Genomic DNA, 135,858 nt, shown 5'->3' with positions numbered 1-135,858 from the left:
AGCAGTCATCAAAGCAAAAGGTGGCTACTTTGAAGAACCTAGAATATAAGACATATTTTCAGTTGTTTCACACTTTTTTGTTAAGTATATAATTCCACATGTGTTAATTCATAGTTTTGATGCCTTCAGTGTGAACGTACAATTTACATAGTCATGAAAATACAGAAAAAATCTTTAAATGAGAAGGTGTGTCCAAACTTTTGGTCTGTACTGTATATACATTTTGATTGATAAAACACGATTAGAATGTCTGCCATTTTCAGAGTCACTCATTTCTACGTCCAGTATCTATGTTGTTTGTGTTGATTTTTAATTGGATTTATGTTAGTAAAGTGCTTGATATGTTCATTATACCAGTCTTGTTCTGCACATTTTTCAAAATAAAGAGAGGGATCCTGCTCCATGGATCATGATCATGATTAAGGGTGAATAATACCAGAAACACATAGATCACCTGGTCGATCATCTGACCATCTAGACATGGACTGTGCACCTACTTTTTAGCTACACTATGCCATGCTTTTTATATGCCATTTTAACCCTCACCATTCTAATTCAATTCATTCATTAATATAACACAGACGATCACATCGCAATCCTTGGACTGGACGGTGGCTCTCCCGACCCGAGCGTGACAGCATGTATTTCTATGCAGCTGTCATGCTCGGGTCAAAAGAGCTGCCAGCCAGTCCGTGCACTGCGATGTGATCGTCGTCCGTGTTATACTGCCGCTTGACTGCACCCTAATAAAGAACATTTAATTCCTTTGAGCTGAATCCCTCTCTATATGCTGTTTATGTACTGAGTTGAAGAAAAACGCATCTCCGCACTCCTGAACAACATGAGCATTGATGACGGTGAGCTGGTTCTTCCTTTACATTTTTCAAAAGCTCATGTCCTTACACACTGTGTTAACAGACTACCACAATACCCCACTACAGTATTCCAGTACAGCTAATAGTGAATCCTCCCTAACTGTATACATGATATACAGTATATGAATGAATGACCATCAAAGAAAAAATACCTAACACTGTGTTAGCAATAGATATTGTTCTCACCAGAATCATAATATCTGAAATGAAAAGTCTTCATCTATCCACATGGAACCTACAGTGCCTACAAGTAGTATTCAACCCCCTGCAGATTTAGCTGGTTTGATAAGATGCAAATAAGTTAGAGCCTTCAAACTGCAAACGAGAGTAGGATTTATGAACAGAAGCATAAATCTTACAAACCAAAAAGTTATGTTGCTCAGTTGAATTTTAATAAATTTTAAACATAAAAGTGTGGGTCAATTATTATACAACCCCTATGTTTAATATTTTGTGGAATAACCCTTGTTTGCAATTACAGCTAATAATCGTCTTTTATAAGACCTGATCAGGCCGGCACAGGTCTGTGGAGTTATCTTGGCCCACTCCTCCATGCAGATCTTCTCCAAGTTATCTAGGTTCTTTGGGTGTCTCATGTGGACTTTATTCTTGAGCTCCTTCCACAAGTTTTCAATTGGGTTAAGGTCAGGAGACTGACTAGGCCACTCCAACACCTTGACTTTTTCCCTCTTGAACCAGGCCTTGGTTTTCTTGGCTGTGTGCTTTGGGTCGTTGTCATGTTGGGAGATGAAATTACGACCCATCTTAAGATCCTTGATGGAGGAGCGGAGGTTCTTGGTCAAAATCTCCAGGTAGGCCGTGCTATCCATTTTCCCATGGATGCGGACCAGATGGCCAGGTCCCTTGGCTGAGAAACAGCCCCACAGCATGATGCTGCCACCACCATGCTTGACTGTAGGGATGGTATTCTTGGGGTCGTATGCAGTGCCATCCAGTCTCCAAACGTCACGTGTGTGGTTGGCACCAAAGATCTCGATCTTGGTCTCATCAGACCATAGAACCTTGAACCAGTCTGTCTCAGAGTCCTCCAAGTGATCATGAGCCTTGACATGACGCTTTGAAAGTAAAGGTACCTTACGGGCTCGTCTGGAACGGAGACCATTGCGGTGGAGTACGTTACTTATGGTATTGACTGAAACCAATGTCCCCACTGCCATGAGATCTTCCCGGAGCTCCTTCCTTGTTGTCCTTGGGTTAGCCTTGACTCTTCGGACAAGCCTGGCCTCGGCACGGGAGGACACTTTCAAAGGCTGTCCAGGCCGCGGAAGGCTAACAGTAGTTCCATAAGCCTTCCACTTACGGATGATGCTCCCAACAGTGGAGACAGGTAGGCCCAACTCCTTGGAAAGGGTTTTGTACCCCTTGCCAGCCTTGTGACCCTCCACGATCTTGTCTCTGATGGCCTTGGAATGCTCCTTTGTCTTTCCCATGTTGACCATGTCTGAGTGCTGTTCACAAGTTTGGGGAGGGTCTTAAATAGTCAGAAAAGGCTGGCAAAAGAGATCTTTAATCCACACATGTGAAGCTCATTATTCTTGGTGCCTGAACTACTTCTTAATACTTTAGGGGGACCAAACACAATTCTTGTGGTTTGAGGGGTTGAATAATAAATGACACTCTGAATTAACTTTTAACGTTTTAAAAAAAAAACAAAAACAAAAAAAAAAACAATATTTGCTGCAGTGCATTTCCCACTTCCAGGCTGATCTACAGTACAAATGTCACAATGCCAAGTTAATTCCGCATGTGTCAACCAGCTAAATCTGCAGGGGGTTGAATACTACTTGTAGGCACTGTACATGGCCATTAATAACTGTGCACCCTAACCACAGACTCATAACTAATCTTTTATATAATAGTTAAATACTTGTGTGGACTATTAGATCCATTATTAGAATGACCATACATAATAAAAAACTGAATCATGAGTATACCTTTATTAAGATTCGTTTGCACAAAAAAAATATTTTGGGCTGGTAAAAAAACATTTAGAACTTAATACAATTTTTATTTTTTTTTTGCAAACATTTTTGTGTTTTGGTATGTTTGTAGGTTTGTAAATTGGTTAACCTGGCATACGATACTGATAACCTTCTCTTAGGATAGTTTATTAGATTGGTGAGGGTTCGCATCCGTCACCACCACTGATCAGCTGTTACCAGGCACAGTGGTGGACGGTTGTACATGGCTGTGGAGTCGGTGTCCATTATGGTGGAGTCGGAATCGGAATAAGTATAAAATGGACTGACTCCAACTCCTAAAATATATAATAAATTGGGTACAGTATTCAATGCAGTCTGTGGGGAATATTTTTTCATAAGAATTTGGGAAAGTTATGAAGTGTCCTATAAATGTCTGTCCTATTCCTGATCTAAGGGTCTAGACTTTTAGCTGAGATGAATCTGTGCTACAGTAAATTTGTCACTTAAACATGAGCCATGTATGAGGGAGTCGTGGAGTCGGAGGTTTGGCTTACGGACTCCACAGCCCTGCATATGTAAACAGTACAAAGAGCCTCTGAGGATAAAAAGAGGAAAAACGCTACAAAAAAAAAAGTATGTGTGAATCCACCCTTCTTAAAGGCCTAGAGAACTGGCTGCTTGTTAGCTGTAGCTCAGATGATACAAAGTGCATATAACATTCTGGATAATGTACAATGAAAACGAGGCACTCAGAGAAGACGATGAATGCTGAACATATATGTATTATGTGCTGGACATTAGTGTGGAGTACACTTATCTGCAGACAGGGCCAATCTGATCTAACAGTGCAATGATTGTATATAGCAGGACCTTGCAAAAAACAATTACAGGACGCCAACACCTTACTGCATGTGACTTGCACATAATGTCCTGTATGCATGTTACACCATGCCAGATATATGCAAACGATTGACTGCAGTGGCCAGCCAAACACTAGTGTCCCACTGGAAATCTGCCAGGTAGGGCAGAGCCTGAATCCAGTCTTGACCATATGTACATAGAAATCATATATCCACATACACTAATCTACACACAGAGAAATATACATGCCATATACTCAGGGGCGGACACAGACTGTAGTGGGCCCCTGTGCAAGAATTTTTTTGGGCCCCCCCCCCCTGCGCTTCATAAGGCAACAAAGTTATCTAAACATAACCCCCCCCATGTGCATCTCTCGCCCCCCCATGTGCAGCTCTCATCCCCCCATGTGCAGCTCTCATCCCCCCCGTGCATCTCCCATCCCCCCCGTGCATCTCTCATCCCCCCCCGTGCATCTCCCATCCCCCCATGTGCATCTCTCATCCCCCCCATGTGCATCTCTCATCCCCCCCATGTGCATCTCTCATCCCCCCCCATGTGCATCTCTCATCCCCCCCATGTGCATCTCTCATCCCCCCCACTCCTAGTTAACTACTTGTATTTAAAACAAATAAAACTTGTTATACTTACCCCGATCCCTGCAGAATCCTGGCGCTCGTCCACGTCGCTGCCACCAGACGGTGCCACATGCATAGCCATCAGCTTTTGTTTTGGCCAAAAGATTTTTAAAGCCACCACCACGATAAGGTAGACTCTTCTGGCAGGGCCCTACTCTAACCTATTAAAATTTTCTTAAAATATCCAATACTCTTTTTAGATATATTTTTATTTAGTTTTCTTTAAGGGAATGTGTCATATACATTTTTTTTTAAAATGACCAATAATACCACATACAGGGAATACCGCCACACCATGACCAGACCACATATTACCACAACATAGTGACCGAATAATACCACACAGAAGGGGGAAAAACTGCCACACCATGACCAGACCACATATTACCACCACATTACTAATATTACCACCACATTACTAATATTACCATAAGTGTCATTATGCACGGGAGCTCTATACATGGTATGTATAATGTAAGTGTCCAGGTAATCTAGTGATCACCAGTGACATTATACACAGGAGCTCTGTATATAGTGTCAGTGTACAGGTAATACAGTGATCACCAGTGACATTATACACAGGAGCCCGGTACATAGTATATAGTGTAAGTGTACATGTAATACACTGACTCACTGGTGACGTCTCTAGGTGAAGTCCTTCAGCTACGCTTTTCTCCTTCATCCAGCACAGACCGCCATTACGTCTTCCAGCCAGGACTCGTCTCTGCATAAAATAACACAGTTATCTAGAGCACATTCCCCAACTTCTACATTACACAGCTGAATACAGACGTGCATCCACCATCAATATATGGTTAGTTATTATACAACCTACCATTCCAAATATAAATTGTAATCCACCACGGTGCCCCCATTAACTGTAAATAGGCACTTAATATATAATTTAATTAGAACCTCTACTCTTTCCGCCAATTTGTTACCAGTTACACTCCTGCATCCGCAACGCCCCCTACTCTATACTTCCTGCTCCCCGCATTCATTATTTACATGCACCCCCTGCCCCAATTCATTATATCATGTCCTGCTCTCCCCACCCCATCCACCCCATCATCATTTATCATTTACTGTCCCCCACCCCACATTCATTATTTGCAGCTCATTATCCCCCTACTCCCAATTCCCCCATGTGCAGCTCATTTTCTCCCAATTCCCCCATGTGCAGCTCTCACCCCTCCATGTGCAGCACTCACCCCTCCATGTGCACATCTCTCATCCCCCTCCCCCACATGTGCCCCTCTCTCATCCCCCCATGTGCACATCTCTCATCCCCCTCCCCCACATGTGCACATCTCTCATCCCCCTCCCCCACATGTGCACCTCTCTCATCCCCCTCCCCCACATGTTCACCTCTCTCATCCCCCTCCCCCACATGTGCACCTCTCTCATCCCCCTCCCCCACATGTGCACCTCTCTCATTCCCCTCCCCCACATGTGCACCTCTCTCATCCCCCTCCCCCACATGTGCACCTCTCTCATCCCCCTCCCCCACATGTGCACCTCTCTCATCCCCCTCCCCCACATGTGCACCTCTCTCATCCCCCTCCCCCACATGTGCACCTCTCTCATTCCCCTCCCCCACATGTGCACCTCTCTCATCCCCCTCCCCCACATGTGCACCTCTCTCATCCCCCTCCACCACATGTGCATCTCCCATTCCCCCCACTCCTAGTAAATTGTATTTAAAAAAAAAAAAAAACTTGTTATACTTACCCCCATGCGATCCCTGCAGAATCCTGGCGCTCGTCCAAATCGCTGACACCAGGTTCTCCTGACTTCCGGTCATGTGACGGTGCCGTCACATGACCGGAAGTCAGGGGAATCATGAAAGCGCTGCCGCAGCAGCGCAGCGCTGAGATGTCCCGGCGCTTAGCATGGGGCCGGGGGCCCCATGAGGAGAGAGACGCACAAGAGGGGGGCCCCCAAGGGGGCCCCTACCGGCTGGGCCCCATACTGGAGTCAGGGCAGTCATGCCCTGATGGCGGCCCTGCTGGAGGCTGAAGGGGCCCCCTCTCCCTCGGGGCCCCCGTTCAATGAACCGGCTGCACGGGCGGTAGTTCCGCCCCTGCATATACTGTATATACATTGTCCATACACACCACAATATATACCTCATGCATACTATTAGATTCACTATATATCACATGCAAGCTTATGTACAGGGGCATAAAGATCGCGACTGGGCCCGTGTGGGAGAGGGGCCGGCTGACACCAGCGCAAACTTCAACTGGATGTCTAGCTTCAGATGCACATTCAGCTGAAGTGTATTGCGGCGCAGCACTGCAATACACTCTGCCAGCTAATCAGAGGCCAGCAGCTGATATCAGCGTGCACATGACCAGGGATGCATGGCAGTGACGTCATGTGCTTCCTTTGCTTGCTCACTGAAGTCAACTGCCGGCTTCAGAAGAGGACGCTGGGCATTTGGGGAGCGGAGGGAAGGTGAGTAGAATCTTTTTTTTTTTTTTCCTATGCATTAAAGAACAGCAGCGGCAGAATGGGGTTTATACACTGCTCAAAAAAATAAAGGGAACACTTAAACAACAGAATATAACTCCAAGTAAATCAAACTTCTGTGAAATCAAACTGTCCACTTAGGAAGCAACACTGATTGACAATCAATTTCACATGCTGTTGTGCAAATGGAATAGACAATAGATGGAAATTATTGGCAATTATCAAGACACCCTCAATAAAGGAGTGGTTCTGCAGGTGGGGACCACAGACCACATCTCAGTACCAATGCTTTCTGGCTGATGTTTTGGTCCCTTTTGAATGTTGGTTGTGCTTTCACACTTGTGGTACCATGAGACGGACTCTACAACCCACAGAAGTTGCTCAGTTAGTGCAACTCATCCAGGATGGCACATCAATGCGAGCTGTGGCAAGAAGGTTTGCTGTGTCTGTCAGCGTAGTGTCCAGAGGCTGGAGGCGCTACCAGGAGACAGGCCAGTACACCAGGAGACGTGGAGGGGGCCGTAGGAGGGCAACAACCCAGCAGCAGGACTGCTACCTCCGCCTTTGTGCAACGAGGAACAGGAGAAGCACTGCCAGAGCCCTGCAAAATGACCTCCAGCAGGCCACAAATGTGCATGTGTCTGCACAAACGGTTAGAAATAGACTCCATAAGGGTGGTATGAGGGCCCGACGTCCACAGTTGGGGGTTGTGCTCACAACCCAACACCGTGCAGGATGCTTGGAATTTGCCACAGAACACCAGGATTGGCAAAGTTGCCACTGGCGCCCTGTGCTCTTCACAGATGAAAGCAGGTTCACACTGAGCACATGTGACAGACGTGACAGAGTCTGCAGACGCCGTGGAGAGCGATCTGCTGCCTGCAACATCCTTCAGCATGACCGGTCTGGCAGTGGGTCAGTAATGGTGTAGGGTGGCATTTCTTTGGAGGGCCGCACAGCTCTCCATGTGCTCTCCAGAGGTAGCCTGACTGCCATTAGGTACCAAGATGAGATCCTCAGACCCCTTGTGAGACCATATGCTGGTGCGGTTGGCCCTGGGTTCCTCCTAATGCAGGACAATGCCAGACCTCATGTGGCTGGAGTGTGCCAGCGGTTCCTGCAAGATGAAGGCATTGAAGCTATGGACTGGCCCGCCCGTTCCCCAGACCTGAGTCCGATTGAGCACATCTGGGACATCATGTCTCGCTCCATCCACCACAGACTGTCCAGGAGTTGGCGGATACGTTAGTCCAGGTCTGGGAGGAGATCCCACAGGAGACCATCCGCAACCTCATCAGGAGCATGCCCAGGCGTTGTAGGGAGGTCAAACAGGCACTTGGAGGCCACACACAATACAGAGCCTCATTTTGACTTGTTTTAAGGACATTACATCAAAGTTGGATCAGCCTGTAGTGTGTTTTTCCACTTTAATTTTGGGAGTGACTCCAAATCCAGGCCTCCATTGGTTAATAAATTTGATTTCAATTGATGATTTTTGTGTGATTTTGTTGTCAGCACATTCAATTTTGTGCAGAACAAAGTATTCAATGAGAATATTTCATTCATTCAGATCTAGGATGTGTTATTTGAGTGTTCACTTTATTTTTTTGAGCAGTGTATATACCAGTACAGGGGGTATATATACAGTGGTGTGAAAAAGTGTTTGCCCCCTTCCTGATTTCTTATTCTTTTGCATGTTTGTCACACTTAAATGTTTCATATCACACAACAAATGTAAATATTACACAAAGATAACACAAGTAATCACAAAATGCAGTTTTTAAATTAAGGTATGAAGGCATTTATTATTAAGGGGAAAAAAGAACAAAACAGATTTTTCTGAATACATTAGTTATTAACATAAACTATGTTTAGTCTTGTAAATTTTATTAACTGATGGTGTATAAAAAAGGATGCGATATTAAGTGCATACGGATGTCATTACAGATGAAAATCGTCCTTTTTTGGCATGAAAGTCAGATGATTATTGATACGCTCATGTGAAGCTACCCAAAGGTGTGATACAGTGCATTGTGAAAGTATTTGGCCCCCTTGAACTTTTCTACCTTTTGCCATATTTCTGGCTTCAAACATAAAGATATAAAATTCTAAATTTTTTGGGAAGAATCAACAACAAGTGGGACACAATCGTGAAGTGGAATGAAATTTATTGGATATTTTAAACTTTTTTAACAAATTAAAAACTGAAAAGTGGGGCGTGCAATATTATTCGGCCCCTTTACTCACTCCAGAAGTTCAGTGAGGATCTCTGAATGATCCACTGTTGTCCTAAATGACTGGTAATGATAAATAGAATCCACCTGTGTGTAATCAAGTCTCCGTATAAATGCACCTGCTCTGTGATAGTCTCAGGGTTCTGTTTCAAGTGCAGAGAGCATCATGAAGACCAAGGAACACACCAGGCATGTCCGAGATACCTTTGTGGCGAAGTTTAAAGCCGGATTTCCCAAGTTTTAAACATCTCAAGGAGCACTGTGCAAGCGATCATATTGAAATGGAAGGAGTATCAGACCACTGCAAATCTACCAAGACCCAGCCGCCCCTCTAAACTTTCATCTCGAACAAGGAGAAGACTGATCAGAGATGCAGCCAAAAGGCCCATGATCACTCTGGATGAACTGCCTAGATCTACAGCTGAGGTGGGAGAGTCTGTCCATAGGACAACAATCAGTTGTACACTGCACAAATCTGGCCTTTATGGAAGAGTGGCAAGAAGAAAAACATTTCTCAAAGATATCCATAAAAAGTCTTGTTTGAAGTTTGCCAGAAGCCACCTGGGAGACACACCAAACATGTGGAATAAGGTTCTCTGGTCAGATGAAACCAAAACCGAACTTTTTGGCCACAATGCGAAATGATATGTTTGGCGTAAAAGCAACACAGCTCATCACCCTCAAAACACCATCCCCACTGTCAAACATGGTGGTGGAAGCATCATGGTTTGGACCTGCGTTTCTTCAGCAGGGACAGGGAAGATGGTTAAAATTGATGGGAAGATGGACGGAGCCAAATACAGGACCATTCTGGAAGAAAACCTGTTGGAGTCTGCAAAAGACCTGAGACTGGGACAGAGATTTATCTTCCAACAAGACAATGATCCCAAACATAAAGCAAAATCTACAATGGAGTGGTTCAAAAATAAACGTATCCAGGTGTTAGAATGGCCAAGTCTAAGTCCAGACCTGAATCCAATCAAGAATCTGTGGAAAGAGCTGAAAACTGCTGTTCACAAACGCCCTCCATCCAACCTCACTGAGCTCGAGCTGTTTTGCAAAGAAGAATAGGCAAGAATTTCAGCCTCTCGATGTGCAAAACTGATAGAGACATACCCCAAGCGCCTTGCAGCTGTAATCGCAGCAAAAGGTGGCGCTACAAAGTATTAACTCAAGGGGGCCGAATAATATTGCACGCCCCACTTTTCAGTTTTTATTTTTTTTTAAAAGTTTAAAAGATCCAATAAATTTCGTTCCACTTCACGATTGTGTCCCACTTGTTGTTGATTCTTCCCCCAAAAAATTAAAATTTTATATCTTTATGTTTGAAGCCAGAAATGTGGCAAAAGGTAGAAAAGTTCAAGGGGGGCAAATACTTTCACAATGCACTGTATATAATACATACACACGATTATATACACACTTAAATGCAATATATATTACATACACACTATTAAATGCACTTAACAGTAATCATGGCAAAAAGTTTTGAAACCGACTCCAATGTTTGCTACTTCAGCTTTTATAGTAGCAATTTGCATTAACTCTAGATTGTTATGAAGAATGATCAGATGAATTGCGAAAAAATTTCATTTCCTACCATGAAAATTAACTTAATCACAAAACACCCAATTTGCACAGATTTTTGGTCCTGGCACAAAATTACCTATTTACCTCATTTTAGTGATTTTCTCATTAGCTCAGGACAAACTGTTAAGGAGGACAAGGCAATCTGATGTGACTTTGTCATACTAACTGAATCATAAAGAGCATACTGGTTGCTTTAAAAGGGGGCTTGTGCTTGAAATCATTGACTTCTTGTGTTAATTATTGTTGCCTCCAAGGAAACACACTCAATCATCATTGCTTTGCATTTAAACGGCTTTACAGGCAATGCAATGCTACTTGTAAGATTGCCATTAAATCAACCATTTAGTGAACCATCAAGAACTTCAAAAAGTGAGAGGTTCAATTGCTGTGAAGAAGGCTTCAGTGCAAGCAATAAAGTCTAATAAGTGTTAGAACCGTCTCCTAAAGAGGATTCTGTTACAGAATTGGTTCAACACAAGTGTAGAACTTGCTCAGGAATAACAGGCAAGTGTCAGTGCATCTGCTGACAGTGAGACAAAGTCTTTTGGAGGCTGGTCTGCTGTTAAAAAGGGCAACAAAGAAGCCACTTCCCTCCAAAAAAAACATCAGGGACAGACTGACATTCTGCAGGTAGTACAGGGATAGGACTCCAGGACTGGGGTAAAGTTATTTTCCAGGATATTCCTCCTGACAGCACCATCAGGAGGTCGTCCTTCATATCCTTGATAGGGACAGGAACACACAAGAGGTTACAAGGCTCCTTTCTCCACACAAACCCCCGTGTTTTTCCTGTCCCTATCAGGGACAGACGCAGAAGAGGTGAACTTACAATTTCCAGTCGAGCGGGAGCTTCTGATGCCGGGCAGGAGAATCAGGATGGGGTCATCACATATCTCTCTTTCCTCCTGCCGTGGGTCCAGAGGCCAACACCCCGCTGATCAAGGGGTCCTTCAGCCTGTCCAGGTGAGCTATGGCTTCTGGGGTGAGCCGCTTCCCCCTTAGGGGGGCTCTCGGCCCGCACTGCTCCATCCCTGTGTGCGGCTCCTGTGCGCGCTGAGGACCGAATACAGGAGCACTTCCGGTTACAGAGGTGATGACGCGCAGACCTCTAGTACTAGGCGTGTGTTTCGGCGTGTGTTCCAGCGTGGAACGCACTTCCAGGATTTGAAAAAAAGGCACCAAATCCTAATTAAAGGGGAAACACCTTTTGATGATTCAGATGGAAAACAGGTGAGATAATACTATATACAGTTAGGTCCATATATATTTGGACAGAGACAACATTTTTCTAATTTTGGTTCTAGACATTACCACAATGAATTTTAAACAAAACAATTCAGATGCAGTTGAAGTTCAGACTTTCAGCTTTCATTTGAGGGTATCCACATTGAAATTGGATGAAGGGTTTAGGAGTTTCAGCTCCTTAACATGTGCCACCCTGTTTTTAAAGGGACCAAAAGTAATTGGACGGATTAAATAATTGTAAATAAAATGTTCATTTCTAGTACTTGGTTGAAAACCCTTTGTTGGCAATGACTGCCTGTAGTCTTGAACTCATGGACATCACCAGACGCTGTGTTTCCTCCTTTTTGATGCTCTGCCAGGCCTTCACTGCGGTGGTTTTCAGTTGCTGTTTGTTTGTGGGCCTTTCTGTCTGAAGTTTAGTCTTTAACAAGTGAAATGCATGCTCAATTGGGTTGAGATCAGGTGACTGACTTGGCCATTCAAGAATATTCCACTTCTTTGCTTTAATAAACTCCTGCGTTGCTTTGGCTTTATGTTTTGGGTCATTGTCCATCTGTAGTATGAAACGACGACCAATCAGTTTGGCTGCATTTGGCTGGATCTGAGCACACAGTGTAGCGCCGGCGTCCCTGCCCTCTGCTAGGCAGGGACGCTGTTCCCCTCACCCCTCTGCTCCGAGCCCGGCATCCTCCTCCCGCTCTGCTGGCAGCGCGCGCTCCTTCCCGGCCACTGTGCTTAGGGCGCGCGCGCTCCCTCCCTCTTAAAGGGGCCGCGCGCGCCGTCCTAAGGAGTCCCCGGCCAATGGCCGGAGGACTTCACCATATATAAGGCACCTCCTCCAAAATGGAGGTGCCCGAGCAATGTTGTTGCACTGTTCACTACTCTGCTTCAGACCTCAGGTCCCGTTGCCAGTTACCTGCCAGTATCCTGCTAGTTTGCTGTCTGTTTCCTGCCTGACATTCCACCTACCTGCTTGCTAGCCTGAGGTCCGACGGTCTGCCTTCCAACTCCTGTCAGTCTGTCTATGGACCAGCTTGCCCGCTCACCTGGGAGCGCACATCTGCTACCTGCCTGCTAAGCCTACCTGGAGGCTCCGCCGTCACGTGCTGTGACCACCTGCCTTTCCAGAGACTCCTGTCCGCTCACCTGGGAGCGCTCATCTGCTGCCTGTCTGTTGGCCTACCTGGAGGCTCCGCCGTCACGTGCTGTGACCACCTGCTATTCCAGAGACTCTTGCCCGCTCACCTGGGAGCGCTCATCTGCTGCCTGTCTGTTGGCCTACCTGGAGGCTCCGCCGTCACATGCTGTGACCACCTGCTATTCCAAAGACTCTTGCCCGCTCACCTGGGAGCGCTCATCTGCTACCTGCCTGTTAGCCTACCTGGAGGATCCGCCGTCACATGCTGTGACCACCCGTTTATCCAGAGACTCTCGCTTGCTCACCTGGGAGCACACATCTACCATCTGCCTGCTAGCCTACCTGGAGATTCAGCCATCACAGGTCGTACCTACCCTTTACCCAGAGACTGCCCCGGTCACTTGCCGTGACCTCCTGCCCGTTCATCCAGAGACTGCCCCGGTCACTTGCCGTGACCTCCTGCCCGTTCATCCAGAGACTGCCCCGGTCACTTGCCGTGACCTCCTGCCCGTTCATCCAGAGACTGCCCCGGTCACTTGCCGTGACCTCCTGCCCGTTCACCCAGAGACTGTCCCGGTCACCTGCTGTGACTGCCTGCCCGTCTTCCCTGGTCGCCACCCGCTCCCTTACAAGGACCGCCCCCTTGTATAGTAGCTCAGAGGTTCCGCCTCCCAGACTCGTTACAGTTTGCTCGGGCCATGGAACCCGGTGGCACCCAAGCTCCCTCACTCTCGGACCTGTGTCATGAACTGTCCCGTCAGAGGTCCCAACAGGAGTCCATCCTGGGTCACCTGCGGAATGTCAATTCTCGCCTGGACACTCTGACTGCTCCACCAGCAACCACCGCCAGTGCCATGACTCGCAATCCGGCAGCTCCGCTGCCCACCAATACTATGGTATCCTACCCCGGATCCCGGCTTTCTGCACCTCCTCGCTTCGGAGGCGACTCCGCTCAGGCTCGGGGCTTTATAAATCAGTGCACCCTGCACTTTGAACTCCTGTCCCACCAGTTTAACTCCGACCGGGCCAAAATTGCCTTCATCATGTCCCATCTCACCGGGGAGGCCCTGGCCTGGCTAAATCCTCTATGGGAGAGAGGAGACCCCCTGGTGTCCGACTTGCCTGCCTTTCTCACGGCTTTCTGGAAAGTCTTCGACGAACCCGGACGGAAGACCTCATCCGCATCATCTCTGCTACGCCTCCGTCAGGGAAGTCTCACCGTGGGCCAATATGCCATACGGTTCCGTACCCTTGCCTCGGAGCTGGCCTGGGATAACGACGCTCTGGTATCTGTCTTCTGGGAGGGTCTGTCCGGCCGTATTAAAGATGAACTCGCCGGTCGAGACATTCCTACCACTCTCGATGACCTAATAACTCTTGCCACCCGGATTGACCTACGGTTCCAGGAGCGTGCCAAAGAAGTCACCCGTGAGAGGAGGTTTCCACGTCTAGCTCCTACTTTTCAGAAACCCGTCACTCCCTCCGTTTCTCCCCAGGTACACTCTCCTGAGCCTATGCAGGTCGACCAGACCAAGATGGTCAAAACCCGTCAGGACTTACGCCGTGCCGAGGGGAGCTGCTTCTACTGTGGCAGTAAGGAGCACCGGATCCGTACCTGCCCAGAGAGGTCGGGAAACGCCTGTGTCTAGGTTCGCTCAGAGAGGTCGACCTAGACAAGAATAAATCCTCTCCATCTCTGCTGCTGTCAGTCTCAATTATCTGCGGGGAGAATCGTTATTTCGAACTAGCCCAACTTGACTCTGGAGCGGCCGGGAATCTTATTTCACAGGTCCTGGTAGAAAAATACCGCATTCCCACCAAACCTCTGGCTATACCATTATCTGTCGCTGCTGTGGATGGGGGCCTCTTACCACGTCCCATCCAACTCATCACCGAATCCATAACTCTGCAGGTGGGAATGCTGCATTCTGAGAGCATCTCTTTTCATGTTCTGCCTGGACTCTCTCACGCCCTCTTACTAGGTCTACCTTGGCTCCAGAGACATGCACCCGTGCTTGACTGGCAGACCGGAGAAGTCCTTCGCTGGGGACAGGACTGTCATAAGACTTGTTTGGATCCTGTTCATCCCGCCCGTCCTTCTCCTACCCCAACTAATCTACCTGGACTTCCGATTCCCTATTGGTCATTTGCTGATGTCTTTAATAAAAAGGAGGCAGAGACATTACCCCCTCATAGACCATACGACTGTCCTATCGACCTGTTACCCGGTACTACGCCTCCCCGTGGGCGTATTTACCCATTGTCCGCTGCTGAGACCCGGTCGATGTCCGAATATATTGAGGAGAATTTGGCCAGGGGATTCATCCGGAAATCTACCTCCCCGGCGGGAGCAGGCTTCTTTTTCGTGAAAAAGAAGGACGGCTCTCTCCATCCCTGTATAGACTATAGAGGCCTTAACCAGATCACGGTGAAGAATAAGTACCCCCTTCCGCTCATTCCAGAATTATTTGATCGTCTGAGGGGGGCTAGAATCTTCACCAAACTGGACCTCCGTGGGGCGTACAACCTGGTCCGTATCCGTCAAGGGGATGAATGGAAGACTGCATTCAACACCCGGGACGGCCACTATGAATATCTGGTAATGCCCTTTGGTCTCTGTAACGCTCCTGCCGTCTTTCAAGAGTTGGTCAATGACATCTTCCGGGACCTTCTCTACTCCTGCGTAGTGGTGTACCTGGACGACATCTTGGTCTTCTCTCCGGATCTCCAGACTAACCGGAGGGACGTTCGTCAGGTCCTGCTCAGGCAGAATCATCTCTTCGCTAAATATGAGAAGTGCCTCTTTGAGCAGACCTCGCTTCCGTTTTTGGGCTACATTATTTCTCAGACCGGCCTACGAATGGATCCAGAGAAACTGTCTGCCATCGAGAAATGGCCCCGACCGGAGGGGTTGAAGGCCATTCAGCGGTTCCTGGGCTTCGCCAACTACTACCGCCTCTTCATACCGCACTTCTCTTCCCGGACTGCCCCAATTTCCGCGCTCACCCGTAAGGGCACTAATCCCAGAGAGTGGCCGCCTGAAGCAGAGGAGGCCTTTCTTTCCTTAAAACAGGCCTTCTCTTCCGCCCCGGTGCTGCATCGCCCAGATGGCAACAAGCAGTTCTTCCTGGAGGTTGACGCCTCCTCCTCTGGAGCCGGAGCGGTACTTACCCAAAAATCATCTTCCGGGAGAATGGTAACTTGTGGCTTCTTCTCCAAACTCTTCTCCTCTTCTGAGCGCAACTATTCCATAGGAGATCGAGAGTTATTGGCCATCAAGCTGGCATTGGAGGAGTGGCGTTACCTGCTCGAAGGGGCTCTTCACCCGGTAATAATTTACACTGACCACAAGAACTTGGCTTACCTCCAGCATGCCCAGAGACTTAACCCGCGCCAAGCTCGGTGGTCCTTGTTTTTTGATCGCTTTGATTTTATTCTTCATTTTCGCCCGGCTGACAAAAACATCAAGGCGGACGCCTTGTCCCGATCCTTTCTGGTGTCTGATCTCGAGGAAGAACCGAAACACATCATCGATCCCGCCAGAGTAATGCAGGTGGCTCCCGTGAGTCTAAATCGTCTCCCTCCCGGTAAGACGTTCGTATCAGTACCTGATCGGGAGAAGATCCTACACTGGGGTCACTCGTCTAAACTAGCTGGCCACGCCGGTCAGAAAAAGACCCTCCAGCTTATTACCCGGCACTACTGGTGGCCTACCCTGCACAAGGACGTAATAGACTTTGTTTCTGCCTGTGTGTCCTGCGCCCGCAACAAGGTTCCGAGACATCTGCCAGCCGGTCGCCTCCTTCCGCTTCCAGTACCTGCTGCCCCCTGGCAGCATATAGCAATGGACTTTATAACTGATCTCCCCGTCTCTGCCGGTTGTACGGTCATTTGGATGGTCGCTGACCGCTTTTCCAAGATGGCTCATTTCGTTCCCCTGCCAGGCCTCCCGTCTGCACCCGAGCTGGCTAAAGACTTTATCCGCCACATCTTCCGTCTTCATGGCCTGCCCCTCCACATAGTGTCGGATCGTGGGGTACAGTTCACCTCACACTTCTGGAGAGCCACTTGTAAACTGCTAGACGTCACCCTGGACTTCTCCTCCGCTTACCACCCACAGTCTAATGGTCAAGTGGAGCGGATCAATCAGAACCTGACCAGTTACCTCCGGCACTTCGTTAATGCCCACCATTCAGACTGGGTGGATCTCCTGCCATGGGCCGAATTTTCTTACAACAATCACGAGAGCGAATCTTCCTCCAAATCCCCGTTTTTTGTAGTCTTCGGTCAGCATCCTCGGATCCCATTTCCCGTCTCCACTTCGGTGGACAATCCGGCTGCGGAATCTCTTGTTAACAAATTTTCCTCCATATGGGAGAGTACCCGGTCCGCACTCCTTCTGTCATCCGAGCGTATGAAAAGACATGCTGACAAAAAACGTCTGGATCCTCCTCAATTCCGTCCAGGGGATAAGGTCTGGCTCTCGTCCAAGTATGTCCGGCTCAAGATTCCTTCCTATAAGTTAGGGCCTCGGTTCATCGGTCCTCTGGAGGTCATCAGTCAGATCAACCCGGTGGCCTATAAATTGAAACTCCCGGCCAACTTGCGGATCCCTAACTCCTTCCATGTATCTCTCCTCAAACCTGTGGTACTTAACTCTTTTTCCAAGTCTACAGGTACGCCTCCTGCTCCGGTTTCCGCTGAAAACGAATTTGAGGTAGAGAACATTCTGGCCACCAAAAGGGTAAGAGGGAAGACCTTTTTTCTAGTAGATTGGAAGGGGTTTGGTCCTGAAGAGAGAACGTGGGAGCCCCGGGAGAACATCCATGCCCCTCTCATCCTAGCTAAATTTCTCTCTGGCCTAAAAAAAGGGGGGGCCTAAAGGGGGGGGTACTGTAGCGCCGGCGTCCCTGCCCTCTGCTAGGCAGGGACGCTGTTCCCCTCACCCCTCTGCTCCGAGCCCGGCGTCCTCCTCCCGCTCTGCTGGCAGCGCGCGCTCCTTCCCGGTCACTGTGCTTAGGGCGCGCGCGCTCCCTCCCTCTTAAAGGGGCCGCGCGCGCCGTCCTAAGGAGTCCCTGGCCAATGGCCGGAGGACTTCACCATATATAAGGCACCTCCTCCAAAATGGAGGTGCCCGAGCAATGTTGTTGCACTGTTCACTACTCTGCTTCAGCCCTCAGGTCCCGTTGCCAGTTACCTGCCTGTTACCTGCCAGTATCCTGCTAGTTTGCTGTCTGTTTCCTGCCTGACATTCCACCTACCTGCTTGCTAGCCTGAGGTCCGACGGTCTACCTTCCAACTCCTGTCAGTCTGTCTATGGACCAGCTTGCCCGCTCACCTGGGAGCGCACATCTGCTACCTGCCTGCTAAGCCTACCTGGAGGCTCCGCCGTCACGTGCTGTGACCACCTGCCTTTCCAGAGACTCCTGTCCGCTCACCTGGGAGCGCTCATCTGCTGCCTGTCTGTTGGCCTACCTGGAGGCTCCGCCGTCACGTGCTGTGACCACCTGCTATTCCAGAGACTCTTGCCCGCTCACCTGGGAGCGCTCATCTGCTGCCTGTCTGTTGGCCTACCTGGAGGCTCCGCCGTCACGTGCTGTGACCACCTGCTATTCCAAAGACTCTTGCCCGCTCACCTGGGAGCGCTCATCTGCTACCTGCCTGTTAGCCTACCTGGAGGATCCGCCGTCACATGCTGTGACCACCCGTTTATCCAGAGACTCTCGCTTGCTCACCTGGGAGCACACATCTAACATCTGCCTGCTAGCCTACCTGGAGGCTCAGCCATCACAGGTCGTACCTACCCTTTACCCAGAGACTGCCCCGGTCACTTGCCGTGACCTCCTGCCCGTTCATCCAGAGACTGCCCCGGTCACTTGCCGTGACCTCCTGCCCGTTCATCCAGAGACTGCCCCGGTCACTTGCCGTGACCTCCTGCCCGTTCACCCAGAGACTGTCCCGGTCACCTGCTGTGACTGCCTGCCCGTCTTCCCTGGTCGCCACCCGCTCCCTTACAAGGACCGCCCCCTTGTATAGTAGCTCAGAGGTTCCGCCTCCCAGACCCGTTACACACAGTATGGCTCTGAATACATCAGAATTCATTTGGCTGCTTCTGTCCTGTGTCACATCATCAATAAACACTAGTGACCCAGTGCCACTGGCAGCCATGCATGCCCAAGCCATCACACTGCCTCCGCCGTGTTTTACAGATGATGTACCACGCCTTCGCCATACTTTTCTCTTTCCATCATTCTGGTAGAGGTTGATCTTGGTTTCATCTGTCCAAAGAATGTTCTTCCAGAACTGTGCTGGCTTTTTTAGATGTTTTTTAGCAAAGTCCAGTCTAGCCTTTTTATTCTTGATGCTTATGAGTGGCTTGCACCGTGCAGTGAACCCTCTGTATTTACTTTCCTGCCGTCTTCTCTTTATGGTAGATTTGGATTTTGATACGCCTACCTCCTGGAGAGTGTTGTTCACTTGGTTGGCTGTTGTGAAGGGGTTTCTCTTCACCATGGAGATTATTCTGCAATCATCCACCACTGTTGTCTTCCGTTGGCGCCCAGGTCTTTTTGCATTGATGAGTTCACCAGTGCTTTCTTTCTTTCTCAGGATGTACCAAACTGTATATTTTGCCACTCCTAATATTGTAGCAATTTCTCGGATGTTTTTTTTCTGTTTTTGCCGCTTAAGGATGGCTTGTTTCACCTGCATGGAGAGCTCCTTTGACCGCATGTTTACTTCACAGCAAAACCTTCCAAATGGAAGCACCACACCTCAAATCAACTCCAGGCCTTTTATCTGCTTAATTGAGAATGACATAACAAAGGGATTGCCCACACCTGTCCATGAAATAGCCTTGGAGTCAATTGTCCAATTACTTTTGGTCCCTTTAAAAACAGGGTGGCACATGTTAAGGAGCTGAAACTCCTAAACCCTTCATCCAATTTTAATGTGGATACCCTCAAATGAAAGCTGAAAGTCTGAACTTCAACTGCATCTGAATTGTTTTGTTTAAAATTCATTGTGGTAATGTCTAGAACCAAAAGTAGAAAAATGTTGTCTCTGTACAAATATATATGGACCTAACTGTAAACTAGTTTCAGAGGGGAGCTGAGGTTACCTGTGCATCCAGACTGCCAGTTATGAAAGGACAAGCCACTGGTCATTCTGATACCTTTACTGAAACCCCGGTAAAAAGGGAGTTATCTGGGTGTTCCTTTTTTGCTCACACACTGATTCCATCCATCATCTGTAGTATATTACATTATACGATTCTTTGTTCCTTATAGGACAAGGAGATTCCTAAAAGATCTATGACACCTTCTGCACCTAAGGGAAAAGATGTGCCATATGTAACACAAAACTGCCTGACACATGGGGAAACAATTAGGCCCGGAGTGTATTGCCAAGGTGGTTGAAGAGGAACATTCCTCCTTTATGACTGACATGAGGGCCATAATAAGAGAAGAGGTCAAGAATTCAGACACGGCGTTAGTTTCCTTGCAATCCTCCCAGATAGCTCTCAGGCAAAAAAGACCGCTGTGGGACATGGAATCCAGTTCAGAGAAGAAAGAATTGTCGGGTTACTCTGACCATGAACAGGAGGAAAAGGAAGGATTTATCTCAGTCCCCCTAGAGGAGAAAAATAAATATATTTTCTCTTGGGAAAACACGGACACACTTATCAGCCGTAATAAATACAATGCAGGTTGAGGATACTCACCAGCCCTCCTCAATACAGGATGAAATGTTTGGAGGATTAAGAAGCTGTATGAACAGTGTTTCCTGTTAATAGACGCTTAAAAACTATGTTCGTAGAGTAGTGGGAAGATGTGGAAAAGAGACTAATTATCCCAAGAAGTTTCAAATCACAACTAAAATTTGAGCCAGAGGAGATAAAATTATGGGAAGAGATCCCTAAAATCGATATCCCTATAGCCAGGGTATCAACACATTTATCCCATTTGAGAACTATCATGTTTGAAGGACCCTATGTACAGTGTTCATTTTAGGACATGATCAGATATCAAAATCAAACATCAGAATGATGTCAGTTTGAGGCTAAATACCCTGTCTGAGAACTGATTTTGATTAGTGATCCTGACAAGTGATTTTGATAAGTGATCGTGACAAGTGACTTTGATAAGTGACTTTTACAACAACTGTAATAATAAAAAAAATGTCACTGTTCGCTGATGGGACTTGAACCCAAAATTCTGTGTCCAGAAGCCAGTGCACTAATCTCTGAGCTATAAACTCAGGTGAAGAAGCCTATGAGTTCTATTTGGTTATAAGATTTTCAGTGCAAATCTGTCTGAAACTGATTGGGACTTTCAGAAATACCTCCTCCAAGCCAAATTAAAATGATGTTTGAATTTGAAGAGTGAGTCTGATGTGTGACTTTCTTCAAACATCAGAATCAGAATCACAATGACTTTTAATCACCCTGAGTATTTTCATGGTTGATTTCATAAGACAAGAAAAGCTCCCAAACACTATCTCTTGACTGGATAGCTCAATGGTAAGGCATCAGCCTCTGAAACTACAATGTCTGTGTTCAGATCCCATTGGGAATGTTATTTTTCATTTTTTGTAATTATGCCTATTTAGCACACAAACTACAGGGGTGTTTTAATTTTAATATCTGACATTCTGATTGTCATCCTGATGTGTCAAGAGTTTTAGACACGCTGTCTATTTGCATGGTAAATTACATAGCGAAAGTAAATTGGGAGGCACTAATTTACTACATATCTATTTCCAAGTGACTGTACATTTGCATAATTTCTTAAAGGGGTCTAATGATAAAATTTCTTTATTGTAAATTTTTCTTTCCATCCACCCAGGAACTGGCGGCAAACTCCCAATTTACTTTGGCTATGTAATTTACCATGCAAATAGACAGCGTGTCTGAAACTCTTAACACATTAGGATGACAATCAGAATGTTAGATATAGATAGTAAAAGTAAAACACCCCTGTAGTTTGAGTGCTAAATAGGCATAATTACAACAAAAAAAATTACATTCCCAATGGGATTTAAACCCAGACATTGTAGTTTCAGAGGCTGATGCCTTACCATTGCACTATTCAGTCAAGTGATACTGACTAGGAGCTTTTCTTGTCTGATGAGATCAACCATGAAAATACTCAGGTGACTAAAGGTCATTGTGATTCTGATTCTGTTGTTCGAAGAAAGTCATACATCAGACTCACACATCAAAATCAAACATCATTTGAATTTGGCTTGGGGGAGGTATTTCTGAAAGTCCCAATTAGTTTCAGTCAAGGTTTGCACTGAAAATCATATAACCAAATGGAATGCACAGTTTTCCTTAATTGAGTTTATAGCTCAATGGTTAGTGCACTGGCTTCTGGATGTCGAGTTTTGGGTTCAAGTCCCATCAGTGAACTGTGAATATTTTTTTATTATTACAGTTGTAAAAGTCACTTGTCAGGATCACTTGTCAGAATCAGTTCTCAGACAGGATATTTAGCCTCAAACTGACATTATAATGTTTGATTTTGATATCTGATCATGTCCTAAAATGGACACTGTACCTATGGACAGAAAAGCAGACAGTCTTCTCAAGAAAACGTAGGAAACCTCTGCCACAATAATTAAGGCTAACATAGCGGCAACCTCTATAGCAAGATCCATGAATATATGGATAGGGGAGTTAGAGGGTCATCTAAGGCAGGGTTCCCCAACTCCAGTCCTCAAGGCCCACCAACAGGTCATGTTTTCAGGATTTCCTTAGTATTGCACAGGTGATGGAATTATTGCCTGTGCAGGTGATGCAATTATCACCTGTGTAATACTAAGGAAATCCTGAAAACATGACCTGTTGGTGGGCCTTGAGGACTGGAGTTGGGGAACCCTGATCTAAGGAATAAGACATCTATAGATGAGATCCTTGAATCTATTCCATTACTCAAAATGGCAACAGGATTCATGGCTCACACCTCAGCTGAGTCGATCAGATTTGCCACAAGAAATGGGGTACTCTCCACCACAGCTAGGCGAGCAATATGGCTTAAAACCTGGTGGGGGATAGCCACTCAAAAAATAAGTTGTGCTCCATTTCTTTTTCCAGACTTCAAGTATTTGGTCCAGTACTGGATTACATTCTAGAAAGAGCCTCAGACGAGAAAAAGGGATTTCCAGAAGAAAAAACTAAAAAAGTATCGTCCTTTCGGAGGCCTCGTTCCCATAAAAAAACAGAACACATACAGTTATATGAAAAAGTTTGGGCACCCCTATTAATCTTAAGCTTAATGTTTTATAAAAGTTGGTGTTTTTGCAACAGCTATTTCAGTTTGATATATGTAATAACTATTGGACACAGTAATGTTTCTGCCTTGAAATGAGGTTTATTGTACTAACAGAAAATGTGCAATCTGCATTCAAACAAAATTTGACAGGTGCATAAGTATGGGCACCCTTATCATTTTCTTGTTTTAAATACTCCTACCTACTTTTTACTGACGTACTAAAACACTTTCTTTGGTTTTGTAACCTCATTGAGCTTTGAACTTCATAGCCAGGTGTATGCAATCATGAGAAAAGCTACTTAAAGTGGCCACTTGCAAGTTGTTCTCCTGTTTGAATCTCCTCTGAAGAGTGGCCACATTCAAGAACTTTATTAACCCTTCAGGTGCTTCACAGGAATTTTTGGAATGTGGAAGAAAAAAATGAACATTTAACTTTTTTCACAAAAATGTTACTTTAGACCCAATTTTTTTTATTTTCGCAGGGGTAACAGGAAAAAATGGACCCCAAAATTTGTTGTGCAATTTCCCCTGGGCACGCAGATACCCCATATGTGGGGAAAAAACACTGTTTGGGCGCACGGCAGGGCTCGGAAGGGAAGTAGCGACATTTTACTTTTTGATTGTAAAATTTGCTTGAATAATTAGCGGACGCCATGTTGCGTTTGGAGAGCCCCTGATGTGCCTAAACAGTGGAGCTCCCCCACAAGTGACCCCATTTTGGAAACTAGACCCCCCAAGGCACCTATCTAGATGCATAGTGAGAACTTGGAACCCCTAGGTGCTTCACAAATTGATTCGTAAAAATGAAAAAGTATTTTTTTTTCCACTTTTTCATTTTTACGAATCAATTTGTGAAGTACCTGAGGGTTCCAAGTGCTCATCAGGGGCTCTCCAAACGCAACATGGTGTCCGCTAACAAATTGAATGGAAAATCGGCTCAAATTGTTAGCGGACACCATGTTGCGTTTGGAGAGCCCCTGATGTGCCTAAACAGTGGAGCTCCCCCACAAGTGACCCCATCTTGGAAACTAGACCCCCCAAGGCACCTATCTAGATGCATAGTGAGCACTTGGAACCCTCAGGTGCTTCACAAATTGATTCGTAAAAATGAAAAAGTGGAAAAAAAAATACTTTTTCATTACTACAAATGGGTAGTATACGAAAAATGGATTCAATAAGATCAACCACTAATCAGGGAAAACATGGTAATGTGTACGCCAGATCTCAAAGAAACCTATTATCATGTGCCTATTCACCCTTAGGCTATGTGCCCACGTAGCAGATTTGATGCAGAGCGTTTTTGCCTCACTCTGGCAGAAAAAAACGCACGCAGATTTACATGTGTTTTTTCTGCCAGACAGAAGCGTTTTTTCAGCGTTTTTACATGCGTCTTATCATGCGTTTTTTCAAGCAGTTTTCCAAGCGATTTTGAGCATCACTTGGAAAAGTGCTTGACAAGTTGGTCACACAATATAAATCCATGCAACCGGCATGGATTTATATTGCGTGAGCAACTTAGATGCTTTAAATGCTGCATCTATAGTAAAAAAAAAAAAAAAGAATTAAAAAGTTAAAAATAAAAAAAAAACTGTATATTCACCTCTCCGGCGACCCCCGGTCTGCTCCCGGCGGCATCCTCTCTCTTCGGCGTCCTGCGGTGTACTGCCAGGACCTGCAGTGACATCATTTAGTCAGCTGATGGGTACGCGACCATCACCTGACCGCTGACGTCAGCGGTCGCGTGACCATCAGTTGACTAAATGACATCACCGCAGGTCCTGTAAGTACACCATGGGACACCAAGGAGAGAGGACGCCGCCGGCAGCAGACTGGGGGCCACCGGAGAGGTGAATATACAGTTTTTTTTTTATTTTTAACTTTTTTATTTATTTTTTTCATCGCGTGGTAGCCGGGATGAAGAGGAGTTGTAGTCTCCTCTTCATCCCGGGTACCACACGCACCACGATTACGCTGCAAATTCGCAGCGTAATCGCTGTAGAAATGGTCATGCTGCGTTTTGCAACGCAATGCGTTTTCGGCGCGCTAATTAGCGCATCATGTGCACAGCACATCCGAATTCACATTGCTTTGCATGGCAGATGGTTTTACAAGCGTTTTCGCGGCATCTTCACGGACGTAAAAACGCTACGTGGGCACATGGCCTTACAGTCAGAGATATCTAAGATTTGCACTGAAAGAGGGAGAAAACATTCAGCATTATCAATTCAGTTGCCTTTCGTTTGGTCTTTCCTCAGCCCCACACATTTTCACCAAACTGGTGGCAGAAGTTATGGCTTTCCTGAGTGAACAAGGAATACTATTTGTCCAGTATCTTGACGACTTTCTGTTAATCGCAGAGTCACTCCAGCAACTAAAAGCCAGTTTAACATCAACCGTCTTAGTTTTAAAGAACCTGGGATGGATCATAAACTGGAAAACGATTGAGAGACACGATCTGCTGGTCCAGGGGCCGATATACCATCCCAATGTGAAGTTCCTGCAACTCTCAGGCTGGATCCTGAAAGGCAGATCTTGATATCTAAAGGGCTTTCCGACTCTGTCATATCAACTATGCAAAATAGTAGAAAGCCATTAAACATCGGCAATATACACAAAAATCTGGAGGAAATTTTGTGCACAGTATCAAGAAGCGATGGTAGAAATCTCTAGTACTAATATTCCAAAAATATTGGAGTTTCTACAGACGAGATTTGATAATGGCCTGACACCTAGCACCTTAAAAGTGCAAATTTCAGCTTTGAGTGTTTTCATGGACTATCCACTAGCTGGTCATCCATGGATTAAGAGATTCATTAAGTCCACAAGTAGGATGAGACACACAGTCTATGTCCCACCATGGGATTTAAATATAGTCCTAAACCACCATATGAACCTCTCGAAAATTCATGCATAAACCTCTCTCCCTAATCTGCCTTCCTGGTCTTCATAATGACAGCAAGACGGATAGGGAAGATACAAGCATTTTCCATCAAAGATCCATATCTAAGGATCCTAGACGACTGCATTATCCTCAGGCTAGATCCAGCTTTCCTACCAAAAGTACTAACAACTTTCTAAATGGGCCAGGAGATAGTCTTGCCCTCGTTCTGCCAGAACCATAAAAGTAGTCAAGAACTTTTCACTCCCTAGATGTCAGAAGAATACTCTTCCAATCCCTGGAAACAACAAAGGACTGGCGAATAGATCCCAATCTGTTGATACAGTTTGCAGGCAAAAACGGGGGAAAAGACGTCAAAAGCAGCGCTGGCAAGGTGGGTTAAGTCAGTGATCAGCCTGCCCTATTCATCAGAAGGAAGATCTCCTCCTGATAACATCAGATCCCATTCTATTAGAGCGGTGTCCACTGCATGTGCAGAATGAGCAGGAGCCTCGGTAGACCAAGTCTGCAAAGATGCAACATGGACAAATCTTAACACCTTTTGCAGACACTATAAACTGGACATTTTATCAGGCCAAAAAATGGCCATCAGAGGAAAGGTCCTCCAAGCAGTAGTCACACCCTGAATGTATCCTCTGGTATTCTCCTGATGGTGCTATCAGGAGGGACGTCCTGGAAAGTAGGCATTAGTCCTACCGGTAATAGGTTTTCCATGAGTCCATCATGACAGCACCCATTACATTCTCTCCCTTAAATTTCCTGTCTGCTATGTGAAGGTATCGTTTGTAGAAGGAAACTAAATAAAATAGAGTTGCATCCATCCTGGTGTGGTACTTGGAAAATCACTGGAGTTTGGGTGGAGAAAGGGGCCTTTTAACCTCTTGTCCCTATCAAGAATATGAAGAATGACCTCCTGATGGTGCTGTCATGATGGAGTCCTGGAAAACCTATTACCGGTAGGACTAATGCCTACTTTGATGAAGCGCCCATTTGACTGTTTGGGACATCTGGAAGCATGCCTTAAAAATACTTTATTAGATATATATATTAAAAACTACAATTTAGTGAGATGGATACCAAAAAAGATAAATATAACAAAGAAGGAAAAAAGGGTATTGAAACACAAGCAAGAGGGACGCAAAACGAATAGAGATATCAAAAGGTATCAGACTATATTAGTCTAAATTATATATTATTTTTGAGCCACTCTCCATATACCAAGGTAAACAGTCAATAAAGATGCAGATGTCCAGATGCAAATGTTGCATTAATCTCATACCACCGCTCTCAATAGCTAACATGGTACAGAGCAAGACAGCAATAGAAGCTAGAATGGAGGGTCTTTCCTCTTCAGCGATGATTTCTGCTTTTGTCTTGGACACAATGATAGCTGAAGAGAGGTCTGGAGACCACGTGTTCAATGCCATGGACAGTCCTTCTCAAGGGAAAGTTACACTTTTCCTACTCTCAGGATTATGCTGTGGGGTTGTATAATGTATGGTAACCGGACCCTCTAGGCTTCATTCCAGGAACACTAACAGCATAGCGCTTTGTTAAATATATATATATTATGTATATATTTTTCAGAGATATTTTTAACGTTACTTGTGATAACTTATATTCCCCATCTGGTATATCAGGAGAGCTTCATGAAAAACCGCTATATATTTTATAATAATTATGAAATTTTCTTCATAAAATAAATTATTGTAGGAAAAACATATATGAAGCAGATACAGGAAAAGTCTGTTAGTTCATTATCAGTCCAGTCAATTCAAGGGTGAATACCACTTTTCTGCCAAAGGCCATCCTGCTTTATTTGGTCAAACAATTAACTCCCTTCTGATGTGATGGCTGGAGCTGCTTCTCTTTGGTGCGGCTGTGATGTTAGGTGGTATGGATGATGTTGCTACTCGTAACTGCTTTCCAGATTTGTGTCGGTCTGGAGCTCAGGTGACTCTTTGTGATGATAAGTTTTGTAAAGAACTCACAGCAGTAAGTCATACCGAACACAGATGTATATTACACCGCAGGTCTCACTGGGGGAAATTCATCACTTCTCATGTAACATTTATAGAACTCAAGCAGTGGGACATCTGCATATAGGGTACACTAACACTGATGCATACATCACATAGTATACACTGAAAATGCTGTTTACATCACATAGGAGACATTGAGACTTCTGTATACACATCACATAGGAGAAACTGGGGCTGGTACATAAACATCAATCACAGAGAACACTGGGGCTGGTGTATATACATCACATAGGAAACACAGGAACTGGTGTATACATCATATAGAATTACTGGCCAGTGACAGCATCAAGGCGTAATCCTTCATTGCATGCACCACAGCGTTCAGTAGCGAACAATGTGTGCATGTGTTCAGAGTGTAAGGTGGAATTAACCCCTTAGTGACAGCGCCAATTTTAATCTTAATGGCCAGACCAATTTTTTTAAATCTGACCAATGTCACTTCATATGATAATTCTGGGATGCTTCAACGTATCCCAGTGATTCGGAGACTGTTTTTTTTTCATGACACATTGTACTTTATGTTAATTGTAAATTTAGGTCGATATGTTTGGCGTTTATTTGTGAAAATATCTTAATTTTTGCTAAAATTTTTCAAACTTTAAATTTTTATATCTTTAAACCAGTTAGTCATGGTGTACAAAATAATTACTAACATTTCCAATATGTCTACTTTACATCTGCATCAGTTTTCAAACCGTATTTTATTTTGTTACGATGTTAGAGGGGTTAAAAGTTTAGCAGCAATTTCTCATTTTTTCAAGAAATTTACGAAACCTGTTCCTTGAGGTACCTGTTCAGATTTAAATGGACTTTGAGGGGGCTATATATTGAAAACTCACCAAAAGCGATACCATTTTAAGAACCGCGCCCTTCAAAACTGCGGTCAGGAAATTTTTTATCCCTTCAGGTGCTATACAGGAAATAATGCAAAGTGGAATGAAAAAAAATAAATTATAAATTTTCTTCTAAAATGTTGCTTTAGCCCCAATTTTTTCACTTTTACAAGGAATATCATGAGAAAATGGACCCCACAATTTGTTACCCATTTTTTTCTGGGCGCGTTCATACCCCACATATGGTCAGAAACCTCTATTTGGACAAATGGCAGGGCTTGGAAGGGAGGGAGCACCATTTGAATTTTGGAGCACAAATTTGGCTGAAATAGATTGCAGTCACATTTGCAGGGCCCCTAAGGTGCTTAAACAGCAGAAACCCCCGCCTCCCCCACAAGTGACTCCATTTTGGAAATCAAGGATTTTATCCAGGGTTATAGCGAGCATTTTGACCTCACAGGTGTTACACAGAATTTGATAATATTAGTTCATCATATTGAATATTTTCATTTTTTTTCACGAAAATGTTACTTTAGCCTCCAATTTTTCACTTTTGCAAGCGGTAACACAAAAACGTGAACCATACAGTTTGTTGCCCACTTTCTTCTGAGAGCAGCAATATACCACATGTGGTCAAAATGTTCTGTTTGAACAGACGGCAGGGATCGGAAGGGAAGAAGCAACATTTGGTATTTGTAATGTAAATTTGGAATAGATTGCAGATACAATGTCTTATTTGCAGGGCCCTTAGGAATAGGAATTCATCTATTGGTGTACTACGCATTTTTAACCTATAGGCGATTCACTAAATTTTATAACATTTAGATGTGAAAACAAAGAATTATATTTTTTCCATGAAAATGTTGATTTAGCACCAAATTTATAATATTTTACACAAGGGGTAATAAGAGAAAAAAATGGACGCCATAATTTGTTATGCAATGTTTACCGAACGATGCAGTATCCTATATGTGGTTTTACACTACTGTTTGAGCACACTGCAGGGATGAGATGAGAAGTGCTACTTGGCTTTCAGAGCTTGTAAATCCAGGAGTTGTGTGTCTATATCTGCGCTGCTCATGGAGATCTCAAGACATCAGGAGATTTCTTAAAATACTTAGCTTTATTAGTATAGGTTTTAAAGACAACGCGTTTCGAAGTCACTCAGGACCTCTTCCTCAGGACAAAACCCAATGGGTGACATGTCACACTACAGCAGTTTGTATAGGCAGTCTTTTAAAAAAAAAACGCCAAATGAGGCACATGATATCTCAAAGATCATGTGTGCAGCAGTTCGATACAGATCATTTGCAGTTGTAATCATATTTCACTTGTACTTCTAACTGCAAATGATCTGTATCGAACTGCTGCACACATGATCTTTGAGATATCATGTGCCTCATTTGGCATTTTTTTTTTTCCAAAAAAGACTGCCTATAAAAACTGCTGTAGTGTGACATGCCACCCATTGTATTTTGTCCTGAGGAAGAGGTCCTGGGCGCCTTCGAAACGCGTTGACTTTAAAACCTGTACTATCATTTGATATACATGATTGATGGCTGTACTGCATTTTGTGGATGTATCTATAGTGGGGGCTTATGTTTGATTTTGATTTTGTGCTCTTATTTTGTGTTCTTATGATGTTATTTTGTTATTTTGCTATTTTGTACCATTGACAAACTCTAATAAAAATGATTTTGGAAAAAAAAAAAACTGTACTAATAAAGCTTAGTATTTTAAGTAATCTCCTGATGTCTTGAGATCTCCATCAGCAGTGCAGATATAGACACACCACTCCTGGATTTACAAGCTCTTCGGTCCTTTTGACCCGTGTCCTGCAGCTGCTGTTTCATGCGTTAATAATGTTGCAAATTAGCAACTCCATCAGGTGAGCATAATACTTCCCTTCTCTTCTCAAATTCTGTTACCAGTAAAGATCCTATCTTGCGCTCTTTTGCTCCCCAGCTTTTTTCTGCCACTTGGCTCTCAGAATGTAGATTCTGTTTGAATAGATTGTGGGCTCCATTAGCTGAGCCCCTGAGGTGCCAGAACAGCAGAAACCCCCCCAAGTGACCCCATATTGGAAACTTCACCGCTTAAAGATTTCATCTAGGGGTGTAGTGAATATTTTGAACCCACAGGTGTCTCACAGAATTTTATAACATTGAGATGTGGAAATATAACATTTTAGTGGTAAAATGTAATTTTTTTTATTTGCTGCAAATTTGTCAGTTACACAAGGGTTAATAGGTGAAACTGGACCCCACAATGTATTGTGCAGTTTCTCCCAAACGCGGTGATGCCCTATATGTCGTCAGAAACTACTTTTAGGCCACACGTCAGGGCTGAGAAGCCAAGAACTCTATGTGGTTTTTGGAGAACAGATTTTGCTAGAATAGTTTACAGGCAACATTTGCGGAGCCCCTAAAGGTATCAGAACAGCATAAAAACTCCAAAAGTGACCCCATTGTAGAAATTGCACCTCTCATTGAATTCATCTACAGCTGCAGTGACTATTTTGTAACATCCATGCCATGCTTTTTTTTCTGAAGAATTGCAAATCTGCCAGTTTAGTTCCCATACATTGTGCCCCCCTACAGTGTAGAACCCCGAAATATTTTAACGCCCCCATATATTGTGCCCAGCTTGTCCTTCTGGAGACACGCACCACGTAAATTGTTAAGTGCGCTCTCCCGGCTACAATAATGCCAAACATGTGGCCGCTTACTGCGGTTTAGGCACAGTGGGGCTCAGAAGGAGGGGGCATTTTGATTTGGGAGCGCAGATTTCACTGGCTTTTTGAGGGGGTGGGAACCGTGTCGCTTTTCCAGTCTTTGTTCTATATACAGTATATGACGGAACTCAGTGTGGGTTGGTTTTGTGCGGGATAAGTTAGGGTTTTTATTGGTAATATTTTGGGGTACATAACATTTTTTGATGGCTTTCAGTATAATGCTGGAATCACATTTTTGTGTTCTACGCCAGGCACTTACATCGGGGTTTCCATGTAAATTTTACAAAAAGACACTTTGGACTCCATTTGGCGTAACTTCTGGTGGTATCCATATTTTTAGGCATGCACAGCACTGTGGTCGACCACACTTGTGTGCTAAAAAGATGCCCAGAATGATGGGACACTACAGGAACAGAGACCAGACGGAGTCCAAAGTGTCTCCATCTGCCTCACAAGTGAGCAATTCTGTCGGGGGTTTCATCTGAATCGCATTTTTGGGGATTTACACGGAAATCCTGATGTAAGCGCTCAACGAAGAGCGCAGGATAAATGTGACTCGAGCCTTATTCCGATTTTTGGGAGGCAGAATGAACTATTATTATTATTGTTTATTTTTAGAGCACCATTGATTCCTTGGTGCTGTGCATGAGAAGGGGTAACGTACAGAACACAAATAGAAATTACAATGAACAAACTAATAGTGACAGAGGGGGAGGACCTTGCCCTTGCGTGCTTACATTCTACTGGATAATGGGGAAGGAGACAATAGGTTCGGGGTTTTTTAGCAGCTCTGGTGTTGAGGCGCCAGCTCTGGAAGTGGTGAGGTGGTAGCAGGGTCATTGCAGGCTGTAAGCTGTTCTGAAGAGTAGGGTTTTCAAGTTGCACTTGAAAGTTGTGATGTAGGGGATAATCGGACGTGTTGGGCACAGAATTCCAGAGGATGGGGGATACTCAGGAGAAGTCTTGCAGGCGATTAGGTGAGGAACGTACAAGTGTGGAGGAAAGAAGGAGGTCTTAGGAGAACCGTAGATTACGTGGGAGATATCGGAAGATTTATTCAGAGATATATGGGGGAGACAGATTATAGACGGCTTTGTGGGTCAGTGTTAGAAGCTTGAAGTGGATACGTTGGGGAATTAGGAGCCAATTATGGATTTGCAGAGGGGAGAAGTGGTTATTCGGGCAGCAGAGTTAAGGACAGACTGGAGAGGTGTGAGAGTGTTAGCAGGAATGCCATAGATGAGGATATTACAGTAGTCGAGGTGGAAGTTGATGAGACCATGCACTATTATTTTATTAGATTAATGGTTGAGGAAAGAACGGATGCTGGAAATGATTTTTGAGTTGGAGGCGGCAGGAGGTTGCGAGAGCTGGCATGTGTGGTTTGAAGGACAAGGGAGAGTTGAGCGTTACTCCGAGGCAGCGGACTTCAGGAACAGGAGAAAGTGTGATGTCATTTATTGCGATAGATGAGATGGAAGAAATATCATGAGTTCAGTTTTGTCTATGTTGAGCTTTAGAAAGCGAGAGGAGGAGAATATGGCTGATACTGATGGGACACTCTCGGATTCTGGGCTAGAGAGGTAGATCTGAGTGTCATGAGTGTATAGATATTTGAAGCCATGGGACTTTATGAGCTGTCCCAGGCCAAAGGTATAAATGGAGAAGAGTAGGGGTCCCAAGAGAGAGCCTTGAGGGACTCTGTCAGAGAGGATGGAATGAAGAGATAGTGTGGGAGTGGGAGATGCAAATGTGCAGTTAGAGAGGTATGAGGAGATCCCGGAGACGCAAGGTCTGTAATACCGAGGGAAGAAAGGATCTGTAGTAGGAGGGAGTGGTTGACTGCGTCGGAGGCAGATCTAGAACGTGGAGTATAGAGAATTGTCTGTTAGCTTTGGCAGTAAGTCGCTGGTAATTTTGGTTAGGACAGTTTCGGTGGAATGGTGGAGGCGGAAGCCAGATTGGAGGTTATCAAAGAGTAGGTTACATGAGAGGTGGGAGGAAAGTACCGTGTGGACCTAGGCGAATGGGAGCAGTGATATGGGCCGATAGCTGGATGTAGAGGTCGGGTCAAGGGATGACTTCTTCAGGATAGGTGGAATTGAGGCATGTTTGAAAGCAGAAGGGAAGGTATCAGAAGTCAATGAAAAGCTGAAGACAACAATACAAGAATAGTTCTTATTTTTGTGTGGTTCACAGTGCAGTACAACTGATAAGGCGGCTGTATTCTTCGGGTTGGTGTGATTACAGCGATATCAGATTTATATAGTTTTTTTTTATGCTTTGCTGCTTTTACAGACAAAAACAATATTTAACAAAAAGTAATGTTTTTGCATCGTCATATTCTGAGAGCAGTACCTTTTTTACTTTTTTTGCTGACCGAGCCATATTTTTAAGGGGTTAAACACACGGCGCGCGCACACACACACCGAGAGCACGCACACGGGCACGTACACGCGCACGCAGAAGCCTGCACAGAGCAGCAGCCAGCATCTCACTGCTGAGCTCCGCCCCTAATGTCACATGACCTCGCCACAGCTCCTGCCCTCATTTATTTGTTGTTGTTGTTACTGATCACGTGATGGTGACATCACCACAGGTCCTGCAGGCACAAGTATTGATCAGGTACATCTCAGGCGCTGTTCCGGGTATGTATGACTTGTAGTCCCCGGTGTTATGTGTATTGTACAGGACGCTATATAAATATATGATCCCAGAAATCTTCACAAATACTTGTGGTTACCATGGAGCTAGGAAACAACAATAAAATCTCTCACCCAAAACCACAGCAAAGTTAATGAGAGCTTTAGCCTTCTCCCAGAGCAGTGTTGGTAGCTATAGATCCAGCACTGTCCCTTATATTTGAAGGGTTTGTCCAGTTTGGCCCACAGGTTCTAATATGAGCCTTACCCTATGGATGACATGAAAACATTTGTGACTGTAACATCCGCAGGTCAGAATGTGACACCATAAGAAATCATTAGATGTGTTGCTTCACACACATGGATCCGACCCCTGGTGAAGCCACCGAGGGTCAAGTGCGTCCACTGGGTCCTGTCGTTAACCCTTCAATAACTGCAGATAGAACTAAAATGTCCGCTAAATACTTTGCACAATTTTTTCTGCTCTTTATGTCACATAGTAAGTCACATATGAATGCAAAATCAAGAAATGGAAGACACAATAATAATCTGCACCCCAAGTGGTAAAAGTCCGATAGTTCATAGTGTTATTACATCAGGTTCACATGGAGGCGCTACTGGCAGCCAGATCGGTGTGAGTCCACCCCAGCGTTTTTAGGGTCATGCTCCTTCCTAAGCCATGTGGATTTGGTCATATATTACTGTGATATAGCAGACTTTTATCCCTTGGGGTGAAGATTATTATTAGTTTTTCCATTTCTTGATTTTTGCATCCATATGTGATTTTCTATGTGGCATAAAGAGAAGATAAAATTGTGCAGAGCATTTATATGGTGCGGACATTGTTTTCTGTTAGATGTGATTGTGTAATGTGACTCCGTGATCTCAATGTCACGGTGTAGCCCTCACCTAAAACTCCCTGCAGTATGTGTGTAATGCACAAATCAGCTGGGGCTCCAGAAGAGCCGCTCTGTGCTGTCTGTGACTAAACAGCCTTCAGCCAACTCTGCTCTATTAGATCCAAATCGCCCCCATACTACTGTACAGCTAGGAGTCTCTACATATTAGATTCACCTGTTAGAGGTAGAAGCTCTGTCATATAATGCAGTGCGGTATACTCTTTAGGCCATGGCCCCACTATCAGTATTTGATCAGTATTTGGTCGGTATTTTTTCTCAGGAGTGGGAGCCAAAACCAGGAGTGGCTGATAAATGCAGAATTGTGACTTGTTTCTATTATACCTTTTCTCTGATTGTTCCTCTACTGAGAAATAATACTGACCAAATACTGATAGTGGGGCCGTGGCCTTATTCTGAGATTTTAGAGACATCTTTACTTAGCTATAAGCAGATGGTCAACTTCTCTGTAGCGCCACCACAAATGAATGATGTGTAGTTCAGGAACGGATAAGTAGTTCTCCATGTACTCCTTAACTACTTGTGTCGTATATTGCTGCCGCAGACTGCTTGTGGGGTGTATCACACTGAACAAGCTCCATATCAAGCAGATGCCCGTTGTGTTGCACAGCCTTCATCTGCCTGTAACAACAGAACCAGAGCCTTTTTCTATTGTTTAACCAATTATTGTCAGTAAGATTTTATTAAAGCATATCAGTCAAAATACAAACTAGAAAGCCCAAGTAATACCAGTAGGGAATGTCTCCAGCTCAATAATATTCAGGTATAAAACATTAATATAGGTCTGGCATAAATATTAACATACACCTGCATTAAAGGGAACCTGTCACAAGATTTTGAGTATTTAAACAAATGCCAACACTTTTATCTATTCTTTTAGTACAATTCACAAGCGTGTATATCATCTACTGAGCCCCCTGGATATCCCCAAAAACACCATTAGAATTTCTTGTGCACTGTATGTAAATTACTATGGTCCGGTCCAATCGGCGTCATCACTTCAGTGTCTGTGTCTCCTCTCTTTTCTTAAACCCCATCCTTCGACTTTGATTGATGAGGATGACCTGTCCTGCATCATCCACATAGTGCAATGAAATCTCTCCCCTGCTTATTTTTCATATTCTATAGCATTAAAAAATATATATATTTTTTTCGTTATAAAAACATTAACACTTAACATTTTTTTAATTGTTGAAGGAAGAAAAAAAAAATTGATGACACATTCCCTTTAGTAGCACTTTTTTAATCTGTAAATATGAATTAAAAAAAGCAATTTCTGGTGATATCTGCATGTGATGTTTGAGTTTCACAATCGTTTAAAAAGAGGGAATATGTCATTCCAGAGAGATTGGATCCCTGGACTACTCCACCAAATGTACAACATTGTACCAGGAGTCGAGGAGCACGACCAACAAACATCTGTAACAGAAGGAGCCATTCTATAGAGTTAGAAGAGATGACATTTTTGGTGGCACTCAGGTGGTGGAGTAAAAGGTGACTGGGTGATGAACCAACTTCACCCAAGGGGTAGGGGAGAACCCGTTTAGGGAATGAGCGGGTTAACAAAAGATAGATTAAGCAGTGGAGTGTCGGTTCGCTGTTTGGTATAGAAGTACAATATCCAGCAAATTGTTACCCTTATTAGAAGTACACAATTCACAGATCACAAACTGGTTTTCGGCTCAAGACAGGAGCCTTTGTCATCTATTTTTCTAAGATTGCTAATCCCTGTTGATAAAAGGAGGTATTCTTATATGCACTTTGCAATTTTACCATGCCTGTTTGTTAGGCATTCCTAACATGTATTAAAGCTGTCAAACAGTCGCAAATCATGCACACACAGTGACTCTAACATAACATTCGAGCATGCTGCAAATACTCGGCAAGCACCCGAGCATGCTTGCCGAAAGGGTTAACAGAACACGCTCGCTCATCACTAGATCTAAGACAGAAACAAAATGAACATATACCCTGCTGTAAGTAAATAAGTAAAGCAGTAGTGCATATAAATAACATTGGGTACTTAGTAAACACAATTTTTGATTTAAAAAAAGGTGTAGAAGCCATCCCACCAGCTTCAAAGTGGTACCCAAATTTGGGATGGTGTTAACCTATAGTATTAAAACCTTACTATGCATCATAGTGCCGTCCTGTGTGAATAAGCGCTGAGCATGACCGGGTCCAAAATATGGTCACACAGCAAATGGGTAGCTATATAAACGTAATGTCAAGCTCAAAGGAAGTGAGGCCACACCCTTACCTGCACTAAACCTAAAACCTATGTCTGCCCTTTTCGCTATAGGAAACGGGACCATAAAGGGGTACCTGTTGTCCGCATATCTGTACATCTTAGCCCTGGAGTCGTTGGCCAATGCTCTCGGACAAAATTCATATATCGAGGGTCTTTGTATTGACCAAATTGAACATCAACTGTCAATCTTTGCTGATGATTTTTTGATATGTTTCCTCTCCCAAAATCAGCTACCATCTGTCTAAAGAAGTTTTGTAGATTGAGCAATAAGTAACATTACAATCCTGCATACCCAAAGTTCAGGGCCTTATTTAAAAGGAGGTGCAGGTCAACACAATTCTCTGTGTACCTTTTGGCTTATATCTACAATTCCACAAAAATATGGGTGGAGATGGAACACAAATTATCCTGCCTCCAGGCTCAATGACTGTTCTGGTTATACTTGGATTCAAACTTGGGGTCAATAAACATATCCCCTACTTTTTTTTTAACATACTTAAACCGTGGAGAAGGTTCTCAAAGCACCTTCACTTGTTCACATGTTAAGTCCTCTCACCCCTTTGGTGGGTAATCTTTATTTCCCTACTGCCTATACATAAGTCTACTCTTATTTCTCTACCCAAGGATCCTATTCCTCAGATACGTGATGTACTTGATTCCTCTAAAAAACTTCTTGACGCACTCATGGGGTCCAGGAGAGTAAACCATGTACTTGGGTGAGATATCTCTAAATTCAGAATTATTTTAGAGGGTTGTCCACTACTTGACTATAACCTATTCTTAAATACTGTATTCCCCAATGCAAGATAAAAAAAATAGATACAGGAACTCCGTTTCAGGGATTTCGACTCTGGTCTCCTGGAACTAGTGTGACATTGGCTACAGCGCTTACGGTGGATAACAATCAGCTCGGACATCCGTGCGAAGTGTGGGAACTGCAGCCCGTTAACAGCCGCTGATTGGCTTTAGCTCTCATGTGGCACAACAATGTCATGCGAGGGCTGGGAGACCCAGTGCTGACATCGGTGGAAGTGTGCCATTGTGATAGGTAGGTACCTGTTTATTTTATACTGGAGAGTAGAGCATTTAAGAAGGTGTTGTCCAGGTAGTGGACAACACCTTTAATTCCCTGGTGCTTACTTCCAATTTCCAATCTGCACCCACGTCTTTTCAGAGGTTTTGCTTCTCTTCAGAGGCCCCTATTCCATTTCTTTGATATATAACATTAAGAAGTGAAATCATGACGTGGATTTTACATGTAAAGGTTTTTTTTGCCGGCGCTGTAATGTCAGGACAAAACCCCTAACTTTATGAGGCGTTTTCAGAAGGCACTGGGTCATGATATACCAGATAAGCTATGGGCCAAATCATTTATATTGACACATAAATTGTCATGTAAACCCCAAGAACTAAGTTATATGATAATGACACAATGGGATAGAACACCTGTTTAACTTCATAGAAGGTATCCCTCTGCTCCAGATGCATGTTTGTGGTGCTCCTTCACTCCCTGTATGATTCTTAACATCTGGCAGAGATGCCAAGGAGTCAAATCTCTTTGGAATGATGTTTTCACCCTCTACAACAGTTTATATAATTTATCGAACCAGATGTAACGAGAAATAGCTGGGCTGGACACAGATCTCCCTGAGAATCTGCTTCAAGAGCTTATTTTAAATGAAAAAGGGCGATACCAGTTTGATACATGTGACAATTGACAGTCTGCTCTCCTGATGTAATGTCTTACTCTGGTAACTACCCATTTCATTTAAAATAAGCTCTGGATGCAGATTCTCAAGGAGATCAGTGTCCCGCCCATAGATCTTTACAGATAATTTACATATGAGAACACATGGATTTCTCTGGAATAAGACATCAGATCGCAGATATCAACGTATAATTTCATTCAACTTACTGTGACCTACACAAACATAGACAGCTTAGGAGAGTTGATCCTACTGACCCATTCTCTTCAAATCTGCTACCTGATTAATCCACCTCTGCCCTCATTACTTCTCCACCTCTGCTCTGTAAATCACATCATTGGCTTCCAATTTTCCAACTGATAATGTTTATACTACTAACACTGACCTACAAGGCTGTCTATAAACGGTCTCCTCCATACATCTTCAAACTAGTCTCCCAATAACTTCCCACATGTAATCTCCAGTGCTTAGAAGACCTCCTTCTCTCCTCCACTCTTGTACATTCCTCACTCAGTCGCCCCCAAGACTTCTCCCGTGCATCCCCCCTCCTCTGGAATTTTGTGCCCCAACACGATTGATCGTCTCCAACATTTGAAACCTTCAGACAGAATTTGAAAGCCCATCTCTTCAAGAAAGCTTGACTCTGCTGTCACCTCAACACCACCACAAGACCTTCTGCAACCCCCCACCCTATTGTCTTCTTCCCCATTACCTTGTAGACTGTTAAGCCCACAAGGACAGAGCCTTCTTCCCTCTGTACAAGTCTATCACTGTTAATTTCTTTATTGTAATTTATATGTGTATTTTGTATGTAAACTTTTTTCACATGCACAGCACCATGGGGTCAGTGGTGCTCTAAAAATAAATAACACTAATAAATACTTCTATGGATGCTATTATACATGCTATTTTGGCATTAGTGTTGTTTTAATCTACTTTGCCTGATATGCTTCAATTAAAACTTAGTGATCAATAAAGGGGTTACTAAGAAAACGTGTTTGGAAAGCCAGTGCTTTAAAATGGTTGCCCCAAGATGTAAATTGTCACCTTTCTACAGGATAAGGGAAAACTTTCTAATTGCTGGGGTGTTGTAGTACTTGGTCAAGTATTCCCACTAGCGCCTATGAAACTTCTGGAGATAGCATGGTGGATAGATAATGGAAAGGCGGTGTTGAGGGTCCCAGAAATCCTTTTAGAGATGCTTGGCATTATGTTTTGTGGGTTCAAAATTCAATGCTGAATATTTTTTTATTTATATATAAGTGCATCTTTAAGTGCCCTACATAAGCAGTCACCACTAGGGGGCTCGTATTCATTAATGCTTTATTGCTTTCAATGTATGCAGGTAGCTCTTAAACTCCCTTTATTGTGCATGTTATGGCTTTAATCTATGATGGATATTTTGGAGCTTTGCATCAGAAAATTGGAGCCTCAACAGCTTAAACTACTTACTAATATAGGACATAATAATTCTTCCTATGTCGGATTCCCATGTATGGAATGGTATTTAAACAAGGTCACCAGCCCCAATGATTAAATCGATGGGTTACACTTACCATGGCAGCTGGGGGTCTGCTGAAGGCCATTTGTATCTGCCAGCTTGGTCCTCCTGTGAAGCTCCGCCACATGCTAAGCTCCATAGGAGAACCGTGATAGTACTATATACTGCAACACTGTTAAAGTATTATACAGTATAGTATCGAGTGTGAGTGATCGAGTTCAAGTTCAAGTCCCTTAAAAAAAAATAAGATACAGTAAAAAGTTTTTAAAAATTAAAAAAAAAAAGTAAATTCATGTCACCCCCATTTTCCTCCATTAACCCCTTAACGCTCCATGATGTACTATTATGAACGTATCTAAGTTTTTGGAGAGGGCTCAGAAGTTGAGCATGCTCTACAGAGGGCAGGTGCTAACTATATTACATATCTGGCATCTGCCTTTAACAGCAGCGATCAACACTACAGTTGTTAGCCTCCGAAATACAGCTGTGATTGATTGACAGCTGTATTTGAATGCAGTGATTCATCCCCGGTGTTTGTTTGGGTGCCCATCAGTTCCTACCCTGCAACAAGATTGCGGGGCGCCGCAAAATGACAAAAAAAAGTGAAATGTAAAAAAAAAACTTTTAAAAAATCTTAACGGTAAAAATAAAGTTCTAATTACGCTACTTTTGTCCAGTTAAAAAAACAAACATATATTTGGTATTTCAGTGTCTGTTAAAGTCTAGTCTGTGTGAGTTTAAAATTGTTTAATCCATATGGTAAATTTTGTATAAAAAAAAAGAAAGCAAAACTCCATAATTGACTTTTATGGCACTATACCTTCCATGTAAAAATTATATAAAAACAGCAGCTCACCATGTAAAGAACAAGCCTCACATGGCTCTATTGATTGACAAATTAAAAAGTTGTAAGTGTAGGAAAATGTTGTTGTTTTTTTTTTTAGAATTTTTTTAAGCAGTAAAAATAGTTTGGTTTTGCCGGAATTATAATGGAATCCTATGGTAAGGTCATTTTTGTTGCACAATTAACGTAGAAAAACTCGGTGGCTCTGCTGGTGGATAAAAAGATGTTGCGTGCACATACCCTGAGTGGGTGCTATATTTTACAAATGTATTCCTCCATATGATTTTAGAGCCTTTCCACTTTTCATGAAGATGCTTGTAGTACAACAAATCTCCAGCTTTCTCAGATTCTCATCTCAAATTCTCCTCTTTTAACTGATCCAGTAGGAATAATGAAGGATGATAATACGATTAGGAAAAGAATATTAGACCTCGCACTGGAGATCATCTACATATTGACCGGAGAGGTGAGGAATTTCTCTAATCTTTATTGAATTTTTAGGAGTTTAAACCAAGGGAAAGGAAAGTAAAATTTGTGACATCCAAAGTACAAGAAAATAAGAATTGTACAGTATAAAAGAGGAAAATGTACCATTGCACTTTTAGTATATGTAGACCAATAGCAAAGATGCAGACCAACTAGATAGAGGTAAGGAGCCAACCAAGGCTCGGAGAAAAAACAACAAAAAAGGAATATAACCTGAAAGTGTTTCAGATTGTTAAAGGCGTATTTTAGCCATTTATCATTTTATCATCAGAACTATTGTTTCCAACAGTGCCATGGACTTTGACTTTAGATTAAGTTAATTAAGAGCACTATACTTATTTTTAAATAAAAAGCTTTCCAAGTGTTACCATGAATGTTTTCCATTCCTTCCTGACTTAGGATGTGATGGTATGTCTTATGTTGGATGTAGGTGTATGGAGTAAGCTCAGGAGCTGAGCCTGTAGCTTATACAGCAGATGTTTTCTATGTTATCATAGCCAGCTCCGATTACTGCTGTTGAACCACCTAAATGTCACTGTCAATCGCCCCGTGATTGCCATTTTGACAATGAGTTGCCATTAGAAATGAGCGAATCTTTAAAAATTAAAATCTGACAGCTTTGTTTATTTTTTTCCCTAAATTTGAATAGCAGCTAATTATTTCATCTTGTATCTAAAAGCTACAAAGCCCCGAAATTGCCCGAAAAAGACATGTGTAACACTCTGAGGTCTCCTAGGTCTGTATCCAACCTCTTTCAATAAATTCTCAAGATTTACAAGTTATCAAGATCCACTGTTGGCAGCTTCCATTGCAATTGTCGACTAATGATATTCCGTATGTGCTTGATGGGAGACAAGTCCAGAGACGCTGCAGGCCATGGTAGCACATTTCAGCCACACTGGCTGCTCACAGCAGCATGAGCAACATGGGGCCTTGCAGTATTGTGTTGAAAAACGGCTGCTGAGACCATTTTAAATTCCCTGGCTTCTTCATAGCATTGCCAATGTGGTCTTCGGACGAAACCCTGATATCATTACATCTAAGACAAAAGTGAGCCTCTTTGCTAAAGAGGCTAGACCTCAAGTCCAGCCACCATTGCCATTTTGCTCTGCACCATGTTACATTTGAGAGTGGTGGCATGAGGTCAATGAACACCTGTAATTGAATGTCAGGTTCATAGCCCAATATTGTGCAGTTGCCTTCTGATGGTTTGTGTAGACACAGTTTGATGTCTTAGGCTTGATATGTGACTTGCAATACCGAATGGATCAATATGGGCCACTCTTTGAACCTGCCGAGACCATGTGGGCAACACAATGAAGAGGCCTACACGAAGGAACGTCACACCGGTCATACTCCTCTCATTATTCTGTACTGGTGCATAATGTACGGTTGCTTTACCCATCTAGTCTTCATTCAGGGTACACTAACAGCTCAGCCTCACATTGATTTGGTCATGGGACCAGTTGTCGCCCATTTCTTCAAAGTTTACCAGGAGCCGTTTTTCAATAAATGAACACCAGGCTGCATGTAGCTTGTGCTACTGTGAGCAGCCTGTGTGGCCTAAATGTGTTACTATGGTCTGCAGCATGTGTGGATTTTTCGCCCATTGAGCACATCTGGGATGTCATTGGTTGGCAACTGCATTTTCAACCAACTAAGTCCACTTAATTGGTTGAAAATAATTTCACACAACTTTTCATGAATCCTGAATGAAAGGCAAAGACTTGCGATTGGTCTGCCATTACAAAGAAAGCTGACAGAAGTGGATCTTGATGATTTGTGTGCCCAAGTGCATGCAGAGTGGCAGAACATTCCTCAGATAATCATTAATAACCTCATTAATAGCAGCCAAGGTGTGTAAGTACAGGGATTTTAGTCCATATTGCTCATACTCGATACTGAATAAATTGATGTTTTGACATTTATTTTTCAATCATTTGCATATCATTAACATTTCTGCGGTTGTTTTATAATTTTTTTTTTATAACTCCATGATTTTTCCTTCCTGATGTCGCAATTTTATTATTGAGGAGTGTATATGGCTATGGGTAAACAGATGCTAGCCGGTAGTAACTAGCAAACCTTCTGTTTAATATAATAACACGCATCACTGACTGTTTATGCTTTTGTAAAAATAATTTAAAAAATGATCTCTATTGTGGGGTTGGAGGAGTGAGAGATGGATGTCGTGTCAGCTTTTATTAGTAGATGGTGTACATGAGAGAAGCAGCAGTTTTTGGCAAGCGGTGGTCCATTAAATATTCTTGTTTGGGGTTTGCTGTTTCTTAAATAAAAAAAGCTATAGCTGTTAACAAGCCTTCCAAACATTAACCTTTTTTTGGGAGCAGCAACAAGTTTGCTGTATTGAATGAGAAGAAGTAATTTTTTTTAACAAGTTGTCCAAAAAATATCCCTTTTCTCTGTTCCCAGCAGCAATACAGTATAGATATAGAACAGGGGTACACAATATTTTTGAATCTAAGGGCCACATTGGTTCAGTATGGCAATCTGAAGGGCCGCAAACCAATTTAAAGGGTTACTTACATGAATACATCACCAGAACCACCGTCAGTACATTAATACATCATCAGAACCAACTGTTGCGTATTTGAGAAGGATTTGGAGAGTTTCTGCTCAGTTTCTGCTTCCAAAGATCAATGTGAACCCAAACTTACACTGAAGTTTTTGAGCTGAAACTCAACCAAATCCAAAACTAAGTTTTGAGGATTTTTCAGTTTTAACATAAAGCACATTATGGATTGCTACATGATAAAAACCACTGGAAGTACATAAATGCAGCGCCATAACTACCATCAGTACATGAATGCAGTGCCAAAGCCATCTTTAATACATAAATGTAGCACCAGAACCACCGTGAGTATTTGAATACATCACTAGAACCAACGTCAGTACAGGAATACATCACCAAGCTTAGTATAGTGATCATTTGCAGTTTCAGATCAGCCCCATATACACTTGTATCACGTGAACCTTCACCTCCCAGTAGGTCCTTAACAATAGTAAGGAGATACTGGAAGTTGTTATTACAAGTCATAATCAGACTGCGAACCATACAGAAACCACAGCATTGATGATACGTAGTTAGTATCACAAATAAACATTTACATTCAGGTACCTTATAGATGACATCTTCTCTGAAGTCATTCCCATCTCTTTTGTCTTAAACCCTTTTGTCATAGTAGAGATGCCATGATAAGATTCTGTGCCCACAGCTCGTCTCTCCAGACTTCCCTTTTCTCCAGCAGCACTTCCCAACATGGTGCCCTTAAAAATAAAAGTATCATTATACTGCCCCATAAATAAAAATATCTCCAATGCTGAGTCCCTGAATAAATAATTGTCTTTCACTGTACTACCTTCGCAAAATGCCCCTTTCCATAATAATCCCCCACAATGCCCATCTCCATAATGTCCCAAACACTGTACCTCTCCATAATATTCCATCACACTGCCTCTTTCTGTATGGTCCCCCCCACACTTCCCCCTCCATAATATTGCCCGACACTACCCCTCTTCATAATGTCCCCCCACACTGCCCCTTTCTGTAATGTCACCCCACTCTAACCCTCTCAATGACCTCCACACACTGCCCCTCTCCATAATGTCCCCCCACACTGCCCCTGTCAATAATATCCCCCACACTGCTCCATAAATGTCCTCTACACATTGCCTCTATCCAAAATGTCTCCCACATTGCCCCTCTGCATACTCCCCTTCCCAAATCCCCACCACCCATTAAGTGCCTTCATAGTAAAGTGACTCTAACACCAACCCTACGTCTCCCCTCTTCCTATAATAGGATATTTATTCTTCGGCTCCTCCTGGAGTGCTCACTGTCTCCTATTGCTGTTGAGTGCTGCTCTGCTCTGCCCCAGTCCTTGCGCCGAAGTGTTCAACTGTATTCAATCATGAAAGACTCAAATGTAGTTAAATATTAGAAGATGAAAACCATAGTCTCCCGGTTCACTGCGGGCCGCACAACATCCTTCGGCAAGCTGCATATGGCCTTGTGGTGTGCAGGCTTGATATAGAACATAATGGACATGCAGGAGATGTGTGGCTGTTTATCTGCAGTGGCAGAAGCCGCACAGTATAGAATTTGATGGGGCAAATAAGGAGATGTCCAGCTGTGTACTGCCAGCACTGGTAGCCCAACAGCAGCATTAGAGTAAAGTTATAGAACACTATGGGCAGGCAGAGGATATGTGACTATCAGCAGTGGCAACACACCAGCCACATGCTATAGAACATAAATTGACAGGCAATATAATGTCCAGCTGTGTGGCGCCAACATTGACATCCCCAGCAGTAGAAGCAGCAGTAGTACAGTATAAATATAACATGATGGACAAACAGGAGATGCCTGGCTGGGCTGGGGTCATTGGCACTGGTGGCAAGAGTTCAATGTAGAATACAGGGTGGGCCATTTATGTGTGTCAAGAGTGGGAGAAGGGGGTTGCATTTACAACCCAACACAATGGGCAGCACTTTGAACACATTTTATAAGTGGTCATAAACTTGTAAATAACTCATGAAAGAATAAAGTTTTGTTAAAACCAAGCACACCATTGTTTTTCTTATGAAATTCTCAATAAGTTTGATGTGTCACATGGATCCAAAATGGCCGACTTCAAAATGGCCACCATGGTCACCACCCATCTGGAAAATTTTTCCCCTCCCATATACTATTGTGCCACAAACAGGTGTGACGCCTCAATTCTCGAAAGAGCCCTTTTAGTCTTGAGTTTACCCTGGGTGTTGGGGGACTCGGTGTCGAGAGATGGGATGTAGCCGTGGCCCGGACCCGACCCATGCTCAGGGCCGTCACATGAAAAGGCAGATGTTGCGGGCTCGTCCGGGTTGAGTGGCTTATTTTAACGACTACCCCACCTGTGGTGCCTGGTGAAGGGTCACCAGTTCCGCTACAGTCCGCCGAGGCCTGGTGTCGTTGCGGCCAAAGTTCTCACTGCTCCCCACAGGCAGAGCAAGGCCTCAGGGCAGGCAAACAGGATGGAGGGGGGAGTAGTAGTGCGGGGAGTACGGGCACCGCGTCGCATGGTATGGCGTGTAATGAACAGTCCGGAGGCCATAGGGGTGTACTTCCAAGGCTTTACTCACTTAGAGATGACGGCGGGAAGGCGACTCCCTGCTCCCCACGGAGTCCTGCGGCCACCAGGGACGGGGGTCCGACTACCTCCGAGAAAGTCCAGTGTTCGGTAGCGACCCTACACCAGAGTGTTCCTGCACTACAGACTTCACCCTTTCCCGTCTGTGCGTGTGTAGGTAGGACTAGGGCACGGGTGGCAATTCCTCTCCATCCGATGCCCGGTGGGATCCTCAGGGCCTAACCGGGCTTTCCCGTCCTGGACATGGAGTACCAGGTCGGGTGTCGGGGGGCCGGTACCCCTCTTGCAGCCGGAATCCCTCTGAATAGATCAGGTAGGCTAGGACAGGTGGCATACTCCGCGCCGTCTGCATCCTCCCCGGGACCCATTTGCTGGGGAGCCACACTCTAAAGCTCCCGGGCCTTCTTGATCCTGGTCCTCGGCCGGGTTGAGACATTCCTTGTCTGCAACCTAAATCTCGTCCCAAGGCCAGGGTACGAGAGCTGTGTCCCTTACCGGCGCAGGCCCACACAGGATCTGTTCTCCCGGAGGGAAGTCACATTAACACACAGTAGTTTGACAGCACAGCGTACAGCCGAAGAACCGACTAACAAGGACCAGCGAAAGACCAAGACCAAAGATGGCTTTCTATTAAATATGAATACTAAAGTGCAACTAACTTGTAAGTTCTCCACCCTCACCCACTAAGTGGTTCCTACCACTTTGTGTTCCCCAGTCTCCCTGTAACCAGGGGAGCCGCACCTAGTGCATACTAGCTCCCTCTGGTGGAGAAGTGTGGTGTTGGATGCAAGGTTAAGTCACAACTATCACACTGTTCTTACCTCAGAGGAGGAACACCACACTCCATTAAAGAAGTGCAGCATCCCTGTGGCAGTCGAACCCTCAGGGGCGCCACACAGGAAGTTGATATCACCAACCATTCCCATTTTATTTAGGTGTATCCATATAAGTGGCCCACTCTGTACAATTGACAGACAGATGCTAAGGTCAATCTAATCATTGAGATGAGCTGTAAATGATTGAAAATCGGCAGTGATCCATGACTGATTGATTCATTTTGACAAATGTAAGGCTTTCCACTAGTTTGCCAAAAGATTCTTTGGTCAGAAAAGTGAAAAGACTATGAAACACCAGTATATAGAAGTCGCCACAACAACAGCTTTTTGGTGCTGTTGATTGGTATCACCTGCTTCCAAGCCGACCTTAGAAAAAGCAGATCTGCCTCCTGGAGATCTTTAGGCCGGATATCAGCCAACATCCTCCTCCACTGATGTCCTCCCCTCCTCAGCACTCCAATCTGATTCCCAGGTCTTGTTCATCACACAATCATCATCTTCATAATCATCCCTGATTCGGCTGAATGTTGCCTCAGTGTGGGAAATGTACTGAACGCTTTATCTTCTCGACTGATTGCCACATTTCAATTTGCCCTGACTTAGAGTGCCACTGCCATCTTGGCTATCAGTGCCTCTACCACTATGGCTAATAAAGCTACTAACGTAGCTAGGCATTAGAATCGTGTCCTCCAGGTCCCATGTCATCCTATTACAAAGGGTGACTCTTCATCTCATCCAGTAAATTATCAGGAAGAAGTTGTTGTACAATATCTTCCTTAGCCCCAGATTGCTGTGGCTTAGGGGACTAAAGGGCAGAATAGATAGAGGTGTCATTGATTGAATTTAAAGTCCGTAATGTAAAAGATAACTGTTACATAGGCGGACGACTGTGCAGTATACTTGCTTAAACTGACGGCGTCGCTGTTAGAGGTAACAAAATTCAACTCTTTTCTCAAAAATGACATAATAAGGAAAGGTAGGTAGGTACACATTCCTTAAAAGGGTTTTCCCACAAACAAAAGTTCATTTTAATCAATAGTTCTTGGAATGATAATAAGTTCCACAATTGGATGTGTTTAAGTAAAATGTTCCTGTGCCGAAATCTTATAAATGTGCCCCTGCTGTGTACTGTGTAATGGCCGTGTCTGACCGTGCTGGAACATGGTCTGATCATACCACAGCTCCTGGGCAGGGGAGGAAGCAAAAGAATATACAGATATGTATACGGTGGCTCAGTGGTTAGCACTGTTGCTTTGCAGCGCTGGGTTTGTATGTTCTCCCCGTGTTTGTGTGGGTTTCCTCTGGGTTCTCCGGTTTCCTCCCAGACTCCAAAAGACATACTGATAGAGAATCTAGATAGTGAGCCTCATTGGGGACAGTGCCAATAATGTCTGAAAAGTGCTGTGGAATTAATGGCGCTATATAAGTGAGTGAAATAAATAAATATTACAGCAGGTGATTGTAGCTGATTCTTTCTTTGAAGTAAAACATTGTTTAAAAACAGTCAGGGAAATGTTTTACCTCACAAAAAGAATCAGCTGTGATCCCCTGCTGTAATGTTTGTATCCTGTCTTTTGCTTCCTCCCCTGCCCAGGAGATGTGGTATGATCAGACCATGTTCCTCTACACGCGAGACACAGCCATTACACAGTACACAGCAGGGGCACATTTATAAGATTATCTCAGCGCAGGAACATTTTATTTAAACACATCCAATTGTGGAAATTATTATTATTCCAAGATCTATTGATTAAAATGAACTTTCATTCTTGGGAAAACCCCTTTAACCCCTTAAGCCCCGCGGGTGGTTTGCACGTTAATGACCGGGCCAATTTTTACAATTCTGACCACTGTCACTTTATGAGGTAATTCCTCTGGAACGCTTCAACGGATCCCCCTGATTCTGAGACTGTTTTTTCGTGACATATTGTACTTCATGATTGTGGAAAAATTTCTTTGATATCACTTGCGTTTATTTGTGAAAAAAATGGAAATTTGGCGAAAATTTTGAAAATTTTGCAATTTTCAAAATTTGAATTTTTAAGCCCTGAAATCAGAGCGATATGTCACACAAAACAGTTAATAAATAACATTTCCCACATGTCTACTTTACATCAGCACAATTTTGGAACCAAAATTTTTTTTTGTTAGGGAGCTATAAGGGTTAAAAGTTGACCAGCGATTTCTCATTTTTCCAACAAAATTTACAAAACCATTTTTTTAGGGACCACATCACATTTGAAGTCACTTTGAGAGGTCTTTATGACAGAAAATACCCAAAAGTGACACCATTCTAAAAACTGCACCCCTCAAGGTGCTCAAAACCACATTCAAGAACTTTATTAACCCTTCAGGTGCTTCACAGGAATTTTTTGAATGTGGAAGAAAAAAATGAACATTTAACTTTTTTCACAAAAATGTTACTTTAGACCCAATTTTTTTTATTTTCACAGGGGTAACAAGAAAAAATGGACCCCAAAATTTGTTGTGCAATTTCCCCTGGGCACGCAGATACCCAATATTTGGGGAAAAAACACTGTTTGGGCGCACGGCAGGGCTCGGAAGGGAAGGAGCGCCATTTGACTTTTTGATTGTAAAATTTGCTTGAATAATTAGCGGACGCCATGTTGTGTTTAGAGAGCCCATGTGTGCCCAAACTTTGGAGCTCCCCCACAAGTGACCCCATTTTGGAAACTAGACCCCCCAAGGCACCTTTCTAGATGCATAGTGAGCACTTGGAACCCCCAGGTGCTTCACAAATTGATTCGTAACAATGAAAAAGTGAAAAAAAAAACACTTTTTCATTTTTATGAATCAATTTGTGAAGCACCTGAGGGTTCCAAGTGCTCACAATGCATCTAGATAGGTGCCTTGGGGGGTCTAGTTTCCAAAATGGGGTCACTTGTGGGGGAGCTCCAATGTTTGGGCACACAGCGGCTCTCCAAACGCAACATGGTGTCGCTAACAATTTGAGCCGATTTTCCGTTAAATTTGTTAGAGGACACCATGTTGCATTTAGAGAGTCCCTGTGTGCCCAAACATTGGAGCTCCCCCACAAGTGACCCCATTTTGGAAACTAGACCCCCCAAGCACCTATCTAGATGCATAGTGAGCACTTGGAACCCCCAGGTGCTTCACAAATTGATTCGTAACAATGAAAAAGTGGAAAAAAAAACACTTTTTCATTTTTATGAATCAATTTGTGAAGCACCTGAGGGTTCCAAGTGCTCACTATGCATCTAGATAGGTGCCTTGGGTGGTCTAGTTTCCAAAATGGGGTCACTTGTGGGGGAGCTCCAATATTTGGGCACACAGCGGCTCTCTAAATGCAACATGGTGTCCACTAACAAATTTAGCGCAAAATTGGCTCAAATTGTTAGCGACACCATGTTGCGTTTGGAGAGCCGCTGTGTGCCCAAACATTGGAGCTCCCCCACAAGTGACCCCATTTTGGAAACTAGACCTCCAAGGCACCTATCTAGATGCATAGTGAGCACTTGGAACCCCCAGGTGCTTCACAAATTGATTCGTAAAAATGAAAAAGTGAAAAAAAAACACTTTTTCATTTTTACGAATCAATTTGTGAAGCACCTAGGGGTTCCAAGTGCTCACTATGCATCTAGATAGGTGCCTTGGGGGGTCTAGTTTCCAAAATGGGGTCACTTGTGGGGCAGCTCCAATGTTTGGGGACACAGGGACTCTCCAAATGCAACATGGTATCCGCTAACAAATTGAATGGAAAATCGGCTCAAATTGTTAGCGGACACCATTTTGCTTTTGGAGAGCCCCTGTGTGCCCAAACATTTCAGCTCCCCCACAAGTGACCCCATTTTGGAAACTAGACCCCCAAGGCACCTATCTAGATGCATAGTGAGCACTTGGAACCCCAGGTGCTTCACAAATTGATTCATAAAAATGAAAAAGTGTTTTTTTTTTCACTTTTTCATTTTTACGAATCAATTTGTGAAGCACCTGGGGGTTCCAAGTGCTCACTATGCATCTAGATAGGTGCCTTGGGGGGTCTAGTTTCCAAAATGGGGTCACTTGTGGGGGAGCTCCAATGTTTGGGCACACAGGTGCTCTCCAAACGCAACATGGCGTCCTCTAACAATTTGAGCCGGTTTTCCATTCAATTTGTTAGCGGACACCATGTCGCGTTTGGAGAGCCCGTGATGTGCCTAAACAGTGGAGCTCCCCCACAAGTGTCCCCATTTTGGAAACTATACCCCTTAAGGATTTTATTAAGGTGTATAGTGAACATTTTGAACCCAGAGGTACGGCACAGAATTTGTTTACATTAGGTCATCATATTGAATAAGTTGTCATTATTCTTGAGGGCAAGTGCTCGCTACTTGAGTTTGCATCGGGTACTCAGGTATGCACCATGTACAGCGTGTGCTCGAGTGACATGCTCGAGTCCCTGCTCCGCATGTTTCACGGTTATTAGACACCCAAAAAAAAACATGCGGGGATCGCTCGTGCATGGCAGGCAATCCCCGTAAAGTTTTTTGGCCGCGAAGCATATGGGGCAGAGACTCGAGCATGTCACTCAAATACCCACGATACTCAATGCATACCAGAGCACCCGATGCAAACTCAAGTAGCGAGCACTTGCTCTCAACACTAGTCGCCATATCGTCATCTTTTTTTCTTACTTTTGAAAAAAATCCTAGCCCCAGCACAACCCTAGCCCCAGCACAACCCTAGCCCCAGCACAACCCTAGCCCCAGCACAACCCTAGCCCCAGCACAACCCTAGCCCCAGCACAACCCTAGCCCCAAACCCAGCCCTAACCCTAGCCCAATCCTAACCCAAGAGTTTATTTTTGACGCCGTTCCTTGTGCGGTATAAGTGATTAGACGACTTTATTCTTCGGGTCGGTGTGATTACAGCAATGCCAGAATCATATGGGGTTTTTATGACTGACAGCTGTCACACACTAAAAGACGCATTTTTTGTAAAATCTAGTTTTTGCATCGCCATATTTTGAGAGCTATAATTTTTCCAGATTTTGGCAGACAGTCCTGTGACGGCTCGTTTTTTGCGGGATGACTTGACGTTGTTATTGGTGCCATTTTCAGGCACGTAACATTTTTTGATCGCTTTCTATTCCGATTTTTGGGAGGCAGAATAAACAAAAAGCAACAATTCAGGAATTGTTTTTTTTTTTTTTTTTATTCTGTTCCGCGTGTGGTAAAATTGATGAAGTTGCTTTATTCTTCGGGTCAGTACCTTTGCAGCGGTACCACATTTGTATCATTTTTCTATGTTTTGGCGCTTATACACAATAAAAGCTATTTTATAGAAAAAAATATTTTTTAGCATCGCTTTATTCTGAGAGCTATAACTTTTTTATTTTTCGGCTGATGGAGCTGTATGGCGGCTTGTTTTTTGCGGGACGAGATGACGTTTTCAGCGGTATCATTTTTATTTATATGCGTCTTTTTGATCGCGTGTTATTCCACTTTTTGTTTGGCGGTATGGTGATAAAGCATTGTTTTTTGTTTCGTTTTTTTTTTTTTTTTTTTTACCGTGTTCACTGAAGGGGTTAACTAGTGGGACAGTTTTATAGGTCAGGTTGTTCCGGACGCGGCGATACCAAATATGTGTACTTTTATTGTTTTTTTTTTTATTTTTTTATAATAATATTTATTGATGGGTACATTATATTTTTATTTTTGGTGTATTATTTTTTTATTATATTTTTGCACGTTTTTTTTTTTTTTTGCACTTTCACACAGTTTATACACTTTATTACTTTGTCCCACTCTGGGACTTTCACTTTTTTTTTCTGATCGCCTGCATGGCACAGGAATGAAGCACCATCCCTATGCCATGAAGGCTGTCAGAAGTGCACAGTGTGAAGATTGCTTGGAGATGCACTGCGCATGCCCAAGCAATCTTCCTGCTCTCTGGTGACCCGGATGTTGTCATGACGACATCGGGTCATCATGGCAACACCCGGGAAGCCTTTGCAGACTGCGCTGGAAGCCAGAAGAGGAGGTGAGTATCGCCGATCACCTCCCCTTGCCCCCGCAATGCCGCGATCGACTTCGATCGCAGCATCGCGGGGGTTAATGTGCTGGGAGCGGTGCAGGACCGCTCCCTGCACATAGTACCGGGTGTCAGCTGTGACAATCAGCTGACACCCGGCAGCGATCGCGCCCGCACAGCCTGTGTGCGCGCGCGATCGCCATGACATACTAATACGGGTCTGGCTCTTAAGTCCCAGGGCACAGACGCGTATTAGTACGTCAGATGTTATTAAGGGGTTAAAGCCTTTACCCCTGGGCCATTTTCTGTTTTAGCATTTTCGTTTTTTTTTTGCTCCCCTTGTTCCCAGAAACATAACTTTTTTTATTTCTCGGTCAATATGGCCGTGTGAGGGCTTATTTTTTGCGTGACAAGTTGTACTTTTGAATGACATCACTGGTTTTACCATATTGTGTACTGGAAAATGGTAAAAAAAATTCCAAGTGCAAAAAAAGTGCAATACTGCAGTTGTTGTTTTTTTTTAATTTTTTTACCACGTTCAGTGAATTCTAAAACTTACCTGCTGTAACGGGTCTGGGAGGTGGAACCTCTGAGCTACTATACAAAGGGGCAGTCCTTGTAAGGAAGCGGGTGGCTCCCAGGGAAGGCGGGTAGGTAGACACGGCAAGTGACAAGGACAGTCTCAGGGTAGAAGGGCAGGACGGTCACAGCAAGTGACGGGGACAGTCTCTAGACAGGCGGGTGGTCACGGCAAGTGACGGGGACAGTCTCTTGACAGGCGGGTGGTCACGGCAAGTGACAACAGGGTAAGAGTCTCTAGGCAGGCAGGTGGTCACAGCAAGTGACAGCAGAGCCTCCAGGTAGGCTAGCAGGTAGGTAGCAGGTGAGCGAGTAAGAGTCTCTGGACAGGCAGGTGGTCACAGCAAGTGACGGCTGAGCCTCCAGGTAGGCTAGCAGGCAGGTAGCAGGTGAGCGCTCCCTGGTGAGCGAGTAAGAGTCTCTGGACAGGCAGGCAGGTATCTGGCAGGTACTTCCTGGTCCGCAGGTGGACTGATCCATAGACAGACTGGCAGGTGCTGGTAGGCAGACTGTCGGACCACAGGATTGCAAGCAGGTAGGCAGATATCAGGCAGGTATCAAGCAGGAATCTGGCAGGTGACTGGCAGGTAACTGATAACGGGACCTGAGGGCTGAAGCAGAGTTGAAAGGCTTTGCAACAACATTGCTCGGGCACCTCCATCTTGGAGGAGGTGCCTTATATATGGTGAGATCCTCCGGCCATTGGCCGGGGACTCCTTAGGACGGCGCGCGTGGCCCCTTTAAGAGAGGGGGAGCGCGCGCGCCCTAAGCACAGTGGCCGGGAAGCAGCGCGCGCTGCCAGCAGAGCGGGAGAAAGACGCCGGGCACGGAGCGGAGGGGTGAGGGGAACGGCGTCCCTGCCTAGCAGGATGTAGGAACTCTGACGCTACACCTGCCATTATTATTCTCCAGGTCATTACGAGTTCGTAGACACCAAACATATATAGGTTCTTTTTTATTTAAGTGGTGAAAAAAAATCTCTTTTGTTGAGCTGTGGGCTCTGATGCCTTCACTCTATCCTGGATCACCCTAAAATGGCTGCTGCATTCCCTGTCTCGGTTTTTATGCATGGTTCGATAGTCCCTTTTGATTGCCTGTATTATACCATGTGAAATGATAGCTGCAAGGCATTTTGGGGAACCCTATGCAGTGTCACTTCAGGTCATGGGAGCATTCTGTGGGTGTTGCACTCCTTTGAAATGTATAAAATGGTGTTGTGCATTTACAAGTGCATCTCACAAAATTAGAATATCATCAAAAAGTTAATTTATTTCAGTTCTTCAATAAAAAAGTGAAACTCATATATTATATAGAGTCATTACAAACAGAGTGATCTATTTCAAGTGTTTATTTCTGTTAATGTTGATGATTATGGCTTACAGTCAATGAAAACACAAAAGTCATTATCTCAGTAAATTAGAATAATTAACAAAAAACACCTGCAAGGGCTTCCTAAGCATTTAAAAAGGTCCATTGGTCTGTTTCAGTAGGCTCCACAATCATGGGGAAGACTGCTGACTTGACAGATGTCCAGAAGGCCGTCATTGACACACTCCACAAGGTCCCAGAGTTCTAATTTTCATTTGGAAATCAAGGTCCCAGAGTCTGGAGGAAGAGTGGAGAGGCCACAATCCAAGCTGCTTGCGGTCTAGTGTGAAGTTTTCACAATCAGTGATGGTTTGGGGAGCCATGTCATCTGCTGGTGTAGGTCCACTGTGTTTTATCAACACCAAAGTCAGCGCAGCCGTCTACCAGGAAATTTTAGAGCACTTCATGCTTCCCTCTGCCAACAAGTTTTTTGGAGATGGAAATTTCATTCTCCAGCAGGACTTGGCACCTGTTCACACTGCCAAAAGTACCAATACCTGGTTTAATAACAACAGTATGACTGTGCTTGATTGGCCAGCAAACTCGCCTGACCTTAACCCCATAGAGAATCTATTATAGAGAATCTATGGGGTATTGTCAAGAGGAAGATGAGAGACACCAGACCCAACAATGCAGACAAGCTGAAGGCTGCTATCAAAGCAACCTGGACTTCCATAACACCTCAGCAGTGCCACAGGCTGATCGCCTCCATGCCACGCCGCATTGATGCAGTAATTGATGCAAAAGGAGCCCCGACCATGTATTGAGTGCATTTACTGAACATACATTTCAGCAGGCCAACATTTCAGATTTTAAAATAATTTTTCAAGCTGTTATAAAGTATTCTAATTTACTGAGATAATGAGTTTTGTGTTTTCATTGGCTGTAAGCCATAATCATCAACATTAACAGAAATAAACACTTGAAATAGATCACTCTGTTTGTAATAACTCTATATAATATATGAGTTTCACTTTTTGTATTGAAGAACTGAAATAAATTAACTTTTTGAGGATATTCTAATTTTGTGAGATTCACCTGTATTTGGTGATTTGCACGACCCAAATCACAAATAGTTCAAATTCGACCTACAAGTTTTATAAAATGCTACAGAAATTAGATATGCATCAAATCAATTTTCTCATCTCTAGTTGGCATAGCTACTAAGGGTTGGTTGAATGAGACCATGATTCCTTGGAGACCATGGTTTTCATTATATATTGCAATACTAATGTATTATATTATATATTACAATCGATCAAATGATCAAAGGTCCAAATCCCCTAGTGAAAAAGGAATGAGGCATTGTTATATTTTAGAGGTTGTCCACTACTTTAACATTGATGGCCTATCCTTAGGATAGGTCATCAATGTCTGATCGGTGGTGGTGTGACACCCGGCACCCACGCCGATCAGCTGTTCTCGGTGTCGACAGCAGCCTACAAATCAATAGGGGGTGGATGTGCAGTACTCGGCCGCGGACACTTTATGGTAGATGTAGCTGTGCTGTGCGGCTCCGTAAATAGTCAGTTTTGGCAAACACCGAGAACAGCTTATCTGTTGGGGTGCCAGACAATCAAAATGACAAAATGTAATTTTTAGAGGGAATACGTAATCAGAAAATAACCAATTGTTTACATTTTTAGAGTATGAAGGATAGTGACAGGTAACACCTCTATATACAGCAGATGGCACAAGATACTCCTTAAGAACAGGAGATGGTCACAGCTCACCTCCTCCTCCTTCAGAATGCCCTTTGCCAAGATCAGCGCATGCCTAGAATGCTCCTCTATCGTACTCAATGAGTCTGACTATTGCTGGCTAGGTCCATGTGGCTGCTGTAAAGCATATATCTACATAAGTTACAGAAATTGAGGCAAAATCATGAAAAGAAAATCAAATAAAAAATGTACAATCATAAAATGAAAACAGAATGGAAAAAAAGAAATAAAAATGTGATACATTCCATTTAACATCCTTTGGGCACGATTCATTATTGCATTTGCGGCAGTTTTATCTGTCTAGTTTTTGATGGTTTTCATTTGCACCTTTTTTTAGTTTGCACATTTTTAACCCCTGGGCGATTTTCCTTTTTTTTTTTCCTTTTCATTTATTCCTCCCCTTCTTCCAAGAGCCATAACTTTTTTTATCTTTCCATCCACATAGCCGTTTTTTGCTTTACTTCTGACTGACATCATTCATTTTGTCATGGGATGCACTGGAAAGCGGGAAATAAATTCAAAGTGCCTCAAAATTGCAAAAAAAAAGTGCAATTCCACAACTGTTTTTTTTTTTTTACTATGTTCACTATATGGTAAAACAATATGATTTCCTAGGTCAGTACGAGTACGCAGATACCAAATATGTATAGTTTTTTAGTTCATTTTATTACAGTGTTGCGGCGGCCAAAAAAACGTAATTCTGGTGCTTTGATTTTTTTTTTCTTACGCTGTTTACCAATCGGATTAATTTATTTATTTTATATTTTAATCAAACTTTTACAAACGCAGCAATACCAAATATGTTTTTTTTTATATAGATATTTTATTTTTAATGGGACAAAAGGGAGATGATTACAACTTGTATTTTGCTTCTTTTTTTTTTCTTCCATATTTTTAAAAATTTGTTGTTTTTTTTTTACTGTATTTAATATTCCCTTTAGGGGACTTGAAGCTAGCAATGTTTGAAGCCGTGAAGGGGTTAAAGTCCATTTTATATGTGTTCTCCTATTTTTCTTATATTAACCATTGTGGGTGGAGATTGGGATTTTTAGGTGTCTTTGGCTGATTCATCAATGGGCAAATGTACTCTAGTCCCCCCAAAAAGTGATTTTATGTCAGACGTGTGTTCATCCTGATGGCGGGAATATTGGTCATCAGTCATCCAATATACAGTAACTTTCTCATTGGACATGACTTCTTTCTCTGTAACTGAAACATGACTGGCGAGGTGATTTATTCTAGGTATGTACCGAGTGATATTTATCATTTTCCCTCCGCACCCAGGATTACATATCAGCTAAGAAGACCTCTGATGAGTCTGCCACACCAAGCAGCCATCCTCCTGTGTCTGGAGAATGGAGCAGGAGCCAGAGCCCCATCATGGAGCCTCCACCTCACTTACTGATATCTGAGAGACACAATGGTCAGAAGATCCTGGACCTCACCAAGAAGATGATTGAGCTGCTGACTGGAGAGGTGAGCGCTGCTGGGAATACTGGGACATTATACAGGAACACAAGGGATGATGTGTCTGGATGATGATGTATCATTGTGTGTCAGGTTCCTATAAGGTGTCAGGATGTCACTGTCCATTTCTCCATGGAGGAGTGGGAGTATATAGAAGGACACAAGGATCTGTACAAGGACGTCATGACTGACCAGCCTCTCACATCAGCAGGTAGGGAAAACTGTTTGTAATCATCTCAGTGTTAACTATGGGGCCAATTCTTTAGACTGGCATTGAATATGTCAATGTTAATGAAGTGCCCACTTAAGTATGATGCACCGAATTCATTAAGAGGCGCATGCCACTTAATTTAGGGCGTCTTTGTGGCGTGCGACTCAGTGCACCATGCCAAAAACGCTAATGCAGTTATGAACAGAAGCATAAAAAATGTTGTCACTTTTGGAGAATTTGACAGACAGGTGTAGCCATGTCCCATCCCGCCATGGCTCCTCTCCAGTTGCAAGATTTTTATGACACTTCGCGTTGCACAAAAATTTAGCAATTTTTCAAAGCATTTTTCCCTAGTGTTCTTGTGTAAAAGCATTGATGAATCGCCCCCTAAGTCTTTATTCAGGCTCACCACTATGCCAGTGCATGCAAATATCTGAAATGTTGAATCCTTCACACCGCCATGTTTAATGGATCCACAAATGTGAGAAATAATCTCATCTGTACGTTGACGTTTGTCCTGTTAACGCCTGCTGGAACCTGTGGATGTTCTTCACCTCTCTATAATTTGGCACCACACCCCTGCTCCCAGTAGCAGCAGCCATCCTAGTGCCGGTCACTGAGGATAGGGGTAGGTCATCAATATCACATGGTTGGATAATCCCTTTAAATGCTTAAGAGTAACGGCTAAGAAGTGGCCTCTGAAGCTCACAAAACCATGCTGGTGTCAGAGCAGACAAGTTGTCTTTCCTTAGTTACACCTCATTACCGGCTTCTAGATAAATGTATTGTTATTTGTTTCCACCACAGATGGAGCCACTGACAGAATTGGACCAGACAGAAGCCCCAGTCCTCTAAGTTCTGGAGATAATGCAGAGAAATGTAGTGTCCTGCAGAGCCGTCAGGTAGGTGGCACTTTAGTCTCCTCACATATTCTCCTACAATAACCTTCCATTGATAGACCAAACTTATATTTTCTATGTATATTTCCTCTTTGTCTCTTCAGAGTGAACATCTGCTTGATATCAAGGCTGAAGTTATCGAAGAAGACGAGGTCACTAATATGAAGACTGATCCGCAGTGTAAGGAGGAGGAAATGCCATTAGATATTGGCATAGGTAAGTAACTGTGTTTTATTACAAACTGGATTTTCACCCAATACCTTAACCTTAAAAAGTGTATATAGTGTCATAGAACTTCTGACTCTAACTTCGGACTTCATCACTGCGCCCAGAGTGAGCAGAAACGCCATATGCCATGTCACACATTTGTTAAAAGTTAATAGTAGAGTTCCTGAAGAGCTGGAGGTGATTTTTTGACATCCCTTAAGATTGTGCTCATGTTCTATGCGTGTTTAATAAAGTACAATTGAAAGGATATAGTTCTGAGGCACTACTAAGTGGAGAAAGAAAAAAAAGAATCCCATGTCAGGTTGTAGCAGAGCTGTGTGTGTGTTTTACTGTGCCCTTATTATAGGTGTGCGTATCCTATGACTGTAGCAAAGCTGTGTGTATAAAGCATGGATGCAGCAGGGAAGAGTGTCCATATATACAGTGACATGTAAAGGTTTGGGCACTCTTGTTCAAAATTACTGTTATTTTGAACATTTAAGCAAATTCAAGATGAAATGATTCTGAAAGACCTAAAGTTAAAGATGACACATTTCTGTAAATATTTATTTTTTCATCTTTTTACATTTTAAAAATTATAAAAAGGAAAATGGGTCGATGCAAAAGTAACTTGTTCACTATAATCGTTAGGAAAGGCCAGGTGATGCAAATTTCCCACCTTTATAAAAACTCAGCCTCCTCTAACCTTATGCCAAAAAACAGCAGCCATGGGTTCTTCTAAGCTGCTGGCTTGCACTCTGAAAATGGTGGAGGTCCATAAAGCAGGAGAAGGCTATAAGAAGATAGCAAAGCGTTTTCAAGATAAGGTCTGGAAGTCCAAGCAAAATTTCAGTGAGCACTGCTCTTAGGATTGCTAAACAGATCGCTTGACTGCAAAAGACCTTCAGAAAGATTTATCAGACTCTGGAGTTGTGGTACATTGTTCTACTGTTCAGAGACACCTGCACAAAATGGCCTTCATGGAAGAGTCATCACAAGAAAACCTCTCCTGCGTCCTCACCATAAAATTCAGCGTCAGAAGTATGCAAAAGAACATCTAAACAAGCCTGAAGCATTTTGGAAACAAGTTCTGTGGGCCCATGCGATTACAATAGAACTCTTTGGCCACAATGATCAAAGGCATGTGTGGAGAAAAAAGGGCACAGAATTTCTGGAAAAGAACATCTCGCTAATGATTAAGTTGGTGGATCAATCATGCTTTGGGGTTGTGTTGCAGCCAATAGCATGGGGAACATTTCACAGGCAGAGGGAAGAATGGCTTCAATGAAATTTCAATACAGGGAAAATATATTTTTGTACCGTGTTAGCCAGTAGATAGAAAAATATTTAGATCTGAGAGTCCTTCAGAGCCGGAATGAATGTCTCGCAAGGATTTATGTCATTCTACATCAACTAAGAAATGTGCTAATCAGACCTGTGGGGTCTTCACAACCCTGGACCAGACCACAATCATAGGATAATAAAACTTTCACACTCCTTATCTATGAACTATTCCAATATTTACAGCCACAACTGTGTTTATCTCTCTCCAATAGTTATAGCTCTGCTTTGCGTCACTTGTCCCATCTATTACATTATGTCTGATAATCCCCTGATCTGAACATCGTTGAAAATCTGTGGCTAGACCTAAAATAGGAGTGCATGCAAGACAACCCAGGAATCTCACAGAACTGGAATTATTTTCCAAGGAAGAATGGATGAAAATCCCTCAAACAAGAATTGAAAGACTACTGGCTGGCTACAAAAAACTTTTACAAGCTGTGATACCTGCAAAAGGGGTGCCACTAGGTACTAACCATGCAGGGTGCTCAAACTTTTACCTTGGCCCATTTTCCTTTTTGTAATTTTTAAAATGTAAAAGATGAAAATATATATTTTCTTTTTTGCCTAAAATACAAAGGAAATGTGTCATCTTTAATTTTAGTCCTTTTAGAGATCATTTCATCTTTAACTTAACTGTTCACAATAACAGTAATTTTGACCAGGGGTGCCCAAACTTTTACATGCCACTATATTTAGGCTCTGTTCCTAAGTTCTGAACACTTTAGAGTCCATGTACCTGTCCTTCTGCCATATCCTGGTCCAGATTAGTTTTCTCTTTTACTGTATAGGCAGTGGTGTACCTTCAATGGAGACATACCACACAGCTGCTGAATTGCCGCACCCCCTGCCCAGCATCCAGCCGCTTCTTCCAACCATGTCCCATCTTCCAGGCCCTACCAATAAGCAGCTGAATCTGCAAACGTTTCTGGACAACCTATATGACCCTACTTGGTTATCTTTTTTGGGGGGAGGGTGGAAATTAATTTTGCTGTGGGGTTCTATGACTTTTTAATTACGCCCCTGGATCCTAGTGATGTTTTACTCTATTTTGACATGTTAAAGGGAATCTGTAACCCCTAAAACTCAATTTAAACTAATCAAATAATCATATAGGGGACTTAATATTCTAAAAAAAAAATCATGATTGATGCTTAGTTTTCTCAGCTATGATTGTCCAGAAATTATATGAATATATTCTGTAAATAAGGATGCTGGATGCTTCCTTGCTGTGGCCAAACTCTCAGTTCCCCCTCCCGCCTCCTCCTCTTTTGTTGATTGATGGCATTCACTTGCCTAGAACAAGTACTGCCTGGACTTAAACTTCGCTTTGCACACATTCACTAATGCTGCATGAGCAGAGCGTACACAGTGTCAGTGCAGGAGATGAGCGGACACATACATCCCTTCCTCCTGTCTGCTGTGTTCATGCCACACTGATCCATGGAGATGAGCGGCCGCAGCAGACGAGAGAGGGATGCGTGCGCACTTACTTGGCTCCTGCAGTATCAGTGTGTACGCCTAGTTTTCAGTTCAGTATCAATTAGCAAAGGAGGAGGGTTGGTATGGTGCATTGAGAGTTTGGGCACCCCAAGAGTGCACTGAGCACTCTCATTTGCATAATTCCTAAAGTTTTGGGGGTGACAGACTCACTTTAATGTCAATAATTTTCTGCTTTTGTATCAGATGCATATCTCCTATTCTACCACATCTCAAATATGCTCTATAACAGTGATGGTGAACCTTTTAGAGACCGAGTGCCGAAACTGCAACCCAAAACCCACTTATTTATTGCAAAGTGCCGACACGGCAATTTAACTTGTATACTGAGGTTTTATTTTAGGAAAAACAACTCATACAGAGAGCAGGCAGGGACAACAGAAAGCAGGCAGGGGCAACAGAGAGCAAGCAGGCATATCAAAGAGCAAGCAGGGGCAACATAGAGCAAGCAGGCGTATCAGAGAGCAAGCAGGTGTATTAAAGAAGGCATGGGCAACAGAGAGCAGGCATGGGCAAAGGAGAGCAGGCAGGGGCAACAGAGAGCAGGCATGGGCAAAGGAGAGCTGGCAGGGGCAACAGAGAGCAAGCTGTGGCAATAGAGAGCAGGCATGGGCAAAGGAGAGCAGGCAGGGGCAACAGAGAGCAAGCTGTGGCAACAGAAAGCAATTAGATGTATCAGAGAGCAAGCAGGGGAAACAGAGCAGGCAGGCGTATCAGAGAGCAAGCAGGCGTATCAGAGAGCAAGCAGGTGTATTAAAGAAGGCATGGGCAACAGAGAGCAGGCATGGGCAAAGGAGAGCAGGCAGGGGCAACAGAGAGCAGGCAGGGGCAACGGAGAGCAGGCAGGGGCAACAGAGAGCAGGCATGGGCAAAGGAGAGCAGGCAGGGGCAACGGAGAGCAAGCTGTGGCAACAGAAAGCAATTAGATGTATCAGAGAGCAAGCAGGGGAAACAGAGCAGGCAGGCGTATCAGAGAGCAAGCAGGCATATCAGAAAGCAAGCAGTCATATCAGAGAGGAAGCAGGCGTATCAGAGAGCAAGCAGGCGTATCAAAGAAGGCGTGGGCAACAGAGAGCAAGCTGATGTATCAGAGAACAAGCAGGGGAAACAGAGCAGGCATTGGCAACAGAGAGCAAGCAGGCATATCAGGGAGCAAGCAGGTGTATCAAAGAAGGCAGGGGAAACAAAGCACGTAGGTGAAATAAAAAGAAGGCAGGGGCAACAGAGAGTAGGCAGGAATATCAGAGCGCAGGCAGGAGTATCTGTGAGTATGTGTGCATAAGTGTATAGCACACAGGATATATTTTCGTCAATGTGGGAGGGGGATAGGATCAAAGGTTAGCCTGCAATAATCAAAGCAGCAGTGACAGGACAGTGTTATTAGTGATTACAAGCAGAGATTTAGTGTCTGTGCTCGGAGGTTGGTGCAGTCTGCGGATGAGACATTTGATACCGCACCGATCAGCCAATAGAGCTTCAGACTGGTCATCACCACATCGCAGCTAGTAATCTCTGACAGGGCTGCTCCTGTCACTGCTGCTCTAATGACACAAACAGCAGCTAGAATTGATGGTCGTTAACGACTTGCTCCAGGAGATGAGTGGAGATCCCAGCCCTGTGTGTGCAGACGTTCTGCACAGGCTGAAAGTACTAACCGGGAGGAAGATCAAACAGAATAGAGAATCTGCATCCGCACCATGCTGCATGCGTGCCTGTGTACACTGAGACACATGCACTGTACGTTAAAATAAAATAAACTTTCTTTAAGATAGAAACATGCAGACCAAGAGATTCGAGGCAGTGCACTTCTGATTCCGGCGCAGGCCCCGACTCAATGTGCCGACTTCCTAGCAATGCCCCTGGTGTACACTTCGCGCTGCACCACCCGGACTGCTCTGCTCCTCAGCCCCAGCACAGAGCTCCCCCTGCAAGTGCTGAGGCGATGGCGCGCGTGCCCACCGGGTGGGCTCAGCGTGCCCTCTCTGGCACACATGCCATAGGTTCAGCACCACTGCTCTATAGGATAGAGCTCTTGGATTATACAGGCAATTGAAATACACTGATGTTTTTGTCATATGCAGTACCAGTCAAAAGTTTGGACACACCTGTTCACGCTATGGTTTTCCTGAGTCTTATTACAATGTGCACGTTTTAGATTCAGACTGGAGGCAGCAAAACCCTGAAGGAACAAATATGAAAAAAGGCGCAAAGTAACATGTGCGAAACAAACCAGAATATGTATTCCTCCGCTAGTGGCTATTAATCTTGGCTACTAAGCTGTTAAATCCCGCTGTCAATCTTGGACAGCGGTATTTACGGCGTATGTCCCACTGATGATTGTTATGGCAGTCGTGGGTCTGCTGAAGACCCCCATACCTGACATGACGGTACTCTTGTGAAAGTCAACCTGTGACCGACGTTCATAGACCATGATTTTTTTCTATATACAGCAATACTATGGTATTGCATTATATAGCACAAGTTATTAGACAATCACTTGTTTAAAAAAATACAAAAGTTCAAATCGCTCCCCTGTTCCCCTATTAAAAATTAAGAAAAAAAAAATACACATCGTACTTTTCGGATTATAAAAGGTGCTTATTTTCACCAAAATTTGGGAGGAAAATGGGGGTGCGTTTTATAATCCGAATGTATCTGACATGGCCTCCACAATCACCCTCCCTCAACACAATTGAGATGTTTTGGGATGAGTTGCATTACAGAGTGAAGATAAAGAAGCCTACAGGTGCTCAGCACTTTTGGGAACTCCTTCAAGGCAATTGGAAAGCCATTTCTGGTGACGACCTGATGAAATTGCTGGACAGAATGCCAAGGATGTGTAAAGTTATCATCAGAATAAAAAGGGGTACTTTGAGGAATCCTACACATATTCTGGTTTGTTTCATACGTGTTTCTTTACTCCTTGTTTTCATGTGTCCCTTTTGTAGTTTTGCTGCCTTCAGTCTGAATCTACAGTGTGCACATTCAAACTTTTGACCAGTACTGTAAATAGAATCTATGTGTATTCTATGACATAGCATATTATCCTGTTAAAACTATTAGGCTGTGTGCCCACGATGCGTTTTTCAAGCGTTTTTGCTGCGGAATTTTCCGCAACATAAACGCTTGGGAAACGCATGGTAAGCCTTCTGCCATGGTCCCCTATGCAATTCCGCACTTTCAATGCCCATGCTGCGGATTTTTCCGCAGCGTTTATACTGTGCTCAAAAATCTGCAGCATGTCCATTAATTTTGCGCAAATGCTGCGTTTTCGCCGCCATTGACTTGCATTAGAATGCGCCAATTCCGCAAGACTGCATCTGTACTTGTGTAATTGGCGCGTTCTAATGTGCGGATGGTACCCGGGTGTAGAGGAGAGGAGAGTCTCATCCACACCCAGGTACCATAAAAAAAAAAATAAATAAATAAAGCTTATATTCACCTTCCGACGGCCCCTGGACTCCTTCCCTGTGCTTGCAGGCAGGACTGAAGGATCTGCGGTGACGTCACAGTCATGTGACGGCAGGCCCTTCAGTGCAGTGTCTCGCGATCAGCTGGCAGCCAAGAAGGAGCGCAGCAACACACGCCGGGCCATCGGAAGGTAAGTATAGGTTTATTTTTAACCATTCTCTCGGGTCACACTATATAAATCCATGCTGTTTGCATGGATTTATATAGTGTGACCTAGTTGTCAAGCACTTTCCAAGTGATGCTAAAATCGCTTCGAAAGCGCTTGTCAATCCGCATGCGGAAACGCATGTGAATCCGCATGTATTTCGCAGGAAAAACGCATGCACAATCTGCATGCGTTTTTTCTGCCAGGCAGATGCAGAAATGCTGCAGAAATTTTCTGCTTCATTTCTGCATCGTGGGCACATAGCCTCAGAAGGGTTGATATTATCCTGGAATAGACATATAAAAGTTATACTCTGGTAGTCTTTTATACCTTTGGAATACTTGGTATGGATGACCAGAATGTGCTGACAAGGGTAAAATGAAGGTTCAGATAAGGTAATTATTACACATACTTGTAAATAAGTGACTATCATGTAAATCCGTGGCTTTGGATTAAAACCTTAGACGTATTATTAAATAAGTCTATTTTGTGGTTTGTAAAAACTAAAAATGTCTATTTTTTTTATTTAGCAAAAAATCCTAGTAAGAACTTGGAAGAAAACTGCTGTGTAACTCCAAATTATATAGAAGAAATGAAAGATCCCATGCAACATTCGTCAGTAGAAAATCTCACCCATAATGCACATATGGAACTTCACAATGCAGAGCTATTCTCTAATCTTGAAGAACATTCTCCTAACCAGTCACAGATTGTTACAGGTCAGACCGAGGGAAAAATATTTCAATGTGGTGAATGTGGAAAACAGTTTACAAAAAATGCAAATCTTTGCAAACATACAAAAATTCACACAGGAGAGAAGCCATACTCCTGTTCAGAATGTGGAAAATGTTTTACACGTAAATCAGTTCTCAATCAACATGAAATGATTCACACAGGCCAGAAGCCATTTACGTGTTTGGAATGTGGGAAATGTTTTAATCAGAAATCTTTTCTTTTTAAGCATAAAAAAATTCACACAGGAGAGAAACCGTTTGCTTGTTCTGAATGTGGGAAATGTTTTACCCAAAAACCTCATCTTGTTCAACATCAAAGAACTCACACTGGGGAGAAACCATTTTCGTGCTCTAAATGTGAAAAATGTTTTGCTAGTAAAGCAAAGGAAAGGGAGCATCAGAGAACTCACACAGGGGAGAAACCTTACGCATGTTCTGAATGTGGGATATGTTTTGCTCAGAAACCTTCTCTTGTTGAACATCAGAGGATTCACACAGGGGAAAAGCCATATTTGTGTTCAGAATGTGGCACATGCTTTATTACGAAAGCCAAACTTAAGGATCATCAGAGAACTCACACAGGGGAGCAACCATTTTCCTGTTCTGAATGTGGAAAATGTTTTAACCAGAAATCATATCTTGTTAACCATCAAAAAATTCACTCTGAAATCAAGCCATATTCATGTTCTGAATGTGGAAAATGTTTTATCAAGAAATCTAAACTTGTTTATCATTGTAGAGTTCACTCAGGGGAGAGGCCATTTTCATGTTCTGAATGTGGAAAATGTTTTACTCAAAAATCAACTCTTGTTGGCCATCAGAAACTTCACTCTTAAAAGAAGTCGTTTTTGTTTATAGAATAGGATATATTTATAAAAAAAAAAAAATCAAAGGGCCGATAAAGGCTATTTCCCTGCTCATTATATCAAAAACCTTTAAGCAACATCCGCAGTTTTAACAGGTGTAACATCCCTGGCGGCGTGCTTGCATAATGCACCACCTCCCACTATGCAAGACCGCAATCTTACCTGTCTGACCAGCCTGCAAATCTTGCTCCAGTTCATGCTGTGTGCATGACTCTTGACTGACTGCTTAGGTAGGCGGCTCGGTTACTTCCTGATTCTTATAACTGCTGTGGGCACACCCCTAATGCGTCTCCAGCCTATTGCTGTGAGTCTCTGATATTTAAACCCCCTCCACCCAGTAGGAGGTGCCTGAGCAACACTAACATTCAGTGTGCTCCTTGACTCTGAAGTTGCCAGGTCCAGTTCTGCTTGTCTGTTTCCGCCATCTCTGGGGGCTGCGTACCCAGACCTGTTATCTGTGTCTTCTTGTCTGTTTCCGCCATCTCTGGGGGCTGCATACCCAGACCTGTTATCTGTTACTTCTTGTCCGTTTCTGCCATCTCTGGGGGCTGTATACCCAGGTCTGTTCTTGTATCTCTTTGCAGTAGCAGTTCCTGTCTGAACTGTATCCTAGCCTGTTACCTGTTTTTCTCTATGTCCGTACCTTCCCTTTTCCTGCAGTATCTGAACCTGCACTTAACTCCAACTCTTTGTCTCTGTACTTCTGTTTGTGAGTTTTGTGTCCACTTGCTACTTCATAGGAAGTACCTTGTGTGTATCTGGTTCTGCTTGTCCCTTTTCCCTTCCTCCGTATCTTCCTGTATTTTCCAGTCTGTTCCATGTGAACAGAGCCCTGTCCTCTCTGCCTTGTCCACCGCACCTGCAGTTTCGCTCCGCTCTGTCTTGCCCACCGCTTCGGCGGTTTCTCTCTGCTCTGTCTTGCCCACCGCTTCGGCGGTTTCTCTCTGCTCTGTCTTGCCCACCGCTCCGGCGGCTTCTCTCTGCTCTGCCTTGCTCATCGCACCAGCGGTTTCTCTCTGCTCTGACTTGCCCACCACTCCGGCGGCTTCTCTCTGCTCTGCCTTGCCCACCGCTCCGGCGGCTTCTCTCTGCTCTGCCTTGCTCACCTCACCAGCGGCTTCTCTCTGCTCTGCCTTGCCCACCGCTCCGACGGCTTCTCTCTGCTCGGCCTTACCCACCGCTTCGGCGGCTTCTCTCTGCTCTGCCTTGCCCACTGCTCCGGCGGTTCCGCTCTGCTCTGCCTTGTCCACCGCACCTGCGGTTTCTCTCTGCTCTGCCTTGTCCACCGCTCCGGTGGTTCCGCTCTGCTCTGCCTTGCCCACCGCACCTGCTGTTTTCGCTCCGCTCTGCTTGCTCACCGCACCAGCAGTTCCTCTCTGCTCTGCCTTGTCCTCCGCTCCGGCGGTTTCGCTTTACTCTGCTTGTCTTCCCCATCTGCGGCTCGGTACCTGTCTCCCAGTCTGTACTGGACCCTATCCAGCCTGCGCTCCAACCTGCTAGTACCTCCCGGTCTGCACTCCAGCCGTGCTTGCCAGTATCTCCCTGTCTGCATACTAGCCGTGCTTGCCAGTGCCCACCTGTTTGCATACCAGCCGTGCTTGCCAGTGCCCACCTGTCTGCATACCAGCCGTACTTGCCAGTACCCACCTGTCTGCATACCAGCCGTACTTGCCAATACCCACCTGCCTGTATGCCAGTCTAACCTGCCTGTTCCTGCATTCCCCGGTGTGGGTCAACAACTGTGACCGGGGTCTGACCTGGAGTCGCACCTGGTCCCTCTGCTTTGTTCCTTCTTGGTCCACGCAGTCGACTAGCCGCCGTGCGACCTTGGTCGGATCGAGTTGATACTTAGTTACGCCCCTCCAGGCACTCCTCGGTTCATTGTACAGTGGGATCACTAATCACGCTCACGCCAGTCAGTCCGGGCGCCAGCGTAACAACAGGTTCACACATGTAAAACAGCTAATTTAAAAAAATCTCTTCTTTGGTGAAATTTTCCTAGATTTCACAAACCTTGAAATGTTTCTACCTGAGGTAACTTATGATTGTAATTCATTGTAGAAAGAATTGAGAAGAAATCTTGTTGTCTATCAAAGGATTGAAGTTGCGGGCACTCAGCTTTCCTATTATAGATTTAACCATATTACGCTGGAAACAAGTGACATAGACAATCATTGCAGTCGTCAGACAAGTATATTTTTTAATAAAGAGACTTTCTGTAGGTTTTTGCTATGTAATCTAAAGACAGCATGCTGTAGGGATTTAAATACAGATTTCAGTGATGCTTCTCTTATCAAGCTCTGTGGTTTTGTTTACTTGCAATGATTGTTTTAGCACCAGGAGCTTATCATTGCTGGATACAGCAACACATGCTTCCTGGTCCTGCAAGTCCCCTGCTGTAATGAGCACCTCACTGTCTATGGACTTTGTACATGGAGAGACTGGTGTGGGCGGGGTTAGCTTCCTCAGCTCTGCTGTATTGCTAAATGTAAAAGCTCTGATTGTGTCATAACGGCTGCACCCATCAAACTAAGTGACACATTGTTGGATTCCGAGTCTCTTTACCTGCATCAGGCTGCTCTCAGATGAGGTAGCAAAAACCTGCCGACAGATTCCCTTTAAGGTTCTTTTTCAGATGGTCGTAATATGGCTGAATTTTGGCATCCCTATTGGCAAAACTGGAATTAAAAAGCATCCCTGGCACAAAGACCCAACCAGTCCACATAAATTATTGCCTCCGCCTAAACCTAACAGAAAAAAATAGAGAGCAACATGGACCATGACATTTGTTTTATTTTCTTGTCACAGCATTTAAAGGGGTTGTCCAACTTTTGAGGACAATTCATTTTTATTTCATAAATGCATGTAAATGGGGCCAAAATAAATTTTTACAATTGGGTTTGATTTACCATTTTGCACTGTTTGCCTCCTATAGCCGCTATATTACACTGTTTATTGCTAGCTGCAGAATGAGGTTACAGGGTCGACCACATTTATCTTTATTTTATCAGATGTGTTGAGAACATGATTTTGTGGCATTTACTATTATATTAGTATGACATCTTCTCCTTCCGCTCTTGTTAGTGCAGCTTTCCTGACAGGCTGCACAGCTCTCCTGTCCATATAATGCCATCTGGTGGAGAAGCATGTGACCAGACCTGTCCATCAGACTCCTCTAATAAAAGCAGTTTTCTCATATGTAGATGTTCAATTGGACACGACTGATGGACAGGTCTGGTCACATGCTCCTCCATCAGCTGCCATTTTATGGACAGGAGAGCTGTGCAGCCTATGAGGAAAGCTGTACTAATAAGAGCAGGAAGAGAATGTGTCACTCCTATAATAGGAAGTGCTACAAAGTCATGTTCCCAACACATCTGATAGAATAAAGATAAAGTGGCCGACCCCAATAATTCATTCTGCAGCCAGCAATAGTATAATACAACGACTGTAGGAGGCAAGCGTTGGAAAATTGTTAAAATAAATCTATTGACAACATAATGTGTGACAGCTTGTGACTTTGTCATGCTCAAAATATGGATATGTTTATGATCACTGAACAAACTCCATTTGTCCTGTCAAAGTTAATACATAGATACAGACATGCTTAAAAGATTCTCCCTCACTTTTGGTATGTGCCTTATCTCTTGACACTTAAGAATTTATGCACAAATGGGCATAAAATCTAATTTTCTACTTCATTCCCACCTTTTGTTGGAACCTGAACACGTGCTGGAAGCCATACATAACTGATGGTGGAACCAGTACATCACGTAAGGTGCCATTTCACCCTGCTTCCATTCAGTAGATGATATCCTCTTCAGATCAGAATTCAATGTTCTAGTCTGTTACATCTGCAGCAGTGACAGGTGTGTATGCAAGCGTCATGGTGGCATCAGGGTCTTTGGAAGCTTGAAAACAAGAACAGTCCGATACCGCACAACAATCGCATTGGAGCACATATAAGTACCAAAGTCTTGAGCAATGGTAAGAACCAGGAATTGAAATTTGAAAGCCAGTCACCTGTAACACCGGCATTGTCACCCATCTGTTCCTGTGTGTAGGTGATCTATAGCCTTAACAAGTGTCCTATTGGGATTGTCCCATCATCATTAGCAGGAACGAAAGTATAGCAAGAGTCTAAAATCACTGCACAGACTGCACCATGGGATGCAAGTGCCATATCCAAATCCCACTGATTTTGCACTACTGACAGCTCAGAGATCCTTACTGATACCATTGATGAGTTTTTACCAGTTAATATATGTTCTTCTGCATCCATTTTTTAAGTTGCTGAAAAGATCTTAAAGTTGTCTGGAACATCTTCTGGAGCACAATATAGGCTTCATTTCTGTTCCCACATTCTTACCTGGAACCCACATATACCTAGGGGTCATCAGCAATGGGTGTAATTTTACCTTTGAGCACACACCTGACCAGTCTCCAGGGAGTCTGGTATATGCCATACTACCACATTGCTAGTACACATCCATCAATATTGCAGAAGGGTGTATATAGATTATAATGGGAATACATTCAGAACTCTCTGCATTCAATCATCCATGTCAGTAAGGGGGAGTATGGGATAATCTTTATTATCAGGGCTGGTGTAATGGTGCTTTGTGCATTATTTCTGTTCCCTGCCCTGTCCTGTCCAGGAGGTCATGCTGGGGCTGTGTGTGAGAGGGGGGGTTTAGACAGAGTTACAAGAGGTGTGCTCACTGGTGATTTGCAACCCAGCACAATGGATGATGGAAAATGTAGTAAGAAGTAAGCAGAGGATTCTGAAGAGGAAGTGATCACTATGACAGCAAGACTGCTATCAGTTCACCGGAAATGAAGCAGAAAGGTATAGAGCACCATGAAACTTGGCAGAAAAGATATAAGATCTCAATCCCATTCAGAACCTTTGGTCAATTCTCAAAAAGTGTGTGGAGAAACAAAAACACAGAAATTGTGATAAACTCCAAACATGGGTTGCCATCAGTCAGGTTTTGGTTCCAAAGCAGGGTAAATAGCAGAAGTCTTCATAAAGGCCAGCAATGTAATATTGAGTCTTTGCATCAATGTAATGTATTTGTCAATAAAAGTTTAAAAACGTTTGAAATGCTCGTAAGGATATGTGCACACGTCGAGCATTTACAGCATATATTTCTAAGTGTCGGCAGGAAAATTTCTGCTTCAAATCCGCACATTTTTTATTCATTTTTACTTGCATTTTTTCCCCATTCATTTGAATGGGTGGAACATGCTGAAAGAATTGACATGCTGCAAAATTAAAAAAAAAATGCTTTGCTGGTTCAGATCCACAAGAAAAAGATAAGCATGTGCCCGAGATTTCAGAAATCTCATATCCTTTGCTAGCACTATAAAGTGCAGCGTTTTACCCTTGAAAAATGAACAGAAAAAATGTGTCAAAAAGCAGCGTGGGAATAAGCACTGAATGTACTTCTGTATACCATAGAAACATCTGACTAAAAAATCTAAATATACTGAAGCAGCAAACCAAAATTTGTATCCATCTGAAAAATGATGATATATACACTATTACATACACTAAATACTACACCCTGGCTTATTCGCTCTCATTTCCCTATGGGAATTTTTGGTCAGGGATAGGGATAATTTGAATTATTATTTTAATTGTGATATTAAAAGTTACATTTTAATAGTTAATAATATATTCACACTCTCATCCCCTTCTCTACCCTTCCCTTTAAAATCAACTATACATAGTAAGAGAGGATGGTGCTTAATAAGAGGTGGCGCTGTACATAAGAGAGGATGCAATGTGATAAGGGATGGAGCTGTGCATAATAAGAGAAAGAACTAGAGGCACTGTATTGTGCTTATACACGATTATAGACAACCTATTAGATGCACTGTACACACTATTTACTACATATACAATATTCAATACATACTACTAGACTCAATAAATAAATAAATATATATATATATACAGTACAGACCAAAAGTTTGGACACACCTCATTTAAAGATTTTTCTGTATTTTCATGACTATGAAAATTGTACATTCACACTGAAGGCATCAAAACTATGAATTAACACATGTGGAATTATATACTTAACAAAAAAGTATGAAACAACTGAAAATATGTCTTATATTCTAGGTTCTTCAAAGTAGCCACCTTTTGCTTTGATGACTGCTTTGCACACTCTTGGCATTCTCTTGATGAGTTTCAAGAGGTAGTCACCAGAAATGGTCTTCACTTCACAGGTGTGCCCTGTCAGGTTTAAAAAGTGGGATTTCTTGCCTTATAAATGGGGTTGGGACCATCAGTTGTGTTGTGCAGAAGTCAGGTGGATACACAGCTGATAGTCCTACTGAATAGACTGTTAGAATTTGTATTATGGCAAGAAAAAAGCAGCTAAGTAAAGAAAAACGAGTGGCCATCATTACTTTAAGAAATGAAGGTCAGTCAGTGCGAAAAATTGGGAAAACTTTGAAAGTGTCCCCAAGTGCAGTTGCAAAAACCATCAAGCGCTACAAAGAAACTGGCTCACATGAGGACCGCCCCAGGAAAGGAAGACCAAGAGTCACCTCTGCTTCTGAGCATAAGTTTATCCGAGTCACCAGCCTCAGAAATTGCAGGTTAACAGCAGCTCAGATTAGAGACCAGGTCAATGCCACACAGAGTTCTAGCAGCAGACACATCTCTTCAACAACTGTTAAGAGGAGACTTTGTGCAGCAGGCCTTCATGGTAAAATAGCTGCTAGGAAACCACTGCTAAGGACAGGCAACAAGCAGAAGAGACTTGTTTGGGCTAAAGAACACAAGGAATGGACATTAGACCAGTGGAAATCTGTGCTTTCGTCTGATGAGTCCAAATTTGAGATCTTTGGTTCCAACCACCGTGTCTTTGTGCGACACAGAAAAGGTGAACGGATGGACTCTACATGCCTGGTTCCCACCGTGAAGCATGGAGGAGAAGGTGTGATGGTGTGGGGGTGCATTGCTGGTGACACTGTTGGGTATTTATTCAAAATTGAAGGCATACTGAACCAGCATGGTTACCACAGCATCCCACAGCGGCATGCTATTCCATCCGGTTTGCGTTTAGTTGGACCATCATTTATTTTTCAACAGGACAATGACCCCAAACACACCTCCAGGCTGTGTAAGGGCTATTTGACCAAGAAGGAGAGTGATGGGGTGCTACGCCAGATGACCTGGCCTCCACAGTCACCAGACCTGAACCCAATCGAGATGGTTTGTCGTGAGCTGGACCGCAGAATGAAGGCAAAAGGGCCAACAAGTGCTAAGCATCTCTGGGAACTCCTTCAAGATTGTTGGAAGACCATTTCTGGTGACTACCTCTTGAAGCTCATGAAGAGAATGCCAAGAGTGTGCAAAGCAGTCATCAAAGCAAAAGGTGGCGACTTTGAAGAACCTAGAATACAAGACATGTTTTCAGTTGTTTCACACTTTTTTGTTAAGTATATAATTCCACATGTGTTAATTCATAGTTTTGATGCCTTCAGTGTGAATGTACACTTTTCATAGTCATGAAAATGCAGAAAAATCTTTAAATGAGGTGTGTCCAAACTTTTGGTCTGTACTGTATATATATATATATATATATATATATGTATATACACATACAGTGGGGAAAAAAGTATTTAGTCAGCCACCAATGGTGCAACTTGAAAAGATGAGAGAGGCTTGTAATTTACATCATAGGTAGACCTCAACTATGAGAGACAAAATGAGAAAACAAATCCTGAAAATCACATTGTCTGATTTGGAAAGATTTTTTTTTTTTCAAATTTTGGTGGAAAATAAGTATTTGGTCAATTACAAAAGTTTATCTCAATACTTTGTTATATATCCTTTGTTGGCAATGACATCAAAAAAATGTAAAGTGCCTGAAAATAGTACCAATAAAAACGTCAACTTATCCTACAAAAAAACTAGCCGTCACATGACTCTGTCGGCCAAAATATGGAAAAATTATAGCTCTCAAAATATGGCGATGCAAAAACTAGATTTTACAAAAAAAATACATCTTTTAGTGTGTGACAGCTGTCAATCATAAAAACCCAATATGATTCTGGTATCGCTGTAATCACAACGACCCGAAGAATAAAGTCGTCTAATCACTTATACTGCACGAGGAACGGCGTAAAAAAATTAACTCTAGGGTTAGGTTAGGGTTGGGGTTGGGCTAGGGTTAGGGTTGGGATTTTTTCAAAAGTAAAAAAAAAAAAAAGATGACGATATCGCGACTAGTGTTGAGCGCAAGTGCTCGCTACAAAAAAACCTTGCGGGGATTGCCTGCCATGCACGAGCGATCCCAGCATGTTTTTTTTTGGGTGTCTAATAACCGTGAAACATGCGAGCGGGGATTCGAGCATGTCACTCTAGCATGCGCGATACATAGTGCATACCCGAGTGCCCGATGCAAACGCAAGTAGCGAGCACTTGCGCTCAAGACTGATGACAACTTATTCAATATGATGACCTAATGTTATCAAATTTTGTGTCGTACCTTTAGGTTCAAAATGTTCACTATACAACTTGATATAATCCTTGGGGGGTGTAGTTTCCAAAATGGGGTCAATTGTGGGGGGTTTCCACTATTTAGGTGCATCAGGGGCTCTCCAAACGCGACATGGTGTTCGCTCTCAATTCCAGACAATTTTGCGTTCAAAAAGTCACACAGTGCTCCTTCCCTTCTGAACTCTGCTGTGTGCCCAAACACTGTATTTTCCCCACATATGGGGTATTGGCGTACTCATGAGAAATTGCGCAACAGTTTATGGGGTCCATTTTCTCCTCTTACCCTTGTGAAAATAAAAAAATTGGGGCTAAAACATCATTTTTGTGGAAAAAGTTTGATTTTTTTATTTTCACGGCTCCATGTTATAAACTTCTGTAAAGCACTTGGGGGTTCAGGGTGCTCACCACACATCTAGATAAGTTCCCTGAGGGGTCTAGTTTCCAAAATGGTGTCACTTGTGGGGGGTTTCCACTGTTTAGGCACATCAGGGGCTCTCCAAACGCAACATGGCGTCTGCTAATTATTCAATCAAATTTTACATTCAAAAAGTCAAATGGCGCTCCTTCTCTTTCAAGCCCTGCCGTGCGTCCAAACAGTGGTTTTCCCCCACATATGGGGTATCGGCGTTCTCAGGAGGAATTGCACAACAAATTGCATGGTGCAATTTCTCCTGTTACCCTCATGAAAATGCAAAATTGGAGGCTGAAAAACATTTTTGTTGCAAAATGTGAAAATTTTATTTTTACGGCTCAATGTTCTAAACTTCTGTGAAGCACCTGGGGGTTCAAGGTGCTCACCACACATCTAAATAAGTTCCCTGAGGGGTCTAGTTTCCAAAATGGTGTCACTTGTAGGGGGTTTCCACTGTTTAAGCACATCAGGGGCTCTCCAAACGCAATATGGCATCCACTAATTATTCAAGCAAATTTTACATTCAAAAAGTCAAATGGCACTCCTTCTCTTCCGAGCCCTGCCGTGCACCCAAACAGTGGTTTTTCCCCACGAATGGGGTATCTGCGTGCTCAGGGGAAGTTGCACAGCAAATTTTGGTGTCCATTTTTTCCTGTTACCCCTGCGAAAATAAAAAAAATTGGGTCTAAAGTAACATTTTTGTGAAAAAAGTTAAATGTTAATTTTTTTCTTCCACATTCCAAAAATTCCTGTGAATCATCTGAAGGGTTAATAAAGTTCTTGAATGTGGTTTTGAGCACCTTGAGGGGTGCAGTTTTTAGAATGGTGTCACTTTTGCGTATTTTCTGTCATAAAGACCCCTCAAAGTGACTTCAAATGTGATGTGGTCCCTAAAAAATGGTTTTATAATTTTTGTTGGAAAAATGAGAAATCGCTGGTCAACTTTTAACCCTTATAGCTCCCTAATAAAAAAAAAATTGGTTTCAAAATTGTGCTGATGTAAAGTAGACATGAGGGAAATGTTATTAACTCTTTTGTGTGACATCTCTCTGATTTAAGGGCATAAAAATTCAAATTTTGAAAATTGCAAAATGTTCAAAATTTTCGCCAAATTTCTGTTTTTTTTTCACAAATAAACGCAAGTGATATTGTAGAAATTTTACCACAGTCAGGAAGTACAATATGTCACGAAAAAAACAAACTCAGAATCAGGGGGATCCATTGAAGCGTTACAGAGTAATTACCTCATAAAGTGACAGTGGTCAGAATTGTAAAAATTGGCCTGGTCATTAACGTGCAAACCACCCTCGGGGGTAAAGGGGTTAATAACCCACAGCTGTTTGTTTAGCCTTTACTGGCTAGAATACAGGGGGACCCCAGAAAAAAAATTGACATGGGGTCCCACTATAAAATCTAACCAGAAAAGGCTAAACTAGACAGCTGCGGGCTGATATTAATAGCCAGGGAAGGGGCCATGGATACTAGCCCCCTCCGCGGCTATTAATATCACCCCTCAGCAGTCCCATAAATAGCGCCTCCATAAGATGCACCAAATCTGGCGCTTAGCCTCCGCTCTTCCCACTTCCCTGTAGCTGTGGCGAGTGGGGTAAAGGGGTTGGAGTTCACGTCAGCCTTGTATTGGCAGCTGACGTGAAGCCCGGGTTAGTAATGAAGGGTGTCTTACAGACGCCCCCATTACTAACTGCGTAGTAAAATGGTTGCCGCCTTTTCAATAAAAACACAGCCAGAATAAAGTATTTTAATGTAATAAAAAACACGGTTTAAAAAAAAAAAAATTATTGTACGCCTCCGCAAAGCCATCGACCTCCTGAAAAAAACGTAAAATAACAAACAACCATATCCCTCACCTGACCGCCGTCAACGACGCAGTCCACGTACCACCAACAAGTGTCCCATGACGATCCGTGTCACTTCTACAGCAGTGACATCAGCAATCACTGATGTCACTGCTGTAGAAGACAGCATTGTATACTGACAGGGGTGTAAAATCGCCCCTGTCAGTATACATGCTGCCAGACCTCACTGGGGTTCATCAGCTGAAGATCAGCTGATCAGCCCTGGTGAGCTCTCACTGCCATCACCCTGGGAACTTTCTTCTACTTTACATCAGCACAATTTTGGAACCAAAATTTTTTGGGGTTATGAATTTATACGGGTTAAAAGTTGACCAGTGATTTCTCATTTTTCCAACAAAATTTACAAAAACATTTTTTTTAGGGACCACATCACATTTGAAGTGACTTTGAGGGGCCTTTATGACAGAAAATACCCAAAAGTGTCACCATTCTAAAATCTGCACCCCCGAAGGTGCTCAAAACCACATTCAAGAAGTTTATTAACCCTTCAGGTGCTTCATAGGAATTTTTGGAATGTGGAAGAAAACAATGAACATTTAACTTTTTTCCCAAAAATGTTACGTTAAACCCAAATTTTTTTATTTTCGCAAGGGTAACAGGAAAAAATGGACCACAAAATTTGCTGTGCAATTTCTCCTGAGCACGCCGATAACCCATATGTGGGGGAAACCACTGTTTGGGGCATGGCAGGGTTCGGAAGGGAAGGAGCGCCATTTCACTTTTTGAATGTAAAATTTGCTTGAATAATTAGCGGATGCCATGTCGCGTTTGGAGAGCCCCTGATGTGCCTAAACAGTGGAAACCCCCCACAAGTAACATCATTTTGGAAACTTGACCCCTCAGGGAACTTATCTAGATGTGTGGTAAGCACCTTGAACCCCCAGGTGCATCACAGAAGTTTATATTGTAGAGCCATGAAAATAAAAAAATCAAACTTTTTCCGCAAAGTTGATCTTTTAGCCCCAATTTTTTTATTTTCACAAGGGTAAGAGGAGAATTTGGATCCCAGAAACTGTTGTGCAATTTCTCCTGAGTACGCCAATACCCGATATATGGGGAAAATACAGTGTTTGGGCGCACGGCAGGGTTCAGAAAGGAAGGAGCACTGTGTGATTTTTTTTAACGCAAAATTGGCTGGAATCGACAGCGGACGCCATGTTGCATTTGAAGAGCCCCTGATGCACCTGAACAGTGGAAACCCCCCACAAGTGACCCCATTTTGGAAACTAGACCCCTCACGGATTTTATCAATAGTATAGTGAACATTTTGAACCCAGAGGTGCGACACGGAATTGGATAACATTAAGTCATCATATTGAATAAGTTGTCATTAGTCTTGAGTGCTCGCTACTTGAGTTTGCATCGGGTACTCGGGTATGCACCATGTATCGCTGGTGCTCGAGTGACATGCTCGAGTCCCAGCCCCGCATGTTTCATGGTTGTTAGACACCCAAAAAAAACATGCGGGGCATGGCAGGCAATTCCCGCGTGTTTTTTTGGCTGTATAACAGCCGCAAAATATATGGGGCGGAGACTCGGTGCATACCCGAGCACCCGATGCAAACTCAAGTAGCGAGCACTTACACTCAACACTAGTCGCCATATCGTCATCATTTTTTTTTTCTTTACTTTTGAAAAAATCCCAACCCCAACACAACTCAACCCTAACCCTAGCACAACTCTAACCCCAGCACCACCCTAAACCTAGCACAACCCTAACCCTACAGTTTATTTTTTATGCCGTTCCTCGTGCGGTATAACTGATTAGACGACTTTTTTCTTCGGGTCGTTGTGATTACAGCGATACCAGATTCATATCGGGTTTTTATGTTTGGCAGCTGTCACATACTAAAAGCCGCCTTTTTTTTGCAAAGACTAGTGTTTGCAATCATTTTTCCATATTTCGGCCAACAGTCATGTAAGGGTTTGTTTTTTTCTGGACAAGTTGACGTTTTATTGGTACCATTTTCAAGCAAATTCCATTTTTTGATCGCTTTCTATTTTTATTTTTGGGAGGCAAAATAAACAAAAACAACAAATAAGGAATTGTTTTTTTTTTTGTTTTTTTTTTTATGCCGTTCCGCGTGTGGCAAAATTGATAGGGCAGCTTTATTCTTTGGGTCAGTACATTTGCAGCGATACTACAGTTATATCTCTTTTTATGTTTTGGTGCTTTTACACAATAAAAACTTTGTTATAGAAAAAAATATTTTTTTTTAATTGCTTTTTTCTGAGAGCTATAACTTTTATTTTTTGGCTGATGGAGCTGCATGGCGGCTTGTTTTTTGTGGGACAAGATGACGTTTTCAGCGGTACCATTTTTATTTACATTCGTCTTTATGATCCATTTTTTGTTTGGCAGTATGATGATAAAGCATCGTATTTTGCTTAGTTTTTTATTTTTTTTTTTTACCGTGTTCACTAAAGGGGTTAACTAGTGGGACAGTTTTATAGGTCAGGTCATTCCGGACGTGGCGATACCAAATATGTGTACTTTTATTGTTTTTTTTTTTCATAATAATATTTATGGATACAGTGTATTTTTGGGGGATTATTTTTTCTTTTTTTATATATATTTTTACAATTTGTTTTTTATTCTTTTCACCCTCTGAAACTTTCTTTCACTTTTATACTTTGTCACATTATGGAACTTTCATTTTTTGCAGGCTGATCGCTTGTATAGCATAGGGATGCAGCAGCATCCTTGTGCTATGGAGGCTGTCAGCTCTGCACTGGCACAAGTTAGATACAAGTGCTTCTCACTAAATTAGAATATCATCAAAAAGTTAATTTATTTCAGTTCTTCAATACAAAAAGTGAAACTCATATATTATATAGAGTTATTACAAACAGAGTGATCTATTTCAAGTGTTTATTTCTGTTAATGTTGACGTGGTGGGTGCCTGGACTGGTGATCTATGCTCTTTGGGTAATTATGGCTACTTTGTTAACCATTTGGGGCTATTTTTATTGACACTGGTCATTCATATATGCAGCTATTTTGGCATAAGGTATTTATTGAGGTTATCTAGCGGCTATGTATGTACTTTGGAGGCAGAGTCACTGTATATATTGATGCACTGATCTTATTAGCATTATGTGATCTGCAATATTAATACATTAATATATCAATATATATGTGAAATATCTGTTTGATAGCCTCATTATTTTCACTGCATTTATCATTTTTTGCTGCTTTTTGTATTTTATGCCCTCGGTTTTACTTTATATTATCATTACATATTACCTGTGGGAGCTCTATGTCAGAGTATAATGTCATCTCTTACACTATTTAGTCCAGGCACTCCACCTTTTCCATCTGTGGTGTGTGTTTGATTTTATTATTGTTGTGTGTATTTGCTTTTATGTGTTATTATTAAAGCTTTGGCAATTTTCAACTTGGGATGTGTGGTTGTTGATCTGCCTTATTTTTTGGTGTAGCCTATTGACTTTCAGTCTATATGACTTATTAGTGTTTATTGATTATGGCTTACAGCCAATGAAAACACAAAAGTCATTATCTCAGTAAATTAGAATACTTTATAACAACAGCTTGAAAAATCTTTTTAAAATCCGAAATGTTGTCCTACTGAAATGTATGTTCAGTAAATGCACTCAATACTTGGTCGGGGCTCCTTTTGCATCAATTACTGCATCATTGCGGCGTGGCATGGAGGCGATCAGCCTGTGGCACCGCTGAGGTGTTATGGAAGTCCAGGTTGCTTTGATAGCAGCCTTCAGCTTGTCTGCATTGTTGGGTCTGGTGTCTCTCATCTTCCTCTTGACAATACCCCATAGATTCGCTAACGGGTTGAGGTCAGGCGAGTTTGCTGGCCAAAAAAGGACAGTGATACTGTTGTTTTTAAACCAGGTATTGGTACTTTTGGCAGTGTGGACAGATGCAAGCCCTGCTGGAGAATGAGATTTCCATCTCCAAAAAGCTTGGCGGCAGAGGGAAGCATGAAGTGCTCTAAATTTCCCTGGTAGACGGCTGCAGTCTTGATAAAACACAGTGGACCTACACCAGCAGATGACATGGCTCCCCAAACCATCACTGATTGTGGAAACTTCACACTAGATCTCAAGCAGCTTGGATTGTGGCCTCTCCACTCTTCCTCCAGACTCTGGGAACTTGATTTCCAAATTAAATGCAAAATTTAATTTCATCTGAAAACAACACCTTGGACCACTGAGCATCAGTCCAGGTCTTTTACTCCTTGGCTCAGGTAAGATGCTTCTGGCATTGTCTATTGGTCATGAGTGGCTTGACACAAGGAATGCGACACTTGTAGCCCATGTCCAGGATACGTCTGTGTGTGGTTGCTCTTGAAGCAATGACTCCAGCAGCAGTCCACTCCTTGTGAATCTGCCCCAAATTTTTGAATGGCCTTTTATTAACAATCCTTTCAAGGCTGCGGTTATCCCGGTTGCTTGTGCACCTTTTTCTACCACGCTTTTTCCTTCCACTCAACTTTCCTTTAATATGATTGGATACATGACTCTGTGAACAGACAGATTTTTTAGCAATGACCTTTTGTGGCTTACCTTCCTTGTGGAGTGTGTCAATGACTGCCTTCTGGACATCTGTCAAGTCAGCAGTCTTCCCCATGATTGTGGAGCCTACTGAAACAGACTAACGGACCTTTTTAAACGCTTCGGAAGCCTTTGCAGGTGTTTTTTGTTAATTATTCTAATTTACTGAGATAATGACTTTTGTGTTTTCATTGGCTGTAAGCCATAATCATCAACATTAACAGAAATAAACACTTGAAATAGATCACTCTGTTTGTAATGACTCTATATAATATATGATTCTATATATCACTTTTTGAATTGAAGAACTGAAATAAATTCTTTGATGATATTCTAATTTTATGAGGAGCACCTGTAAAATCCATGTACTCACCTCTCCTAGGTGTCCCCCACCGCAATCCATGCGACCTATGCTGCCGGGGAGAAAGAGCGGCTCTGGAGCTGCAGCTCAGGAGCGGTGTCCTGTCACTCACTGAGCGCAGCTCCGGAGCGTCTCATTCTCCCCGTCTGCAGCGGTTGCATGATTTACAGCAGGGGACACCTAGGAGAGGTGAGTACATGGATTTTATTATTTTATTCTTATTTTTACAGGTGGGGACACTGCGGGAGCAGACACTATTACCCTCATCATTGTCCCTGTTGGTGCTGATCGCAGCTCCGGAAGGGAACCATGATGAGGGCAACGTTCAGCACCCGGCGCTTGGGAACAGCGCAATTCCCAGGCACCGGTACATGCCATACAGATGTCATCCGTGTGGTCCGTTTTGCGGACTGTGTGTCCCCAAAAAATCGGACCTGTCTCCGTGTGGAGCACACGGACACACGGTCCGTGAAAACACACTGAGATGTGCATACACCCATTCTTTTGAATGGGTCTACGTGGTTTCTCCGGTACGTGTGGAAACTGTCACCACTCTTACCGGAGACAGACGTGTGAAAGAGCACTAATAGACTCTTTTGACTACCAAAATAATCAGTTCTATAAATGGGGTTGCTGGGAACAACCAAATATTTCTCCCAAATCCATTCTAAAAAGACGCAACCATTCAGCTTTTAATACCACAAAGAGAAACCAAGTAACTTTTTCTTCTTCTGACATGGAGTCCTCAGATGCATCAATGGACTGTCCTCAAGATAACGCTGGAAACAACTTTTCTAATAAAACTCCTCCTAACAAATCACAATCGAATTATTATAAGAAACAACAAAAATTTTCCAAGTCAAAAAATGGACAAGAAGGGGGGCAGAAAAAACTGCAAACACATCAACTTTTTTCAGGAATCGTCAGAGGAGTTACAACAAAACACAACATTAGACGTACTCAATCTATCAACAGCGTCATTATCAGATGTGGAAATCAAACTTTTGTCTCGTGGAATGAAGTTTGTACCCCCCCCAATTCCAAATTGGACATTTTTACCATCATAAATGATATTTTCAGTTTATTCGTGATTTAACTTTAAAAAATCATTTTTTTTTCTGAATCACAAGATTTAGAAAATTTGACGGAACCTATCCTGAACAATTGTTTCAAAAATATGAATTTCATTGAACAAAATAGCACATTATGGATCAGGATTCATCCAATCAATCTCCTTTTAATACAAATGTGATCCATCAAAAATCCCTCATTTTACCCAGTGCAGGCGAGAATGGATACCATGGATCACTTTCAGGACAATGTCGAACGTGACATTAAAAAACTGTCTATAACTCCTGACTTGTCTCTTAACAGCAGAAAGAATCTATCCAAGAAAGAACAAGATGCTCTCACAAATTTATGTGCTCGATTCGACATCAAAATCAAGATGTCGGATAAAGGAGGTTCTGTGGTGGTCATGGATGAGGGGAACTACGTCTCTTCCATCGAACTAATGTCAGACGGGGAGACGTACTCCCTCCTCGCTTGTGACCCCACATGTACGTTTACTGAAGCTTGTAATGCTGTAAATCAAGAGGCTTTCTCTATGAGTTTCTTTACTAAAAAACAGATGGAATTTTTGATTGTTGAGAATCCTACCATTCCAATAATGCACTCCCTACCAAAAGTTCATAAAGGCGTTCCACACCCCCTATGCATCCCATAGTGTTGGGCACTAGGAGAACGCCTCGGTCAATGGTTAGACACAGCATTGCCGCCTTTGGTGCAACGCATCCCAGGATATCCCATAGACTCAAAGGATGGCCTTAATATGTTCCAGAATGTTGTCTTGGTTAGCATGTGATATTATCTCTTTGTATACCTGCGTGCCACATCAAATTGCCATTCAAGCTGTAGATTTTCATCTTATTAAATACAGTGCATACATTGAAGAGCTGAGATCATTCATCAAGTCAACTTTGTGTTCTTGCTTACCCACAACTATTTATTTTTCAATAAAAAATTTTACTTACAAAAAAGTGGCGTTTCCATGGGGGCTAAGTTCTCCCCATCAGTAGCAAAACTTGTTATTGCATGGCGGGAAGAAACATACATGTGCATCTCACTAAATTTAGAATATCATCAAAAAGTGAAATTTTATTTCAGTTCTTCAATACAAAAAGTGAAACTCATATATTATATAGAGTTATTACAAACAGAGTGATCTATTTCAAGTGTTTATTTCTGTTAATGTTGATGATTATGGCTTACAGCCAATGAAAACACAAAAGTCATCATCTCAGTAAATTAGAATACTTTATAACAACAGCTTGAAAAATGATTTTAACCCCTTTACCCCCGAGGGTGGTTTGCACGTTAATGACCAGGCCAATTTTTACAATTCTGACCACTGTCACTTTATGAGGTAATTACTCTGTAACGCTTCAACGGATCCCCCTGATTCTGAGATTGTTTTTTCGTGACATATTGTACTTCATGATAGTGGTAAAATTTATTCGATATCACTTGCGTTTATTTGTGAAAAAATGGAAATTTGGCAAAAATTCTGAAAATTTTGCAATTTTCAAAGTTTGAATTTTTATGCCCTTGAATCAGAGAGATATGTCACACAAAAGAGTTAATAAATAACGTTTCCCACATGTTTACTTTACATCAGCACAATTTTGGAACCAAATTTTTTTTGTTAGGGAGCTATAAGGGTTAAAAGTTGACCAGCGATTTCTCATTTTTCCAACAAAATTTACAAAACCATTTTTTTAGGGACCACATCACATTTGAAGTCACTTTGAGGAGTCTTTATGACAGAAAATACCCAAAAGTGACACCATGCTAAAAACTGCACCCCTCAAGGTGCTCAAAACCACATTCAAGAACTTTATTAACCCTTCAGGTGCTTCACAGGAATTTTTGGAATGTGGAAGAAAAACATGAACATTTAACTTTTTTCACAAAAATGTTACTTTAGACCCAATTTTTTTTATTTTCGCAGGGGTAACAAGAAAAAATGGACCCCAAAATTTGTTGTGCAATTTCCCCTGGGCACGCAGATACCCCATATGTGGGGAAAAACCACTGTTTGGGCGCACGGCCGGGCTCGGAAGGGAAGGAGCGCCATTTGACTTTTTGATTGTAAAATTTGCTTGAATAATTAGCGGACGCCATGTTGCGTTTGGAGAGCCCCTGTGTGCCTAAACATTGGAGCTCCCCCACAAGTGACCCCATTTTGGAAACTAGACCCCCCCAAGGCACCTATCTAGATGCATAGTGAGCATTTGGAACCCCCAGGTGCTTCACAAATTGATTCATAAAAATGAAAAAGTGGAAAAAAAAACACTTTTTTATTTTTACGGATTAATTTGACTTTTATGACATCGATCGCACCAAGCAGAGATGGCTGGGGCCTGGTCACGCACCACAGGGGGTCACAGGGAGGTGACATGCAGGTCACAAGCCGGTCACCGCCCTGTGACCGCCCTGTCACCTGTGTTCAGATACTCTGATTGGAGCGATCGATGTCATCATCGATTGCTCCAATCAGAGCTGGCTGGGGGATCTATGACATCACAGGGGGTCATGGGGAGGTGACAGGCAGGTCACAAGACGGTCACCGCCCCGTGACCGCCCTGTTACTGCGCGGTCCCGCTGTGAACGGTGCGATCGATTTGATCGGCGATCGCACCTATACTAGCAGTTTGGGGAGAGGGCTGGGGTTACTAGGCAACAGCCTAGGATCGGTGCTCTTAGGAGCACCGATCCTAGGCTGCACATCACTGTTTCCGGCAATCTGATTGCCGGAAACAGTGAGAAATGCTGTGACTGGCTGTTCAGAATTGAACAGTCAATCACAGCGATCGTGGGTGTGAAGGGGCGGCGACACCCCTCGAGATGCCGGCGCCATCTACCCTAAGGTAAGATGGCACCGGAATTTTAATGCTATCACCGCGACTTCGGTCGCGGTGCCGCATTAAAGATAGGGCGTATAAATACGTATCTGGTCCATAAGGCCCAGGGCACAGATACGTATTAATACGCCCTATGTCGTAAAGGGGTTAAAATCCGAAATGTTGGCCTACTGAAATGTCTGTTCAGTAAATGCACTCAATACTTGGTCAGGGCTCCTTTTGCATCAATTACTGCATCAATGCGGCGTGGCATGGAGGTGATCAGCCTGTGGCACTGCTGAGGTGTTATGGAAGCCCAGGTTTCTTTGATAGCAGCCTTCAGCTCGTCTGCATTGTTGGGTCTGGTGTCTCTCATCTTCCTCTTGACAATACCCCATAGATTCTCTATGGGGTTAATGTCAGGCGAGTTTTCTGGCCAATCAAGCACAGTGAAACTGTTGTTATTAAACCAGGTATTGGTACTTTTGGCAGTGTGGACAGGTGCCAAGTCCTGCTGGAGAATGAAATTTCCATCTCCAAAAAGCTTGTCGGCAGAGGGAAGCATGAAGTGCTCTAAAATTCTCTGCGCTGACTTTGGTCTTGATAAAACACAGTGGACCTACACCTGCAGATGACATGGCTCCCCAAACCATCACTGATTGTGGAAACTTCACAGTAGACCTCAAGCAGCTTGGATTGTGTGCCTCTCCACTCTTCCTCCAGACTTTGGGACCTTGATTTCCAAATGAAAATTGTAACTCTGGGACCTTGTGGAGTTTGTCAATGACTGCCTTCTGGACATCTGTCAAGTCCGCAGTCTTCCCCATGATTGTGGAGCCTACTGAAACAGACTAGGGGACCTTTTTTAAACGCTTAGGAAGCCTTTGCAGGTGTTTTTTGTTAATTATTGTAATTTACTGAGATAATGACTTTTCTGTTTTCATTGGTTGTAAGCCATAATCATCAACATTAATAGAAATAAACACTTGAAATAGATCACTCTGTTTGTAATGACTGTATAATATGAGTTTCACTTTTTGTATTGAAGAACTGAAAAAAATTAACTTTTTGATGATATTCTGATTTGGTGAGATGCACCTATATATTTATAGTGAATCAAATCCTTTTTGGGGTTCAATTGTGTGGTATGCAAGATACATAGATGATTTGATCATGGTATGAAATGACTATCTCTCTGCAATCTCTTGTTTTGTTGATTTCTTGAATAATAATCCCTTTAATCTAAAATTTACTTCCTTTCATCATCGGGATACAATTTGTTTTTTTGATTTAGGTTTAAGTGCGAAACCAGGGGAACCTGTTTATAGTTGCACTTACAGAAAAAATGTGTCAGGTAACACTCTTCTGCATGCACGTAGTCATCATCCATCCCACACAATTAAATCCATCCCAGTGGGAGAACTGATAAGGGCTAAATGTAATTGCAACAATACACCAGCATTTGATAAAGAAGTGGGCACCATCAAAAATCGATTAAAAACTAGAGGATACCCTAATTGGACTTTGGAAAGAGCCACTCACATAGTGGATTCCAAAAGTTGAGAGGATCTGATGTCCCAGAAAGTAAAAATTGGAAATTTAAAGTCATCACAAAAAACAACTTTAGTCCCAACATATAGTTCCCATTTTAAATCGATTTCCAATATCATTCATGAAAATCTACACATACTTAGGAACGATGAGACCATGGACAAAATCATTGGTGAAGGCATTAGAATTGTCTCTATACGAGCCCCCACTATTGGTAGCCATTTATCACCTAGTTTGTATATCCCTCCTAATAAATCTTATGCACAACATTGGCTATCAACTTCAGGCTACCACAAATGTGGTCAGTTTCCTTGTAAAACCTGCACAGTTTCTCACAAAACAACTACTTTTTCAAACTCAGATGGAAGTAAATCATAACATCAAGGGCTTCTTAAATTGCAAGTCTGAATCAGTTGTATATTATAGAATGTCTAGCCTGCAAATTTAAATATGTTGGTTCAACAATCAGAAATTAAAAACTACAGTGAGAGAACATCTATACGATATCAATCAAGATTCTAATTGTAACATCTCAAATGTCTCCAAACATTTTATTAACATTCACAATAGGCAAATCTCACACTGTGCAGTGTGTGCCATTGAATATATTCCAAAGCATATCAGAGGCGGTGGTTACGCAACCGCAAGGCTTTTTGGATCTTTCTATTAAACACTCGTTTAATAGATAGGTTTAAATCTCAGGAGAGAAATTCTGTTACTCTATTGATAAATTCTGACAATGCATAATGTGCATTAGTATACAGTTAATATCTTTATCTAACTTTTCTCCTGATGATTTTATTCAACGTTTTATTTAACATTTTTGTCTAATATGTTGATTTTAATGGTTGTTCGTTCACCTGATGCATAATGAGATGTAATCATGCTCACACAGGATTTTAAATACCTCTTTCCTGTTTCTCATTTTGTCAAACTGAGTTTAAGAGCACATAGGGTGCTTGAAACGCGTACTTTGACTAAATAAATGAATTGATTGGAACAATTGCTCATATTTTAATTGATTTTTTCTAATAAAGAGATATTTTTAATTTTATCTCACTGGAGCTGGATCTTCTTTTCAACCTGCAAGCATTTATTAGCTGCACGGTGCAACAACCAACCAGGCTCTGCCCGTGTAGACTGACCGCCCCACTTAGAGCTACTTAACTCACGGATTAGCTTCCACACTGTCGTCATGACATCAGCTATAAGGACTACGAGAAAAACGGACGAGTGCAATTAGATAAAAAATGAGATGCCAAGGAACTCCATTCACCTCACTGACGTCACCGCAAGCGTGAGGAAGTTCTCGCGCTGACGTGAATAAGGTAAGCAGAGTTCAAAGCCAAAAAACTCCTTTCACCTTAATGACGTCAGCATGAGCGCCGTGAGAACTTTCCCGCGGTGCTCGCACAAACATCATTGAGGTGAACGGAGTTCATTGGCTATGAACTCTGTTCACCTTTGTCAATTCACAGTGAGGCACTGATGTTGCGCCATTACGCCCATCTCAGCGTCTCCTGGATTTATAGCTGAACAGTCGCATCATGCCACCATTCAGCTATGTATCCAGATGTAGCAGAGATGGATTTACGTCATGGGACCTATGGATGATCCTCTTGTCGGACAGGTGAGGAATATGATTGTTTATTATTTTTTGTCTTTTACAGGAGACATTGGTATGGTATATCTTCTAGTCGGACAGGTGAGTATAGGTTTTCTTTTTAATTTCTCTGATTAAATTAGTAAAAGAGGGACAGGGAGTGTTTATTTCAATAAGGGAGTCTGTGTCATTATTTCAAATAAAGGACTTTATTCTGGGTGTTTTTTTTCTACACTTTGACTATGGGGTTAGTAATTGGGGTGTCTTATACCAATTACTAACCCCTGGGCTTGATGTCAGCTGACAATACAAAGCTGACATCAACCCCAACCCTATTACCCCACTTGCCAACACACCAGGGCAAGTGGGAAGAGCAGAGGCCAAGGGCTAGAATTGGTGCATCTCATGGAGGCGCCTTTTCTGGGGTGACTGAGGGCTGGTGTTATTACTCTGGGAGGGGGCCAATATCCACAGCACCTTCCTAGGCTATTAATATCAGCCCGCAGCTGTTTGTCTAGCCTTTGCTGGTTGTTAAAATAAGGGGGACCCCACGTCATTTTTTGGGGGGAGGGGAGGGTCCCCCATTTTAATAACCAGTAAAGGCTAAGTATACAGCTGTGAGCTGATATTAATAGTCTGGGAAGATCCATGGATATTTCCCCCTTCCCAGGTTGTAAACATCAGCCCCCAGCTGTCCGCTTTCCCTCAGCTGGTTAATAAAAATTCAGGGATCCCACAACATTTTTTCATTAATTTATTTATTAAATACATGTATAGTAAGCTACACACGCAAAGCAATGATTGTATATATCTGACTCATATTTCTAGCTCTGTATGTATTGAAGAATATTTACTAAGGAAAACTATGTAAAAGCTAATGTTAAAATCGCATTGCAATCCGATTGTATTCACATGTCATTCGGATCCTAGGTGAGAAAAATCGTATTGTACTCACATCACACTTATCCGACATTTCAGGAACAATGTAGGACCGATTTGTTTAATGGTGTTAGGTATGAGCCCTAAAGACAATTACAGACACTGGAAGCAGGGGTGGAGACTCAGCACTGGACCCGGGGAGGGTGAGTGAAGCGGTTTGTTTTATAACAAACTGCGTCTGGGAACTGGATTTGCTTGAAGGGAACAATTCCTTAAATGGGTAACACTGCAAAGTGATTGTAAAAATGAGAAAATTTGCCTCTCATTACAAATCCTCTCCACTTTCAAGAACGGAGGGATTTTTAGTGATAGTTTATAGCAGGTTGCCTATATTACTGGCCACTGTGCAGTCTCAGGATACATAGGCACAGTCCTCCCGAGATTCTACCTGTTACATCCCTGTGTGTTGTTGTAAGGAAAGTGGTGAGTTTGAGTGTAAGGCTACCACCCCACTATCAGTATTAGGCCACAACCCCACTATCAGTATTCGGTCAGTATTTTTTCTCAGGAGTGGGAGCCAAGACCAGGTGAGGAACAATCAGAGAAAAGGTGTAATAGAAACAAGTCACCAATTCTGCATTTATCACCCACTCCTGGTTTTGTCTCCCACTCCTGAGAAAAAATACTGACCGAATACTGATAGTGGGGAAGTGGGCTAAGTCTGCTAATAAAAGCTTAAAATACACATAGGGGTCAGAGTTCATAGTTACAGTTCCCAGAAGTTTAATATGTGATGTTAGAGGATATCACATGAAGGAGGTGGGAGAACTACATGTCCCAGCACGCACAGGCTGTGATTACAGAAGACATTACAGGGAGGAGGACTAGGGAGTGAAATCCATGTCACAGCTGTTACTATAGGACATTACAGTAAGGCCTGTTGGAGAGAACTAAAGTCCCAACAGGTTCAGGCGCTTATTGATGGATTTCGAGTGATTTACAAGGAGGGGGTAGAAGAGCAGAAACTAAAAGTCCCAGCATGTCCAGGCAAGTTATTATGGATTAGCAAAGAACCATTTATGGAAGTGGGTATACAAGAACTAAAAGTCCCAGAATGTCTGGCCAGTTATTATAGGATACCAGTAGACATTATAGAAAGGGGAACATGTGAGAACTGGAAGTAACACAGACAGGACAGACACAGAACTGCTGATCTTACAGCTGATACAGGGGCAAACTACAAGTCCCAATGCACCCAGCACTCTCATTCACAGCTGCTTCATGACCTCCTACTTAGCTCCGCCCCTCATGTGCCTGGTCACATGACGGTGACATCATCACAGGTCCTACAGTCACTAGGACCGAGCAGCTTGAGTTCCTGGTCAGGGTATGTAGGTGCAGCTCCTGATGTGTCCGTGCACAGCGCTGCCGTGTGTGACATCCCTCATATAACGCTGCTGCCAGGACACCGCCGCCTCTGGCTGCTGTGCAGGACCTGGCTTCTCCTGTGCAGGACCTGGCTTCTCCTGTGCAGGACCAGGCTTCTCCTGTGCAGGACCAGGCTTCTCCTGTGCAGGACCTGGCTTCTCCTGTGCAGGACCTGGCTTCTCCTGTGCAGGACCAGGCTTCTCCTGTGCAGGACCAGGCTTCTCCTGTGCAGGACCAGGCTTCTCCTGTGCAGGACCAGGCTTCTCCTGTGCAGGACCAGGCTTCTCCTGTGCAGGACCTGGCTTCTCCTGTGCAGGGCGGGCGGAGCGCGTGTGAGACATCCCTCATATAACGCTGCTGCCAGGACACCGCCGCCTCTGCCTGCTGTGCAGGACCAGGCTTCTCCTGTGCAGGACCAGGCTTCTCCTGTGCAGGACCAGGCTTCTCCTGTGCAGGACCTGGCTTCTCCTGTGCAGGACCTGGCTTCTCCTGTGCAGGACCTGGCTTCTCCTGTGCAGGACCAGGCTTCTCCTGTGCAGGACCTGGCTTCTCCTGTGCAGGGCGGGCGGAGCGCGTGTGAGACATCCCTCATATAACGCTGCTGCCAGGACACCGCCGCCTCTGCCTGCTGTGCAGGATCAGGCTTTTCCTGTGCAGGACCTGGCTTCTCCTGTGCAGGACCTGGCTTCTCCTGTGCAGGACCAGGCTTCTCCTGTGCAGGACCTGGCTTCTCCTGTGCAGGGCGGGCGGAGCGCGTGTGAGACATCCCTCATATAATGCTGCTGCCAGGACACCGCCGCCTCTGCCTGCTGTGCAGGACCAGGCTTTTCCTGTGCAGGACCCGGCTTTTCCTGTGCAGGACCCGGCTTTTCCTGTGCAGGACCCGGCTTCTCCTGTGGCCACAGCCAGCTCCATCCTCTGCTCTTCCACTTATTATTGTGCCTTGTTGGCAGTAGGCTGCAGCTGAGGAGACCTCTTCACCTGCTGTGAAATGCTGTGTGAATTGTGTCCATTTGTATTAAGGCAAAATAATACTGTCCCCTCCAACTTGGGAAATAACACGGGACACACCGCATCAATCATTTACACTAAAAGCGCACCGTATCCTCGTCTAGCTCTTTTTAGGCGCCCACACAGAAACATTGTAGTGAGGCCCATCAGTGTTCCCACACAGTATGGTACAGCTTCCATGTTCCTCAGATGCCCCCTGCAGTCCCCCACACATAGTATGATGCCCCCTGCAGTCCCCCTTACATAGTATGATGCCCCCCGCAGTCCCCCTTACATAGTATGATGCCCCCCGCAGTCCCCCACACATAGTATGATGCCCCCGCAGTCCCCCACACATAGTATGATGCCCCCGCAGTCCCCCACACATAGTATGATGCCCCTCACCTGTGTCCTGCTTCTCTTCCTTAAATAAGTTGTCCACTACTTTTACATTGATGCCCTATCAACGTATGATCGGCCGAGGTCCCGCACGCGGCACATCCGCCTCCTATTCAATTAAATGGGAGGCGGATCTGCAGTACACCACGGCGGCCACTACCACTTAACGGCGGATCCCTGCAGGTGAGCACTTCCGGCCGCCGGCACAGATAACAGCTGATCGACGGGGGTGCTGTGTGCGGGACCCCGTCCGATCATAACTGGATCCGGGACAGTTGGAAGCTATACTAATTCCTGTGTCTTCCAAGCTTCCTTTGCTTCTCAGGATCGCTCTCAGACAGTCGTGGGAAGACCCACAGAACATGTGAATTCCCAGGTGGGCCCCTGTGAAGGAGTATTAATGAGCAGTGCTAAAATACCTGATTCAGTATTTCCCAAGAAAGGAAACAGCTAATCAATCATTAAATGACCCAGTTTAATATTATATAGAGGTATAAGTGAATTCCTGTAGTAGGATCAGGTTATTTTAGCATGTAGGTGAACAGTGGGCCCCTCAGTTCAATGTTACTGCTATGCCCGACACTGCCTCTAATGAAAGCAGTTAGGAATTAGAAAGCAAAGACGAGGGTGTCGACATGACCATAGGGGAATGCATGTCTCTGTGTGTTCACTTGTATGGATTGTTTGATTTTTCAAGGTGCAGTGCTGTGATGGGTGTCCTTCATGATGATCTGGTGGTGGGATCAGATTCCTAACCCACTGTAAGGCTACAGTGGTGGCCAAAAGTATTCGCACCCCTGCAATTCTATCAGATAATACTCAGTTTCTTCCTGAAAATGATTGCAATCACCAATTCTTTGGTCTTATTATCTTCATTTAATTTGCTTGCAAGGAAAAAACACAAAAGAGAATGAAGCAAAAATCAAATCATTGATCATTTCACACAAAACTCCAAAAATGGGTCAGACAAAAGTATTGGCACTCTAAGCCTAATACTTGGTTGCACAACCTTTAGCCAAAATAACTGTGAACAACCGCTTCCGGTAACCATCAATGAGTTTCTTACAATGCTCTGCTGGAATTGTAGACCATTCTTCTTTGGCAAACTGCTCCAGGTCCCTGATATTTGAAGGGTGCCTTCTCCAAACTGCCATTTTGAGATCTCTCCACAGGTTTTCTATGGGATTCAGGTCTGGACTCATTGCTGGCCACCTTAGAAGTCTCCAGTGCTTTCTCTCAAACCATTTTATAGTGCTTTTGGAAGTGTGTTTTGGGTCATTGTCCTGCTGGAAGACCCATGACCTCAGGGAGACCCAGCTTTCTCACACTGGGCCCTACATTATGCTGCAAAATTTGTTGGTAGTCTTCAGACTTCATAATGCCATGCACACGGTCAAGCAGTCCAGTGCCAGAGGCAGCAAAGCAACCCCAAAACATCAGGGAATCTCCGCCATGTTTGACTGTAGGGACCGTGTTCTTTTCTTTGAATGCCTCTTTTTTTTTCCTGTACACTCTATGTTGATGCTTTTTCCCAAAAAGCTCTACTTTTGTCTCATCTGACCAGAGAACATTCTTCCAAAACGTTTTAGGCTTTCTCAGGTAAGTTTTGGCAAACTCCAGCCTGGCTTTTTTATGTCTCGGGGTAAGAAGTGGGGTCTTCCTGGGTATCCTACCATACAGTCCCTTTTCATTCAGACGCCGACGGATAGTACGGGTTGACACTGTTGTACCCTCGGACTGCAGGGTAGCTTGAACTTGTTTGGATGTTAGTCAAGGTTCTTTATCCACCATCCGCACAATCTTGCGTTGAAATCTCTCGTCAATTTTTCTTTTCCGTCCACATCTAGGGAGGTTAGCCACAGTGCCATGGGCTTTAAACTTCTTGATGACACTGTGCACGGAAGACACAGGAACATTCAGGTCTTTGGAGATGGACTTGTAGCCTTGAGATTGCTCATGCTTCCTCACAATTTGGTTTCTCAAGTCCTCAGACAGTTCTTTGGTCTTCTTTCTTTTCTCCATGCTCAATGTGGTACACACAAGGACACAGGACAGAGGTTGAGTCAACTTTAATCCATGTTAACTGGCTGCAAGTGTGATTTAGTTATTGCCAACACCTGTTAGGTGCCACAGGTAAGTTACAGGTGCTGTTAATCACACGAATTAGAGAAGCATCACATGATTTTTCAAACAGTGCCAATACTTTTGTCCACCCCCTTTTTAGGTTTGGTGTGGAATTATATCCAATTTGGCCAATTCTTTTTGTGTTTTTTCATTGAAGACAAATTAAATGAAGATAATAATACCAAAGAATTTGTGATTGCAATCATTTTCAGGAAGAAACTGAGTATTATCTGACAGAATTGCAGGGGTGCCAATACTTTTGGCCACCACTGTATGTGCCCACGATGCAGAAATGCTCAGGATTTTTTCCTGAGCGTTTCTGCATCTCCCTGGCAGAAAAAAACGCATGCGGATTGTATATGCGTTTTTCCTGCCAGGGACATGCGGATGTGAAGCGTTCTTCACATGCATTTCTGCATGCGGGTTGACAAGCGATTTTAGCATCACTTGGAAAGTGCTTGTCAACTTGGTCACACTATATAAATCCATGCAACCGGCATGGATTTATATAGTGTGACCGAAAGAATGGTAAAAAATAAAAAAACAAATATATACTTACCCTCCGATGGCCCGCGCTGTCTTGCTTCACCGTCCCGGCAGCGGTAGAGTGAAGGACCTGCCGACGTCAGCGTCTCGTGACTCGTCACATGACTCTGACGTCAGCGCAGGTCCTTCATTCCATCGCGAAGTACCGGGAAGCAAGCAGGAGCGGTGCGCGGGCCGCCAGAAGGTAAATATATATATATATTTTTTATTTTATTCTTTTTTTACAGCTTTTTTAATGGTACCTGGGTGTGGATGAGACTCTCCTCTCCTCTACACCCGGGTACCCTCCGCACATTAGAACGCGCCAATTACGCAAGGACAGATGCAGTCTTGCGGAATTGGCGCGTTCCAATGCAAGTCAATGGCGGCGAAAACGCAGCACTTCCGCAAAATAATTGGTAGTGCTGCGTTTTTTTCCGCAATGATAATCCGCAGTGGAAATTTCCGCAGCATGTGTACAGCACATGCGGATTATCATTGGGGGACATGGCAGGTCTACCATGCGTTTTTGAACCTGTTCTGCCTTCCCTGACCTCATTTGGTCTGACCACATCTTTTCCTCTGTCCACCTGTACCTCGTATCCATTTCTCTGACCCTCCAGACAGCTGCTGCAGAACCAGGGACTGCCCTGGAGTGGTACCTGGTGACTACCAGCGGCCAAGCCTATCCTCCCCATCAGAGGCTCTAGTAAATACAGGTAGTCACTTAGTTACGCCCCTCCAGGGTAAGCCCGGCCCATGACACAGTGGGTCCACACCCACCAGTGTTACAGGTACTTTGTAATCACTGTTCTTGATCAAAAAAGCATAAAAGCCACCTCACCGCGACAAGGTGTACCCGATTGGGACAATCCCATCCCTTTAGTATTAAAACATCACCTTGTGTCAGATGACCTAATGTAGATGGGGGCAGAGCAGAACCGAGGTCTGACTGTTCAGACACCCGGCCATGAAATGTTATATAAATGAAATGCCTAGCTTAAGTTAATTACCAGCTCGCACACTACAGTGACTGTCAGGAGCGCAGTTTAATTGTATCAGCCGTGGCATGGTATATCTACAATCAGCAGTGACTATTACCGGCACGCATGCTGCTTGATTGGCAGCGTAGGTAATGACAGCAGCCAACCTCAATTCTGTTAGCTGCAGCGCACCTGTTATTCAGTAGTAACACTTAGGGCAATCCTCAGATTGGGGTCAATTACAATAGGACAGTATATGGTGTATCACTACCTAGGTAGCATACTAGCACATATATGAGCACTTGCAGCATAGTATCAGTTCTATTACAGCATGATTCCATAAGTTGCAAAACAGTTATAAATGGCTCTAAGGTCTGAATTTTGTTGCCATACACTTGATCTCATAAACAATGGATAATTCTTATTTCATTACGCAGTAGATATGAATTATTACTTCATCTATAGATAATCTACTTTTATTAAGACTGGTTGTAACTAATATACAATTACCAGCCTGAATTTCCATTCTATAACTATACCCCATAAACTGGGAATCAAATTGAGGACTTATCCGATCTCATTTCTCGATTGGAATTCTTGGTCAAGGATAGGGACAATTTTAATAATTATTTTAATTGTGATAATAAAAGTCACATTTTAATTGTCAATAATATATTCACACTCTCAGCCCCTTTTCTACCTTTACATTTAAAATCATCTATACATAATAAGAGAGGATGGTGCTTAATAAAAGGTGGCGCTGTACATAACAAGAGAGGATGCAATGTAATAAGGGAAATAGATTAAAATTTGAGAGTCCTCAGTGGTTGATACTTTTTAATGGCTAACTGAAAATATGGTAACAAATTGCAAGCTTTCAAGACCACTCAGGTCTCTTCATCAGTCTACATATGCTTTTTTTTCCTCATGTACTGATATGTAAAACCATGGAATTCAATAGGCTGTATACTGTTTTTCTTCATACCTGTATAAAGGACATCTCATGTACTCTTTAGACTGGATAATTTTTCGATGTATAGACTAATTTATTTTAAAACGAGTTTCCTGTTTTAGCTCTTTACTTACTCCGTAAAAAGGTAGGCAAAGGAGTTTTTTTTCTTAATTTGTTAGACCATATCTTCAGTACACTCGTTTGTCTCCTCTCACAAATGGCAAATTGGTCAATAAAACCTATTTGAAGACTTAAGGCCCCGTCACACTTAGCGACGCTGCAACGATCCCGACAACGATACGACCTGTCAGGGATCGCTGCTGCGTCGCTATGTGGTCGCTGGTGAGCTGTCAAACAGGCAGGCTCACCAACGATCAGGGGAGCAGCGACATCATGGAAAGAATCTTTCCACGATGTCCTGCTCCTGGTTGCCAGCCTGCTGAAGCAGGAGCAGGCTGGTAACCATGATAAACATCGGGTTACTAGGGGCACACGCGCACCTAGTAACCCGTTGTTTATCATGGTTACCACTCTGCTATGGTGAGCGAGAGGTTACCGCTCACTTTAGCAGGCTCGTAACCATGATAAACATCGGGTTACTAGGGGCACACGCGCACCTAGTAACCCGTTGTTTATCATGGTTACCACTCTGCTACGGTGAGTGAGAGGTTACCGCTCACTTTAGCAGGCTCGTAACCATGATAAACAACGGGTTACTAGGGGCACGTGTGCCCCTAGTAACCCGATGTTTATCATGGTTACCAGCCTGATCGCTGCTCCCGCTGGTCACACACAGCGATGTGTGCTGACCAGCGGGAGGGCAACAACCAAAAAATGGTCCAGGACACTTTGCAGCGATCAGCGACCTCACAGCAGGGGCCTGATCGCTGCAAAGTGTCACACATAGCGACATCGCTGGTGAGGTCGCTGTTGCGTCACCAAAACCGTGACACAGCAGCGATCTCGCTAGCGATCTCGCTATGTGAGACGGGGGCTTTAAAGGGACTCTGTTATCAGGATTTTGCCACCTAATCTAAGAGACACCAAACATCTGCAAAACCCAGGAAGGGGTAGTGTGCCCCAAAAGGCACTATTAGATATACATAAACCCCAAAACAAAACAAAAAACATGCGAGGACTGAAATCACAACTAATGGGTAAAAAAATTCAAATTTTATTAAGTACAAAAATATAAAATATTGGTAAAATACAAACACAAAAACACATTGGTGAGTGAGTAACTGTAAGAACTCTAGAAACAAATCCCTCTCATATGGCACCATATACATGCATACTGTGCAATCATAAGCATAATGTAATATATATGTATGATTACAGTAATTGGTCATTCAGTATATATGACCATATACAACCCCTGGCAAAAATTATGGAATCTCCGGGCTCGGAGGACGTTCATTCTGCTGTTTAATGTTGTTGAAAAAAAGCAGATCACAGACATGGCACAAAACTAATGTCATTTCAAATGGCAACTTTATGGCTTTAAGAAACACTAAAAGAAATCAAGAAAAAAAATGTGGTACTCAGTAAGGGTATTTTTTTTCAGACCAAGCAGAGGGAAAAAATTATGGAATCACTCAATTCTGAGGAAAAAATTATGGAATCATGAAAAACAAACACACAAAAGAACACTCCAATACATCACTAGTATTTTGTTGCACCACCTCTGGCTTTAATAACAGCTTGCAGTCTCTGAGGCATGGACTTAATGAGTGACAAACAGTACTCTTCATCAATCTGGCTCCAACTTTCTCTGATTGCTGTTGCCAGATCAGCTGTGCAGGTTGGAGCCTTGTCATGGACCATTTTATTCAACTTCCACCAAAGATTTTCAATTGGATTGAGATCCAGACTATTTGCAGGCCATGACATTGACCTTATGTGTCTTCTTTCAAGGAAGGTTTCACCGTTTTTGCTCTATGGCAGGATGCATTATCATCTTGAAAAATGATGTCATCATCCCCAAACATCCTTTCAATTGATGGGATAAGAAAACTGTCCAAAATATCAATGTAAACTTGGGCATTTATTGAAGATGTAATGACAGCCATCTCCCCAGTGCCTTTACCTGACATGCAGCCCCATATCATCAATGACTGTGGAAATTTGCATGTTCTCTTCATGCAGTCATCTTTATAAATCTCATTGGAACGGCACCAAACAAAAGTTCCAGCATCATCACCTTGCCCAATGCAGATTCGCGATTCATCACTGAATATGACTTTCATCCAGTCATCCACAGTCCACGACTGCTTTTCCTTAGCCCATTGTAACCTTGTTTTTTTCTGTTTAGATGTTAATGATGGCTTTTGTTTAGCTTTTCTGTATCTAAATCCCATTTCCTTTAGGCGGTTTCTTACAGTTCGGTCACAGACATTGACTCCAGTTTCCTCCCATTCGTTCCTCATTTGTTTTGTTGTGCATTTCCTGTGTTGGAGACATATTGCTTTAAGTTTCCAGTCTTGACTCTTTGATGTCTTCCTTGGTCTACCAGTATGTTTGCCTTTAACAACCTTCCCATGTTGTTTGTATTTGGTCCAGATTTTAGACACAGCTGACTGTGAACAACCAACATCTTTTGCAACATTACGTGATGATTTACCTTCTTTTTAAGAGTTTGATAATCCTCTCCTGTGTTTCAATTGACATCTCTCGTGTTGGAGCCATGATTCATGTCAGTCCACTTGGTGCAACAGCTCACCAAGGTGTGATCACTCCTTTTTAGATGCAGACTAACGAGCAGATCTAATTTGATGCAGGTGTTATTTTTGGAAATGAAAATTTACAGAGTGATTCTATATTTTTTAACCATATATAATAACATCAATAATAACTCGCCCACCGAACACCCGACACGTGTTTCACAAATGCCCCTGACTAAGCATTTGTAAAATGTGCTTCGGGTATTTGGTCCACGGTGAGTTATTAATGTAATTATACATGGTTATTGCTGTGATTTTCTAACCTGTAGGATATTTTTTTTTATATATATATGTATATGGTCATATATACTGAATGAGCAATTACTGTAATCATATATGTATGTATATATATATTACATTATGCTTAAATTAATCAGGAATCAGGGTCTTTTGCCCCTGCAAAAAGCTGGTCACAGATTCCCTTTAAATAAATGTAAATTTTAAGTAGAGCTTTCAAAAACTATTGACATGTTATTCTATGTTCAGACTATTTGTTTCATTTGCCACTTGCTAGGACATATTTTCAGCCTATACAATGTTAGAAATGCTGTCTCATTTTTCATGTCTCCACAGTACAGGATCATCCATAGGTATAATTTCTTCAAACTCCTCAAGACAATGGTACTTTTATTGACTAACCAACCAAGAAAGGAAAAGGACAAAAATGAGATGACCAAGAGGTTATTAAACCTGACTCTGGAGATAATCTACCAGCTTACGGGAGAGGTAAGGGATCCTGGTATTAAGGGTGTACTGACATTACTCTTATATGGCATCACCAGTGAAGATGTGAGGGATTTGGGAAATCTAAACTGTCATGTAACCCTATTTATAGGATTTTACAATAGTGAAAAAAGCATCAAGTAAATGTGTAACATCCAGAAGCCGTACCGTTTCATCAGCGGAAAGAAACAAAATTCATAGAATGCATGATAGACACAATGATCAGAAGATCCTGGACCTCATCAACAAGATGATTGAGCTGCTGACTGGAGAGGTGAGCGCTGCTGGGAATACTGGGGCATTATACAGGAACACAAGGGATGATGTGTCTGGATGATGATGTATCATTGTGTGTCAGGTTCCTATAAGGTGTCAGGATGTCACTGTCCATTTCTCCATGGAGGAGTGGGAGTATATAGACGGACACAAGGATCTGTACAAGGACATCATGATGGAGGGCCACCAGCCACCAGCATCACTGGGTATGTGGAGATTTTTTAGGACAGTTAAGGAGACAAGTTTTGAAGGCTGCTTAGGGAGCATTTAGAGTAGCTGATCAGTTGGGTTAAATTTCTATATAGAAGCCGTTCAGCCGTCATTTAATTGTCTGTTTTGACGGGCCCGCTGCACTTCCCATAGACTGTCATTGTTCAGCTGCAATGTGCTGCCGAAAATGATTTTTAAGCAAGCTTAAAAATTATTGTACCCTACAAATGAGCATTTTGTTAAATCATTTGGCGATTGGCAGCCTGTTTAGACAGGCAGATTATCAGGAAACAAGCGTTCCTAGAAGTGCTCATTCCTTATAATCGGGCAGTAAAAATGCACCTTTAGATACCTCTATTATCTGATTATCACATCAATACATTTTATTGCTGAGCCATTTTGTGTCTGCAGATGGAACCAGTAAGAGAAATCCACCTGGAAGATGTCCTGGCCCCCTGTATTCCCAGCAAGAAGAAACTCACAGTGTCCCACAGTATCATCAGGTATATTGTATATAACTTGGATAAAATATTTGAGCAAGAGTGATCCGCAGTAGTGATAATCACAAAAAGACTCTCTTGTAATGCCTCTAATAAATATAAAGCTGGAAGTACCATAAAACATAACCTTTAATTAAATATAGTTTAAAAGCAATACTCAACAAGTCACCAAGGTAGATATAAAAGACCGTGTGTCACTAGAGGTTATCAAGCATATCTTAGGCCAGACCACATATGCCCTTAATATGACCTAGTGCCACTGCATTGCCTATTGAAATTCTTTTGTCCATACGTAAACCTACCCCAGTTATTATATATTCCCCTTATGAGGCCTCTGTAACAGGGCCGAAACGTGTAGGGAAGACTTTGGGGTTAACACTAATAGGGCTTCACTTGGGTATTTATTGCAGGAGTCCTTACATGGGGCATAACAGGGGATTATAGGTTCAACATATTTACCTTTCCCCTTCCTCCAGCGCTTTGTTCCATGGGCAATTGCTAAAGGATAAGGGTGAGATCTTCCCAATTTATTCTACCTGCACTGTTATTGCCGTGGCACTTTATAGAACACCGTGTTTTGCGTTAGCTGTCTGTGTAATATGTATTGTTTATGTTTTATATCTACATTGGTAATTTGTTGAGCATTTCTTTTAAACCATATTTAATTAAAGGTTATGTTTTATGGTACTCCCTGCTTTATATTTATAACTTGGATAAAAGCCTTAAAGACCTCATGTCCTGGAACATTTCTGTAGATACAAAACGTGCTAATTTCAACATTGGAAAACCTCTAATGGGGATAAAGCAATGGTATTTCATTTTAGTTAATCAGTTGTACTCATTTTACAAGTCTTTGCTGACTTGCACATCATTTCTCCTATAAGTCGAATCCGGGTGAAGACTTGATCGATATTAAAATTGAAGTTATAGATGGTGATGAAGAAGAAGTGTATGTCAAGGCAGATCAGCAATATAAGGAAGAAGAAATTCCTGTAGATATCAATACAGGTGAGCAATATTCCTGAAATCAATATTCCAATGTAATTTTAGTACATTTTCCAAGCAGAGGGCATATTAAACATTTTTCAATAAAGCAGATCTTTGGATGTGATAGTGTGGTGGGAGCGTTTTATGCAAGAATATCGAATGGGGGTAAAATGGGAACCCCTGGATGTAAGTATGCTGCCAAAAAAGAAAGGTGGCAGAAGGTCTCAGTGTGATTTCTGGAGGGGTCATACCAATAATTGGAAGGCTCTCTGTGTCATTACTCTAGAGGGTTGAGGGTGGGCACCGACGGTCACTTATCGCAGGGCTATAGATGTGGCGTGTGACCATCTGACAGAGCTGAATTTAGCTTTTAGGATAAGTAAGGTTGGGGACCACTGTAACAGAGGGATGTTGAATTTAGAAATCCAGATAGAAACTGCTAAATGTGCATCTGAACATTAGAAATGCTAGGCCAATAGGCTATATAGTGTAATCAAGTTGTGCTTTTGAGATTATAGCCTATGGTTGGACCCTCCAAAGACTTTCTCAGTGATTCTGCATTGTGTTACCATGGTTATTATGTATAGATAATTTTGTTTTGTTGATGTTTGCAATTAGGTTGAAAAAAAATTTGCCTGTTATAATAGTTAAATTGTGCTAATCATTTTGACAAGCTAATACCAATTCTGTGGGATACTTTTCATGCTCTTTGTAGACATTAGTTGATTATAAGAGTAACTTTGAGTGATATCTCCTTTTATCAACAGATTTAGAGGAAAGTAATGGTGTCACGCAAGGTTCTTCGATAGAAAACTCTACTTGCTCCAATATACATCCACAACTTCTCAGCAGTGATACATCATCTTATCCTTCCAATATCAAGAGAACTTTTCTTGGTCAATCATCAACTAATACACAAAGTACCGGTTATGGAGAAAGTAATATAGTCCCATTTCCTGAGCCTGAGGACCATTTCACTCAGAAATCAGATAGTGATGAAAGCGGCCAACCCTCTCATTGGGAATCTCATATTGTAGCACATCAAAGACGTTACACAGGAGAAAAGCCTGTTTCTTATGCAGATGATGGAAGAAGTTTAACACACAGGCCATATCTTTCGAATCGGCAGAGAACAAACACAGGTCCTCCGCAATTTCTTTGTTTGGAATGTGGAAAATGGTTTACACAAGAATCGGATCTTTTAAAACATCAGAAAATTCATACTGGGGAGAAGCCATTTTCATGTGCAGAATGTGGGAAATCTTATGCCCAGAAATCAGGTCTGTTCGAACATCAAAAACTGCACACTGGCAAGAAACCGTTTTCATGTTCTGATTGTGGAAGGTGTTTTACCCGAAAATCGAGCCTTGTTGAACATGGACGAATTCACACAGGGGAGAAACCTTTTGTATGTTTAGAATGTGGGAAATGTTTTACCTATAAATCAGGCCTTAGTGAACATGAGAAAATTCACACAGGGGAACGACCATTTTCATGTTCTGTATGTGGGAAATGTTTTAATAAGAGAGCAGTTCTGGTTAATCACCTGAGAACTCACACTGGCGAAAGGCCATTTCCATGTCCTGAATGCGGCAAATGTTTTACTGACAAATCGGTTCTTGTTAAACATCAGAGGATTCATACAGGAGAAAAGCCATTTTCATGTTCAGAATGTGGAAGGTGTTTTACTCAGAAATCTGTCCTTGATAAACATCAGCGAATTCACAAAGGGGAGAAACCATTTTCATGTTCGGAGTGTGGAAGGTGCTTCACCCAGAAATCTGTTCTTATGAAACATCAGAGGATTCACACAGGAGATAGACCCTTTTTATATCGCAATATGTGAAATATTTTAAGTATAAATCACATTTTTTTTTGAGTCACAGGGTTCTTCCCACATAAGGTCCACCATAGCTGGGATTCCAAGATGGACAAGAAGTGCAGAGTTTAGGCTTCTAGCCTTTTTAAGCAGTTGACCTAGAGTTATCCATCACCTTCAGCCTTCCTATCTGTTACTGCAATTTACAGCAGAGAGTTATCTTGGTGTGATGAGTCTCTAAAGCCCTAGCGAGATCGCTGCTGAGTCACAAGTTTTGTGACGCAACAGCGACCTTAGCAGCGATCTCGCTATGTTTGACACGTAGCAGCCACCAGGCCCCTGCTGTGAGATCGCTGGTCGTGTCGAAATGGCCTGGACCATTTTTTGATCGTTGAGGTCCCGCTGGGTAGCATGCATCGGTGTGTTTGACACCTTACCAACTACCTCACTGGTGACTCAGAACTGAGACACATAGGCGTGCATTTGCGTTGCATCGTTATACAGGTCGCTACGGGTCGCCGTATCGTTGCTGCGTCGTTGGGAAGATCTGACTGTTTGACATCTCACCAGCGACAACACACGACTGCCAGGTCGTATCTTTGTCGGGATTGCTGTAGCGTCGCTAAGTGTTCCGGTACCTTTAGGGTCCGTTTACATAGACCGAAAGGTGGCACGATATGATCGCCGATCAGTAAAAGATCAGTGGTCTTATAAAAGCCTGTTTACACAGACAGACCAAACTAAGCGACGCACACTGAATGATCTACAGTGGTGGCCAAAAGTATTGGCACCCCTGCAATTCTGTCAGATAATACTCAGTTTCTTCCTGTAAATGATTGCAATCACAAATTCTTTGGTATTATTTTCTTCATTTAATTTGCTTGCAAGGAAAAAACACAAAAGAGAATGAAGCAAAAATCAAATCGTTGATCATTTCACACAAAACTCCAAAAATGGGCCAGACAAAAGTATTGGCACCCTCAGCCTTGGTTGCACAACCTTTAGCCAAAATAACTGCGAACAACCGCTTCCGGTAACCATCAATGAGTTTCTTACAATGCTCTGCTGGAATTGTAGACCATTCTTCTTTGGCAAACTGCTCCAGGTCCCTGATATTTGAAGGGTGCCTTCTCCAAACTGCCATTTTGAGATCTCTCCACAGGTGTTCTATGGGATTCAGGTCTGGACTCATTGCTGGCCACCTTAGAAGTCTCCAGTGCTTTCTCTCAAACCATTTTATAGTGGTTTTGGAAGTGTGTTTAGGGTCATTGTCCTGTTGGAAGACCCATGACCTCTGAGGGAGACCCAGCTTTCTCACACTGGGCCCTACATTATGCTGCAAGTTCATGTAGCGAGAATGCAAATTGTCTATAACGGCCTTGATGAAGTCGGTGGTGGAACCATGATTTTTTGCACTGCACAAAAGGTAATTTTACCATTGAGCGTGTTACTCGTTCATCAGGTGACTGGCAGCCTGTTTACATTGCAAGATAATTGTGAAACGAGTGTTTTTAACAACATTGTCTTGCAAAGTAAATGCATCTCCTTGTCAGGGCTAAACTGAAATTAAAAATATAGCACAAAACAAATCAAGCAGTAAGTATAATATAAGGAAAAGCTGTTATTTATAATAGAACCATCCACAGAACTGATTTGGCTCTATATTGATCTCTCTTAATCTTTGATGTTCTAGAGAGGACCTCCCATTCTTCCATCTTTATATTATTGCATATTCTATGATAATATTATTTCCTTTCCATTTGTATAATGTTTATCATAAAATAATGGAAGTGCTTGGTCAATAATATTTTAATAATATGTTAGATCATTTGTAACATCTATGTATTCTGTAGTCATGGCATGAAAATAATAAAAATTATTTAACTATGCAATGATTTTACATCACAGTTACAAACAAGATATAATGCAGGAACATTATGAGATACACGCATGGGATTTTGGTGAAGTGAGTGATATTTCCAGAGGCTTAAAGAGTACCTTTCACCAAATTTTTCATGTTGATCTGGGCACATGATGTAATAATGGCTGCAGAGTAGAAGAAAATGTTTCTATTTTATTTTGCCTCTCTGTTGCTGAGATATTGGCAATCAAAGCATTTGGCACCTGATGATTTAACTTTTGTTAAGTCCAAGTGGGTGGTATTAGATAGTGTCCAATGAGAGCATGTATTTCTAACTCTATGATGCTGACCAATCATAAGCAGGCAACAACACACTAGAGAAAGAACACACCCCTACCATAGCCCAGAGCAAGTTTCTCAGTGTGTGGTATTTATGACAGATGGCCCAGATCTCATGGTCTAACCTTAGAAGGTGCTGAGAATAGAGCACAGATGACTAATACCTTTGTGGGAAGGGCAGCACAGTGAGTTCAGCAATGTCACATTACAAACCCTTCTATCAGCTCTCATCCTCTCACAGCACTGCCACCTTTGCTGTACTGCCACTCCCCTACACTACTGTCTGGATATGTGTCAGTAATCACACCAATTTCTTTTGTGCTTAGGGCAATTTGTGAGATCAGAGCAGGCTGTCCTTACATCTCAGGAGTAACACAGACAAGCTGCTCCTGTGTGACATGTTATAACTGCCTGTTCTCACTGCAGAGCAACTACAAGTTGCTTGAGCACAGCAGACATAAATGTGGTTACATCTCACACACAGAGAAATCTGCTGTGATTGTGGGGGTGTGTTCTTTTTCTGCTGTGTTGCTGCCTGCTAATGATTGGTCTGCATCATACAGGAGGAAGAAGTACAGGTCCTAGTGAAAACACCTACTTGGACTTAACAAAAGTTAACTCATTAGGTGCCAAATACTTCTATTGCTAATATCTCTGTAATTGAGAGGCAAAATAAAAATATATAAAAATTGTTTAATTCCACTCTGAAGCCACTATTACATTATACTTGTGGTTATATGCCACCTAGATATGCTGGGCTTTTCCTAATTCACTTGTATTGAGAAAAGCCAGGCACATCTAGGTAGAATGTTACTGGAAGTAAGCAACTCTCACACTTTCGCTCACACAACCACCTGCCCTCACCGACAATATTGGTGAATTCAAACATCGTGTGCACCGTAAGCTGTCAGGATTCAAGTCTGTAGTGAGATAGAGTGAAAACTTTATCAGAAGATCTGACAAACCCTTTTAATGGTTTGCCACTGACCTGTAGTGGGTTTCTCGATTACCACTCCCTTAATTTCATGCTTTACTTGGGCAACTCGCCACTTAATTGCTGACAAGAGCACAAAAAATATATATTTTAAGGCACCAGAACTCTCCCAATAGTTTTTTTTACATTTAGTTATGTAAAAAAAAAATCACAAAAATGCTGGCATTTCTGCTTCAAAGGGCCTTTTCTCAAGCGAAAACTAAAAAAACAGCAACATGGATTGCCACCGACTCATAATGGGCAGTTCATGCTTCTTTTAAAATAAACCGAGCAAAGCGTGAGAGGAGTCACCATTAATTGGCAGGGACCTCACCAACAACAGTTAGGTTGGAGACTATAGGACAGAAGAAAACAAGTTAAATGGAATCTGTCAACAGGTTTTTGATACCTCATCTGAGAGCAGCATGATCTAAGCAAAGAGACCCTGAATCCAACGATGTATCACTTAGATTACTGGGTCCAGCCATTCTGACACAATCAGAGTTTTTAGATTTAGCAATGAAGCAGAGCTGAGAAAGCAAACCCCTCCCCCACCAGGCTCTCCATGTACAAATTCCATAGACTGTGAGATGCTTAGTTGCTGGACTTGTCTGGCAATGTTAATTTCTTGGTGATAAATCTTTCACAGTTAGCAAACAACAGCCACTTTGACAAGTGACACATCCCTGAATTCTGTATTTCAGCCTCTATCTCCAGATTACACAGCAAAATCTGCTGAAAGATTCCTTTTAAAGGGAACCTATCACTAGATTTTCCCATATAACCTACGGTCACCACCTTTCAGCCATGTGTTACAGGATTCTGAAATGGTGTTCGTAAGTCTCCAAGCCGCCCTGCAGAACAAAAGAAAGACCTTTTATTATACTCGCATATGGGGCGGACTGGTCTGATGGGTGGTTAGGTCCGATGGGTGACGCTGGACTTGATCCAGCGCCTCCTTACTTCTTGTGATGCCGTCCTGCTTCTCTGCTTCGTGTGGATGACACGTCCAACATCATCCACACCGTGTTCCCTATCGCGCTCCTGCGCAAGCGTACTTCGTACTGTTCTGCGCATGGGCTGGGAAAGGCCAAAGAGCGCCAGCGCATTTTGGCTTTTCCCCGCACATGCACAGAACAGTACTTTGCTCTGCCCTCAGCAGGGCAGAGAGAAGTACGCCTGCCCAGGATTGCGATGGGGAATACTGTGTGGATGACATGGGACGTGTCATCCACACGAAGCAGAGAAGCAGGACAGCATCACAAGAAGTAAGGAGGCGCTGGATCAAGTCCAGCGTCACCCATCGGACCTAACCGCCCTGTATGTGAGTATAACTTTAGTTTTGCAGGGTGGCTTGGAGACTTATATACAGCATTTCAAAATGCTGTAACACAGGGCTGAAAGGTAGTGACTGTAGGTTATATGGGAAAAATCTGGTGAAAGGTTCCCTTTAATAAACTACAGGCAATTATGTCAAACTCGTTACTGCCAACGCTGTTATATTCAGCAAAGACAACAAACATCATATGCAGCAAAAAAATGTATGGTGAAGTATTGTGCTGCCATCTTATTACAGTAACTGAATATCTTATATTAGGATAGTTTAGTCTTCCTGGACACCATCAGACAGCACACCAAGGGATTTAAAAGCCAATAACATTTAAAAGGGGTGTCCAGTACCTAACATGTCCTTTCTAAATATCTGGATTTTCCCCCTAACCATCTTTGTAATTAGCTTTAGTATAAAATGTCCTCATCTATCTAATCCCTAAATGTGTTACTTTAGTGCACTTCCTGTGATGTTAATTTGAGAGGAGTCTCAAACAAGACATAACGGGAGGCTGGGGCTGCACTCACTTCCCTGCAGCATTTATCACCCACTCCTGAAACAGGACTTCATCAGGGGGCAGCACTGCAGTTACTACAGTTCCTTGCATCACCGCCCTTTGAAAATGACCTGGATCCATTGTGATAGACGCTGCAGGAAAAATGAGCGCAGCACCGGCACTCTGCTTATATCTTTGCTGCTGCATCTTCGGTGGAACAAGACATCATCAGGGGGTGGAGAGAGAAGCAGTGAGTAACACCAGTGCTGTCCCACAGCTATGTCTCTGCCACTTGAAAAAGGGTCCCTTGAGCCCAGATAGACGTTGTGTATTGAGATTTTAATAAATATGTTTCTAATCATCTTGCGTATGGTTTGTTTTGGAATTTAGTTTGGAACTACCCAACAAATGCTTGGCTACATTTACAGAGCCAAAAACACGTTATCCACAGTTACCCTTTTGTGTAGGGTTCTACTTATCTGTTTATAAAAACAAATCAGGTTGATTTGGCAACTTCTGTCTTTACAAAACCCAAGAGAAAACAATGAGCATATACCCTACAGCAAGTAAATAGTAATAGTACATGTAAAAAACATAGGTTACTTTGTTAATGCTGTGCTGCTCTGCCCTTATTCACATTGACGGAGTTTGACACATGGTAAGGTTTTAATACTAGAGACGGCTTATGACCATCTTGTTCTGGTGGGATGGCTTTTACGCTTTTTTTTTTAAATCAAAATAACGTTAACTAAATACCCTATGTTATTCACATATACGATTTACTTATGTACTTGCAGTAGGATATATGCTCCTTTTTGTTTATTTCTTTGATTTTGTCTGAAATGGCCACAGTGTCAACGTGCCAGGTCTGTTTCGGAGTTTAATTGGAAACTACCCCACAAATGCTTGGATTATTATTATTGTTACCACTTGGCTTTGTTCTTTGGTAATCTCAGCCATGAATGCAAGACAGAGGCTGCAACGTGTTTTAACTATTAGTGTAGTTATGCTCACCTGGCACAACCTCTCAAGGTGAGCAGTGCACTCTTAATTTATGTGGATCTCCTTTGTTACCAGTACTTACTCACCCTATGTGTGCTCCTTTATTTGTTTTGTTTTTTGCCTTCGACTTTGTAAAGGCATTTTACACTGTCCTACATAGACACCAAATGGATAAATTAAGGTCTATACAGTGGATATAAAAAGTCTACACACCCACTGTTAACCCCTTCATGACATATATTTACTTCAAATTTTGTGTCTTTGATTTTGATGTGGGCTCACACGCTAAGCCCGCATCTTTCCTGACACGTGACAGCTGATTTAATCAGCCATCATGTGCCTTTAACAACCACAAATTCATGCGCTAAGTACCTTCATTTTTGTAAGTACATTTCATTGAGTGACAATACAGTCTAGACCATACGTGTCAAACTCTGGCCCGCAGGGTGGTTATATTTGGCTCGTGACACCAGAACCACCACCACTTTGTGGGGCCATTATTCTGTATGGAGGACTGTGGGGCCCATTATTCTGAATGGAGGACTATGTGGGGCCCATTATTCTGTATGGAGGACTATGTGGGGCCCACTGTTCTGTATGGAGGACTATGTGGGGCCATTATTCTGTATGGAGGACTATGTGGGGCCCATTATTCTGTATGGAGGACTATGTGGGGCCATTATTCTGTATGGAGGCCTATGTGGGGCCATTACACTGTATGGAGGACTATGTGGGCCCATTATACTGTATGGAGGACTATGTGGGCCCCATTATAGTGTATGGAGGACTATGTGAGGCCCATTATACTGTATGGAGGACTATGTGGAGCACATTATACTGTATGGAGGACTATGTGGGGCCCATTATAATGTATGGAGGACTATGTGGGGCCCATTATACTGTATGGAGGAATATGTGGGGCCCATTTTCTGTATGGACGACTATGTGGGGCCATTATTCTGTATGGAGGACTGTGGAGCCCATTATTCTGAATGGAGGACTATGTGGGGCCCATTATTCTGTATGGAGGACAATGTGGGGCCCACTGTTCTGAATGGAGGACTATGTGGGGCCCATTATTCTGAATGGAGGACTATCTGGGGCCCATTATTCTGTATGGAGGACTATGTGGGGCCATTATTCTGTATGGAGGACTATGTGGGGCCCATTATTCTGTATGGAGGACTATGTGGGGCCATTCTGTATGGAGGACTATGTGGGGCCCATTACACTGTATGGAGGACTATATTGGGCCATTACACTGTATGGAGGACTATGTGGGGCCATTATACTGTATGGAGGACTATGTAGGACCCATTATACTGTATGGAGGACTATGTGGGGCCCATTATACTGCATGGAGGACTATGTGGGGTCCATCATTCTGTATGGGGGACTGTGTGGGACCCATTATACTGTATACTGGTTGGCCCGAAACTTTGTCCAAGTTTTTCATTTTGGCCATCTGGGTGTTTGAGTTTGACATCCCTGGTCTAGACTTAATGTTTCCAGTGTTTTCATATATTTTGACCCTTTATAGACTGCTGCGCTTTATGCTTTCTTCTTTTATAAAAAGAACCTATCAGCAGGCTTGTGCTAAGTAAACTACATGCACTGTCAGGTGGGCATCGTTACACTGAGTAAAATGATACCTGGGTTGATTAAATCCGTCCTGTGGTTCTTGTTTAATCTTTAATTGCAGTTTTCAGTTAATGAGATTCTGGTGCTTTGGGGCGGCCTGTGGAGGGGGCTTTATGTGGTGCTCTGCTTGCTTATTCATCTGTATGCGCTTATGACAGGTCACTGATCCTTCAGTGACCTGCCTCCTATTTTCCATAATGCATATACTATTGTGGGGTTAGGAAAAAAAATTTACATCCAGCAAAATGGCGCCCACACATGCGCAGTAGCATCTAACACCTGCCGATAGATGCTACTGTGCACGTGTCACGGCCATTTTTGCTGGAGCTAAAATTATTTTTTTTTGCTCCAACAAAAAGGCCACGGCGCATGCGCAGCAGCATCTATCAGCAGGCGTTAGATGCTACTGTGCATGCGTGGGCGCCATTTTGCTGGATGTAAATTTATTTTTACTAACCCCACAATAGTAAATGCATTATGGAAAATAAGAGGCTGGCCACTTAAGGATCAGTGACCTGTCATAAGTGCATAGAAATGAATATATAAGCAGAGCACCACATAAAGCCCCCACCGCCCCACAGGCCACCCAAAGCACCAGAATCTCATAATCTCAAAACTGAAATTAGAGCTTACACAAGTACCACAGGATGTATTTCATCAACCAAGGTATCATTTTACTCAGAGTAACGGCGCCCACAGTGTACAAGTGCTTCTCACTAAATTAGAATATCATCAAAAAGTTAATTTATTTCAGTTCTTCAATACAAAAAATGAAACTCATATATTATATAGAGTCATTACAAACAGAGTGATCTATTTCAAGTGTTTATTTCTGTTAATGTTGATGATTATGGCTTACAGCCAATGAAAACACAAAAGTCATTATCTCAGTAAATTAGAATAATTAACAAAAAATACCTGCAAAGGCTTCCTAAGCATTTAAAAAGGTTCCTTAGTCTGTTTCAGTAGGCTCCACAATCATGGGGAAGACTGCTGATTGACAGATGTCCAGAAGGCAGTCCTTGACACACTCCACATGGAGGGTAAGCCACAAAAGGTCATTGCTAAAGAAGCTGGCTGTTCACAGAGTGCTGTATCCAAGCATATTAATGGAAAGTTGAGTGGAAGGAAAAAGTGTGGTAGAAAAAGGTGCACAAGCAACAGGGATAATCGCAGCCTTGAAAGGATTGTTAACAAAAGGACATTCTAAAATTTGGGGAGATTCACAAGGAGTGAAGGAGTGGACATTTAATTTAAACACATCCAATTGTGGAACTTATTATTATTCCAAGATCTATTGATTAACAGGAACTTTAGTTGGTGGGAAAACCCCTTTAAGTAAAAAAACAAAACATACATGTTTATCTGTGTACTCGTACTGACCTGGAGAATCATATTACGAGGTCAGTTTTACCATATATTGAACATGGTAAAAAAAACAATTGTGGAATTGCACTTATTTTTGCAATTCATCCCACTTGAATTTTTTTTCCCCATTTTCCTGTATACCATATGGTAAAACAATGCTGTCATTCAAAAGTACAACTGGTCCTGCAAAAAAACAAGCCCTCATTTGGCTATATTGACAGAAAAAAAAAAAGGGAAACAAGGGGAGGAAAAAAACAAAAATGGCTGGGTGTGAAGGGGTTAAAATGCCAGGTTTTTTTTGTCATGTAAAAAATTCATACTGAGAAGAAACATATCAGAACTTTTTCCACTTTTAATGTCATCCATAATCTGTACAAATCCATTAAGAAACAAACTGATATAATTTTGAGGAGGATAATAAAAATAACAAAGCTAATATAATGTGGTTGCATAAATGTGAACACCCTCTTATGATTGGGGATGTGGTTTTGTTCATAATTAGCCAATTGAATTTAAACTCATGTTAAATAGTTATCAGTACACAGCTGCCATCATTCACAGTGATTCTGAATAATCCCATTTAAAGTTTAGCTGTTCTAGTAGGATTTTCCAGACATTTTTTTTTAGTTGCATATTAAGGCACAAGCAATGGTATGTAAACCACTTACACCTCCGTAAAGGGATTTCATTGTTGGAAGTTATCAGTCAGGACAAGGGTACAGAAAATTCCAAAGCATTAGATATACCATGGAACACTGTGAAGACAGTCATCAAGAAGTGGCTTAAATTTGGCACAAAAGTGACATTACCTGCATCTGGATATTCCCTCAAAAATTGATGAAATCACAAGGAGAAAATTGGTCTAGTAGGATGCCAAGCAGCACTAAAGGAGCTGCAGGAATTTCTGGCAAGTACTGGCTGTGTAATGCATGTGATAACAATCTCCTGTATTGTTCATGTCACTGGTCTGTGAGTTAGGGTGGCAAGGTGAAAGCCTTTTCTTTCAAAGAAAAATATCCAAGCCCAGATATATTTTGCTAAAACATACATCAAGTCTGCCAGAAGCATGTGGGAAAACGTGCTATGGTCTGATGAGACCGAGGGTGAGAATTTGGTCATATTTCCAAAAGATATGTTTGGTGCAAAGCCAAAACTGTGCATAACCAGAAGAACACCATACTCACAGTAAAGCATGGTGGAGACAGCATTATGCTTTGGGGCTGCTTTTCAGCAGCTGGAACTTGGGCTTTAGTTAAGGAGGAAGGAATTATGAACAGTTCCAAATATCAGTCAATTTTACAACAAAATCTTCAAAACCTTAACCTTTTGGCTATTACAGAAACCTGGATCCAGCAGTCAGACACCACCGCCGCTGTGGCTCTCTCGTTTGGTGGGCTGAAATTTTCACATACTGCCAGATCTGAGAATAGACAGGGTGGAGGTGTTGGTTTGCTACTTTAATCACAATGTGCTTTCCAGGTCATCCCCCCGGTTTCCTCACTTATGTTTCCTTCCTTTTGAAGTCCACACCGTCAGACTCTTTAAACCCTTCTCCCTGCGAATGGTGGTTGTGTATTGCCCTCCAGGCTCCTCCCGCCAGTTCCTGGATTACTTTGCCACCTGGCTTCCTCACTTTCTATCCTGTGACATCCCCACCCTCATCATGGGAGACTTTAACATCCCCATCAATGATCCCCTCTCCCAATCTGCCTCTCATCTACTTTCTCTAACCTCCTCATTCGGCCTCTGACAGTTTACTAATTCTCCTACGCATGAAGACGGGAATACTCTGGACCTGGTTTTCTCCCGTCTCTGCTCGCTACATGACTTTACTAACTCCCCTCTCCCGCTCTTGGACCACAACCTTCTTTCCTTCTATGTCAAGAATTGTCTACTCACCCGGGACACCCCCACTTACCACACTTATAGGAATACCCGGCAGCTCATGGACAATCTACACACATCTTTAGCCCCCATCTCCTCTCTCTCCTGTCCAGACATAGCATTGTCACACTACAATAATACACTGAAGAGTGCCCTGGATGAAGCAGCACCTTCTACACGCAGATAGACCTGACATATACAACGGCAGCCCTGGCACACGATGCAAACACTTTTTCTCCAGCGTTGCTCAAGGTGTGCTAAGCGTCAGTGGAGAAAATCTCTTATAGCAGAGGATTTCATCCACTATAAGCTTATGCTCAAAACCTATAACTCTGCCCTTCATCTGGCCAAACAATCGTACTTCACCACCCATATCACTTCACTATCCAACAATCCAAAACGACTTTTTGAAACCTTAAACTCCCTCCTGAGCCCTAAAGCACAGGCCCCCATCACCAACCTCAGCAGTGAGGATCTGGCCACTTATCTCCTTGAAAAAAATCAACCACATCCATCAGGACATCTCAGCCCAATCTCCCCAGTGCCTGGATCCCCTTCCCTGGCTCACTTCAAGTTCACTAGCCATCTTTGAGCCTGTTACAGAAGAAGAAGTTACCCAGCTCCTCATTTCTTCTTGGCCTACAAGCTGCAACAGTGACCCCATTCCTTCACATCTCCTGCAGTCTCTCTCACCAGTGGTCACCACTCACCTGACTAAAATATTTAACCTCTCTCTTTTTTCAGGTATCTTTACCTCATTTAAACATGCCATCATAACCCCTTTACTTAAAAAGCCATCCCTGGACTAGAACTGCACTGCTAACTGCAGACATGTGTCTAATCTTCCTTTCATCTCTCAACTCCTGGAACGCTTGGTCCACTCCCTTCTAATCCACTATCTCTCAGATAACTCTCTTTTCGACCCTCTACAATCTGGTTTCTGCTCTTTACATTCTACCGAAACTGCCCTCTCTAAAGTCTCTAATGATCTACTAACAGCTAAATCCAAAGGTCACTACTCCCTGCTGATTCTCCTGGATCTCTCTGCCACATTTGACACTGTGGATCACTAGCTCGTCCTCACTATGCTCCGCACTGTCGGCCTCAAGAACACCGTTCTCTTCTGGTTCTCCTCCTACCTCTCTGACCGCTCAGTCACTGTATCTTTTGCCGGCTCCTCTTCCTCTCCTTGTCCCCTTACTATCGGGGTTCTGCAGGGCTCAGTCCTAGGCCCCCTCCTCTTCTCTCTATACACTGCCCCTATTGGACAAACCATCAGCAGATTTGGGTTCCAGTATCATCATCTCTATGCTGACGACACCTAATTATACACTTCTTCCCCTGACATCACCCCTACCCTAATACAAAATACCAAGGATTGTTTGTCAGCTGTCTCTAACATCATGTCCTCCCTCTATCTTAAACTGAATCTCTCCAAAACTGAACTTCTTGTGTTTCTCCCCTCTACTAATCTAACCCTACCTAACATTGAACTTACCTTAGAGGGTTCAACCATAACTCCCAAGCAGCACGCCCGCTGTCTTGGGGTCATATTCGACACTAAACTTTCCTTTACTACCTATATCCAATCACTCACTTACTCTTGTCACCTGCATCTTAAAAACGTCTCCAGAATCCAACCTTTTCTCACGTTTGAAACTGCTAAAACTCTTACTGTCGCTCTTATTCACTCTCGTCTGGACTACTGCAACTCTCTTCTGATCGGTCTCCCTCTGACCAAACTTTTTTCTCTCCAATCCATCCTGAATGTGGCAGCCAGGGTCGTATTTCTGTCCAGCCGCTTCACCGATGTCTCCATCTTGTGCCAGTCATTACACTTGTTGCCCATTCGCTACAGGGTCCAATATAAACTCATCGTTCTCACTCACAAAGCTCTCCACAGTTCTGCACTGCCTTATATCTCCTCTCTCATCTCTGTCTATCGCCCTACACGTGCCCTCCGTTCTACATATGATCTAAGACTAACATCCCCCATAATCCGAACCTCGCACCTCCGTCTCCAAGACTTCTCTCGTACTGCGCCAGTTCTCTGGGATGCACTACCCCAGACGATCTGACTGATGCCTAGCCCCCACGTCTTCAAGCGCGCTTTAAAAACCTCTCTCTTTAAACAAGCCTACCACCTCAACTACTCAGTAAACTAACTTTCCCCTGTTCCCTCCTTCTAAATATTATTCAGAATCTGATCCCTACCATTCATCTGTCTCCACACCCTCCATGCACACGATAACTGCCCTCGATACTTGATTATTGCACTTAAACCTACTGGCTGATGACCGGATCATGCAGCTTTATATGAACATCCATATTTATTTGATTGGCAGACCTGAAATAACAAGCACTTTTCACCTATTGTGTCCCCCCATTTCCTTGTAGAATGTAAGCTTGCGAGCAGGGACCTCACCTCACTCATAATTTAACTGTTTAAACTGTCTTAAAGGGAATGTGTCACCCCCCTGGGCGATATCAGACCTCTACTGTGGGCATACAGGTGATAGAAAAGTAAATCTATACTTACCTGTATGGCCCATAGTAGATGTTGGATTGCAGAGAAATCTGGTTTTATAAAGTCTGTTTTACAGAGGCTTGGCGTCTGGGGGACGCCAAGCAAGCCCCTCCTATCTGCTTACTATTCCCCTAAATCGCAGCCTCTGTGCTAAATTACCATATCCCCCTCCCCTGCACGTCACAGGGCCCTGTGACAGGCCTTGTGACGTGCCCTGCTCTGCCTCCCCTCCCGCACATGCGCAAAGTGCCGCTCCCTTTGAATGCGCTTTGTTTCCCTCCAGCCCCGTTTGGCTGCGTTTCGACGTTAGTCTTACCCACAGTCTTATTAACACTGGACCTCATCTTCACCTGCCTCTGTTCCCTGTCTAACCTCTCCAACTCACCTCTTCCTCTATCTGATCACAACCTACTCACATTCTCTTCCCTCTCCCCCCCAGATGCACAATCCCCACTCCACAAACTTGCATACCCTTGCAGAAATCTCAAACACCTCGACCTACACTCACTCTCTGAATTCCTCCTCCTTCTTACAGACATAAGCTCCTTACATGATACAGATGTTTCTGCTGCTTTATATTCACACCACAACGGCAGCCCTCAATTCGGTCGCCCCCCTCACACATACCAAAGCTCGCACAATCAACAGGCAACCCTGGCACACCAGCCTGACTAAAGAACTAAGGCAGGCCTCCGGGGTTACTGAGCGGAGATGGAAAAAGTCCCACTCCAACGAGCACTTCATCGCATTCAAACAGTCCCTCACTACTTTCAAGTCCACACTCACTGCTGCAAAACAAACATACTTCTCATGTCTTATATCCTCCCTGTCACACAACCTTAAACAGCTATTCAACACTTTCAATTCTCTCCTCCGTCCCCCAGCGCCTCCTCCCTCTCCTCTCATCTCAGCCGAGGACTTTGCTTTATTCTTCAAGCAGAAGATTGATACCATCAGACAAAGCTTTTGCCTAAAGGCCCCACAGCCCCTTCTCATATCTACTCAATCCTCCTACTCCTCCAAAACCAGCTTCTCCGCCACATTACGGAAAATCAACTTTCCTCCTTACTCTCCAAGTCACACCTCACCACCTGTGAACTTGACCCTATCGCATCCCACCTCATTCCTAACCTTACTACAGTCTTCATCCCAACTCTAACCCACTTCTTCAACCTGTCACTAACAACTGGTGTCTTCCCCTCGTGCTTCAAACATGCCTCGATCGCACCCATCCTCAAAAGGCCCTCCCTTGACCCATCCTCTCTTACTAGATATCGCCCCATATCACTTCTCCCTTACGCCTCAAAACTACTGGAACAACACATCCATTCTGAACGGTCCTCCCACCTCTCCTCCTGCTTCCTCTTTGACCGCCTACAATCTGGCTTCCGACCACATCACTCCACTGAAACTGCCCTGACCTAAAGTCACCAACGACCTACTAACTGCCAAATCCAAGCAACACTACTCTGTCCTCCTCCTCCTGGACTTGTCATCTGCCTTTGACACAGTGGACCATTCCATCTTACTATAGACTCTCTCATCTGTTGGCATCACAGACTTGGCCCTATCTTGGATCTCCTCATACTTAACAGACAGGACCTTCAGTGTTTCTCACTCACAGACGACCTCCTTACCTCGGCCCCTATCTGTCGGTGCCCCCCAAGGTTCAGTCCTAGGACCCCTGCTCTTCTCCATTTACACCCTTGGCCAGGGACAGCTCATAGAGTCTCACAGCTTTCAGTATCATCTCTATGCTGACTATGTGGCGCCCCTGCTGCGCATGAGTACCACAGATCCTAGAGGGGTGCATGAAAGGATTCCTCCACAAGAGGCCCTCACAGCATACACACACCTCCACCTTCCACCTCAGACCACCAGAGGGAGCCCTTTAGGGATATAAATAGGGAAGGTGGAGCTAGGCAGTCAGTTCCTCTGAAGAGTTCAGCAAGTACAGGTCTGAATACAGGATCGAGCTCAGTCTAGTCTGAGGAGAGCCCTTGCAGAAGTGATACTGCAGTGGGGCTCAGTCAGTTTAGTCAGACTCAGTTGTAGCTCAGAATAGTGAGCTTAAGGTGTGCCAACGCCATAAGAGCGGTGAAGCGCGGCAAGCTGCCGTTAGTGTGTATAGCCTAGTGAGGGCCTTGAGCGAGGCCGAAGACTAGAGGAGTGAGTAGCATTGGGGGCAGAGGAGCTGTACAAGCTCACGCCAGAAAACATATACCGGACACTGGGTCCACGTCTACAGGGCCGTATACCCCCCCTGTAGAGACAACCGGAGACCCCTGGAAGACTTCAAATCCCAGGATCACCCAAGAGCTGATATGTTACAGAGCCAGGAGTCACAGAGGCACCGCAAGCTGGGAGCGCGTACTCCAAGAGAAAGCCCTACCACAAAGTCAGCCGGTGCAGGACAGAGACAAAGTTAGGCCTAGCTCCAGGCAGGTCAGAAACTTACTACACAAAGGCAAGAAACAGGAGGCCCTACACCCGCTCACTGGGGAGAATCCTGATATGCACCCTTCACCCTACAGTGCTCCAGATTGTGCCTTGAATACTATCAGTAAAAGGTACTGAAGTGACTATCGTGTCTGTCCCTGTTCTTGCTCTGACCCGGCTGGGTCCCATCTGTCCTGCTTTCTTACATCCCCGCTGCCCTGAGGCCTAGCTCCACCTGTGGGGAGCTATACCACGCAAGCTGCCTTAACACCGGCCTCAGTGGGCTGCCGCAGCGCTGGTGATCCTCACCAGACACCACAGGTGGCGTCACGAACTTTCACATAATTATCCACCCTTTTAAAGAGGGGCCCGGGAGCCGACTACCGCGACATCCCCCCAAAACCAAACAACAAGGCCCGGGCGCCGAGTCGTCCCCATCCCCTGGGCGCGTCATCTCTTTCCTGGCGTCACAAACAGGATTCCGTGCCCGCTGCAACGACGGAGTGTTGTGCTCGTTGCCACCGGGTACTGTGCACCTTTAATCAAAAACTGTGTATTTTAACTGTGGCGAAGATTGCCGCCATTGTTGTCGTGAAGCCCCGGACATGCCCCACACCTCGATGTCAAACCAGGAAGTGCCAGGTCCTGGAAGGAGCGTCGCTGAACGCTCTGACGTAGGACGCAAGCGACACAAGGTCCTGAAGAAGACCGTCACCTGCGGAGCTGCGGCCTACCGGAAGAAAAGAAAAGGAAGGTAGGCCACGGTTCGCTAGGGGGGCGCCAGAATGTCCGAAGAGCAGCACAACGCCGGAGTACCTGTTAACCGCCCTGATGTTCAACCCGAGCTCAGCATCGAGCAGGCAGAAGCAGCCGCTCCACCAGTAGGGCCTGTAACCCCTGTCATACCCATGGCCCTACCGTACATCCCTGGAGCGAAGTGGCTCCCCCAGTACAGCGGCAAACCAGATACCCTGTCTGGATTTAAGCGGAAAATATGCGGTATACTGGACATGTACTCTATGACAGGCAAGCAAAGAGCCGCTGTTGTATTAGGACAATTGACTGGTGCTGCGGAGCGAGAAGTAGAAACCTGGTCGGCCGCAGACCAGGAGTCATTGTTCGGAATCTTTAAAAAATTACAGACTGTCTTTGAGAATCGTACTGAGACAGACCTCCGGATGAGGTTCTACAACTGCTCTCAGCAACCGGAGGACAGTGCTCGGGACTATGCCTGGCGTTTACAAGGGGCCCTGCGGGCTCTGAAACAGGTTAGTTCAACCAGCATCAATGATGAAAATAAAATGCTGAAGGAACAGTTTGTCCGGGGACTGAGGTCACAAGAGGAGAGCAGGACTGTGCGTTGGTGGTCCCTGGATCATCCAGATGCCACCTTTGACACCCTTAAGGACATGGCTATAAAAGGACTGCAGCCCCTGGAAACAACTGCTATCCAATGTTACCAGGGTGGGGCCACCCCAGTGCCTGCAGCGTCCACCTCTTCCCCAGTGGCTGCTGAAGCCAAGGTGCAAGCAACGTCCCCTAGTGAGCTGGACAGCCTGCGCTTTGAAGTGCGTCAGTTGAGCAAAACCCTGACCACTGTACTGAGTGCCCTGCAGCTGCGGATGGAGCCTGAGGAGGAAGGAAGGATCCTGCTAGCCGACAGCCCTGAGGATGTCCCCTGGATGAGAAGGAGGAAGAGGACAACGCCACCCCCTGGGAGGATCAGCGACCAACGCCGTCCACCGAGGGACCCTGTCTGCCACAAGTCAGGACTCAGCATCCAGAGCTGTCCTTTAAACGAGAAAACCCTGGGTCCGAGGGTCAACACCCAGGAATAGACTCAGCAGGCCCCTCAGACTGGCACAGCAGGTACGTGGGAGGAAGACCTTTCCTGTTCATAATCCTGGACGGCATTGCGATACCTGCCCTGCTGGACACTGGATCTCAGGTAACAATTATGCTTGATGTCCTTTACAAGAGATACTGGTCCATGGACAGTCTCCAACCCCCGAACCCAGATTTTTCAGTATATGCCTCTAACGGCCTCCCTCTTAACCTAGTCGGGGTTAAGGATGCTAAGGTGGGGAGAGTGGAGCTGAAGGACCAGGGACTCATTGTAGCAGAGACTGTCTCTGATGACTAAGGACAGAACATGGTACTAGGCACTAACATTGTTGGTAACTGTTTGGAGGAAGTGGTGTTTTTGCTCCAACAGCTCGCTAACGCCGCCAGACCGGGTCAGAGAAGAGCAATCCAGAAGGAGATCCGAACCCTGATGTACCAGCAGCAAGTAAAGCTATCCGGTGGTGAGATTTGTAATGTGCGGGTAACAGACCCATACCCATTGTGATCCCCCCAATGAGTGAAATGCTTATCTGGTGTAGAGCAGCAATAGGTCTTAAAGGACAGTTACCAGGCGGTAGTAGAACCCCTTAGCTCAGAGCACAGACCTACACTCTTAACTGCCAGAGGGGTAGTGGATGTACGCAATGGGAGGGTGCCCGTCCGTCTTCTCAACTATGGGGAAGATGAGGTCAGGTTACCACGCTATGCCACTGTTGCCAAGTTACATGCTGTAAATAACAACTCCATTCACACGGCGGAGTCCTTAACCTCACCAGACGAAGTGGAGGATAATGACCCGGCAACCCAGGTGGAGGATTGGTGTCAACAGCTCCAAGTTGGGACAGACACCACTCCTGCCCACCAGAAACAGGGGGTACACCGGGTGGTTCAGGAATACGCGCAGGTATTCAGCAAGCACCCACTTGACTTTGGGAGGATTAAGGGGGTTCAACACCATATGCCCACAGGTGACCATCCACCCATCAAAGAACGTTACAGGCCTATACCACCAGCACACTACCAGAAAGCCAAGGAGATGTTGCACGACATGAAGAAGGCAGGGGTAGTAAGGGATAGTTGTAGTCCCTGGGCAGCTCCCCTAGTGCTAGTCAGGAAAAAGGACGGAAGCATGAGAATGTGTGTAGATTACAGACAAGTAAATCGCAATACACATAAAGATGCATACCCTTTACCACGTATTGAGGAATCCCTGGCTGCCTTAAAGTCTGCAAATTACTTTTCCACCCTTGACCTCACTAGTGGGTACTGGCAAGTAGCTGTGGCTGAGGAGGATTGGGAGAAGACGGCCTTCACCACCCCGATGGGACTCTGCGAGTTCAATAGTATGCCATTTGGACTCTGCAATGCCCCCGGAACGTTCCAGAGATTGATGGAGTGCAACCTGGGACACCGCAACTTCGAGACTGTGTTACTATACCTGGATGACGTGATAGTGTACTCCAAGATGTATGAGGACCACTTAAAGCACCTGGCGGAGATATTTGAGTCACTGTCCCGGTATGGGATGAAGCTGAAGCCCTCAAAGTGCCACCTGCTCAAGAGAAAGGTACAGTACCTGGGGCACATTGTCAGCCCAGAAGGACTGGCACCAGACCCGGAGAAGGTCACTGCCATCCAGAAATGGCCGGAGCCGAAGAACCTCAAGGAGGTGCGTCAGTTCCTGGGACTAGTAGGATACTACCGGAGGTTTGTAAAAGACTACACTAAGAAAGCAGCCCCTCTGCAAGACCTCCTGGTAGGACAGTCCCCCAAAGACAGAAACCCCCCATTCCAGTGGGGGTAAGGAGCAAGCTGAATCCTTTAAGGTGATGAAGGAGATCCTGACAGGCGACGAGATCCTAGCCTACCCTGACTACAGCCAACCGTTCCTGCTGTATACTGATGACAGCAACGAAGGACTGGGAGCTGTCCTAGGTCAGAAGCAGAATGGCCAAGAGAAAGTGATCGCATACGCAAGCAGGAAGCTCCGCCCGACTGAGAGGAACCCAGAGAACTATAGCAGCTTTAAGTTAGAGTTCCTGGCCTTGGTCTGGGCCATCACTGAAAGGTTCAAGCACTACCTAGCCTCCAGCAAGTTCACTGCCTACACTGACAATAACCCCTTGACCCATCTTGAAACAGCCAAGCTGGGAGCCATGGAGCAGCGATGTATGGCTCGGCTGTCAAACTACCAATTCACAATCAAATACCGGGCGGGCCGCAAGAACGCCAACGCCGATGCCCTGTCCAGGATGCCTCACCAGTCAGACACGGAAGAAGTGGATGACCTGGTGGAGATTGAGCTACCTGCCTTTCACCGGAATGGGATGATCCTTGAGCAACGAGCCTCCAGGAGGCAGCGTGGGAAGACGTTAAACCCTTTGCCTCACCACAGCTGGAAAGAGACCCAGGACAGTGACCCGGTTGTCAGCCGTATCAAGGAGCTGATATCCCAAGAAGGTTCCTCCCTGGAGAAGGAAGCGTCTTTCCAAGCAAAGCAGCTGTGGAATGAGAGAAGCTGGCTGTTTATCTACCGTGAGAAGCTGTGTCTGAGGTACGTCAACCCCAAAACCCATGAAATGGTATGGCAGATAGTAGTGCCCAAGACAGACATCCAGATGGTGTTGGAAGCCTACCACGATCAGGCGTGGCACTTTGGCTGGAAGAAGCTAGAGACCCTGCTGAAGTGTCAATTCTACTGGGTAGGAATGCGCAGCTCCATTGAGCGGTGGTGCCGAAACTGTGGACCCTGTAGCCTCAGAAGAAAAGACTACAGCAGCCAGAAGGCACCCCTGCAACCCATCAAGACGACTCGACCCCTGGAGATCTTGGCCCTGGACCATGTCAAGCTGTCACCCAGCAGGTCAGGGTACTCCTATGCCCTGACCATGGTGGATCACTACTCCAGGTTCCTGGTGGTCGCCCCCGTCAAAGACCTGACGGCAGAGACAGCAGCAAAAACGTTCCAGGCGTGTTTCTGCAGACCCCATGGATACCCTGAGCAGGTGCTGATGGTCCAAGGCCCGGCCTTTGAGGCTGAGTTGTTCAAAGAGTTCTGCCATCTCTACGGGTGTAAGAAGATAAGAACTACACCGTACTACCCACAAACCAACGGTCTCTGTGAAAAGATGAATAACATCATCATCGACCTGCTGAAGACCATACCACTAGAGGAGAGAAATCAGTGGCCAGACCTACTTCCTGACCTGGTAGATCTGTACAACCACATACCTGTGAGTTCCACCAATTGTACTCCGGCATATCTCATGCGTGCAAGACCCGGGAAGTTGCCCATGGACCTGGAGCTTGGTGTAGTAGAACCAGAAGCAGATATGTCCACTGAGGACTGGGACACGACCAGACAGGAGCAGTACAGAAGAGTACCAGCCTGTGTCGAAGACAGTCTCACTCGGGTGAGGGACAAGCAGGAAGCTCAATACAACAGAGGTGCCCCAGCAGAACCCTTCACACCTGGTGCAGTAGTGTTAAAGAGGAAGAGAAGAAACCACAAACTTGATGACCAGTGGGAGAGAGAACCCTACACTGTGCTGAATTCAAGATTTGATAATAAGAAAACCTGTTTGATTAGCAAAGACGGGGGAAGAACAGCTGCTACGGTATCTAGGGACCACCTGAAGTTGTGTCCAGATCTGCTAAAGCCCCAAGAAGAAGTGCCTCTCATTATCCCGGAGGAACCTAAAGAAGCAGTAATCCATACTGACTTAGGAGACTTCCCGGCAGATTGGCCTCAACTAGGAGGAGCAGTAATAATACCTGTGATCCACTTCTTTCAACAGCCAGAGGACCCTCCACAGCAAGTTGAACCTGTAAGTGCTGCAGAAGAGCTAGCTTAAGAAGAATCCTCGGACGAAGGATCCCCGGCAGGAGAAGAGCAAGAAGGCCCAGCCAATGGTGAACTTGCCAGTCCCAGAGAGAGGTTAAGGCAGTTTTACAATTTAGTCACACGTAGAACTGGTAGGGTAACTGAAAATGCAGACATTGATGCCACCCAGACCCCCGCACTACGCAGATCTACACGTACTACGAGAGTTCAACCCCCTGTCAGATACACTGAGTAAAATAGTTAAACTTCTGACAAGTGTAGATAGTTGCCCCTGGGGTATTGTCTAATATTGCATAGTATTTTTATAAATATGTGCTAACTTGTGTTTTGCCTTCTAATGGACAATCTAAGTGAAATGGACACTTTTCTTGTTTGCCTCTAATTACCCGTCAGGGTACATACAGAACTTTGTGGCTGAGGACTATGTGCAGCCCAAAAACTATTTCTTGTAAATAATTGCACTACCAGGAGTGCCTCCTGTAGGTGACCTTAGAAGAAAAACCTGTCTGGAGTGGCTCTAACGGAGGTCCAACTCGGGATCTTCATGCCCTGCAGCCACCCCAGGGCCTACGTTGAGAGTTTGGGACAGGTCCCTCAAGCTACCAAGTACTCTGCCCTGTGAGATGGACATCCTTTCGGGGAACCTCACCAAAGGAGACTTAAATTCTGAGGTTGCTTATGGTATATATGTATATATATTTGTTATTTATAATGTTATATGCAACATTTAAGAATGTGCCTCCCATAAAGGGAAGATTGTTAATGTTTATTGTTTTATAAAATGTACTTCAGCCCTGGAGTGCTGAGCTTTGCTAGAGGGGTGAATGTGGCGCCCCTGCCGTGCATGAGTACCACAGATCCTAGAGGGGTGCATGAACGGATTCCTCCACAAGAGGCCCTCACAGCATACACACACCTCCACCTTCCACCTCAGACCACCAGAGGGAGCCCGTTACGGATATAAATAGGGAAGGTGGAGCTAGGCAGTCAGTTCCTCTGAAGAGTTCAGCAAGTACAGGTCTGAATACAGAGTCAAGCTCAGTCTAGTCTGAGGAGAGCCCTTGCAGAAGTGATACTGCAGTGGGGCTCAGTCAGTTTAGTCAGACTCAGTTGTAGCTCAGAATAGTGAGCTTAAGGCGTGCCGACGCCATAAGAGCGGTGAAGCGCGGCAAGCTGCCGCTGGTGTGTATAGCCTAGTGAGGGCCTCGAGCGAGGCCGAAGGCTAGAGGAGTGAGTAGCATTGGGGGCAGAGGAGCTGTTCAAGCTCACCCCAGAAAACATATACCGGACACCGGGTCCGCGTCTACAGGGCCGTATACCCCCCTGTAGAGACAACCGGAGACCCCTGGAAGACTTCAAGTCCCAGGATCACCCAAGAGCTGATACGTAACAGAGCCAGGAGTCATGGAGGCCCCGCAAGCTGGGAGCGCGTACTCCAAGAGAAGGCCCTACCACAAAGTCAGCCGGTGCAGGACAGAGACAAAGTTAGGCCTAGCTCCAGGCAGGTCAGAAACTTACTGCACAAAGGCAAGAAACAGGAGGCCCTACACCCGCTCACTGGGGAGAATCCTGATATGCACCCTTCACCCTACAGTGCTCCGGATTGTGCCTTGAATACCATCAGTAAAAGGTACTGAAGTGACTATCGTGTCTGTCCCTGTTCTTGCTCTGACCCGGCTGGGTCCCATCTGTCCTGCATCCTTACATCCCCACTGCCCTGAGGCCTAGCTCCACCTGTGGGGAGCTATACCACGCAAGTGTGGCACCCCAGGGGTCTGGTTTCCACAGTAACGGCAATGTTATGTCTGAGAGCAGGTGGGAGGTCTCTTGGTCAGGAATCCTATGCATGCCACACCTACTGCCCAGTCCTGGGATGGGAAGAACTTCCCCTGTATAAACCTGGGGCTGAGGCAGGGTTAGAGAGTTGAGAGGGAGAGTTCAGCCAGGAGGGCTGACAGGGAGCTGTGGCTCCGGCTGGGCCCAGCTCCTGGGCCATGCCAGCAGTAGAGAAGAGAAGCAGCATAGGAAGAAACAACAGGAGCTCTGTGGGAGCAGTGTTACAAAGAGTCAGGGGCTGGCAGCTGCAGAGCTCGCCCTGACTGAGAAGATTTCTTACCGGACCCGGAGTCCGAGGCTGTGGGGACTAACTCCTACCCAGCAGCAGAATCCGTCAGGCAGGGGATTTCAGGTCCTCTGGCCTAGAAACCCGAAGGCACGGTCACACGCATGGGACCAGCACCGCCGTTGTGGAGCGGAAGCTACTAGAAGGCCCCGAGTCACCGGCCATACGGGTGAGCACCACACGGTACACTCAGGGACGTGGGCTACTTATACTCGCTTCTAGCAAGGTAGCCAGAAGAGTATCGTTAGTTTGGGAGGCCTACAACTCCGCCTGGCCAGGGGAGATCCCATCTGCTCAAGGACTGACCAGGCCCCAATCGCTAGCCAGTACTCCGGGAGGGTCTATCGTTGTCACCAGTAAAGACCCTGAACTACACCGTACCGTCTCTGAGTGGTTCCTGCTACCCCCATCATCCACGTCGGCTGCCCTGAGGCCATACCCCTCCCGTTGGGGGTTATACCATCCACGCTGCACCATCCTTCCACCGGCCTCAGCGGTCTGCCCTGCAGCGGCAGCTCCATAGCTGCATTCAACGGGTGGCGTAGTCGTCCATCATCTACCGCTGATACAGCGCCACTTAGTCTGACTCCCTGGGCACGGACCGGGTCACCGCCACGAGACTACAACCCCCATCTGATCCGGCTCCGGGTAAGCCCCCGTGCACGCGATGCCGCACGACACAGAAGGCCCAGGGGCGCGTCACAAGCTGCCTTAACACCGGCCTCAGTGGGCTGCCGCAGCGCTGGTGATCCTCACCAGACACCACAGGTGGCGTCACGAAATTTCACATAATTATCCACCCTTTTAAAGAGAGGCCCAGGGTATGGGCCCGGGAGCCGACTACCGCGACATCCCCCCAAAACCAAACAACAAGGCCCGGGCGCCGAGTTGTCACCATCCCCTGGGTGCGTCAGACTACACACAGATTTACCTCTCTGGACCTGATATCACCTCTTTACTAACCAGAATCCCACAATGTCTGTCCGTTATCTCATCCTTCTTCATTGCTAAATTTCTAAAACTTAATATGGATAAAACTGAATTCATCATCTTTCCCCCCATCTCACTCAGCCCCGCCATCTGACCTATCATCCATCAAAATCAATGGCTGTCCACTTTCCCCAGTCCCACAAGCTCACTGCCTTGGGATAACCCTGGACTCTAACCTCTCCTTCAAACCACATATCCAAGCCCTTTCCACTTCCTGCCGACTCCAACTCAAAAACATCTCCTGGATCCACACATTCCTCAACCACGAATCTGCAAAAACACTAGTGCATGCCCTCATCATCTCCTCTACTCTGGAACTCTCTACCCCAAAGCATAATACTCTCGCCCACCTTGAAAACCTTCAAAAGGAACCCGAAGATCCACTTCTTCCGACAAGCCTACAACCTGCAGTAACCATGCTCCACCATTCGCTGCACAACCAGCTCTACCCTCACATACTGTATCCTCACCCATCCCTTGTAGATTGTGAGCCCGCACTGGCAGGGTCCTCTCTCCTTCTGTACCAGTTTGCTGTTGCGTTTTTGTTCAAGATTATTGTAATTGTTCTTGTATTATACCCCTTTTTCACATGTAAAGCGCCATGGAATAAATGTCGCTATAATAATAAATAATAATAATCATGGTCTGGATATACATCAGATGAGACTGATATTGGTGTATATACAGTCTTAGGAGACACTGGGGCTGGTGTATATAAGAAAGTGGCCAAGATCTGCCTCTTGGAAACAGCAGGGATTTTTCTCATTGGCTGATGGCTTTTGATTACCACCCTTCTGTGTCATCCCCCTTGTCAATTTTAATTTTTATATATATATTAAATGGGAAACCGTTGGGGAAATCTGACATGGAGAAGGACCTGGGAGTCTTGGTTAATAGCAAATTAAATTGGAGTGCCCAGTGTCAGGCAGCAGCTGCGAAGGCAAATAGAGTCATGGCATGCATCAGAAGAGGAATAGGGGCATATGATGAGAACATTGTTCTTCCTCTGTATAAAGAGCTGGTAAGGCCGCACTTAGAATATTGTGCACAGTTCTGGGCTCCGGTGCTCAGGAAAGACATATTGGAGCTAGAGAGGGTACAAAGGAGGGCGACTAAGGTAATAAAGGGAATGGAGGGACTAGAATACCCAGAGAGGTTGTCAAAATTAGGCCTATTTACATTGGAAAAGAGAAGGCTTAGGGGAGACCTCATAAACATGTATAAATACATCAGGGGTCAGTACAGAGATCTCTCCCATTACCTGTTTATACCAAGGATGGTGACAAAGACGAGGGGGCACACTATGTGTCTGGAGGAAAAGAGGTTCCTGCACCAGCATAGAAGGGGATTCTTTACGGTCAGAGCCGTGAGACTCTGGAACTCTCTGGGAGAGGAAGTGGTGATATCCAACTCACTTAAAGAGTTCAAGAGAGGCCTGGACGCCTTTCTTGAGAACAATAAAATTACATCTTATGCTTAGTGATAGTTAATTAATCCAGGGATTTAATCTTACTGCCAGATTGGAGTCGGGAAGTGAATTTTTCCTCAATGATGTAAATTGGCCTATACCGCATGGGTTTTTGTTGCCTTCCCCTGGATCAACGCTGCGGAATAGCTGCAGTGCACAAGAAATAGGCTGAACTGGATGGACGCTTGTCTTTTTTCAGCCTTATAAACTATGTAACTATGTAATATATATATATATATATGTATATATATAATTTTTTTCTTTTCATTCTTTGCAGTTAGGGTTACTAGGGTTAGGTTTATTAGGGTTAGGCTTGTTTTTTCAAAAGTAAAAAAAATATATAAAATAAATAAATACTAGTGATAGATTAGGTTTAGGTCTAGTAATGTTAGATTAGGTTTAGTTTTTTTTTGTTAGGCATGCATATAGAAAATACTAATGGCTTGGAGAACATTCAGTGGGGAGCAGTCGTACACCCTGCTTGGCTCCTTCTGTTCGAGCTCTGCCGTTTGTCCGAATAGAACTTTATGACTACATGTGGGGTATTGCCGCACTCATAAGAAAGTAGGTAACAAATTGTGAGGGTCCACTTTTCAGTGTTACCACTGGCAAAAGTGAGAAATTTGGGGCTAAAACAAGATTTGTGAAAAAAATGAACTCTTTCAATATGACGACCTAATGTTATCAAATTCTGTGTTGTACCAGTGAGTTCAAAATGATCACTATATCCCTGGATAAAATCCTTGAGGGGTGTAGTTTCCAAAATGGGGTCACTTGTAGAGGTTTCCACTGTTTAGGCGCATCAGGGGCTCTCCAAACGTGACATGGCGTCCGCTCTCGATTCCAGCCAATTTTGCTTTCAAAAAGTTAAATGGTGCTCCTTCCCTTCCGAGCCCTGCCGTGCGTCCACACTGTGGTTTTCCCCACATATGGGGTATCGGCATGCTCAAGAGAGATTGCGTAATAGAAAAAGAAAGAGAATCCGCTCACCCATCAGCAGCTTTGATCAGTCCAGGAGGTCACAATCAGCGCACTGCTAGCGCTCAGTTACGGCAATGTGGAAGAAGTTGAACCAGCTCACCAGATGTCAAGGTAGATAAAAACTTGAAGTTTATTTAGACCAATATTAAAATCACAGTCACCTAGTAAAAATATGTATACAGTATATATGCTGTCCAAAATCCATATGTGGAGAGAGGGGAAACATGGGATAAAGTGCTAATTTATCAGACGCATTTCGGACAACACATGATCTTAGACTTGGCATAGATACATTTTTTGTGAAAATAAGTTACATTTTCTCCTTCCACATTGCTTCAGTTCCTGTGAAGCACGTGAAGGGTTAATAAGCTTCTTGAATGTGGTTTTGAGCACCTTGAGGGGTGCAGTTTTTAGAATGGTGTCACTTTTGGGTATTTTCTGTCATAAAGACCCCTCAAAGTGACTTCAAATGTGATGTGGTCCCTAAAAAAATGGTTTTGTAATTTTTGTCGGCAAAATGAGAAATCGCTGGTCAACTTTTAACCCTTATAACTTCCTAACAAAAAAAAAAATTTCAAAAATTTTGCTGATGGAAAGTAGACATGTGGGAAATGTTATTTATTAACTATTTTGTGTGACATATCTCTCCGATTTAACGGCATAAGAATTCAAAGCTTGAAATTTGCAAAATTTTCCACATTTTCGCCAAATTTCCGTTTTGTTTTTTTTCACAAATAAACGCAAGTCATATTGAAGAAATTTTACCACTATCATAAAGTACAATATGTTACGAAAAAACAATCTCAGAATCAGTGGGATCAGTTGAAGCGTTCCAGAGTTATTACAAAGTGACACTGGTCAGAATTGTAAAATTTGGCTTGGTCATTAAGGGGTTAATAATGTCCACTGAGTCTCCCAATGTACTGCTCCACTATACACAGTATGGTGGGCCCAGGTACATGACCTGGAAGTGACTTTTACAATGTAAGCCTACGGAGCTTCAGAATTAGGCTGCATAGGCTGACATAGTAAATGGCGACTTCCAGCTTACGCATAGAGAGTAGAATGAGCCAGCAGGTTTAATTTTTGGAGACGTCACTGAGAAGAGCAGAAGAATGGCACTGGATCTCAGAGTGAATGGCAGTAGGTGAGTATACACACATTTAAACAATAAAAATATTAGTTAGAGTGCTTCTTGAATGTGCATCTCCCCCCCCCCAACACGTTTTTTTGCGACCCTGTTGACTAATTGCACCAAAACTTTTGATGGTTGTGGGATCAAGTCTCAATATCTTAACAATTTCAAGTGTGCTGCATCCCTCTGTAAGACTTGTAACAATTTTTGACTTTTCAGAGTCAGTGAAATCTCTTTTTTGGCCCATTTGCCTGAAGAAAACAAGCTGCCTAATAATTCTGCACACACTAATAATAAAAGGGTGCTGTATCTTTAGGCCTCACCCTTCCGTTTTACACAAATACATATCACCTGATCTGCTCCACCCAATAAACATTCAGGTTTATACTGTGCGGAGTTGAAATAACTGCATAAAAAGGATCACATGGTCAAAATACTAACTTGCACAATAATTATGCACACAATGTAATTTAACCCCTTCATGACATTTAAGGATAAGGGTTCCCGGCCGATGACGTATAGGTATGTCATGGCGATTGAACGTGGCACAGGAGCTGTGCCCGCGCAATCGCCGCCAGGAGCTTGGCTTACGTGATAGCCGAGCCCCGGCTCTCACAGCCAGGAGCGGTGACCGCCTAAGTGCCACAATCGGTATTGATCGCACCATTTAGGAGGCTGGAAGAGAGAGAGGGGACTCCCTCTCCCGTCCGATCGAGTGCTG

The 135,858-nt window shown here is 43.8% G+C and overlaps 1 pseudogene; it reads left to right on the top strand.

Moving 5' to 3' along the window:
• Positions 1–34,340: 34,340 nt before the first annotated feature.
• Positions 34,341–108,900, top strand: LOC141273004 (uncharacterized; annotated as a pseudogene).
• The last annotated feature ends 26,958 nt before the right edge of the window (positions 108,901–135,858 follow it).

This window comes from Phyllobates terribilis, unplaced genomic scaffold (genome assembly GCF_046119375.1).
Source record: "Phyllobates terribilis strain yellow unplaced genomic scaffold, ASM4611937v1 Scaffold_5__5_contigs__length_657084704, whole genome shotgun sequence".
In the NCBI taxonomy this organism is placed as follows: domain Eukaryota; kingdom Metazoa; phylum Chordata; class Amphibia; order Anura; family Dendrobatidae; genus Phyllobates; species Phyllobates terribilis.
This window is presented reverse-complemented; position numbering and strand designations above follow the sequence as displayed.